Below are 144,179 nucleotides of genomic sequence, written 5' to 3'. Positions count from 1 at the left end.
CTCGTAGGATGAGGCAGTCGTGATTTGATCAGCTGAGAGTGATATGGATAAGAACCATTGGAGTAGGAGTTATGAATTGAAGGCACCTTACATTCAAACAAATGAACCAATTGGAGGATGAAGATATTTAATTGGGTAAATAGAAGTGACGTATCAGACCACATGCACCAGGAAGGGAAAGGTTTCCATGAAGCACGAGAATTGCATGGTGGATTAATACAAACCTCATATTGCTTAACCCACATATTACTGGTGGTAGCACTCATCATAGTCACTAGAAATATAAGCTTGAAATTCTAGTGTAAGAGTGTGTTGGGTGTTGGGACCCATGCCTAATAGGTAAAATATATCTATTTCAGATTATTATCATTATTATAGTAATATTCTTACACAATTATGTATATATATATATAAAATCTACAATATTATACAAGGTGTCGATAAGGTATTCTAGTGATGATATTTAGACATATAATTTAAATATTTGGTCTATGTATTTTCTTGAAATATGATTAAGAATCCATAGTGCCAGCATAAGGACATTGCTCACCTATATAAATGGCTTCATGCTAGTATAGAGTTAGGAGTCATTTTTATATAAACTGCTAAGATGGGGATTGATGAAATCTTATAGTACTAGTGCAAGAAGTGAGATCCTCATATAAATGGCTACCGTGCCAATGCGAGAGATGAGCAATATTGTATAGATGGCTAGATGAGAATGAGATAATGGCTAGAACTATGGCTAGAATTAAGGAGGACATAATATAGTTCTACTTTTTAGTATTTATCCTAACATTTATTTTGCAAGTATTAGTGTCCCAATCTAATGCTAATGTGGGGAAATTATAGATATTGGTGGGAATCTAGAAGACCTTCCTTATAGATTGGCCATCGCAACAGCTAAATCTGGTAAGGAAGAGAATGTGGCGACAACAATTGTCATAAGAGAAGGAGAATGCTCCACACCATAAAGTGTCAAAAAAATTCCTCATTTGACATCCAAATGGATATACATTTTTAACTAAGAACCATTGCGACCACCGAATTTGACCACACCTTTGTCTGTAGGAATCAATTTTTTTCAACAATTGTTATGGGAAAGAGCTCAATGGAAGTTGGAAAAAGAAAAATTGAAACATGTTATTAATGAATAGAGCTATTAGGTCAAAAAAAGCTCAGACCAAAATGAAGTTTTAAAAAGGAGGATTGAACAAGTTATAGGATTGATTCCTGAACTGATGGAATACAGATTGCCAACACTAGTGTATGCATTGTTTCTCAAAGAGAAGCTTGTAAAATTTAAGTTGACTAGAATTGTGGAAGGACTTAATCCCTCTATTACAACTTTGCATGAGTTTAATGATGCATTCTAATATGTTCCAATGCCTTTAAAGAATCTATTGTGTGAATTGTATCTCCATAATTTAGTAGTGCCTAATGACACATAGTGGAATTCACTCTTGTATATAAGGGATGTATAGTTGAGAGTAGTGATGTCTTGGATGTAGAATGAGATAAGTAAGGAACATCAAGCTACACCTTAGAGGAATAGTGAAATGATAGTACCTCTACTCATGAGACCAAAAATTCAACACTCTAGATGAACATTTCTAGATTGGATTTCTATTCTAGGCAACCCTACTGGAGCAGGTAAAGTATTTTCAATAAGAGAACAAGCCTTCGCAAACTTGGAACAACACTCCTCTCAAGATGTTGAAAGAACTACTGTTGCTTCAAGAAAAAGGTAGACACAGATGCCACATGACCTGAAGATAAGAGAACCCCACTCTCCTCAAAATTTAACTCTTTCTACTATTAGGATTCCATGGTATATTGATTTGGGGAGGAATTGATGCAAATATTGGATTCCATTAAAGTATCAGCCCCTAATTCTCCTACAACCATTACTAGTAGTAAATGACAATGCAAAAGATCATGATATGACATTAGAAGTTTGATGATGGAGAAAGCTCAAGGAAAATTATGGGTACTTTGACTATGTTAAGAATGATCTAGGGGAGAGGACATCCAGTGATTGGAGAGTTCGAGCTAGAATAAGAAACTTCATGGTTGTTGGGGACCAGCAATAGCTCAGTTGGCGGTAATGATGGGCCTCTAAAAGGCCATTGTTTTAAGATCTTTTTATCTTGTTTTTAAGCAGTTATCTTGTAGAAACAATCATGACTTTGTGGTTTTAATAAAATGAACTTATGTTTTCATGTATATGCTCTATATATGATGAGACATTAAGTATAAGTAAAAATAATTTAAATATGCTATAATTACTTGAATCTAGGACAAAAGCAGTATAGTGAAGTGACATTGCATGCTAATAAATGTTTTCTCATTTATGATATGTCTTGGGTAGTTTTCCTCCTATATCCATAGGATTTGCAAGAGTGATAATTTGAACATACACCTTTTATAATATTGATGATAAAATAAATATATGTATGTGGAAGTGGTGTGTGCATTGAATGCTTTTCAAGTACTTTCCACAAATATTCAAGAGTCAACACCTCAATGTTAAAGTCAGAGCCAACTAGATTGATAAATCATTGCAAGTGGAGAAAGTCATTATATGCTTTTTGTTGGAACAACACACGAATGTAGCTTCAACAACCTACTATATTCTTGGAGGATTTATTCATGGTTAATGGTGATTTAGTTTCAAACTTTATTAGTTTGTAATTCATCCTCATTAATGGAGTGATCATAAAGTTAGGGAGTGGATATAGTTTCCTTTTAAATAATGTTTGACAACCTACTATATTCCTGGAGGATTTATTCATGGTTAATGGTGATTTAGTTTCAAAATTTATTAGTTTGTAATTCATCCTCATTAATGGAGTGATCATAAAGTTAGGGAGTGGATATAGTTTCCTTTTAAATAACGTTTGTTATAGGTTCAAGAGCAATTTCTAGAAAAAGAAGAAGACATGTTGATTTTCATAGCAAGTGAGTGTGATTCAATTTTTAGTCAAGTGTAATTCCTTCCTTCACCATGAATGAATGAATTGAGCAATTCAAGTCTATTTCTCTTATCTTGATTGCATTTACTATTTACTCATCTAAGGGGGGCCACTTGGTGAGTGAACTATTATGTTAGAATAGATTTCATTTCCTTGTTTGTTTCCTTGCAAGATAGAATTGTGTTGCTACTACAGCCATTGATAACATAATCAATGAATTGTTCTTGCAACATAGGTGAATAGATAGGTTTACTATTGCAACATTACTTTCATGCTTTAAGTTAAGTTGTTGTTTTAGTTGCTAGAATAGAATTCCTTCAACATTTACTTTGCATTAGTTGTAATGACTTGAAGGAGAATTAGAGAACAGACTTTGTAGTCATTCTCTCAAGTTTACGCTCTTGATTTGACAAATTAAATGAGGTTAGTGTACTATTTTAAGTAAACACATGATATTTTCTGACCATGAAATCAATATGAAAGGATGTCCAATCCTTTGTTATTAAAATAATAAGCTAACCGAATACTGCTCACAGTAAATCAAGTACAACTTTCCTACATCTTTGACTTACATGTTGCACATTGAACCATGTCATTAGGACATTGTAATGAACATGTCCATGACTGCACATCACCATACAAGCAAAACCTTTTTTGTACAACTAAGATCTCTCTCTGCTATTCTACCAGTCTTCATAGACTTACTGATATGTTGAATAATAGAGTCATGAATGCAACATGTCATAACTCTCCAATGCTTAGGATACTCTCCCAAAGTAGTATCATCAAAATTCATGGTAACAATATCCACCATTGGCATTGATGGTAACATAGATGAAAAATATCTAAGTCCCACAAACACCAAAATAGTACTCTGTTGTTGTACTCATGTTCTCAAATCCTCTTCATCAACCAAATCTAAAATCCTATGGAACACTACACTTTTCTCCTTCTTCTTTAGGATTGACAAAATTTGTTCATAGTAAACAACTCACAATACATATCTCCCCCATAGAGATATTCCTCCTTCTTTCTTACATGAACCTTTCTAAATCTCCCTAAAAAGTAGAGATTTCCATGCACTCTCCCTATACATACTTAGGAGATATTTTTCATGCATATTCTCTCCCCCATTGACATCAATGACAAAGTCCTCATTATGTCAATATACTACTCTAGGTGTTCAAATAGATCAAGTGTCCAAAGACATCATTCAAGACCAAATACCAAGAGTCCTTAATGACTCAACTCATCTCAGATACTCCCCCACACTGAAAGCATCAACATTTAGTCCAATCTAACAATAATGCTCTATACCACTGGATTGATGCACTTACTACATCATCTACTCAAAAGTAGGTAGGGGCATAACCCCAAGCATATCTCTCAAGTACTCAAATGTATCTTTAGGTAAAGGCTTCATAAAATATTTGAAATCTAATCTTTAGTACTTACATACTCTAATCCAATCTCTTTCTCAATTGCTTTCTCTCTTAACACATGATACTTAATAGACATATGCTTAGTCTTAGAATGAAATACAAGATTCTTAGACATACTCACTATACTTGGGTTATCATAGTAAATGATAACAAGTTTTGCAAACTCAATTTTGATATCCTTCAGCATCTGTTTCATCCACATCACTTGATTGCAATTATTGCTGCTACTACATACTCTGCCTTAGCTATACTCTGAGAAATACAATTTTGTTTCTTGTTTAGCCAAGAAACCAATCTTCCTCCAAGAAAAAAAGCTCCACTACTACTTCTTTGTCTATCATCCATACTACCTACCCTACATGCATCAGTATATGGACATAGAGTGAAATCACTTGATCTATCATACCAAATTCCATAGTAAGATATTCCTTTCAAATATCTAAATATTCTCTTTACTACTGCATAATGATACTCCTTAGGATGAGCTTGAAATCTAGCTACATCCCAACTACATTTTCTATATTTGTTATGATGTGAGTCAGGAATTGCAAACCTCCAATTGTAAGACCCCTTCCCTAGTACCATATTATAAACCCTAAATAACACAATCATAGTCAGAACTAAGAAGCGTAAGGAGGTGAGTTTTCATGTTCTTGTCTGTCATGCATGAATTATAGGTTGTTACCCTAAAAATTATGATAGAATGATGATAAGTAAGTTCTAGGATTTAGGTATTTCATGACTAACATCCTTATTGATATTAGACCCAAGATCTTAATTGAGACTAATATACATTGTAGCCAATATTGTCATAAGTATCGTATTCAAAATTTTATCAGGTTGGTGAGCTAAGACCATATGGAATAAAAACTCGAGATGTTATAACTTAGAAAACTATGTCGATGGGATTCATAGTATGTTATGATCTATTAGGATAGTTGTTTTAGGAAGCCATTGTGAAAAGATGAGTTAACACCCACCCTTGTGAGTACTAATAATAATTATAGATAGAAATTGTTACCAATTTTGATAAGGCCTACTCGGTATAGATCAACATGATGTAAATATAATAAGTCAATTTGTTGTACAAGTATTATTGAGTGGATAGGGTATAGTGAATGATGATTAAGATGAAGGTATAATATATTGACTAACAGATATAATGGGTTTACCTAATGACTGATTTTGAACCTATGCAGACATGATTATGAAAACATCCCAATTCTCTGACATCAGTGACTTTTGAGACATAAGCCTTATCATGTAATATCTCATAATGATAATGAGATAGGGTTAGTAGTCAAACTATATTTAATTGAATCAAGTATGCTAGCTGTGATGATTATATTTTGGTGATTTTAACCTAAGGTATGTAATTAGAACTAATTTTCATGGTTGGCTGATTAAGCAATATAGACCCAACATTTCAAGATTTTGATACAAAATGGATTAGGATGTGGTTCAAAATGTTAGTTGGATCATTTGATTAGAAAATAAATGTTGAGATACAGATTCTAACATTTTAATGTTTCAAAAGCTTTATATGAAAATGATTGAGAAACAAAAGTTGATTATGACAATTGAAGTGTGTCAAAATTGATGTGCAGATTTTGATATTTTAACATTTTAAATGTCTTATTTGAAATGATTAAGCTAAGGAATTCCATTGAATTATGTTAATATGGATTATGTAATATTTGAATTTGTATGCATTTATGATGTGTATTTTATATGACCCCCTTGGACTACTGATGCTCAAGTTTAGTGTGTAGGAAGTGGAACCATGGAAATCTTTGGGGAAAACAAGTTCCAAACTTATGTGAACATAGTATAGCCAAGTCAAATCTTGGGAAGATTCAAAAGCCTCATTGTGATGTATTTTATTTTGTAAATGTAAGCTTGCTTGTGTGTGAAATTGTTAATCTCAAAGATGCATTAGGGACATGTCATGATAATGTGGAATGTGCTTTTATGTGTCACTTGACACTTGTGGATTTTTTCTATCAATGACATGTCACCTAGGGTTTTGGTCATGGTAGCATTTTACCCTAAAACTAATTATCTTGTTAATGAGTAAGTAAACCCACTTGACAAGGGATAGGATGGGTCACAAATCGAAATTTGACTTAACTAGAGTTTTGAAGGGTATTTAGGTGGTCCCAAGGTGCCTTTGACGTGAAAATAAGTCACCCATATGATAGTATAACATGTTAGGGACCTAATTTTGATCATGTTGATGCCTAGGTAGCCTAGGGGGGCCCTTTACCCATGCATTCTTCCATCAATTCAAAAATGGAGTTGTCACATGAGTTCTTTTCTATGTTTCCACTAAGTTAAATATATAAAATTTAGGAGAGACAAGTTTGTAAGAGGGAATGGCTTGATGTTTTTGCCAAAATAGTTAGTGGGAAAGCCTTTTTAGGGAGTCTTAGACAAACTAGTGGGGTGTTCACCCACTCTCTAAGTTTAGAGACAATTAGGGTTTTGGAGGGAGGCTAAGGGAGATCTTCATCAACTAGCACTGCCATTAGCTTGGATCAAGCTAGGCACTCAAACCATGACCATTTTATTTGGGTATTGCATAATGAATCTACAAGTATGAAATGTTGTTATGTGATCAGGGATTGTTATTGTAATCTTTGTGTTGTGTTGTGATTGTGTAATGGGTTTCATGAATTTTCTTGGTTTCTTCCTTGATCTATTTGTTTTGAATGTTGAATTTGTACGTGGGTGTGAAGGCTTCACTTACCCTTGGGAGGGAAGATAAGCCTTGGGTGAAGGGGTTAGTTGGGCTCAACATTGAAGTTGAGAGATTTTCCTTTTGGAGAGGGTTTTGTTGTTCACGGATTATGGGATCCATGCAAGCCATACGCCTTGTTTGATGGCCTTGAAGAGGTATTTGTACTATGGGAGGTATAAAAGTAGTGATGTGATGAGGAGGATGCATTTGATAGCCTTGAAGAGGCATTATGCAATTGCAAATGTTTATGTGTATATGGATATGACATTCTCCTCTTTGGAGAGCCCACCTTCACCCATTGTTTCATGATTCTAATGGTGAATCATTGTGTTGAAAATCATAGGGTTTTGTATATGTATTGTGAGATTGATTTTTTTTACATGCATTGAGACATGTTTGTGTGTAAACCCTTTGAGTCTTGTTTACCCTACTCGGTAGGTGGACTCATAGAAGCTTAGGATAGGAGGTGAGCCTTCGTGGTTCTTATTTTAAATGTATTTGTAGGTTTTTGTGCTCATGGGTTCAATAGGAAAAGTTGGATTTGATCCTCATGTAGGTGCAAGGTGGAGAGGAAACTTGTTGCTGTGCAATGTACTTGAAAATGGACAATTCTCAATCTTATTTACATTCTTGTAATACATGATTGCATTATAGAGGTGAAGTGAACTTTAAATATTCATATGTAACTATACCATTGTTTTAATGTATGTGTTTGTATGTAATTGTGATGAAACAAAATTGTAGGTGTAGTTGAGATGTTGAAAGAAATTGTCCCAAATAAATATTGAATTGTGTTTCAATGTTCATTGGAAAATACATAAGTATATGTTGCGGTTATGTCCATTGCATATATGAAATGTTAGGAGAGAATTGTGTTCAAACCATGTTTAATTTTGTAATTGGTCCTCATAGTGTGATTGAGATTGTGTAGAAATTGATTCATAGTGTCATTGGTAGATAGGAGGAAATGAAGTTTGATTTCATAAGTTTATCTTGCTCCAAGTGTAATGCATACTCCAAATTATCATCTTACGAAAGAGTAGTAGGCTGATTTCTCAATTTTTGAATCTTAGATGAATTTCAATTGCTTCAATATAATATTCAACTTGATGAATTAATTAGAATATTAGCATTAACATTAAAGTCAACACTATAATTGATCACCAAGCCACAACACCCCAAGTATGGAAATAAGAAAGTAAAAGTAAAGATTAAAAAATAGAAGTTAGAATGCATACATGCATGAAAAAATAAGCTTGGAAATGTGCTTTCCATCCTCTAGAATTTGTATGAGGAAAAGTTTTAAAAAAAAGCACTTTTGATACGAACAATAAAATAATAGAGAATATGCCTGATACTCCTAGTATGAGCCTATAAAATCTAGGGGTTATAATATAGGTTGACTAATAATAGACCTCCTAAGTTTTCCCCAAGAAGGGTCACATGATCCTTAGAAGGGGTATATAAGACCTAATCATGTCATAGAACAAATAAAATAAAATAGAGGAGACTTAAAACATAAATCAATGAATATATACCTAGGCGCCTAGTTCTTTTTTTTTAAAGGGAGAGGAGTGGTGTTATAAACATAATGTGGTCCCCATACCACTTGGGAAAGATGTGAGTGCCTATGAAGATGAAAAGACTTTAGTCTTGCTGACATGGTCAGAGAAAAACCAAGTACTAGGAACCTCATAGGCCTTTTAGCGCATGAGGAGAGATTTGACATTGCTTTTGAATTGACATAATGTCAAACTTCCCTCTCTTTTGGTGCCTTCTAAGCATGAAAAAGTGCTCAAAAATGGTAAGGATGTTTTGGACTTGGTGATGTCACCTAGAGAGAGATAGGGGTAGGTGTTAGGGATTTGAGGAATTGTAGGAAGCATAGTAACTTAGGAATAGGTGTTAAGTTAGGAAGTTAATGGTTAGATTTAAGGGGGGTTAGGTTGGTTGTTAGATGGGATAGTTAGTAAAGAATGTTAAGGGGTGTAGTTAGTAGGTTAGTCTTTAGGAAAAATTGTTGGGTTAATGCTAGTAAATAGAAAAGTAATTAAATAAGAATAAGTATTATGATGATTATTAGTAATGAGTAGTTATTTTGCATTAAGTAGGTTTAATTCTAAAAGCACCTTAGTGTTTAAGATTAAATTGAGATAAGGAAAATAATAGTTAGTAGGAATGCAATTAAATCTTGGGTTATGGAAAGCGATGCACATATCCATATTTTAAAAAAATTATTTTATTTATCTATTGTCTTTTATATAAAAGTATACTTAATTCTAAGAGTCAATGTGAAATATTTTTATAAACATAAATATTAAATAAGGTATATATTCATGTTAAGTCCTCTTACTTAATCTTCCCATAAACTACAACCCATGAACGTAGTATATCATGAGAAATGTGTAATTGTGATGACATTGAGAAATAATATGATAGCAAGACACATAAAAATATTAATAATATGTACATCACCTTGAGGATATATATAAAGATATATATAACTAGAGTACGATTCTTAGACGGGACATGGGAATTGTTAGGGTATCTTTAGTTATATACTATTTGGGATGTTATCAAAATTTAGTAAGTAAAAAGGAAATATTAATTATATATAAATGGGTTATTAGAAGGTAGCACTATCGATAAATTTGGAGGATAAATAATTAAGACTTGATTTAAAATACCTATGTGGAAAACATCAATTTAGTTGAAACTAATAAAGGATGAAATGTACATATTTTATTAAAATAGAAATAACCATACCCTAATAGCATTAAAGCATAAAACGTAATGAGTAACATTATACGACTTAAAGTTAGAACATCTAGGACAATTGTAAACATAGTCACATTTGCAAATGATTCAAAATTATTGCATTGTCTTATTTCAAGGATAGGATGTAGATTTGAAATGATAATATCATCTAGCTTTTATGTTACAACCTAGAAAAAAAATTGGCTTTCCCATTGAAACTTGGCATATGAAACTTCGAACGGAAGCAATTCTTCCACATCAACTAAGAATTTATTATTCACAACTCAATGATTGATTAAAGTAACATTTTGATATTTTCGAGGAACATGAGTTGTTCATAACAGAATATAGGTATATGTTTATGCAGTATTGATTAGTTCACCTTTAAAAAATAAAAAAAAAAAAAAAATTGTTGGTTGTGTTTTTTCTTGCTAAACTTAGGGCATGACACCAATCTTGGATTTGTATTACTTCTATTCAAGTATGGGTGTCTCATCTTTGCTAGATAACTTGTGACCAATTGTCATAGGTGTACCAACATGCTTACAACTTTCCAATCCAAATCTCTTCAAAAAATATTTCACGTGCTTATCTTGTGAAATGAAAATGCCATCATTGTTCTACATAATTTACAATCCTAGGAAAAACTTTATTTCTCCTATCATGCTCATTTAAAACTCATTCTTCATTTCTTTAGCAAAATTATCACTTGCTTCATCATTTCCTCCAAATATAATTTCATCAACAAATATTACTATTATCAACAAACCATTCTCAATTTCTTTCAAATACAAGTTACTATCTGTGGTACTTTAAGAAAATCTATTTTTTTTCAAATAGTTGTCCAACCTTGATTACCAGGTTCTAGGTGCTTGTTTAAGACCATATAGAGCTTTCTTTAGTCTTCATACCATATCTTTGTCTTCTATTGGAGGAAAACCTTCAAGTTTCTCAATATATACTTCTTCTTCAAGTTCTCCATTTAGGAAAGATGATTTAACATCCATCTATTATTCTTTGAACTTCTTATTCATTACATAAGCCAAGAATATTCTTATTGCTTCCATTCTAGCTATAGGGGCATATGTCTCCTCATAGTCTATTGCTTCTTTTTTTAGTAAACTTTGCATACAAGTCTAGCTTTTTTTCTCACAACTTCACCTTGTTCATTCATCTTCTTTGATATACTTCTGCTAGGAGTTGTCAACTCAACTCTTTCTTTTGCTCTAGTCTTAGATCTTTGTTCTTCAATATGATTCCAATTCTACAAATCATTGTTAGTCTTAATGATGACTTCCTTATCTTCACAGTTAGTCTTTGGATAAAAAAATAGTCACCAAAGCTATCTCTTCTATTACTACATCTTTCTTGACCAATTCAAGTTCATCATCATAGTCATTCAAGAATCTTTCCATGCTTTAAATTCTTCATCTTCCTCAAAAAGAAAAATCTTTCTAGTTTTGCTCACTCTCATAGGATATCCAGACAAAAAATGACCAAACTCTTTACATGTTCAACAAACAAAAATTTTCATACCTTCTAGCTCTCTTTCCATAAGTAGATGAATACCATCTTTGATCTTCATATTTTCTTCAGATCTGGATCTATCTTTACTTGTGCTTCTATTCTTTTGTGTACAACAAAAGGATTCTAAATTTGTAAACTCAATGCTCAGTTCTTTACACATTTTTGATGTCTCAATAAGAAGTTCCATCTTCTGGGTGTTAAAATTTCCTCAATCAGACTAAGGACTATCCTTTCTGAAATGGCTCGCTATTAATCTCCCAAAGTTATTAAGGTTTCTCTTCTAAGACCTAATGCTTTAATACCAATTGATAGAATATATAATCCACCAATATAACTAAGAGGATAGGGGGTGAATTAGTTATCCAACTAATATCACAATTATTAACTTAATTTTTTTTTACCCATATGAGCAATATAACCAAAAACTATAACAAGATACTCATAGACAATAACACCATATATGTTAACTAGGGAAACCCTTGATCAAAGGGAAAACCCTAGTGGGGATGGTAACCACAAGATGATGTACTAATATAAATATTCTTTGTTAGAGGATAGACCCTATTAGGAGTCAATAACAACATTCAGTACATATCAACCCATGTTAGGAGACTTTGAATCCCTGTTAGGAGATTTAGACCTTGTTAGGAGTTGTGGAAGACATCTGGACCCACTACCAAACAACATCAAGGGAAAGATCAATGAACCCACTATCCAAATGATATATGCATTATTCATTGCAGAATAATAGAAATCAATAGTACTTCCTTCCTCTTTTTTTGTCCTGTCAACCAGAAATTTTCTCCTTCTAATCTTGTAACCATATTACAAAACTCAAATTCGATAATCCCTTGGATTTCTTACTCACATTCAGTAAACACTTTGCACCTTTTCACACTTCACACTTCATACAATGATCACAACACATTACAAACAAGGAAAACATCTTTCCTTTATACCATATCTTCAAAATAATTCCTTGAGTCAGCCTTGAGGCTTTCCCAATTAATTATAATAAGATAATTAATTAATTACAATTACAATAGCACTGCCAAATCACAATCTATACAAAACTTCACATGTATGATACTAGGGCTTGCACATCTATTGATGTCATCACTAGACTGTCCTCTGTCACTGGTTGACCAGTCACTGGCTAACATCAAAAATTGCTTTCCAAGCACTTTGTCTTTGAACTACTCTTAGTAAATCAAGTACAAGTTTGATACATCTTTGAATTACATGTTGTACACTAAATTACATCATCAGGATATTGTACTGAACATGTCCATGACTGTGCATCACTAGAAAAGAAAAACCTTGTCCATACAACTAAGATCTCTCTCTACTATTCTATCAGTCTTGAAAAACTTACTGTTATGTTGACATCAATGACAAACACAGTCATGAATGCAACATGTCAATACTCTCCAATTCTCAGGATACTCCCCCAAAGTAGTATCATCAATATTCATGCTAACAGTAACAAGCCTTTAGAAATAACAACTTTGTACTGAGACATTCAAGAAACAAAAATAAAATATTTTTGGTTGATGTAGGGTTTCTCTTACACCAGAATGCTCATTTATTAGGTTACATTCTATAGTATGTCTAGATGCTATAGTTAAGAGTGCATACAGAAATATGAAGATTGGACAAAGTTATGAATATTTTAGTGAAGACATCTTTTAGACAACATTAATGGAAAGAGGGTACTATTGTTTTGATTCTATCTTCACACAAAGATGGAATTGCCTTGAGAGGAATGAGAAATAAGTTGAAGACATGTTAGAGATGCCCTAGTTTAGAGGGCATAATTTGAAGATTATTGGGCAAAACATTATGAAGATTGTGAGCTGACAGTTTGTGTGTAATCTTGGATAAAGTGTAAAATTGTAATGTGATGTGCATTGTAAAATCTTATTATGGTCCTATATTATTATTATAAACTAGGAAAGCCTCAAGATTGACTTAATAATTTTTTTTAGGACTTTGTATAAAGGAAAAGTTATTTCCTTGGTTGTAATCATCAGTGAGATCATATCTATTGAAGTTGATGAAAATTCAACCCCGCAGCATCCAAGAATCACCTGCATGCAAACACTTGTCACATAGAGTGAGAAGCAAAAGTATGGAGGATGGAATTCCTAGATCCATAGATAAGACATTCTTAATGACAAAAAAGATAAATTTATATTATCAAAAGTGAATGAATAATTAAAAAGAGATCAATCCTTATAAAAGGAGATCAAAACCCTAACAAGTAACTAACCTAGGTTGCATGATAATAATTAATTATTATATGCCCAAAGTTTAGCTTAAGTAAACTAGAGATAATAAGTGACTTAATAAGTAAATCAATATGATTTAATTAATAAGAAAATATTTTATTACTCTCACACCCCCCTTAAGATAAACTTAGGGAGTAGCTAAAACCTAAAAACTACTACTGAAAGTAAATTTGGGTCCTAGCATCAAGGCCCGATGAGGTACCCAAGCACAAGAAAATGTCTAAAAAGATGAGAAATAGAGAAAACCACATGGGAAAAACCCTACTCCAAAAAATATGGAAAAAATGATAAAAATAAATAGTGAAGGAATGAAGAAGCTTCCAAACTAGGGGATGTGCCAAAAGATAGGAACAAAAGATGATCATGAAGAACACCAATTAAGCATGAACTTGCAAACACTGTCAAACTGTTGATTTGAAGAACCTCCACTATATAGAAAATGGATAGGTAGACAAGAGTAAGTTTGAAGAGCTGATCAATTGAAGATGGAAGGTATCTTCATGGCCTCCAAAAATAGGAATGAAAGAATGTCTATATGGTAAATGATCCATCTCACCAAAATGCATAGGTATCCAACCATTGCAATTGCTTAGTACATAGGATCAAATACTAAACACATAACACACTCCATCAAAAAAAGAAAGAAATAGAACCAAGATAACCCCCCTATAATGATGAGAGGTAAGACATGAACACTAAAACTAAATGCAATATCTTTGCCAAAAAGAAGAACCAAGAACATTGAGAGTGCAAAAGAAGTACAAAGATCTATAATGAAATGTGTCATCGACACATCATGAGGCTAATGTTGTGGAAGGAACACTAACTTGACAAAGAAAGATGGTGAATATGGCCAACATGAAACCCCCCAAGACACTTTATAATATAGTGCAAGTACAACAAAATACAAAGATGTGCAAGACCTCCAATGCAATAGAGTGACACTTTATCTCATTGTGTTTGCAAAAACACTACAAAATAATGTCAACAAAGATCAAAAGAGATATAAGGCTAATAAAACATATAGTAAAACCCATGAAAAATCATCTTAGGCAACAAAATTGATACCTCGAAATTGAAATAGAAAAGATATCCACCAGAATGCAAATAAAAAAAAAATTGAATGACATATGCCTGTAGTAGAATTTGAAATATAGAATATCTCAAGATATGCCTTTTAGAGTGCAAAATAGAACCTCTAAATTTGATTGCATAAACTATTGAAGTTGATGAAATATCAACCCCATAGCTCCCAATAATCACTTTCCTATAAACACTTATCATAGAAAGAGAGAAGCAAAGGCTATGGAGGCTGGAATTCCCATATCCAAAGATGAGACATTCTTGATGAGAAAAAAGAGAAATTTCTATTATCAAAAGTGAATCAATCAACAATTAGAAAGAGAGATCATCCTTATAAAGGAGATCAAAACCCTAAAAAGGTCAACCTAGGTTGCATAATAATAATTAATTATTATATGCGTAGAGTTTAGCTTAAGTAAACTAGAGATAATAAGTGACTTAATAATTAAATAAATAATATTTAATTAAAAAGAAAATACTTTATTACTCTAACACCCCCCCTTAAGATAAAATTAGGGAGTAGATAAAAACCTAGAAACTACTTCTGAAAGTAAATTTGAGTCCTGACAAGAAGGCCTATTGAGGTATCCAAGCACAAATAAATATTTGAAAATAGGAGAAATAGAGAAAACCACATGGGGAAAACCCTACTCCAAAAAGAGATGAAAAGAATGCTATAAGAACTAGTGAAGGAATGGAGAAGCCTCCAAACTAGGGAATGTCCTAGAAGATAGGAATAATAGATGATCATGAAGAACACCACTAAAGCATGAAGCTATAAACACTACCAAGTTGTTGATATGAAGAACCTCCACTATATAGAACATGACAAAGTAAAGAAGACTAAATCTAAAGAGCAGATCAATCAAAGTTGGAAGGTATCTTTATGGTCCCCCAAAAATAGGAATGAAACAATATCTATATGGTAAATGATCCATCCCACCAAAATTCATAGGTTTTCAGCTGATACAGGAGAATCCTAGGCTTTCTTGCAATCTTACATGTTGGAGCTGAGTGCTAGTGGTTTTCAATCTTATGTTGCTATCAAGTTGTCTAGTTGGTGCCGAGTTACTGTAGCTCTAGTTGGTGTTGAGTTACTGTAGTACTTAGTTGGTTTCAAGTTACTGTAGCACTTGGTGCCGAGTTATTGTAGCTATACTAGGTGCCGAGTTACTATAACACTTAATGGGTTCCAAATTACTATATGTGCCAAGTGCCAGTATTGATTTTGGTTCTATTCGTGCTAAGTTTTCCTGTGCATTGACTTTTGGCATTTAATTTGTGTATGAGTATTTAATTTAGTGTTGTAGCTAACTTGTGGCTCAACTTATATTTAATGTGAGGGATATAATTTAATTTGTAATGAGCTCGGCTAACTTGTGGCTTAGTTGAGTATAAATAAGGGTCTTGTTGAGTCTTTTGGTAGAAAAATTTTGGGGGAAGGAAGAGAGATGCAAATTTTGGAAAGCTAGGGTTGTGGCTTGGGAACCAGAGGATTGCTTGGTGGACCTAAGGGTACAAGTGCAAATCCTTCTTAGTGTTCTTATCCAATTGTGTATCTAGACTAGCTGAGATTGGTTGTAAGTTGGATCTTGTATAACTGATTATTTTGTAATTGCTATTTGTATTTGGCCCTAACTCGAAAGGCCTTATAGCCGAGCATATTGCTTGTAATCAGTTATATATCTATGAATCAAGAATTGTAATTTGGTATCATATCTTGCATTGTTGTTTCTTATTGTTGTGTTTCTACTATGTGATTATATTGCTGGGGGCTAGTACATATCCTTTGGGGATTCTCCTACCTTGCATTGCATCAGGTGGTATCAGAGTGAAGTTTGTTCCTGAGCATGTTGATAGATCACTAAAGCTGAGGTAGTTTGCACCAATATTTGCATAGAAGGTTGATCTTGTGGCTAATTGATCTTATGGATTGGTGGATTTGTTGCTTAGGGTTTGCTAAAATTTTGGAAGATGCCTCCAAGAAGATTGGACCCCAAGGTAATTGCTAATCCTAGTGATGTTGTAGAAGAATGGATCTCAAAGAAGGTAAAATTAGATTTTAGATATGAGATGGAGGAGGTTAAAGCCAATTTTAGATCTCAGATAGCATTAATGAAGAGTGACATGACTTCTAAAATTGTAAGTGCTTTAGGTGGTGTACCTAGGCATGTGGGCACTGAAGGTAGTTATGAGGAAGTTGCTTAAGAATTTGAAGCTACTGGATTTAGTGGTGAAGATAGAATTGATCGTGTGGAGAGACCTATGGGAACTAGGGCTAGTCAATTTTCTAGACGTGGATCTCAGTTGAAGCTGAAGCATAAGATGGAGGTTTGTACTTTCTCAGGTACTTTGAATCCTGAAGACTTGATTGATTGGATTGGTGAATTGGAAGACTACTTTGAGCTTGAGGATATTAAGGATCCACTTAGAGTAAGGTTGGCACAATCTAAGCTAAAGGGACATGCTTCTCTTTGGTGGAAAGAACTACAAAGAGATAGAGAAGAGGAAGGTGAAATGAAGATCACGAGATGGAGATTGATGGTGACTAAGTTGAAGGCTAAGTTCATTCCTATTGATTATGAAATTGAGTTAGTTAAGAAGTTGTAGAATCTAAAACAGAAAGATATGACTGTGAAGGATTATACTGAGGTGTTCTACAAGTTGACTATTTTGTTTGGGCATAGAGAATTGTCAAAAGAAAAGGTAGCACAATACATTAATGATTTGAGATTCAATATTTAGGATGAGGTTGGTATGCTAAATATTTCTTCAGTTGAGGATGCTTATCAGTATGCTTTGAAAGTAGAGGAGAAGCTAAAGAGGAAGAATAAAGGTAGTTCCTGAGGGAAGGAGAAGTAGGATAGTTTGACAAAAGCTAAACTGAAAGCAAAAAGTGAATCAAAACTTGTTGACTAGAAATGAAGGATAGGTGGAAGTGGGTTTAGAGGTAATTGTTTCATGTGTGGTCAAGAAGGGCATAGATCTTTTGAATGTCTAATTGGTATGATAGTTGTTGTTGTGAATGAGGTTGAAGTCCAGGATAGTTAGCCTAAGCAAGGAGAAAGGTTATTGGCTCAACAAGTACTGGTTGGTGAGAGGGCATTGGATTCTTGTCAAAGGACTAGTTTTTTTAGAACTTGTTGTAAGTCTGGTGGTAAAGTATGCAAGGTGATTGTGGATGGTGGTAGTACTGATAACCCTGTTGCTGAGGAGATGTTTTAGAAACTTGGTTTGAAGACAGTGAGACATACTTATTCTTATAAGATCAGTTGGTTGCAAGGTGAATATGCTTTGGAAGTGAGGGAGCAATGCCTTGTTGATTTCTAGATTAGGCAATATAAGGATCAAGTGTTGTGTGATATTGTGGACATGAATAGTTGTCATGTGTTGCTTGGTAGACCTTGGTAGTATGATTGCAAGGCTATGCATGATTGTGTCAAGAATGTGTTTATTGTTGAGAAAGGTGGCAAGAATTTTTCCCTAATTCCTTTACATAATGAAGAGCTCGGTAGGTGGAACTTGAGTATTGGTAGCCGAGTTGAGTTGGTAGATTCTAAGAAGGTTGGAGATCAGTATGGAAAGCAGACTTGTAGCACACCTTAAATGGATGTGAAGAAGCAGAAGAAGAACAAGGGAATGATTGTAAAGTTGAAGATTTGGAGGATATGTATGTGAAGAACTAGTTTGGGATTTATGTGTTGAATCCTAGAAGATGTTCTTCCAGTTATTAGAACATATTTTTGAACCTAGGGTGTCTAATGCAGAAGCATCCTAGACTTTCTTGCAATCTTACATGTTGGAGCTGAGTGCTAGTGGTTTTCAATCTTATGTTGCTGCCGAGTTGTCTAGTTGGTGCCGAGTTACTATAGCTCGATTTGGTGCCAAGTTACTGTAGCACTTAGTTGGTGTTGATTTATTGTAGTTCTAGTGGGTGCCGAGTTACTGTAGCACTTAGTGGGTGCCGAGTTATTGTATGTTATGAGTGCCAGTATTGATTTTGGTTCTATTTGTGCCAAGTTTTCTTTTGCTTCAATTTTTGGCATTTAATTTGTGTATGAGTATTTAATTTAGTGTTGTAGCCAACTTGTGGCTTAACCTATATTTAATGTGATGGATTTAATTTAATTTTTAATGAGTTGGGCTGACTTGTGGCTTAGTTGAGTATAAATAAGGGTCTTGTTAAGTTTTTTGGTAGAATAGTTTCAGGGGAATGAAGAGAGATGCAAATCTTGGAAAGCTAGGACTGCGGCTTGGAAACCAGAGGATTGCTTGGTGGACCTGAGGGTACAAGTGTGGATTCGTCTTGGTGTTCTTATCTAGTTGTGTATCTAGACTAGTTGAGAATGGTTGTAAGTTGGACCTTATTGGATCTTATATAACTGATTGTTTTGTAATTGCTATTTGTATTTGGCCCTAACTCGAAAAGCCTTACAGCTGGGCATATTGCATGTAATCAGTTATATATCTATGAATCAAGAATTGTAAATTGGTATAAGATCTTGCATTGTTATTTTTTATTATTGTGTTTTCACTATGTGGTTATATTGCTGGGGGCTAGGACATCTCCTATATTGCACTACATCACTAGCCATTGCAATCACCTAGTATATAGGATCAAACCCTAAATACATAGCTTACTCCATCAAACCAAGAAAGAAATAGATGCAACATAACTCCCTTATAATGCTAAGAGGTAAGATATGAACATTGAAACTGAATGTAATATCTCCTACAAAAAGAAGAACCGGGAACATTGAGAGTACAAAAGAAGTACAAACACATATAATGGCATGTGTCATCAACACATCATGATGCTAATGTTGTGGAAGGAACACTCATTTCAAAAAGGAAGATGGTGAATATGGCCAACATGAAACCTCCCAAGGCACTTTATAATGTAGTGCAAGTACAACAAAACACAAAGATATAAAAGATCCCAAAATGCAATAGAGTGGCACTTTATCTTAGTGCATTTGCAAAAATACTACAAAAAGATGTCAAAAAAGGTCAAAAGAGACATAAGAATGATACAAGACATAGTAAAACCCATAAAATATCATTTGAAAAAAAAAAATTGATCTCTAGACCTAAAACAACCAATATATCCACTAGAATGAAAAAAAGAAAAAAAACTGAATGGGATGTCAATGGAACAAAATCTAGTAAATAGGATGCCTCAAGATATGTCTTCTAGAGTGCAAAATAGAACCTCTAAATTTGACTACATAAACTAGAAACCAAGCACCATCAAAATTCCAAATGAACTACATCATCATTATGGCTCGAAACTAGCTTTGTGATGATATCTTGTTTGTGAAAAATGGAGTCTAGATGAGTAAGTTACAACCAAAAAACCACATGTAGGTCAAAAAAGTGTTGTACGGGAAAAATTAAAAAAATCACCACCTTGGGATCTATGCCAAAATGAATCAAAGAGCATGCCCACTGGCACCAAAAATTACTTTAGGAAGTATACCAATTTTGTACCAAAATTGACTCGATTCGTATGCCTAAATTCTTGATTCGTGTATCAAAAAATCTTGATTTGTGTAACCAAAAAATCTTGGTTTGCATGCCAAAAAAATCTCAGTTTGTGTGCGAAATATTGATTTACATACCAAAAATCTTGATTTTTGTGAAAAAATCATCAAATCATTGTCTCAAAAAAATGCCCAATTCTTAGAGCAATTTTTTGCCTCATATTCCGAATGTGTCCAAATTGGATAAATTTTATATGAAAATAGGGGTTTTTGGGCACTCTGAGCTCAATGGTGATGTTCGTTTGAGGTTAAAGTGCACAAAAATCAATGACCCCCCATATCTAATACAAAGTTCCTCTAAAAAATGAAACCCTTTGAAAGAAGGCACAGATTTGAAAGACAAGTCAAAACCTCTCATTGACAGAATAATGGCATGAAGATCTGGATTCCTGATACCATGTTAAAGTTGATGAAAGATCAGCCCCATAGCTCGCAAGAATCACCTACATGCAAATACCTATCACAAAAAGAGAGAAGCAAAAGCTATGGAGGATGGAATTCCCAAATCCACATATAAGACATTCTTAATGAGCAAAAAGAGAAATTGCTATTATCAAAAGTGAATCAATCAATAATTACAAAGAGAGATTGTCTTTATAAAGGAGATCAAAACCCTAAAAAGGTCTAACTTGGGTTGCATGATAATAATTAATTATTATATGCCCAAAGTTTAGCTTAAGTAAACTAGAGATAATAAGTGAATTAATAATTAAATTAAAATGATTTAATTAATAAGAAAATACTTTATTACTCTAACATAAATTGGAAAGAAAACTTTATCATAAGTTCAAATAAACTACACCATCTCGACGAGCTTGAAATAAACTTTCCAATGACATCTCATTTGCGAAAAATGGAGTTCAACTGACCAAGTTATGGCCAAAAAACCATAGGTAGGTCAAAAAAGAACCAAAAGGACAAAATAAAAAATCACCACCTTGGGATTTATGCCAAATGCCTTAGGAAGTGTGAAAGCTAGTACCAAAATAACCTCAAGAAGTATGGAGGTTCCACAACAAAATTACCTTAGGTAGTGTGTTGGTTCTATACCAAAATTGCATAGTGTGTGTCAATTCTGTACTAGAAACTGTCTTAATTTCCATGCTAGAAAACCTTGATTCCCATGACAAAAAATCTTTATTCCTGTGCTGAAAAACCTTGATTTTTGTTGCAATTTTTTTTGATTTTTGTTCTAAAAACTCTCAATTTTTGTGCCAAAAATTCTCAATTTCTATTTTGAAAGATCTTAATTTTTGTGCCAAAAAATCTTGATTTTTAAGCAAATATCTCAATTTCTATGTTGAAAATCATAAAATTACTGCATCGAGAAATGTGCCCAATCTGGAAGCAATTATTTTCCCTCAAATTCCAAGTGTGTTTGAATTAGACAAAATTTATATGAAAATAGGGATTTTTGGGCGCTCTAAGCTCAATGGAGAGGTCTGTTTGGGCTCAAAGTGCATCAAAAAAGGAAACAAATCTGAAAGCCAAGCTAGACCTCTCATAAATAGAACATGGGCATGAAGATATGGAGCTCTAATACCATGTTGAAGTTGATGAAAGTTCAACCCTGCAAATCCAAAGAATCATTGCATGCAAACACCTGTTATAGAAAAAAAGGAGCAAAAAACTATGGAGGGTCAAATTCAAAGATCCACAAAAGATGAGACATTCTTGATGTGGAAAAAATATTTGCAAATTGTATTGAATGAAATAAGATTACAAAGAGAAATCAATCCTTATAAAAGGAGATCAAGTAACTAACCTAGGTTGCATGATAATAATTAATAAAAGAATTAAATATTATATCCCCAAAGTTTAGGTTAAGTAAACTAGAGATAATAAGTGACTTAATAATTAAATCAATATGATTTAATTATTAAGAAAATACTTTATTTCTCTAACAATATCTTTGTAATATTTATTATGTGAGCTTAGTATGCGAAGTTGTGAAGATCAGAGAAGAGTTTGGTGTAGTTAAGGCACAATGAGATTACAAGGAATTGTATTTGAAAAGATAAGTTACTGATTGCACAATTATTGTTTCACGTTCTATTATTCGAAAGGAATAGTACATAGGCTATTTGGACAATGGGTATAGTGGTCTTCCTTTCGACTCCTAATAGGGTTGGAATCTCCTAGTAGAGATTCAAAGTCTCCTAACATGGACGCATATGTACTAGTTGTATTTTTTTTGCTCCTAATAGGGTCTATCGTGTAACATGGAAATTTTATATTAGTACATCATTTTGTGGGTACCATCCCCACCAGGGCTTTCTCTAGTTAATATATATGGTGTTATTGTACATGGTTATCTTTCTTTGGTTGTTGCACCCCCCCCCCCCCCCCCCCACCCCCTAGTTATCTTGGTGGACTTTACTTTCTAACAATTTCTATAATAAATCTCTTATTTATCAAAAACTCCTCATTGTTGTTTTGATGATTCCCTCTTCATGTTTTGAGCCATATGTTTCATTAGCTCATAATTTAATGGAATTTCTATTGATCATAGCTTTTTTCATTTATTTGTTGAATCATGTTGGAGTAAATGTATTAATTGTCATTATTATTGCATAAAAACTTCCTTCATCTTTTCCAAGCTAGTCAATAGTGGGGATTATATCTTTTCTTATTGTCTCAGTATTAGGTTAATGCTAAATTTTTTAATCCTCCATTTGATATATAATATACATCCATTTGATCACTCTATTCAACTTTACTAACAAATGGAAAATCATCCTCTATTTATTTTATATTCACCCTCTGCATTTTCCCAACAATGTTCACACGTGCTAGGTTCTTGTATCAAACTCCATAAGATTTCCTTATTTGATGTTATGGATCAAATTTAATTTCAAATCTCTCTACTCCTTCAACTTCTTCAAGTGAAGGATAAGTTTTAGTTGAGTTTCCAAGGCTAAATAGAAAAGGCATACTTAGCTTGTGTGTGTGCTTGAATTTTATCATTGTAAACATTTGTCTTGAAGCATCCTAATATTTTGATATAGGCAAATTTGGGAAGCTAAGTGTACCACTAATCATACTTCTTTTCTAAATCTTCAACTTCCTTCAATAGTCTCTTTTCAAAAGTCTCTTGTAATGTCCTCACATTGTGTATAGAAAAGACATCATTTGCAATCTTGAAGGTATCCATGTCTTAAAGGCACAACTATGAGTAGATTTCATATACCATGTATTTCTCTAGGCTTTTCCCCATCACCCTAGACATTTCAATCCTTTGTACTAACTAGGCCATCATCTACACCAAATAAGAGCTTAGCATAGAACACATTTATTTTCTCCATATTTCGTAGTTGTTGATACATATCATCACTACTTACAAGTATCCAATTGGATATTTCCTCTACATTAGATAGCTTCTCAATGAAATAACACATCCATGGTTAGTGGGGACTAATTAGGAAAATAATATACACACCATATTTCATACGGTTAGGAGAAACAAACTAGAATTTATTTTTGGTTGACTCATCAAGCATTTTTAGCTAACTTGTCAAGCATTTCCCCAGGTTAACTCACCGACAATTTTTAGGCTTAATTTGTAAACCATGATTTTTAAACCTTCTAAAAGGCCTATAAATGAGTGGCATGGTAATGCAAAAGTATTAGATTGTAATTTTCTCTTTGTTGGATTAAAAAATAAGTCAATAACCATTTTTTATGGATGTAGCTCATATTGGGTGAATCACATTAAATCTCCATGTTATTTATTTTTCCCGTCTTCTCTTTTTTTGTATTATCTTAATAATGTTTATTGTTCATATGTACCTAAAACCTAAAAATTGAAAACTTACCATAACATTATTCATCATGAGGATGAGATCTCAAATATCTTCCTTGAAATTGGACTTTAACAGCTTTAGCAATTTGGAATGATGTTTTCTCAACCTTGCTAGGTGTTCATTATTGAAAAGATTTATATAAGTGCTATATTTTTGTAAAAGTCCTTAATGATATCCTTATTTTTCTTGTATATGTTTATTTTATGATCATAGATGTTGGAGGCATCTCTTATGTCATTTTCATTTAAGGAAATCACAAAAAATCCTTTAGAGTGATGACTTTTCTTGTTTTTGGACTATGATAATTGACATATTCTAGTACTAACACTATCCATTGAATTGCTATGAGAAAATGACTACAAGTACTATCATATTCTTTACCAACCTCTTTTTTCACCATAGTAAAATGCCTTGAAACATTCAATCTCTCACTAGATCCATGTTGAAAAGATCTAGATAGGTATCATTTGTCTTCTTCAACTTTGATGTAAATCTTGACTTAGGAATCATATTTTGTAGATCATTATTGAGTTGTTCTTGTCTGTTTTTTTGGTCTAAAGTTTATTTTATCTATATCTCTTGTCTCCTTTGAATTGAATTATTTCCATCTCCATTTTCTACCATTGATTTCACATTTAAGTCCTCTTTATCTAATGCCATGGCTAATCTACAATAAAACACCATTAGTTAGACACACATTTTATTCCTCATCTTAAGTCACAAAGGTTAGTACTAAGAAGCCAAATAATTTTTTTAGGTGTTTCAAATTCTTAGAAGACCTAATTTATTCATCAAATTTATAACTTAGTTCCATAACTCTACCCAAGCCTTGGAAATATCTCAAATCTGATTTTAAATTCTTATAATACTATCTTGAAGTTAAAAATTCTAACATGTATTTTATACGCTAGATTTGAGGATTCATCAATTTTGATGCTTTAGGGAATGAATCACATTCCACTTAGATGTGGTTCCATATCTTATGCTAGAAATTATTATTTGGTTGGACACAATTCAATTTCCTTTATTTTTCATTGCTTAGCTAAGTCAAAAATCACACCATAGTCGGGTCCAATCACTTATACTTAACACTAAAAATCACCCCATAGTCAAGTGCTATCACATGTCATGCTTGAAAATTTCCCTGAAGAATGTGTAATATTTCCCCTTAATTGGACACTTTACCTTGTCGTTTCACATTGAAATTGTGTGTGCATTGAGTTTGACCTTGATCTCATAGCTTGAAATTAATTTTTTTGTTAAGAAACCCCTTAATATTTGGACTTGGTTTGGGTTGGAACTACTTGAAGGCTAACTGGAATTGATAGCCTAGTTGCACACAATGATTTGTCCTTTTTTCTCAAACCCTTTGGCTTGACATGAACCAAATGTCCAATCCTACTATTGGTTCCTGATTTGACAAGATTTATGCTACAAAGAGCTACCAGTTCTCTCCAAAAAATTCTAAGGAGAATCAAAATCCAAAAACATACTTCTAAGAGGATCGAGCCAACTAACAAGGATGAATAATCCTTTTACACTTTAGAATTTTCAAGTCCAACTTGGGTGTACCTAGATTCAACAAATAACACTCTTACTCAACACAAGCTCTGAATCAATAAATTTTTAATCTCATATGAGGCATCAAACATAATAAGGAGATACTAGATAATGGATAAGTATCCATTGAACTACAACTTGAATGGAACATGAGATTAGGAAAGAGAAGACTTGGATAAAATTAAAGATAATTCTATGATTTAATTAGATTTACAACAAGAAAATAATAGGAACTTGGGCACAAAACACACGTATAAAACCCACAAAATACTACAATTAACACCTCATCCAATTGGGTGTTTAGAGTCATAAAGAATACCACATTATAAAATCGATATAAAAAATAGCCAATGATCTAAGAGATTATGATTTAAAGAGATAGAAATAAAAATTACATGCAAATATAATCAATATCAGCAAAATAATAAATTCTACAAAAGAGAACAGAAGACACATATTTAATGCAGTTCACCCAATTCTTGGGTAGCATTGACCAACAACGAGTCCAATATTTTATTATATAGTGATTACAACTCGATTACAATCCATAATCCCTTACAACTCAGTAATATTGCAAAAAGCTATTATTGCATCACACATTATAAAATCCCTAACCCTAACCCATTTTGTACAAGTATTTTTTCTACTTTAGGGTTAAAATTAGTTACAACATGTCGGCCCAAAAATGCAGATAAAATAGCCCCAAAATTATGGAGTATGTACAATACTTCCCTGATGAGTCACCACAAACTAATAGGGTGAATTAGTTATCCTTAGGTCCAGATATACCAATTCAAATTTGAATCACTTCAAATACTTTAGATCTAAACATTTAGTAGCTCGTCACTAAAGCAAATATTCAACAACATAAAACTTGTAGTCCATTGTCCTAATAGTGACAAACTTTTTAGAATGTAAAACATTAATAGTAAAAAATCTCAAATAACATCCACACAAGTATGACACTAGGATTTAATGTGGAAACTGAATTTGGGAAAAACCACCAGTAACATACTACCAATTGTCACTCTTTTGAAGTGAGCTTTGTGAGGAGTCGACCCTGTTAAAGGTTACAAAACACACTGTTAAATGTGACCTTGTTAAAGGATTTAATGACCCTATTAGGAGTGGCCTAGTTAGAGGGTTTTAGAACATTCCATTAGAATTCCATCTTAATTAAAGAATTTACAAATGACTATCAGGTCAACCTTGATTAAAGGATTTCAATAGTGATACAATGGTTAGAAAGTAACACTAGGTTAATTTGATAAATAAAACTCAATTTTCAAATACATATCACAATTTGGTCTAACAATTGACTCATTGACTAGCCTCCATTAACATCTCCATTAGTGATTCGCTTGGCACCCCTTGAAGAAATCACTTTTCTCCTCAACACTTCACTATTTAGCCTTTAGCTCAAGTTCAAAAATCAAAAAATGCTCAAACCTCTCTTAGGTTATCCCTTGTGCCTCCTTAAATAGGTAATTTTTTTTTTTTTTTCTTAAACATCATTATAGATCTTCAGGTTTGGTCAGATTCATCAAATCTTTCCATCTTTTCATTTCCTCCTTTCTCTTCTAGAAACTTCTCTTTTAATTCATGCATAGAAATGTTCAAACATCGTTTCCCTTGAATTAAATGCTCTAGGTCATCCATCCTTATCTTCAACATATTTTACATATTCCAAGAATTTAATTGTGTTGGCTGGAAATCAAGATTTCCTTATAATCTCTCAAATGTTGTACCTCAACCAACATTGGGTTCTAACACTCGATCATCACTAGATTACTCAATCCATACTAACTATTCTACTCAACATACTTTCTGATACTCGGTCATTATTGATGCTCAATTGACACTATATTTTCTTAGCTTATACTTTTGCTTGGTTAGCTCTAGCATCACTCAACATATACTTCTAGTTCTTTAATCTTCCACTCTTTGCTTGGTCAAGCCTATGCATTAGGTCTTTCTTTTATTACTTCTTCTAGGCTTTAATACAATTGTCTTCTCCTCTTAGGTTATGATTAAACAATCACGTTATCTTGTCAAGGTCTAACTAATCAAGTTCCCATTGTGGTTTCTCATAACTCAACCTTTCCTCTAGGTCCCTTTTTGGTGTCTCCTTCTCAAATCCTCTTCATCAATCATCTTGATATGACACTCTACTTAGATAGAAACTATCTTACCAATAAGGTTTGGCATCAATGACAACATAAAAATTGTTCAAATTTTAGTTTCAAGATTAATCAACCCATTAGGATAGTGAATGAAAGAAAATCACATATCTCACAACAAGAAGATAAGGGGGAATAAATCATTATTTTATTTCTCTTGAGTCTTAACTGGTTGCAAAATGGACATAACTGAACCAACATTCTATTTCATTGAAAATCTATACCATCTCTACCATATAGCATGAAAATACAACTTACAATAGAAAAGAACCACAAAATTACTCAACCCATATTCATATTATTGCTCTATGGAAGATTTAGAGAACTACCAAAAACCTAGAAAACTTTCTATAAGAAACCAACAATGTTTGGAGCCAAGAATAGTCTACTGAAATACTATAGTTAGAACCCTAGAAATAAAAGAAAAAAAAAATATAGAAGAGATCAAAAGCTCATATTTAATCAAATGATGTCATTTTTATCCCTTCAATCTCCTCCAATTTGCATGAAAATCCACTTTTCTAATCTCTCTCTAACTATTTTTACTTCTCTTCACTCTTCTTCACCATAAACATCTACAAAATGATGAAGCAACTCATGAACATGGCCCCATTTGGCATGTACTACAACAATGCACTACTAATGAAAAAAATGGTGAAAACATATAAAAATGCATCAAATACAAATAGTGAAAAAACACTTCCAAATTCATCTTCAACACCCTCAAAAACAATACTAAAAGTCCCTTCAAGAAAATGGAGAAAACTCACTTCCAAATCTGCAAAAATAATTCACCAAATATGGTCATAGAAGTCTTTATATTTCCTCCATTTTATGCTCTCAATTTTAGGTTCACCAATTATTACAATAATGTTATGAAACACCTTATTTTTTACCATATCCCTTTTCACCTAACTAGTGCACCTTAATTTATTATTATATTAAGGCCCTTCACTTGTATCTATTATTCATAGTTAGGCTTTAATCCTTTTAGTATTTCATTTCACTATTTTAATTCTTGCACATACTATGCAACTTGACATTGAAATATTTCATTTATTCAATTACTTGGAGGCTCTCAAATTCATTTTCTTGCTCATTTCTACATATGATCCATCTCAGTCAACTCTAGTCAACACCTCTTACCTCCACATGGAAGACTTTAATTGGCCCACTAATCCACCTCTACACCACCTAAGCACTCTATTAGTTCCACCTCTATAATTTTCCATGCCAACATCTCCTTTTCGCTCTTTACATATGTCAAAATCATGCATACATGTACTGACATCACCTTCTTGCTGATAGGGACCATGAGAACATGAGATCTCGCTATGTGACACTTCTAGCACTATTGATCCACCTTAGTTAAATTTCCATATGGTACACCCACATTTTCTCATAGATCTCTAACTCATCCACCTAGTCAACACCTACCTTTCCACTTATATTTTTGTGTTCCTACAATTCAACCTAGCAAACACTAACTCATAGATCTTGATTTGCATGCCACATGTCGCATTTGTATTTACTCTTGATTTTCTAGATCATTGCTTAGGTTGGATGCCACATAATCATCCATGTTGGCATAGTTGTGGACACATTCACTCAAAATATTATCCAAATCAACACCGACCAACTACATGCCATCTCTAACTCAGTTAGCCCCCCCACACAAAGCCTTGTCTCCCTTTCCAAAATCCACCATCTTGGTGGCATGTTAATAAGATAGTATTGACATATAAAAATATTATATGCAACCTCCACATAGTGAATGTCAGATAAAATGCTCACAAAGTTTTCCACTAAAGATAAGTTTCCATACATGCAACATTTGGTTTCTTTTTTTATAAGGTTGTCCTATGGAAGAAAAAACTTAGAAATTTTTATAGCCCCTATGTAGTAATGTTATAAAACACCTTGTTTTTTACTTATCTCTTTTATGCCAACTTTTGCACCTTAATTCATCACTATATTAGGGTGATTCACTTGCCTTTTTCATGCATAGTTAGTCCTTAATCCCCTTAGTATTTTATTTTATCATTTTTATTCTCACACATACTATGAAACTTCACATTAAAATATTTCATTTATTAAATTACTTGGAGGCCCTAAAATTCATTTTCCTTCTTATTTTTGCACATGGTCCAACCTGGTCAACTCTAGTCAAAAACCTCTTACCTCCACATGGAAGGCTCTGTGTAATTCCCTGCCTAGAGATCCTTGGAACAAGGATAAATAAAAGCCAAGATTTTTTTAAATAAAAAATTATGGATGCACACAACAATCAACATACAAGGATCATAAATATTGCAACAGAAGACTTAACCAACAATCTTAACTACCAACAAATCTCCAAATGCCATTACCAATTGACACACTCAAACTGATGGACAAAAACCAAGAATGAAAATAAAATGTAAAATATCTAGTCTATCAAACCTTGGTAATTAAAGAAATCCCAGAGGGTACTCGAAACCTAAAATTTTTTTCTCCAAAAAATAGTAGAGATACCCCCTATTTTTCATGTGAGAAATCACAACAAACAGTTTCATGTGAGGAAGTACTCCTTCATGCAAGGAAGTACAACATGTCATGTGAGAAACTACCCTCTCACATGAATAATTGCTTGGCCTAGTAGCCAAAAATCATTGCATTGTTGTTGGGGTTCACACGAGGAAGTATAATGTGATGCAGAGCCACACCTTGAAAAACTCAGGAGGAATCAGTCACTCAACTGAGTTGCTTCAAGGGGCATCTACAACCTCTAGGATCAGACCAAAACAGACTCAATCATTTACTAACTACATCCCTTTATATATATATGTAGAGGAATTAATTCATGATTCAAATATGTATATGGTTCATATCCTTTTCTGAAACCACATAAAACATTCTAAAAATCTACATGCATTCTTCTTTGTACACATTAAAGAGAGGTTCAGAAAAACTTATAATATGCAAATGATGATGATAATAATAGTTTACTTATCTATCATTCACCACCTCTTTCTTTCACCATTAACCACCTCTTTCTTGCACTTGCTATCTTAGCAACTATAAACCGATTCATATTCAACAAGAAAAGAAAATCCATGTACTCCAAACTGAGATCAAATGATAAACAAAACTCATTTTTTAGACTGTAAATGTTGAACAATGCATAAAAACAAGGGACGCACTGTCACTTGCCTCAAATAGCAGGTAGACTGAAGTATGGCTTCCCATGTTCCACCAGTGATACACCCAGAAAAATAGAATCCCTGGAAGGACCAATATATTATCCCTGACCTAGATGATCAATGATAGTCGAGCCTGATCTTGCACCAAACTATACGAAAAAGAAGAGTGGCCTTTATGAGAGCATGCATCAGAGTAAATCTTCTCACCTGTGCAAACCCGTCTGCTAGATAAATTATCCATGTTCTTTTAGGTAGACATAAGGTTACAGAATCTCCAGATGTATGTCACAGAATCTCCAATGTTCTCATATATTCTTGTTTACTGCAGGCTCAGATTGTGTCATCTCAATGGCCATTAATCTGACGATAAAGAACAATTTCAGACAAAGCAATTTATCTAATGGGAAAGAAGAATCACAAAAATCGTATATGCTTATCAGCGAGAATCCAATCGTAGTACTTCATGTGTTATACACTTCTCTGAATCCCGAGATGGGTATCGACATATAAAGATTGCGTTGCAAAATGTTCTAGGGTTTGGAAGAAATAGTTAACCTCATATAATTTCTATGCTGTTTCCAGTACTTGCATGTTCAAGAAGGCCCACAGAAGATGCCCTTCCAAAGTTAAAACTTTCTAATCTCTTGCAAATTATCGACTTTTTTCCAATGAGAAGGTAAAAATCTGTTTAGAACTCAGACCACTGAAACTTGCACAAAAAAAAAAACATTCTATTCTCTCTAAATTTGATTCCTCCCTTACATAGCCAACTGGCTTTTTAAAATAACTGGCCTTTTAAAAACTGACCCTCTTTCCTAATTAAATAATATGAAACGTCTTCTTTCTATCCAGAAAAGAAAAATGTCTTCTATCCAAAAAAAAGGATAAGAATCTGAAAGGTTCTTTTTCTACCAATATTAGATAGCCGTTTTCTAAATCATGAATATTCCAAAAAACTGCCTACTACCTATGATGGGATTCTGAAAATCATTAAACACTCCAACTACGAATTAAAACAACTATTCTAATTTAAAATCCACACACCTGGTCCTAGGTGGCTATATCTGGAGAGCTCATCAAACTGCTACTCCAGGTATGCCACCACATGTAGGACGTTATTGAAAACATTTAAATTTAAAACACACACAAAACATAAACATTACTTATCACATTTTTCACTCTGCTACTGTAGCATACTCCCCTGTAGAAAGAATCTCAAGTCCACTTGAGATGAGATCTTGAACTGATGAACCATGTTTGTTGATTTGTTTCTCATCCATCCAGATAGCCTCTGTCACTGGTTTGTTCTTCCATTTGACTAAATGCTAAGTGTATTGTCGTTTGCGAGTCTTCTTTATGTTCGTATCTAGGATTTTCTCCAATTGAGGTGGTGCTGGTTTAGGTACTTGTTGCAGATCTTCTGTTACTGAATCTTCATGTACGACTTGTGTTTAAGAACCTCTGTATTGTGTGAGATCACAAACATTGAATATGGGTGAAATACCAATATCTGTAGGTAACTGAATTTTGTAAGCATTATGTCCATATTTTTCCAGAATTTGACAAGGACCAACCTTCTTAGGTAGTAACTTTGATTTCTTCCTTTGGGGTAACCTTTATTTCTTCAAAAATGCCCATACTAAATCACCAACTTTGAATTGTACTTCTCTTCTTTTCTGATCAGCAACTTCTTTGTACTTCTGATTTGAATTCTATAGCTGCAACTTGACTTGATCTTGGACCTCTTTAATAGCTTTAGCAAATTCTTCAGCATGTGAACTACTTGGAAAAGTATTTGGAAGTTCCCTCAACTTGAGAATTCCTCTTGGGTGTGTACCATACACAATCTGAAATGGAGATTTCCCTGTACTTCTATTCACTATATCATTGTATGAGAATTCAGCTTGAGCAAGTACAAAATCCCACTTTTCTCCATGTTGTTTTGTAAGGCACCTTAATAAGTTTCCCAAAGATTCGTTGACAACTTCTGTTTGGCCATCGATTGTAGATGCCCCTTGAAGCAACTCAGTTGAGTGACTGATTCCTCCTGAGTTTTCCAAGGTGTGGCTCTGATACCAAAAATGATGCAGAGCCACACCTTGGAAAACTTAGGAGGAATCAGTCACTCAACTGAGTTGCTTCAAGGAGCATCTACAACCTCTAGGATCAGACCAAAACAGACTCAATCATTTACTAACTGCATCCCTTTATATATATATATATATATATATATATATATATATATATATATATATATATATATATATATATATATATATATATATATATATATATATATATATATATATATATATATATATATATATGTGCAGAGGAATTAATTCATGATTCAAATATGCATATGGTTCATATCCTTTTTTGAAACCACATAAAACATTCTAAAAATCTACATGCATTCTTCTTTGTACACATTAAAGAGAGGTTCAGAAAAACTTATAATATGCAAATGATGATAATAATAATAGTTTACTTATCTATCATTCACCACCTCTTTCTTTCACCATTAACCACCTCTTTCTTGCACTTGCTATCTTAGCAACTGTAAACTGATTCATATTCAACAAGAAAAGAAAATACATGTACTCCAAACTGAGATCAAATGATAAGCAAAACTCATTTTTTAGACTGTAAATGCTGAACAATGCATAAAAACAAGGGATGCACTATCTCTTGCCTCAAATAGCAGGTAGACTGAAGTATGGCTTCCCATGTTCCACTAGTGATACATCCAGAAAAATAGAATCCCTGGCAAGACCAATATATTATCCCTGACCTAGATGATCAATGATAGTCGAGCTTGATCTTGCACCAAACCATACAAAAAAGAAGAGTGGCCTTTATGAGAGCTTGCATCAGAGTAAATCTTCTCGCCTGTGCAAACCCGTCTGCTAGATGAATTATCCATGTTCTTTTAGGTAGACATAAGGTTACAAAATCTCCAGATGTATGTCATAGAATCTCCAATGTTCTCATACATTCTTGTTTACTGTAGGCTCAGATTGTGTCATCTCAGTGGCCATTAATCTGACGATAAAGAACGATTTCGGACAAAGAAATTTATTTGATGGGAAAGAAGAATCATAGAAATCGTATATGCTTATCAGTGAGAATCCAATCGTAGTACTTCAGGTGTTATACACTTCTCTGAATCCCCAGATGGGTATCGACATATAAAGATTGCGTTGCAAAATGTTCTAGGATTTGGAAGAAATAGTTAACCTCATATAATTTCTACGCTGTTTCCAGTACTTGCATGTTCAAGAAGGCCCACAGAAGATGCCCTTCCAAAGCTAAAAATTTCTAATCTCCTGCAAATTATTGACGTTTTTCCAATGAGAAGGTAAAAATCTGTTTAGAACTTAGACCACTGAAACTTGCACAAAAAAAAAAAAACATTCTATTCTCTCCAAATTCGATTCCTACCTTACATAGCCAACTGGCTTTTTAAAAGAACTAGCCTTTCAAAAATTGACTCTCTTTCCTAATTAAAGAATATGAAACGTCTTCTTTCTATCCAGAAAAGATAAATGTCTTCTATCCAAAAAAAAGGATAAGAATCTGAAACGTTCTTTTTCTACCAATATTAGATAGCCGTTTTCTAAATCATAAATATTCCAAAAAACTGCCTACTACCTATGATGGGATTCTGAAAATCATTAAACACTCCAACTATGAATTAAAACAACTATTCTAATTTAAAATCCACACACCTAGTCCTAGGTGGCTATATCTAGAGAGCTCATCAAACTGCTACTCCAGGTATGCCACCACATGTAGGACATTATTGAAAACATTTAAATTTAAAACACACACAAAACATAAACATTACTTATCACATTTTCCGCTCTACTACTGTAGCATAATGAGCTACACGAGGAAGTGCAAGGCACCATGCAAAACATAAAACTCTCATGTGAGAGAGTATAATCTCACACAAGGAATCACATCAGCAAGCTAGGAAATACAAGAAGAAAAGATAGGAAAAATGCACCCTCCACATTGGGGAGTACCAGATCCATAATTGAGGCTTAGACACTCGAACACAATAACTACAAGATGGAAATTGCATCTAACCATCTAAAACACAACAATAAAGGGAACATACTAAAAGCAACATCACAATGAATGAACATAACAAAACTCTTTCGTGGTTCCTCCCAACTATAATAGCATCATGAGACCTCAAAGGTCCTAGCCATCCCCCATGCATAACATCCCAAACTGCCAACTAGAAGTCAGAGCTATCTTATGAGGATGTCACTACTAAAATATAATAACATCATAAGAGCATGAAATATAACTTGCTAAACCAATAAGCAATAGATACTCCAACTAAGAAAATCACATCATCTAATCATATGCTACACATCATAATATAGAAATGTGTCAAATAAACTACCATCATCTAAACATGTTATCCAAACATTCCAATGAAAGCATAAATCACAAGGAAGCATACTCTGGAGTTTCAAATATACCAAGTGTACATCCAACATCACTTACACTAGAATAATAGACTATCTCTGTACACTAGTCCCCAGGAGTGGTATAAGTAGCTACACCTCCCAACCACATAGAATCCATAGGTCCACTCCTGCCATCTTGATGGAGATAATGATCCAACCACAAACACCCATAAAGAAAGATCCATGACTAACACTCATGCCAGATAGTAAAGATGACTGAAACCAAGATCATGAGACAATGCAAGTACAATAGGTCCTAGTTAGACACTTAATGGGTAACTATGTAGGGACTCACTACATGAAGATTCAATTGGCATCATGAAGCCCAAGCTAGATATCATGCAGTTCAACTCCCTAATGAAAGGCTCTCACATTGTGTCCTTTTATTATCTTAGTTTTCTTACCACCTAGTATTTTATTTAGTTATCACTTGATTAAAACCTCCTTTTCCAACTCTCTAGGTACAATGATCACCGGGCTACGAGATAGAATCCACCTCCATGGTGCTACCCTACCCAACCCATGCTCATCCAATGATGAGTGTACATGGGCATGCATATTCCCAACCCAACTCCAAATGAACATAACTCCCAAAAATACCACAAGAGATCGAGCCTTGCAAGTCACCCAACAAATGCATGTACATGTTCTTGTGTGTGGCACACCACCACTACAAAGATCATAACACAAGGGTTGGATGAGAACACAAGAAAAATAAACTCAACCAAATATACACTCAGGAGGATGGATGTCATGCATCCCAATGCAACATAAAAGTGCAACAATGGTATGACTGACATCCTTCAAATGATCCAAGTCTACAACCAACATCATTCTAAGAAAACCTGAGAAAACTAGGTGACATACAAACCAAGGTAAAAACCTCAAAACTTAAAAACTTTAAAATTAAAATCATTTGGTTTGCAAAAAAGCCACAAAAATCAAATAAAACTTATGTTTGGACATTGTATGAAAAAATGACCAGCATAACAGTGCAAAACCCCAAATCCTCATCCCAAAAATTGGGAAAATGTTCATGCCTGACCAATTGGGTAGAACCAACAATAAAAAATGGAGGGGAACACTAGTTCTTAGCCTTCTAACACACAACTACCAAAAACAAAAGAAAAAATGAAGCTAAAACACAAAAATGGGAGAGCCCTACCTAACAACCAAAAGGGCTAAAATGGGAATCAACATAATTAAATAAATATCCCATAGAAGCCACTAAAAGTCATGGGAAAGCAAGGTCTCCTCGAGCTAGATCCAATGAGACCAATCTCGTGAAGATCCCATGCATGTAGCTCTCACAATGAATAGAAATAGAATCCTCCAAAAAAGGATTTTGGAAAAAGATCTCAAATTTGTAATTTCCAAAAGTGAGAAGTGGGGAATTAATTTTCTCTTTCGTTACTTATTCACTTTTTGAGTGAATAATCGATTAGGGTAAAGAATGGGGAAACCCAGTTAAGACCCAAATCAACCCAAAAAAAAAGGCTATTCCAAGTAATTGGAATTCATCTAGGGAAGAGATGCCAAAAATTAAAATAAATAAGAATAAAGCCCAGAAACCCAAAATCATAGAAATTACTTAACAACCTTGGTGACAATGCAAACCTCTAAATGCACAGACATGTTCATAGGTCAAATCATATAATACAAATGAGTCCAGATTTATCAAATCATCAAAAGGATTAGTTTAACAATTAATTAAGATATGTCAATCATATAGGGATGACATTGGTAAAATATGAATAGTTGAATCACTAACTCCATGTGCCACTGCCAGGGATATAAATCTTGCACACTAAAACACATGATCAAGTGCAATTTCATATAATAATATAGGCAAAGTAGTAAATGTATTAAATAACCTAATTTAACCTTTTATTTAATTATACTAAATTAATCCATTTACATTACTCATGTTTGCATAAAGCATCACAAAGCAAGAATGAAGTAAATAACCATAGCATTAAATCCAACATAAAATCAAATTAGAGATATGTCCAAATACCAGATAACCAAATATCATCATAAAACATACTGTCATCTCAAAATGGCATCATCATGAAAATATGATCAACTGAACAACATAGTAATCTAACATCTATGATACTGAAATCAAAGTATAACATATGACCATCAGGTCATCTCAAATGTAAAGATAACATGAGTATTAATATGTCTCGGATCAAAATATGACAAGGTATAGACTGCAAACATGAGAGGCACTACACTCTAATTGGCCTACCAGTCTACCTCTGCACCACCTAAGCACTCAATTAGTTCCACCTTTGTGATCTATCATGTGAGCATCTCCCTTTCACTCTTGACATGTGTCGATATCCTACACTCTTGTGCTAACATCACACTCCTACTTCTAGGGACCACATGAACATGAGATCTTTCCATGTGGTACTTCGAGTCCCATTGATCTACCTTAGTTGTGTCACCATGCATCACACCAACATTTTCCAACTCATCCACATAGTCAACACCTACCTTTCCACTTTTTGTATTTTTTTGTTCCTGCGATTCAACCTAGCAGATGCTTAGGTTATGATAATTTAGGGTGAGACCACTTGGAACTCGAGCCCCCTAGCTATCTTGATTTGTATGCCACATGGTACATTTTTATTTGTTCTTGATTTTCTAGTTCACCGCTTGGGTTTGATGCCAAATCCTCATTCATGCTGACATATTTGTCAACGCATTCACTCAAAATATTATCCACATCAACACCCAACCAACTACATGTCATCTCCAACTTGGCTGGTCATCACACGTAGAAGCTTGTCTCCCTTTCTAAAATCCACTATCTTGTTGGCATGTTAATAAGGTAGAATGGACATATAAATAGATTATATTCAACCTCCACATAGTGAATATGGGATAAAAGGACCACAAAATTTTGTGCAAAAGAAAAGGTTCCATGTGTACACCATTTTAAAAAAAAAAAAGGCCATCCCTGTAAAAGAAAACACTTAGTAATTTTCACAGTCCTCGTCCTTTGTCCAAAAATGGTCGCATATCCCATTAAGACTTTCAAAAGGTGTAACACTATATGTAGGAAATTGCAACAAATATTGCCTTCTCTGACTTGGCTTCCACCCCCTTTGTTGATGCTTTGACACTTTTAAGTTGAAAATATCTTTAAAAGTAATTTCAATGCTCCCATTGCAAATTTAAATGACCACCTACAAATCACTTCATCTCTTGGCCCTATCATCTTATGGTGTGTCAACCTTAAAGTTCAAGCACATTGATCACTTCTCACTTTTTGGGTACAATGAAATAAATGGTTCCTATGTATTCCTCTTTGCAACTACCAATGGGTGTGTTATTTTATGAATTTTCCTATGAATGCAATACTAATATTTTCTCAGCCTAAAACTTGTTACAAAATTCAAACCTAACATGTAGATAATGCCTGAAGGTCTTGGGCCATGTTCCATTTGATACTACATCTTTCTATTGAGAAAAATGAACAACTCATGGGATTTGAAGAGTTTTAACAATTTTAAATGGAAAAGTCCTTTAAAAAGTGAAACTTCCTAAATTTGTTAGTACCCATATTTGCAAGATTTTGAAAAGGCATTGAAAATCCCCATGACACAGTTGCAAACACTACTTATAACATTTGAATGCCCCATTTTTGATATGGTGCATTTAAAAGTGTAATTTTATCATTATCAAATGCTTTAATTAACTTATACAAGTTATCACCTTGCACAACCCTCTTGATTTTGAAGCATGTTTTGATAAGGCAGACCCGACTAAACTAGTTTTTGATCTCAAACAACATGGCCTCTTAAAAACCATTGGGAAGACCATATGAGAAATTGGGTCAAATTTGATCACAAATTGATCATTGAAAACATTTATTTAGCCTTCTTGAAAAGTATCAAACCAAATGAAATTGCTTTATTGACTAGCCTTAAAGATGGACCAAATCACATGACTGGATCTAGGCATATGACTGACATATTTTTTTTGTCTCGTACACTTCAATTCTATAAATTGACACCTTATGATAACATCCAGGTTAAGATATTTTAATGTTTGAACATGCCTCATTCATTTTTTCGTGCAACTGGTCAAGTCAGATACAATAACTTGCATTTAATATTGAGTTAATAAAAAAATACCAAATGGATTCCTAGGGGCTTAAAATTTGGTATGCTAGCATATGAAGATACCACCAATATTTAATGATGGTTAGAATCTCATGTAAATCTATATTTTAAATAAATTTCATATGGATTTGGCTTCAAAAATGTACCAAAAGGACACCCAAAGGCCCAAGGCTTAAGGCATTAGTTCTTTCTCACATGGAGAATAAACAACAAAATTAGCAGCTAATGATAGTAATTTGGTCATAGTTGACCCTTTCAAATTGTTCTATTTGATAATCAAGGAATCTAAACAAATTAGATTTGGAAATGGCTTGGCATATAGGGTAAACAAATTCATGAAGTTTTGAAAATGGACATGTGGGAACTATGTGAACTCTACAATGAAGACATATAAATAGTTTGCACTCATTAATCACAGGTCATGAAATGAAGACCTTAAATTGGGATACTTTAATTTTAGAATGAATGCAAAGTGAAAATTTATATAAAACCCTTTCAACTAGGAAATGTACAAAACCAATCAAAATTGACTATGGGGGGCTCAAATTTGAAACATGTTCTATTTTATATACAATGAATACAATCCAAAGTTATTAGGACATGAAAATTAACATAAATCAAAATATTCATTAGCAAAGTAGGCTTGTTCATTCAGTTTAACATAGACTTAAATTGTAGATTCACACTAGCTAGAATTGACACCTTACAAAACTCACTCAATCTACAAAATTGGAACTGAAAATGACCATATGGGTTGAAAGAAATGTGGGAACATACCTCTCTCCTAATATGACATGAAAATCACTTGGTGCATGAATACTCAAAAGAAAAAGAAAACAATACACCTTCAATAAGAAATTCAACATGGTATTCTTAAGAATTTGTGAAAGGTGCTCCCCTTAGTACCATGAAAAACAATATAACCGAAGAACAACATGAATTGAGAGAACAAAATATGGGCTTCTTATTATTGCCATAAATGTGGAATTAAAAAATTATAAAATGAAAACCCACATAGGTGCCTTCCTTACAATAGTCTCCAAGATAGAGACATGATTATCACCCAAAAGTGTCCTAGACAACCTATGGGCCTTCCTTATATAGGCACTTTTAACCACCTAAGAATGTTCTAGACAATAATCCCTAAACCTTGACGCTAAAAAACCCCATATTATAACATTTTATTACACTTTATTACATAAGATTTACTCAAGACAAATTATAAATTACATTTTTAGAAGGGTAGAGACCATAACTAGCAAAATGTTGACTTGATGAACTATTATAACCCCTATCTAGAATCCTCGGCTAGTGATCTACAACAATTGATTGAACAAGCATTTATTTGTTGAGCTTTTACCTTATTTTAGATTCATTTATGCCTTCATCACTAGACAAGAAATTTGGATAGCCAAAATTCATATAAAAAATCTTTAATAATTGCACCAATACATATGATACAACAATAAAATTCATCCAATAGGCTAATATGTCAAAGATAAACCTCTATATATGAGATTAGAACAATCTAAGAACATAATACCAGCTTAATAAGACTAGAAACCTCCCACAAATAGTAACTTTGTACATGAATAGTCTTTATTAAAAACACAAAACTAGAAAACTAGAAATAGATATATTTTTGGGTAATGCAAGATTTCCCTTACACCTAGGATGCTCCTACATCAATTTGAGAGTACAAATAGTGGCTCAATCTAAGTATGAGTGCCTCTTTTATGTATTGCAAGATTCATGAATCTAATGGTAGAGACTATTATCCATTTTTTAAAATTTTATTAAAAAATTACACATATATTCTATTTGGCAACCTTGGGCCACCAAAAATGAAACATAAAAAATTTCCCTTATCAATTGTCGGGTTCTCATCATACAACATCATGATCTATATAAAAATTCCACTCATATAATTTCTCATGATCACCAAATTTTACATCTTCTAGTGTGTTATAAATACTTTACTTTAATGCATCCTTTATAAATTTGAATTATGTCTCTAGGCACTATTTGAAACAAAGAATACACTTACCAAATGTTTGAAGTAAAATCATGCGGGATAAAAATTTCTTAAACATTTACATCAATATTTTCTATCAAAATGAAAAGAGAACTAAAATGCTTCATATTCTATCATATTATTAGCATCATGAAAACTAATTACTTCTTTTGTTTGCACCTTCATAATGCATTCATCATTGGAAATTTCTTACAAACTATTGTGGTTTCACAACACATCCCCCATTTTGACTAGAAATGGTGACCCCCTACTTTATTTTTTGACTTTTCAGATCCCTAGTCTAGGGTCTGAGTCTTTTTTAGGGTTTTATCTAGTGTTTCTGGTTAGATCTGGGTCCTAGTTCAAAAATCTAGAGTCTAAAATTCATCATCAAAGGGAAAAAGTCATCTTTTTGTAAAGAAAATACGCACCTAGCACACCTCCTCAGGTGCACTAGTGTGCTAAAACATCTTTAAAAAGTACTCACTATAGGAAAATGCATAGCTACACACCTCCAACAACCACACTAAGGTCCCAGGTCTATAAAACCTGGGGACACCCTCCCCTTCTGATGTAGAAGCATCAAGGCCAAGGTTAAAGGCATGATAAGACATTAAGGTCACAAGATGGCAACATGACAATATTGGGTCATTAAATGTAATAAAACCTTGTAAAGATCCTTTTTAATATGTTTTGTACTCATTTTGTTAAAGTTCAAAATTGTAAGTCATTAATGGCATGATGAAAGGAAAAGGAATATACCTAAGGGTCATTAATGTGATGTAATGAAGTGTCATGGGGATAGAGTCCTAGAATGTACCAGGTTGATAAATGGGATCAAAGAGTCATAAAGTGCATATCAAATGCAAATAATTACAATGTAATTGGAAAAATATGTCAAATTGTCAAATGTTAGTAATAGGCCACATAGGGCACTATGATGGAGTCAAGGGTTAAGTAAGGCTTTATAAGTCTTTTGAGCATAGGAACATCCGTTTACATTAGTTTCAAAATTTTCATGAATTTTTGAGTCTTAGAAGTCTGAAATAAGCAGTAAAGAGTGGTTTTTAAAAATTAATTAAAGGTTATTCAAAATTGTCACAGACAGTTAGGGAGTTGTAGTTAGTTCTTGGGAGTTGGACAGTTTGGAAAGGGGAAAAGGAGTTTATAAAAACATTGTAATAAATAATTTTAAAAGAGAGGGGTGTTGGTGGTAGTTTTGAGTTGAAAGGAAGACATGTAACAAAGTTTCATGCAATAAAATTTTAATTCTCTGAAAATTGCCAGGTTGCTACCCTGAGGGGACAGTCCTCTTTTCGGGTTGTTAAAACTCTTTTTTTTTTCAATGAAAACATGATCAAGAATGCATTAAATTGATGGAGGATTAGATTTCTTTTAATTCCATGCAATATTGTGTTGTTTTGTGAGGTATAAAAGCAAGAATCTGAGTCATTTGCTGACTGTCCCTGTACAATATTGTGTGCAATCAGCAAATTGGTTTGGAGTTTTCATGATGCCCTAGGCTCTCCCACTTTCTGTGGTGACTGTGTCTTGTGGGAGAGACCTAATTCATATTTTATATGTTCCATTAAATGTTTTCATGTAGGGATGTCAAGATAATGGTCAAAAAGATCTTTGAATGAAGAGGATATGCTGATTGAGGGCATTTGATAGTTTGTTGACAAGATTGCTTAAACGAATCCATTTGAAGAATTGAGGGACACTGGGGATGTTTTCTAAGATGTAGAGCCTATGGTGGCACAAGAGAATGGTATGTGCACTCTGATAAGGTTTTAAGTTGACTGGATCAAGGAGAATGATCCTATGAAGAAGCTTGTTTGTGTTGTGAGAACACTAAAGGAAGTCCCTCTGATTATAAATAACTGAAAAGTCCACCTAGGTCTCTGCATCACCTTCCCACTTCATTCTTACTTTTGAATTTTAGTTTTCCATATTAGTGCACCATTTGAGGTGTGCATCACCCCTCCCTTGCTCCTCACCATTTCTTACAAACTATTGTGGTTTCACAACACATACCCCATTTCAACTAGAAATGCTGACCCCCTACTTAATTTTTTTGCTTTTCAAATACCTAGTCTAGGGTCTAAGTCCTTTTTAGGGTTTTATCTAGTGTTTTTGGTTAGATCTAGGTCCTAGTTCGAAAACCTAGAGTCTAAAATTCATCATTAGAGGGAAAAAGTTATCTTTTTGTAAATAAAATGTGTACCTAGCACACTTCCTCAGGTGCACTAGTGTGCTAAAACATCTTTAAAAAGTACTCACTATAGGAAAATGCATAGCTGTACACCTCCAACAACTTCACTAGGGTCCTAGTTCTATAAAACTTGGGGACACCCTCCCCTTCCCACTTCATTCTTGCTTTTCAATTTTAGTTTTCCATATCAGTGCACCATTTGAGGTGTGCATCACCCCTCCCTCACTCCTCACCATTTCCTACACACTAAGACTCAACTTTAAAAACACCACAAAAGGTGTGTAGTTGTGTAGCTATGCACCTTTTTTCTAATTGTTAAAAACATAAAAAAGACTTAACTAAAAAAAAGACACATATTGAGGGTGCACATCAATGCACCTTTAGTAGAAGACTCCAGATATCCTTTGCACTAAAATGTATATAAGGGTTCATAGTTGTGCACCCTATATATTAAAACTTAACAAAGAAAAAGGTGCACTAGGTGTGCATTTTTTTTGCATTCTATGGTTACAAATCAGGCTTTTTAAAGATATTTTTGAATAATTAGGTTTTTGGGTTCTATTTGTGTTAGTTTTTTATTGATTTTTCTTTGACTAAGGAATAATAAATATTGCTCTTGTATAGATTCGATGGCTTCTTCATCATCCTCCCTTGCTGAAAAGATGGTCCCAAAACCCATGGTGTTCAAGTTTCAAGGTGTTTCGACCAAGTCACACTTTCAAGATGACTATTCAGAGATTCAGAGCACCAAAATTGGTCACATAGATTTGAGCACATTCTTGGTATTATGCAACAAGCCCACCAAAAGATCTCCAATGATATCCACTTTGATCTGATCAGGACTTGTTAGCACAACATCACACCCAACATCTGTGCAGTCTTCAAAGCTAATTATGACACTCATCGAGAACTCTATTTTGAAGAAAGGGTTGTAAAGAGTATAACTAGAGAGATTGTGTTAGATCTTTGACCCAAGAACATAGAGAAGGTGTTTCATCTTCTGAAGGTAGATCAGTTCATCAGATTGACCTATCACCAAGCAAAAAGATGGTACAGGGAACATGTTGAGGAAGCATCTGAAATCATTCAGTCCTCATATCTCATTGAGAAGAATCCTCTAGGGAATAAAGTAGGCAAAGTGGTCATGACAAGAGGCTACATGAAAGAAGATTTTGGGTATTCTATAATACTTTTGAGTAGAGTCATGGGGTTGCCAGCATTAAGGCACCTAAATATTTGGATGGTGTACTTTATTGAGACTACTAAGATAGCAAAGATGCCAATTGATTGGGCTTTGATTTTTAGTGAAAACTTGGGTGAGTAGTTGGTGGCAATTAAGAATAACCATAAGTTTTACATGATATCATATTTAGTGTCCTTTTTAGTTGCAAGGGCAACAGATTATCTAGGGCTTTACAAAAAGGGTAGCATGTAAGATGCAAATGCATGGCCCTATATAGTAAATCCCCAGCTGGCAAAAAAGAAGCTTCCAAAGCACAAAAAAGAATACATGATAGTGAATGATGCATTTATATTTGCAATAATCTAGTTCATTGAGGGGGATTAGGCAAAGAGGATGTAAGATGAGGCAGCTGCTAAAATTTTAGAGGTTGGTGCCTACTAGATCTAGTATCAGACATTCACTAATTTAAGGGTAGTGGGTACAACTCTCAACCCCAAGAAGCTCCCTAGGTACCCAAGTGGCAGACTTATACTATTGGAGATTGCTCAAAAATTCTTGTTGGCATATGACATAGTGCGAAAGTAGCACAAAATAACATGGGTGTGGCCTATTACTATAGGACCTTTCAGTGTGGTGTGAAGACAAGATATTCCATCTTTTGAGTTTGAGTGGGATCAATATCCTTTGGATGAATATAATTCTCCTTGGCCTTATTTTGATAACATTGGAAGGGTTTAGTATCTAGCTAGTAAGACATTTCAACATGAAGATGCCATTGAAGACCACTAGATGAATGCAATAGACGACTACAATATCCATATAAGGGATGATTGTAGGATGACTCTCTATTTGGAAATCAACGCTTTGAAGATTAAGGTTACTTTAAAGGTTATGCAACAAGATACTAAGGATGTCCTTGATCTATTGTTCAATAGGGACAAGATTGGTGATCAACCTATCATGAATGCTGAGGTTGATAAGGAAGAAAAGTTAGACATTAATCATAGGGCAAGGCATGTCATCAAAATAACAAAGGATTGGATTAAGAAGCCTTTCAAGTTGGATCCAATTCATCAACTTGTAGTTTTCCATGCTCAAGCCCACCTAGCAAAAGGTCATGGAGCTATGGTCACAGTACCCACATTTATAGCTTAGTCCCCTGTGAGGCCAGAAATAGTACACCAACTTGATAAAAAAGTTGGATATTATAGTTGTCAAATAGGTAAAGGTAAGAGGAAGAGAACTGTTAGGAATAAGGTGTCTCAACCTTGGATAATTCCTATTCTTATTTTTTTTTTGTAAAATGTATTTCTTGCAAATAATGTTGATGTGTCGACATCTTGAATTGTGTATGATGAGATCATAGCTAAAATGGTTAGGATGGATTCCTATGACATGTAAGATCTATGTTAGGAAGATTCAATGACAGGTGAAGACATGTGGAAACTGATAAATTTGAGTACTATACACTCTACCCCAATACAGTTATCTTTGGGAGTAGCCCTAAAAGTGAAGCGCATGTTATAATAATTTTTTAGGGTTGCAAAGAGGTGGATGTGAAAAAGTGTATTATTGGTACCGTGAGTTGCTACTTGAGTCTTCTGTTGTCACTGTTGAACTTGCATTGCAAGTGTATTGTAACCTTGTGTTGAATATAATACATTGTGTAGGTTTTGGAGGGGTGGGGTTGTTTTACCAAAAGGTTTTTCCCCACCAAAAAATCTTTGTGTTATGTGTTTCTTTCTTTGTCTATTTTCTTTATGCTTGCTTGGCTGAAATATTGTTGTTTACATGATATTGGATCTATAAGTGTAAAATATTTTAATAGGATTTGCACCACACTTCTCTTAAGAGATTAGTGTAGGAAGCTATTTCCGCACCTGAGTTTCCTTACAAGAACTTCTCAACAAGCTGAGCCGAAAAAGGAAGCAACTCAAGAACCTCCATAGCTAGGATAACAAAATGTACAAGAGTTGGAGAATGTGAACACCACACAAGCCCAATAAAATCAAGTGCCACCAACTGAACAAGGGCAAGGAGAAACTAAAACTGAAGTGCAAGAGGTATCTCCACCTCAAAAAGAGGAACAAGACTCCCTTTCTACTCCTAAGAGAAGAAAGATAAATACTCTATTCAAGAGGAGACAAAAGGTCATTAGGAGAGTTATTCCCTTTCTATCAGTCCCAGAAGTTATCCAAGAAGAAGAAGAGGAAGAAGAGGACAACGAGGATGAAGAGGATAACCTTCCTTTGAATTAGGGGACCCACCTCACAAGTGCCACAAAATTGGAACAGGGAAGAAGCTCCATAATCATACTGCCATCCATTCTTGAGCAACCCATTCAGTCTACAACCTCTGAAGATGAAATGCAACAATGGATAGATGAGTAGGATGTTAAGGGAACTGATGTCTTTAAGATCCGAGATTTCAATTTCATGCCAATTGGTATTGAATTGGTGAGAGACAAAATAAGAAACACTCCAACTAATCAACCTCAACAAGAGGATTGGAGTCAATTGCACTAGAGCCACAAGGACTTGAGGTAGCTCTTCCACCCCCCATTCAAGTTACATTTTGTGTAGATAAGGGACCAGCTACTCCTCTTCCTCCAAACAATGAAGAAGAACAAGTCTAAGTAGAGTAGGATGAGAAGCCACAACAAGTATCCACTAATGAAGTTGTTGGATATAATTGTTCAATTATGTGTTGTCTTTGATGTCACACAAATGTCATACCAGTCATCAGATAGAGTCTACTGAGCTTAGATGGTCAGAAAGGCAGAGAACAGAGTCTACCGAGCTCAGATGGTCAGCAAGGCAAAGAACATAGTCTACTGAGCTCAAATGGTTAGTAAGGCAAAGAATAGAGTCTATCAAGCTCAGTTGGTTAGCAAGGCAAAGGATAGAGTCTATCAAGCTTAGAAGGTTAGTAAAGAAGGTTTACAGTGTCTACCGAGTAGAAAATTGTTACCAAGCTTTCAAGGTTAAACAAAGAAATTTAGTTGTTACTGAGATCACTCAGTCATCAAAGGAAAATATGGCAGAAACAGTTCTTACCAAGCTCTCACAGACAGTGAAGGAATTTAGTTCTTACTGAGTCAACTCAATAGCCAAAGGATTTTGTAGTTGTTGCAATGTTAATTGAGTCAAGACGGTTAACTTAGGAAATTTTTTGAAGCAGTATTTATCGAGCAGGGTCGACCAGTGAAGGATTTCATTATTTTGTGAAATAATGTTTATTTGTTTAAAGTAATATCTATAGTCAACTAATGTATGGTTTATTGGTAAATGTAACATGTGAATGATCCAACTTGATAATATAAATGATATAAATAAGAGGTCAAGTTGCAAATTCTAAGTGTGAGGTGGATTTGATGTGATATGAAGACTAATTATTATGAAGGCTAATTTTGAAGAATGATTAGAGATCATTGAGGAGAAACAAAGCTATATTTGATCAAGGAGGATCTAATGATGTAGAACAAAGACTTGTAATAAAAAAATTTAGTTGAATATTATTCAGGTCAATTCATTGTTGCTTTCTAACCATTTTAGCAGTGATTTCAAATCTCTTAACAAAGTTGGTTTAATAGCCATTTTGTAAATCCTCTAACAAGGTGACAGTTTAGTTGAATTGTTCTAAAGACCTCTAGCAAGGCCACTCTTAATAGGGTGATTAAATCCTCTAACAAGGTCACACCTAATAGTGTGTATTGTAACCTTTAATAGGATTGTCTCCTAACAGGGCTCACTTCAGAAGAGTGAAAAATTGGTAGCTAGTTACTTGGTGGTTTTTCGCATATTGAGTTTCCACATTAAATCTGGTGTCTCTTGTGTTCATTTTATTTAACCTTTGCATACATATTAATAATTATGAATGCTAAATGATTAGTAACTAGTTAATCTACCGAGTTACAAAAATCTTATAGTGTTTACTGATTATCAATAGTAAATAGGTATTTAATACATCTAAGGGATCTGTGGATTTATTTTTGTGGTAACTGATTCACCCCCCCTCTCAGTTACTCCATCTATAATTCCAACAATTGGTATCAGAGCTTTTGGTGCTTCTAGGAAAAGATTTCAAGGATCTAAGCCAAAGATTAGGATGTCTTACAAGAGGTAAATTCCAAGACTTAATAGGGACAACTTCTTAGCATGGCAAGGATTAATGAGATTTCATCTAGCTTCTATTGGTGATTCAGGACTAAAGTATCTTGATGAAAAATATGAAGAACCTACTAGTACACTATCTGTCAATGATATTGCTGAAAAGAAGACTCACAACAACATGATGATAGATATAAAATCTACTCTAAGTTATGAAGAATTTGATGACATCAAAGATTGAAAAACTACCTTTGAAATGTGGAACAAGATGAAAGAGATCTACGGAAGAGATGATAATGTGAGAAGAGCCAAAGAAAAAAGTTTGAGAGGACAATGTGATCAAATGAGGATGAGAGAGGATGAAAACATTGCAAAGTATGTTGAAAGAGTTAAAGCATGTGTTAGTGCAATCAAATCATCTGGAGGAGATATCAAGGAGGAGACAGTTATAAGTAAAGTTCTTAGAACTCTACTTCCTATTTATGCAATTAGAGTCTCTGCAATTCAAGAAAGAAGATGTGAAGCAAATCATAAGATAAATTTAGAGGCCATAGTTGGAAGATTGATTGCATCCGAGCTAGACAACTATGATAATTATGTCATGTAAACTTTGATAACTTGATAAAAATTTGTAAATCCAGGAAAGTAAGAGGCATTGCTAACATAAAGAAACTTGAGGTTGGTCTATGCAAGAATTGTCAAATTGGTAAAATGGGAAAGACTAGCTTTAAAAGAAGGAATTATTAGACTGAAGAAATTCTACAAATTGTACATATTGATTTGTGTGGACCTATTGGCATTGAAAGTTATACTGGTGAAAAAAAATTCATTCTTTTTGTTGATGATTATTCAAGAATGCTGACTATCATGTACCTAAGAGAGAAATCAAAATCATTTGAAAAGTTCAAATGGTATTTGGCCAAAGTAGAAAAGGAAATAGGCAAAAGACTGAAATGCTTAAGGTTTGACAGAGGTGGTGAATTCATTTCACATGAGTTCAATAACTTTTCCATTGAAAGGGGAATCAAAAGACAAGTTTCAGCACCTGGAACTCCTGAACAAAATGGAATAGTAGAAGGAAGGAATAGATCTATCATGGATTGTGCAAGAGCCTTAATGATTGAGAAAAACATTGCTATCAAATACTAGAAGGAAGCTATCAACACTGCAGTTCATACCTTGAACCAAGTACAGTTGAAAAAGGATTAACTCAAAACCCCCTATGAGTTATGGTATGGCTACAAACCCAATTTAAGTTACCTAAAAGTATTTGGAAGCAAATGTTACATTTTGAAAGAATCTAGGAAAGGTAAATTTGATGTAAAAGGTGATGAAGGAATATTTTTGGGATACTCTTGCAAAAGTAAAGCATATAGATGTTTGAATTTATCTACTCACAAAGTCATAGAAAGTGCACATGTAAAAGTTGATGAGTTTGCAAAAAGAACTGAAGAAGAAAGCAAAAGGGAACCTGAAGACTACAAGAGATTTGTTTACATTGAACCTGATAGAATGCCAAATGCACCTATGAATCAAGAATCTTCAACTCCCGAGTCTTCAGTAATCAAGTCACAGGAAGTTCAAACCGAGCCAATACCTATCGAGTTGGAAGAACCTGAGTTGCAAATAGAAGTTATCGAGTTAGCATCTACTGAGCTTGAGCAACCAAAATCATAACTAGAAGTTGAAGCATAGAAGGTTAACAAAGAAAGTCACAAAAAAGGCAAGGAGCTTGTGTTAGCCAAGTATGTTAGGAAACATCATGCACCATATCATATTATTGGAGATAAATCAGAAGAAACAATGACAAGAAGTAAGTTGAAAAGCACTTATTTACTTGCTAATTTTGAACCTAGAAATGTCAAAGATGCACTAGACAATGAAAGTTGGATTGAAGCTATGAATGAAGAAATAGAACAGATAGAGAAAAAAAAATGTGGACTCTTGTACCTAGACCCAAAGACAAGAATGTGATTGGAACTAAGTGTATATTCAGAAACAAGCTAAATGAAGATGGTAAGGTATCAAAGAACAAAGCTAGATTAGTATGCAAAGGATACTCTCAAAAAGAAGGTGTAGAATATGGAGAAACTTTTTCTCTTGTTGCAAGATTGGAAGGTGTCAGAACCTTACTTGCATATGCTACATACAAAGGATTCAAAGTTTATCAGATGGATGTCAAGTCAACATTTCTCAATGACATATTGGATGAAGAGGTTTACATTGAACAACCTGAAGGTTTTTCCAAACAAAAAGACATGGTCTGCAAATTTCATAAAGCATTATATGGTCTGAAACAAGCCCCTAGAGCATGGAATGAAAGATTGCATAACTATCTTATTCAAATTAATTTTCAAAGAACTAATGACAATAGTAGTTTGTACATAAAGGAAGGACCAAATAATAAGATTGTGTTGATAGAAATATTTGTAGATGATACTTTGTTCATAGGAAATGAGGATCTTTGCAAAGAATTTTTAGAACAAATGAACAAGGAATTTGAAATGCCAATGTTTGGAGAAATCAAATTCTTTGTTGGTCTTCAAATTCATCAGAATAAGAATGGTATCTACATCACTCAATCTAAATACATCAAGGAGATACTAAAAAAATTTGGTATGGAAGACTGCAAACCAGTTGGAACTCCTATGTGTACTAGATTGAAACTTACCAAAGATGATGAATCATAGGAAGTGGATCAGACATTGTATAGATCTATGATTGGAAAGTTACAATATGTAGTGCACACAAGACCAAACATTGCTCTTGCAGTAGGAATTGTAGCAAGATTCTCATGCAAAACCAAAAGAAAATCACATGATGGCAATCAAAAGGATCATGAGATACTTAAAATGAACTGAACATTATGGATAATGGTATAAACTTGGAGGAAATCTAGATATAAAAGTGTTCACTAATGTAGGTTGGGAAGGAAATGTTGATGAAATAAAGAGCACAAGTGGAGGAGCTTTTTTTCTTGGAAAAAGGTTGGTTTCTTGGACAAGTAAAAAGCAGAATTATATATCCTAGTCCACAGCAGAGGCTGAATATGTTGCAATAGCAGTAAACTGCTTAGACATTGTGTGGTTCAAACAATTATTGGAAGGTCTGAAGCAAGAAATCAAAGAACCTGTTATTATGTTTTGTGACAGCACAAGTGCAATTAACATCTCCAAGAATCCAGTGATGCATTCAAAGACTAAGCATATTGCCATAAAGTATCACTTTGTTAGAGAATTGGTACAAGAAAAGGAAATCAGATTGGAATATGTCCATACAAAATAACAAATTGCTAACATATTCACAAAGCCTTTACCTAAGGATGCATTCTTGTATCTAAGAGGTAAGTTAGGGGTCATTCCCCTATCTGAAGCTCACTAAAATACAATTTTAGTGATGCATCAACAGGAACAGAATTGAAGATCTATCAATCGATGTAGCAAAGTAATAAAGACATTACATATGAATCAGTGCATCAGGTACAATGCAATTCATTTGATTTGTGTTATCTTTAGCATGTGCTATCATAAAGGGAGAGTATACTATCATATCTTTCTAAAATTTGCAAAATAATAAGAGTTTGTGTAAGAAGGAGAGATAGTTTGTGAAAGAGGAGAGATTATTATTAAAGAGAGAGTTTGCTAAAGAGAGTGAAGTATTCTGTCAAGTACAGACCTATTTTCAAATTTCATTATGCTATGACATGTTGTGTTGCCATCAATGTCAAAGAGGGAGATTGTTGGATACAATTGTTCAATTGTGTGTTGTCTTTGATGTCACACAAATGTCATACCAGTCATTAGATAGAGTCTACCAAGCTTAGATGGTCAATAAGGTAAAGAATAGAGTCTAGCAAGCTCAAATGGTCAGCAAGGCAAAGAATGGAGTCTACTGAGCTCAGATGGTCAGCAAGGCAACGAACAAAGTCTACCGAGCTTAGTTGGTTAGCAAGGAAAATGACAGAGTCTACTGAGCTCAGAAGGTTAGTAAAGAAGGTTTATAGTGTATACTGAGTAGACAATTGTTACTGAGCTTTCAAGGTTAAACAAAAAAATTTAGTTTTTACTGAGATCACTTGGTCATCATAGGGAAATATGGCAGAAACAGTTCTTACCGAGCTCTCATAGACAGTGCAGGAATTTAGTTCTTACCAAGTAAATTCAGTAGCCAAAGGATTTTTTAGTTGTTGCAATGTTAACCGAGTCAAGACCATTAACTCAAGAAATTTTTGTAAGTAGTATTTACCAAGCAAGGTTAGCCAGTGAAGAATTTAATTATTTTCTGAAATAACATTTATTTTTTTAAACTAATATTTGTAGTCGACTGATGTATGGTTTATTGGTAAATGTAACATGTGAATGAGCTGACTTGATAATTTGAACGGTATAAATAAGAGGTCAAGTTGCGAATTCTAAGTGTGAGGTGGATTTGATGTGATATGAAGATTGATTATTGTGAAGACAAATTTTGAAGAATGATAAGAGATCGTTGAGGAGCATCAAAGCTATATTTGATCAAGGAGGATCTAATGATGCAGAATAGAGACTTGTAATCAACAAATTCAGTTGTATCTTATTCAGGTCAATTCATTGTTGCTTTCTAATAATTGTAGCAGTAATTTCAAATCTCTTAATAGAGTTGGTTTAACAACTATTTTGTAAATCCTCTAACAAGGTGACAGTTCAGTTGAATTGTTCTAAAGACCTCTAGCAAGGAAACTCCTAACAAGGTGATTAAATCCTCTAACAAGGTCACACCTAATATTGTGTATTGTAACCTTTAACAGGGTTAGCTCCTAATAGGGCTCACTTCAAAAGAGTGAAAAATTGGTAGCTAGTTACTTGGTGGTTTTTCCCATATTGGGTTTCCACATTAAATCTGGTGTCTCTTGTGTTCATTTTATTTAACCTTTACATGCATATTAATAATTATGAATGCTAGATGATTAGTAACTAGTTAATCTACTGAGTTACAAAAATCTTATAGTGTTTACTGAGTATTAGTAGTAAATAGGTATTTAAGACATCTAAGGGATCTGTGGATTTATTTTTGTGGTAACTAATTCACCCCACCTCTCAGTTACTCCATCTATAATTCCAACATAAGTGTCAGAGGACTCCAAAAAGGGGAGATAAGGGGAAGAGCATAGCAGAACAAACTCCTTCATTGTCGAAAGGAAAATCCTTGATAGAGAATGGTCTAGGATGGCTAAGAAAAGAGGTGGTAAGAAACAAAAGGAAGCAATTTATGATAGAGGAAGAGGATAGGATGGAATTAATTGAAGTTCTTAGGAAACCTGAGTCACCACCAAAGGATGCACGAGCATTAGCCTACATTATGAGTTATTAGAACCAGGACTTGTTTTCACATGTTGAAGAATTGACTCCGAGAGATTATATGATTAGGGAGGTCATGCTTGGGAAACCTACATTAGATATTGCTAAGTTGATGGTGAAAATGAGGATTAAAGAGGTGTTTAAGCACTTAGAATAGGGTGGGGAAAAATTGATAACACTTTGGAGATAGAATGAGATCCTACAAGGATATTTGAGCGAAGTTGTTGGTCCTCTAGATCTTGAACATCTCGAGGAAACTTTAAATGTAGCATAGAGAAAATGGATAAGGGAGCAATGTAGTAGATCCATTTTTGAGAGCTTGCCAACAATGGAGAGAGAGTTTTGAGGAGAAAGGTGTATAGATTAGATAGGGAAATCTGAAGTTGCTACACCATATGTAGGAATATCCAGATAGGCTAGTGGCCATTTTGAATCAAGATTTAGATTTGGTGGACGAAGTACATACCTAGGGCAAGGAATTATAAGCACTATAGTCGATTAAAGGCCAAAGGTATCGAATTCTAATAGAGGTATATATAAATAGCATAAGAGTTAGATAAGATTGATGATTGGATAGAGAAGATTGCAGATGAAAATAAAGTAATGAAAACATTACATGCAAAGATTCATAAGCTCAAGGATCAAGCCCAATCTAGCAAATTTTGGATGCAGAGAAACATTACAATGATGCACATTCAGACATTTTTGAGGATGATGCAAGGGATAAATTGATAAAGGTAGAGGTAGTAGTTGAGAAATTTTGAAACACTTTTGAAGAAACTTCTAATGATGATGACATTAGGCAAGCATTGAGAATGGAAGAAGCATTATTAGATTTAGATGTAAAACTTAGAGATTTTGCAGAGACTCACATCAAGGTGGGAAACTATAGGTAGAAAGTGAAGGAAAAGTATGAGGCCTTATATTTTCTAGATGCAGCTCAAGTCACTAAGATCATTGAAAAATTCAAGGGTAAATATCTAGACATAGCTCTGGTATAAAGGGGAACAAAACCTAGAAGCCAAAATTTCAATTTTGACACTTGGTGAAATTCTGCAATTTTGGAACTTGCTTTTGAGGTGTGCCAAGTGCCTAGCATGCAAGTGCACCTTTTTAGTGGTGTTTTGGAAGATTTTGAAGAATCCAGAGGTGCTTTGATAGTTAACTACCAGTTCTAAATTTAGAGCTTTCCACGCATTAGAAACGTATTCTAATAACAATTTAACTCCTACAAATGCCTAGTGAACATGGAGCTTCTATTTTTGGCACTTCCAAACAGTTCTACACCAACTAATGGATTTCTCCTTAATTTCTTATGTTTTCTTTGTTTTAAGACATGTAAAGGCTCATGTATCTTTTTAATGATATAAATATGGATGGATTCCTACTAAGAACTAGTTAGAGAAATAGTTTGTACATAAATAGATTTGTTTTGTTAGTTTAGAAGCATACGTTTGCATAAAGATATCTCTCACTCTCAACAAAAATTAAGGAGAAGATTTATTATAAATTTAAGAACATAATATGTATTCAAGGCCACCATTATTTTGATGCAATAATATATGCTTTTGGTGCTCACATTTGGAGTGTAGTGATTCTTGCCTAAGTGTGTTATATATTTTTAATTTATGTTCATGGAATGCAATTGAGCCAATAGTTTTACTGTGTTATTCTAGTTATTTGATCTTTTAATTCTGGTGTTTGTGATAGGTCTACAAATTTTGCTAGTGTACTTAGTTCAAGAAGAGATCACCATATTGTTCTTGCATAGATTTTTGTCTCACATGAGCACACTTTCTATGGCCTTGCGATTTGATGACAAGTGAAACATCTTATGGTTACTAAATTCCCATTGACGATTGCATTAGTGGAATTAAGGAAGCACTGCTCCTATTTTCATTGGTTACCCATCGATCTTTTCAAAGGCTTAACTCGCAGATGTGCTATTTCCATGACTTATGTCCCTTTAGATTTTACTTTTCATGTTATTTGCTTAAATTTCTTGTTACCCTATGCTCATTATTTTCTTTACTAACCCCTTGGTTAAATTAAGAATTCATATAGTTGCATTGTTAGATTGCATTCATCATAAAAAAAACTATAAAAACATATTTTTGTGAGTTTCATTCTTTTCAAATAGCAAGCAGATTCAAAACCTTATTTGAATCATTTAAGAACCAACAAAGGCCTTCTTGTGAATGTTCACATTTATCTTCAACTAAACAAATTTCAGTAGGTTGCAAGATTGCTTAGAACCTTGGAGTTGATCCCAGATTAACTTTTCAAGAGAGGAGTTTGAAAGAATTCCTACTATTAAGCATCATGCAAAATAATTTCTCAACACAAACATAGCATAATTTTATCACAAATATCAAAGGAATGATTGTTGAACATGTCCATCCAACATCACAATTGGGTCACAAATATTTGTTGCAAATAATCAAGACTAGCTAGGTTACTAAGAGGGGAGGGGTGAATCAGTGACCTCAAATTTTTTGACAAAATTCAGCACTTAATAACATAATCCATTCAACATTAATAGATCTAGTCTACTGCATGCATGAGAAACTGAAAGATAAACATTCATGGCACATGAACACAATATTTGGTGACCTAGAAACCTTCTAAATAGAAAGTAAAATTGAGGTGGGGATGATACCCACAAAAATTCAATATTGTAGTATAAAGTTGGCTTGTTAAAGCTTACAATGATCACTTTTGATGATCTTCCTTATTAGGAGAAATTAGGACTACTAGGTCCACCTTGTTAGAGGTTTTACAAACATAAAATGAAGTATGCACTCGGTTAAGAGATTTAAAGAAAAGACTGTTAAGTCTACCCTGTTAAAGGATTTGAAGCTGATTCACTTGTTAGGATGAAACAGTAGATCTAACTTACAACTAAATTGCTGATTAGATCCTTGAAATATTGATCACCTCTTTGTGATAGATATAACTTGACTGCTCCTGATTTGACCTTGTTGTATGTCTTTCTTTGCTGCTGATTCACATTCACATTCACATTCACTCTTCTCAAAACATTACTTCATCCTTATACAATTGAGTATGATACAATACATTACATATATACCAACCCAATTCTCATAATTACAAGGTCAGCTAAAACACAAGTTAACAACAATATTACTGAGTCAGCCCAAATGTAGAAACTCAGGTTCTAAAAGCTAACTTGGTGAATTTTGTATACTTAGCATCCACTACATTACTTGAAATTATCATGCATTCAATAGAAGTAGAGGCTCAGTCCATACTAATCACTCAATGTAACTTCAAACTTGGTGAACATTGGAGACTTGGTAGATATAGTGTCACTCCGTAGAAACTGAATACCATGTTTACCTTGCTTCCACTTGGTAAACACTAATCATACCATCACTCAGCTAACATTGGCTTTACATCATAAAAAATGATAACTTGGTAGACACTGTGAAGCTCATTAATCGCTAACTACTCGGTAAGAACTGAACTAACTGTTGAACTTCACATTGTCTATATTCACTTGGTAACCACTGGAATGCTCAGTATGAACTGTGAAACTTGGTAACCACTAAATTACTTAGCAAACACTGGAGACTGAATGATATACTTGGTAATCATACAAAATCTGAAAAGTGTTGTCGCTAATAACAAAAATAACTTAATGCCAACAATCTCCCCCTTCGGCATTAGTGACAAAAACCCTTATTAGCCAAAACTTATGTATAGTGACATGTTGATTTTGATTTTGATTTTTTAAAATTTGTTTTTGTAATTTTGTTGTATATACATTTGCACATATCTCCCCCATACAATGTACATATCATATCATAATATCATGCAGAGTGTATATACAAATATTTCTTCTTCTTAATCTTCCCTTTATTATTATGCACAAGTCTCTCCCCCTTATATTTTTTATATATGTCTCTCCCCCTTTTTGACAGTAATGCCAAACATTTATACACAACATACTTATATAGAGACACTAAAATGTGAGAGAAATTTAGAATGTACCTTAAGAATAAGAGCTAATGTATTATCTAGTTTTCTTGCAAAATTTTGAAAGTTTGAAGTACAACTTGGACTTCTGCTGAGAGTTCAATCATATGATTTGCAATTGAAAAATTGTTATCATGGATCAATGTTTTTGAATAGGCAATATGCTTTTGCATTGTATCCATGATTGGAAGGGTCATGTTTTGGATGTCTATAAGTGTGGACCTGATCCTTGCTTCCTCTCTCAATAGCTCTATTGAATTTTTGATAGGAATCTGACTCTCATGTGATGAGCTGAGCTAGAGCTAGGGTTAAGCTACAACTTTTGAGCACTAGCCTTCAGATACTCATGTACCTTATTCAATTTTCCTTTTATTTCCTTTGTTTACTTGGTAACATCACATAGCTTAGCAAAAATAGATGTTACATTTGAGAAATAATTTTCAAGATTAGCCAAAATTGAGGAAAGCTCTTCCTGATGAATAGCAATACGTTGAGCAATGTGCTCAAGCACTTTATTGTCAAACTTTTTCTCTACCTTTTCTATCAACTTTTCTTGCCCAGTAGAGTCCTCATTGAATTTATTTACTGCTTCTTCTAACTATAACAAAATATGTTGAGATGAATCAACATCAACACCTATGGCTTTTGTCAAAATGTTCTTCACACTCTCAATCATTCTAAATTCTCTGTCTTGTTCTTCTTTGAGTTGTTTCTACTTGGCCTTTTGTTCAAGTAGCTAGTTAACTAATCTCATTTGTTCAATAGTAGCATTATCAAAATCCATCTTAGTAATTTCAATTTCCTTGTCCAAGTCTATATCTTCATCAATTTCTTTTCCACTAATCAAAAGTTTAAGTGGTGTCTTTGGTTCAACTTTTGACATTATTGCTTTGGACTTTGGAACAAAAATAATGGTAGAAACAGTAGGGCTTGCAGTGAAAACTTGAATGGTGCCTATTGATGGAATGCTAACTGGAGCACTAGAAGAATCCAAAATTGATGTACTACCCAAAATTGATCTAATTATAGGAGGAATACTTATAGAAGTATTTACAATGGGAGCTCTTATTGGAATATGCAAAATTGAAGTAGACAAAATTGTAGAATTGGATGCTGCACTTACTACTGATGTCCCTGATTCGGGAGATGAAGAAGTGGAAGGCTGTAGATTGGTAGATGAAGTGGTAGACACTTCCAATAGTGATACCTGGAGTTGAGAGGGAGCCAAGAGTGATTGGACAAATGATGTATCTGTTATATTTGCAATCACACTTGTTGAAGTTGTCTCCATGCTTGATGATACTATAGTTTTTGGTGGAGAGTGAGGAAGGGAGGCTACGACTTCTATTGCTATCCTAACTACATCACTTTCTTCTTTTGCTTCTTCTTTCCCATCTTCCTCCTCAACTTCATCCTCTTTTCCTTCTTCATCATCCTTCATCAATTCTTGATAATCTTCAGCATCAATAGTCACACAAGGAGTATTGTCTACTTCATTATCTTCATCCTTGTCACTATAATCATCATCATTGATTTCCACTAGATTCTCACTTGGTTTATGCATATGATAAACATTCTTCCACATGGATGTAGCATCCTTGACTACATGCTCAATATCTTTCACCAAAATCAAACAAGTATGAAATTTGATCATCATCTTATCTTCATTTTTCTTCATTGCTTCCTTTACCTCTGCATTGGTAAGACTTGGTAGCAATTGTCTCAAAGATTGCTCATATATGTCCTTTGTAGTTTGCATAGTTGATTCCCATCTAGGCTTCAACCTTGCCAATAACTCATTGGAAATCTGAGGGGTAATTTGATTAGGGGAATATTTTCATTTTCCCATCTTTGTCAACACTAACTCCTTAATTTGCATCTTCTCTGCATCAGTTCTGGTTTCATATTTCAATGCTTTAAAATTTGTAATACCGAAACCTTCTTCCAATTGCTTCAATATTTCTTGGAAGGTGAGAGGGGGCTTACTAAACACAACTTCACTACCTCCTTTCTTCTTAGATCTTCTAGTAAACACAACTGTGGAGGCCTTGGGTGGCTTGGTGATAATCACCTTGCCTTTCTTTCTCACAGACTCTTCTTCCTTTTTTTATTCTTCTTCTTCATTCTCAGACCTTCATCTTCTCCTTTTCTCTTGGTAAGCATAAGAGGGGCATTTTCTATTTTCAGTTTAGATATCCTCCTCTTACATTTATTTGCTACCTAAGGAAACTTAATTTCTAGCTCTATTTTGGCGTTGGCTTCGTCATAAGTTCCAAAGATAGGTACGTTTGGATCTACAGGCTCATTCACTAGGGCTTCAATTATCTCCTTTGTTTCATCAATATTAACCTCATAAGCAAGAGGTTTCACCCATATAATTCTGGGCCTAATTGCCTAGATATACACTTTTTCATAGTCAACCATGAAATAGATATCATCCTTATAGTCTTCAACTAATTTTGATAGAATCCAAAAATTTTTATTCATCTTTTCCTTAAATGCTTCAAAATAGTTATCTATAATGCTATCAAAATTCTCACCCATCTCTGCAATAAATTCATTAATCTGATACAAAACTAGAGTATCCTTTCTCCATACCACTGTTCCTTTGGAGGGGAAAAAATTTTGAACATAAAAGAATAAACAAGTCAACAAAGAACCGAATTTACATGGGTTATTCTTGGAGGTTCTGATGCTTTCCATGTTCTTATTCAATTGTTTCAACATTAGGTCTACTAAATCATATTCCAAATTCTTCTTAACAACCTTGTATGCTAAGTCCATAGCCTCACACGACACATTATTCAGTCGACTGGAGTTATATATCTTATGTGTAATAATATGAATGCCAAACTTGAGTTCCACATTAGATACATTGCTAATTTTTAATCCTCTGCTATCCCACTCGATAAGGGTTTTCTTCCTAAGGTTTTCTTCTGAAGCTCATCCTGACCTAGGGTTTTTGTAACTCTGACCTTATTAAGCATGGGGAGACCAGTAATTCTATGAATCATCTTCTTCATTATCAAGACTGGCTACTCCAACCACAACTGACCATTATGGACTCGACTTAAGATATACCTAATCCATTTTATCTGAAAGTTTCTTGGTAGGTGTAGAATGTGGGTTAAACCTTTCTCCTGTAGATGTTTATGCTTTGGCTTAAGGGTTCCATCCACACACAATTCACCTAGGGCACTATCCATTTCTAGGGTTCCAATTTCTTGCACAACACATTCAAAATGAGTATGAATATCATTGATAAGAAGTACCTTTGGTGGAATTTATGACTAAGCTCCATTAGGATCGAGTGATTCTACAATTGCTAGCACCAGTTTGAAGTTTGCAGCTTTCCATTTGACACCTTGCACCAATATCTCTGATCCTTTCTTCACCTTGCTACTATTGTTGCTAGATGCCAGGATTGCTTAGTAGACTAAGAAAATTTCCTCAAAAAAATTCACTGCAAATACTGCTCAAGACCGCTTGAATGCTCTGCAAATCACTCTGCTCTAAATATACTGAATTCATGGTGAAAATGAAAATGAAATTCTGCCCTTTTGATGAAAATTTTCCATTAATGCTCAGTACAATGAGAGCCATAATGACATAGTGCTTAACAGGCTATCATCCACTATTTGTGCAGATTACTCAGTAGAACCTTGTAACTCGATAGACAAACAAAACTTTGTTACTCCCAACCTTGCTTGGTGAATACTGATGCTAAACTTTGTGATCCCTCTGTATCTAGAATACTGATTTGGATCTTTTCTTCCTTTCTATTGGAACTGCTTAAGATGTGACTTGTAAATATAGTTCCATTCCTTCCTTAAGAACTTAATTTGAAATGGTGGATTCACCCACTTCATGAGTGACATGATTATCATCACTTGAACTGGCTTGCTTGGTAGATTTAGGAATCTACTGCTATCTCATCTGCTTTCTGATGTTACGAACTTTTTCTTTCTTTTCATCTTCAACTCTACCTATATTCATGCAATTTATAGCTATATGAGCAAGTTCAGTACATGTGTAACATCTAATTGTAGTATCCTTTCTTCTCAAGTGATGCCTTGCACAGTTTATGCCAATGTGTCCATATTCTCCATAATAATGACATCTACACCAAGTATTGTAGTCCCAACCAAATATTTCCTTTGCGAATTGTTTAGTTGGATTTAATGGTTTAGATCTACATTCAGATGCCTTGTGACCTTGTTTCTTGCATTTGTGACATTTGCCTTCAAACTTTGGTTTCTCCTTGCATTCATTGGCTTTGTGACCATGCTGACTACAATTGTAGCATTTTCCATTGAATTGTTCCTTTCTATTATTCTAACATTTTTTTGATGTATGACCTATCTTACTACAATGATTGCAAGTAGGTCTTTGATTCCTTTGAGCACCTTGTTTGGAAGATTCACCTTCTTCTTTGTATCCAAGTCTTGCTTTTCCCTTTTGCTTATAAAGATTATTCTTATTTTGTTGATTCAATTGATCCATGTCTCCTTGGGATTTCATTATTCTTTCATTGAGTCGCTTCTCAAAATTTAGATCAACTTTCAATCTTTCATTGATTTGCCTTTTAGTGCTTAAATCATTCCTTAATCTTTCATTTTCAGATCTCAGACTCATGATTTCTTCATTTGCATTGGAGAGCTAATTGGTTTGACTTTCTTGCTGAAAGGATTGATTTTGAGTTTCATTGTTCCTTGTCTCCAAGTCTTCATTTTCCTTATTTCTCTATTCCAAAATTTCACAATATCTTATTGACTGAATTTCCTATTCTGTTTTCAATTTCCTTACCTATTCTTGTAGGGAGCCATTCTTTTCTAGGAGTTCTTTAATAGCGTCATTTGCTTCATCTAAACTACTTGAAGGGAAAAAGTCTTCAATCTTCTCTTCAACATACTGGTGGTCATTCATATATTTTGCAAGTTCCTTCCTTCTTTTTAGGGATTGGGAAAGATGCTCTTTTGCTTCCTTGAATTGAGCTATGGCCATCTCTAGATCTAGCTTCTCATTGTCAATAGCTTTGTCAAGTTTGAATATCTCAATTATCTATGATCTTTGCTCAAGATATCAAACTTTATCCTGAGAACCACAAAGCTTTGATACCAATTGTTGGAAATAATCAAGACTAGCTAGGTTACTGAGAGGGGAGGGGTGAATAAGTAACCTCAAAACTTTTGACTTGAAATTCAGCACTTAATAACATAATCCATTCACCATTAATAGATCTAATCTATTGTATGCATGAGAAATTGAAAGATAAACATTCATGGCACATGAAAACAATATTTGGTGACCCAGAAGCCTTCCAAATAGAAAGTAAAATTGGGGTGGGAATGATACTAAAAAAACTTCAATACTGTAGTATAAAGTTGGCCTGTTAAAGCTTACAATGATCAGTTTTGATGATCTTCCCTATTAGGAGCAATTAGGACTGTTAGGTCCACCTTGTTAGAGGTTTTACAAACATACAATGAAGTATGCACTCAGTTAAGAGATTTAAAGAAAAGACTGTTAAATATACCCTATTAAAGGATTTGAAGCTAATTCACCTGTTAGGATGAAATAGTAGATTTGACTTACAACTAAATTGTTGATTAGATCCTTGAAATACTGATCACCTCTTTGTGATAGATATAACTTGATTGCTCCTGATTTGACCTTGCTATATACCTTTCTTTGTTGCTGATTCACATTCGCATTCACTATCTTCTCAAAACATTATTTCATCCTTACATAATTGAGTATGATACAATAGATTACATATATACCAACTGAGTTCTCATAATTACAAGGTTGACTAAAACACAAGTTAACAATAATATTACCGAGTCAACCCAAATGTAGAAACTCGGGTTTTAAAAGCTAACTTGGTGAATTTTTTATACTTGGCATCCACTACATTACTTGGCATCATCATGCATTCGGTAGAAGTAGAGGCTTGGTCCATACTAATCACTCAATGTAGCTTCAAACTTGGTGAATATTGGAGAGTCAGTAGATATAGTGTCACTTGGTAGAAACTGAATACCATGTTAACCTTGTTTCCACTTGGTAAACACTACTAATCCCATCACTCGGTTAACACTGACTTCATATCACAAAAATTGATAACTTGGTAGACACTGTGAAGCTCATTAACTACTGACTGCTTGGTAAGAATTGAATTGCTCGATCTAAACTATTGAACTTCGCACTGTCTGTATTCACTTGGTAACCACTAGAATGCTCGATATGAACTGTGAAACTTGGTAACCACTGAATTGCTTGGCAAACACTGGAGATCGAATGATGAACTTGGTAATCATACGGAATCTGAATAAGCGTTGTCACTAATAAAAAACATAACTTAATGCCAACAATATTCACATCTAAACATTTAACATTTGAAAACCATTCTAACTTACTTGTGTTTTCTATTGACATAGTGATTGATTCTTGATCATTATTTTATACACTTGGATAATCAAATAATGAAGAATGATCATCATTTACCTTCTTATCAAAACCATCCTCATACACAATGAAAGTTTCCAAATATGATTTCCAAATGTCATATGGAGCAATAAGGTAATAATCTCCTTCACCCACTTTATAGTATGGGACAACATCAATAAACTCAACATGTTCATATTCAATATTCATACTTGAAACATCAACATAAACGTTACTTTCATAGTCATCAATTACAAACAAGAGGTGCAGAGCAACATAGTTCCTACCATGTGTAGGCAAAGCATGTTGACTGATTTAAGTAGAATTTTTATTAAATTAGAAATGAGAAAGTACAATAATGTATCCATTGTTTTTTAAATAATAAAATGTTGGTATGAGTCAACTAATTGTTGATCATATAGAATAATTTTTTTTACAGTATTATATTTATAGGTAGGCTCCAACGCTTCTTTAATGAATAAATCAAATTATTCTCAATCAATGAGACTATTTTCCTCAAAAATTGGTCTTATCATAGGTAAAATGAAATACATGAAATTATGTGCAAGCCTTACTATCTAGGAAAGCCACAATGGGCTTGATTTTTTAATTTAGAAATTTGATTGGTTATATTTAAAAATATTAATCAACGACTAATGTCTTTGCCCTTTCCTAAACAAAGATTAAGTGAGGTTCCAAGAACCATGCTCTTGTCTTGAATCGTGGCATTTTTAGTTAAGTAACTCGCTTGCTAGACAATAATAAATATAGATTATAGATCAAATTTAAATTTTAAAAGTTCTCTTTATGGAATTCAAATCTAGTGGTTGTGTTGTGGGTATACTCCTGCAATAGTGTAGTCAGCTCTTTTGCCAAAAATACTAGTCCTCTACATTATAATTTGATGTAAATTGATTTTCAACTCTCATAGCGTAACGCAAAAATTGAATAGGAATTTTGATAGTTTAAGGACTGAGTTCAAATGTACAAGAGAAAATGCAAGCACTCCCATTTGACATCATGGGACAACCTACTCATATTGCAATATCAACAATTTGAGATGTCTAATTCTACTAAAACACTATGCTTGAGCTAGAATGCATCTTTGAGTTGGTTTTACAAATTTAAAAAACTATTGAAAAAGTCATTTTGTTTCTAACATAGTTCACCATCATTTTAGCTTTAGAAAATGTCCAAATAGCAAAGTAATGTTAGAAAACACCAATATTGAGCTTATCTCTTAATTACTAAGGATAAAACTATAGGAGTTTACTGCTTTATTTTGTCACTATGGACTCAAGCGTACTCAAAATAAGGAAAATGTTCAGTCAAACATCAAGCAAGTGAAACAAACCAGTCAAAAGTATGTAAATGAATATAAAAATCTCATTAATTTTCAAGAGATAATCTATTACGGTGAATTGTGAGTTTCACTAAGAGAGCTTTGTTTTGAAAGTTAAAATCATACTCACTTTTTCCTGCATTTTCTTGTCAGTTTTATAGAGCACATGTTAAACTATGTCTCTTCACTATTGCTTGCATAAGATTTAATTGTATTTTATTGATTTTTAAATCTAAAATGTTAAGAAACCTCCTAAAAATGTTGCCCAATAGTCATGGTTTGAGCACATATCTTAGGGAGTTCCACTAACACGGATTCTAGTTTTCCCAAACCTGCCACCTACAAAAAAATTGTCCTAAAAATCCCACACGCAAAAAGTAGTTGTTCATTTGATCAACACAATTTCACTTTTCTATTCATTGTATTATCAATATGTGTCTTTAATCACATTTTTTAAACATACACTCATTTGTCTCACATATACAACTTATTTGCTCTTGGTCATTAGCATGGTTTTACATCAGCAAGAAGATAATGTGCTATTTGGTATCAATTGCTATCCATTTTAAAATGACAATTCCACATGTTCTCTTCTATCAAAAGACAACAGCCCCAATACTTGGTTGTACGTGTCATGAAATTTTTAGAATTCGAAACAAATCCACCCTAAAATTTTAAGGTCAAATGTGATATTTGGAAGCTATTTTGTAATGATTCCAGTAGTTTATTAACCTATTGCACGTCGAATATCTCTCAACAAACTTTCTCTTACTTATTTCAACTATCTAATGCACTGCTGGATTACAAAAATGACAAAGAAATGAAGTTGAAAAAATAGAGACTCATCTCAGCATCCAAATTCAAGAGGCCAGATTACAAAATTTAGAGTTATTTTTCTCATTCCTTCATAGTCTTGAATAATTGTGCAGGCTCTTGAACCTAAAAACCAAGATGTTTGAGGCTGAAGTATCTGAACTAGTTGAACAAATCTATAAAAAAAGTTGATATCAATTAATGCAATGATCATAGAATAAGCAGATATAAAATTTGTAGAGAAAGGCTTAAGAGCTAAAAGCAGATTCCAGACAGATCTTTCAAGAAAGAAAAAAAATACACATGCACAAGTTATCCGCGCCATTGATCAAATGCCTACAAGGGAAGGGTTTAAATAGGAAATTTTCATGTGTATGATTATATATATACCCACAAAATTTATTGAAATAACATTAATAATAAACATTCATGTGAAGTGGAAGAGTAATTGGAATCGAGAGAGCATTTATAGATATACTCTTCTGTCACATGTTTTTCCTTTCAACAACCTCACACAGAATACCCAAATTCATAGAAGAAGTCAGGTCACAAACTCTTATATGATGAAAACAAAGCAATGCGTTCAATTTCAGAAATTCAACACTGCACAATGAAATGATGTGTGGAGCCACAGAGAACTTGATGAATGTCTTGTATTATTTTAGGCTATGATCTATGTAGTCTCTAAATCTTGGTGAAGAGGACTATAGAAAACTATGATTATTTTTAACAAATCTATCCCATGAGAAACTGCTTAAAGAAAATGAGTTGTAGATTAAAACAATTCAAGTCATTCTATTTATTCATTGTGGGTGAATGACGGAGCCTACACAACTCAACAGATGGCTCAGCACATGGTAGCTCAGCTACATGGAGAAAGAACATGCAAACCTGCCAACTATTAATGTTGTCTGGAAAAATGCAAGCCCCAACACCTCCTTGAATTTGATAGTCGCTCCTTTTTGTGGATAGAAAGTTGTGTAGGTCTCCAAACTGGCCAAAATATATGTGACAACACTCATGTGATAGAGAGAACCGATAAAAATCGATCATTTTTTTATAAGATAAATAGCACATAAATATAACAAGAACAAAATGAAGAAATTTTATTGGCTGGGAAGGAAAATATTAATGAAGATTTAAGTTTTAGCCTTGGAAGGAACTAATACCTCTTTATTCATTTTAAATAAATCTTCCAACCCATTAGGATAATAAACTGTATCACATTTTGGCTTGCCTACAAGAGGATTTATCCCTTCAATATCACAAAGATTTTTACATTCTTCACATGAAGCACACTCACTACCTAGCTCAGACTATTCACATGAAGCATAATCATCACATTGATGATCCATAATTTGTATAATGAAATCTCATTTTCTTAAAAAGTATCATGTTACCATTAACAATTACTTCCTTTAAAAATATTATTTCATTATTAACATTTTTTAATCACTAATCCATATCTTGAGACCTAGAGTACTCATCTATATGTCCAACTGGTGGACAATCATTTATATCATCACTTTTAGATACACACATCTCAACAAAGATGAATATACATTAATCTTAATTTATATTTCATAGCTCACATCTTGTTTCAACAACTAGCACCACAAGACAACAATCAAATATTGACAAATAATGACGTGGAATTCCACACACCAAATTATTTTCTATATTCATAGTTGTCACAAAAGCTTGATGCAAGGTCTTAGGTTCCTTATCTCTTAATAAATAACTTGTATCCTTATCAAACACAACCAAGCAAACAATAAGACAAACCTCATCATTTATCCTATTCCTTGTAGAAATACTTGCCAAAGTTCTAGAGAATCTAAGATTAAAAGATGGAATTGATTTTTATCTTTTTAATTTTTAATTTTTATGAAACTTGTAAAAAGATCAATTCTCTTACCAAAGTGCTCTTCAAATGCGACACATAATTCCTCCCATAAAGAGATAGAACAAGCCAACAAAAAAAAAACTAATCTCTGACATCTTCCTTCACCAACTGAACAAAAAGTTGGAAACATATTCATAACACATCTCAAAATCTCCCATCAAATCTAAAAAATTTTGCACATGTTTTTCAAAAGACTTAAATTCTAAACCATTGAACTTTGGAAGTTCATTTATAATCTTTGGGCCTGAATAACATTTGGGAACCCATGTATACTACTAAAATCAAAGTCCAAATACCTATGAACACTAAGACTAGCTCCATTGCATGATTGTGATAAATCATAAGATGCATAGGATGCACTCACACTAGAACCCATATGTGGATGTGAAGATTCCAATACTCTTGACAATATTTACTATAGAATTATTTAAAAAATATGAGATCTTACAATATGAATTCAAAAAATGGCGAGGTTTTAAATTATTACAATATACATAGTTCTAACAAATATTAAAATGACAGTCCCTAAATTCACATGAAGGGAATCAATTCTTCTTATAACTTGACTTTCATGGAAAATATTTTGCACATAAAAATCAAAGTACCTAGAAATGCCACTGCTTTTCAAAATGAGCTTGTTGGCTGAAAACATGTAGAAATAAAATTGGTTCACACTTTCACTTGAATTCTTTTGTAGAGATTCCATCTCCTTGAAGAGGATAAATACTTTATTGTTGTGATTCTTTTTCTATACACTTCTCTTAAAACTGAAGAAGAATATAAACAACAATTCCAACTCCAACTATATGAGCTCTTATGATTTCCTTCCTTTGCCAAGAACCACTTCAAATGGGATCTAAATATTCATAATTACTACTAAAAATCCTTCAATTATTTCACACAACACACAATTAGTGTAGAGATCTCTTGGCATTACCACTCAAACTTAGATAAAATTTAAATAATTACATAACATTTACAAATCTAGACGACATTTAAAATTGATGAAAATAACATATTATCAAACCACCCTTAGAGAATTACATACTTGACAAAAGGGATGAACAATTAAGAATAAATCTATCCAAAAAAATCTTGGAAAACTTCCACAAAGAAAGGAGACACTCACTATAAGCCATTACTGCAACAAATTTCTTATAAATCTTCCTAGTAGAGTCACCACTATTGTGGTTCTTGATTTGACAAATTTTACAGTATAATGTAGTTAATAGCTAAACAAACTCTAAGGAAATTCCAACTCCAAATACACATTCCTAAGAAGACTTGACCAATTGACAAGGATGATGAATCCTTCTACACTTTAGGCTTTACAAGACCAAGGTGAGTATACCTAGATTCAACAAAAAAAATTCATACTCAACACAATCTCCACATCAATAATTAGATAATATCATATGATGGATCAAACATAACATAGACATATTGGATAATGAATAAATTGTTAGATAATTGAGAGAGGGAGGAAGGGGAATTAGTTATAACCAGTTATCCCATAGGCATTAAAAATGCTTTTGTACCAATTCAAAATCATAAAATTTCAAATCATTAACTCTGTAAACACATCTAACATCACAACATTAACTGATAAATACTTTACTTTAAATTGTCATCTTATGGTTCCTTAATATATCGAGCATCAGAGTAAATTTTCAGTTTATATCAATTTCTATCGACTTACAATAATAAGTAGTAAACATGAAAATATAATGCAACACAATAAATATCCACACAAATTGACAAAAAATATTTAACATGGAAACCCTATAAGGGGACAAATTGCCTCAGAACTGACAACCTAAAAGTTCTACTCTCTAAAGTGAGCTCTATTAGTAGCCTACCTTGTTAATGGTTACATACACATCATTACATGTGACCTTGTTAGAGGATTTTCACTAAAGATCTTTTTTACCTTATCACTCCTTGACATTTCTAAAGAGTGGTCTTATCTAAAGTACTTAAAAACATAACTATTGAATGTTACCACATAGGATTTCAAAAGATTGTTAAGTCCACTAGGCTAAGAAATTTTCTTGGTACAAAGGTTAAAAAATAACAATGAAATGATCTAATAGGTTTAGCTCTACCTTGCTTGTTTAGATATCTACTCTACTTTGTCTCTTTCCTCTGATCCTTTCTCTAGATGATCCACTCAACTATTCATCCACTTAGCACTTCGCTTTCATGATCTTCATAATGAAACTCGTTTAGTTATTCTATGGCTATCAAATTATTCTTCAACTTGATCAGCAATAATAAACTTCACATTCGTCCCTTAAATAATAGTCTTCTATCTTCACCTCAACATTTTATCCATCCATTTTTCTGCTTAAACGCATCCATTAGATCTTTATTTAGCTCAAGTTAATTGAATCTGGTCAGTAGGTTAATACACTTTCACCTTGAGGTTTGTGCTCACTTCGAAAATAGAAAATCTCCTTCATTAGATCTTTCTTGAATTTTTTATAGTCATTGATCTCATAACTAACTTTGTCCTTATCATTTAGACTTCTCAAAAAAATGTATTTTTCATCAAGACGGACTTGGATTCCATGTTTTCTTTTATGTTCTTTCTTTCCATGCTTGGTTAACACTATGTCTTTCTCGGTAAATGCTAGGCTTCATTAATACTAAATTTTCCCAGAAACACCACACTTCCTTCTCATTTCATCAAGTTCTCGGTAACCACTATAGTAGCTTGGTTAATATTGAGATTCTTCTTTCACGTAGTTGATCGATGTAACTTGGCTAGCTTGGTGCAACTTGTTTACACATGATTCCAACACTCAATCATATCATATAAAATAATAAAATCGACATTATACTGCCACAGTCCAACTCATTCAAGTGCCCATTGAATGTCATACATTTATCATTGCTTATATCTTTATACTTTTTTCAAATCCTCTTCATCAATCAAATGCTATGGCACTCTACTAAATTATCATAATGCCTCACCAACTAAGGCTTGACATCAATAAAAAAATAACAAATGATATGATAATTTCACATATATTAACAACATTATCAATTGGGGATAACATAAATATTCATTGAACTAAAACCTAAATGGAGTATGCCATTAGGTAGAACAACAACTATGTAAAAGTAAAGATAATTATGTGATTTAATCAAACTTACAATAAGAAAATAATAGAAACATGGGAAGAAAACAAATGTGTAAAACCCACAAACAATTGCAATTAGTGCCTCATCCAATTGACCATTTGGAGTCATAAAGAGTACCACATTATACAACAAAACTAAGAACTAACAAATGATCTAAGAGATTTTTCATTACAAAACTCTTTAATTGTAATACAAACCCAACTTACTCAACAAATCCATGAACATACCCATTAAATCTACAATTTTTATCAAGTATTTAATCAACCCATTAGGCCAAAGCATGTCACATATCTCAAAACAAGTCAATACGAGAGAATAAATCATTGTTTTATATCTCTTAAAACTTAACTTGTTTCAAAATGGAGATAATTAAACCAACATTCTATTTCATTAAAAATCTACAGTACATTTGACATATAACATGAAAATTCAACTTACAATTATAAGAACCACAAAAGAACTCAATCTAGATTCATATTATTTCTCTATGAAAGATATACAAAAATATCCAAGACCTAGAAAACCTACTACAAGAAACCAACAATGTTTGGAGAAAATAATTCTCTACCAAAATAATGTAGTTGGAACCCTAGAAAATGAAAGATGAAAATAATTTATAGAAGAGCTTAGAAATTTTGATTTGATCTGTTGATTCCATTTGTGTTCCTTTATTCTTCTCCAATCTACATGAAAAACCAACTTCTCTCATCTCATTGTAACTATGTTTTACTTATCTTCTCTTCCATCATGAACGATTTAAAAATGATGAAGAAACCCATGAATATGGCCCCATTTGGTGTGCGCTACAACAAACTACTACCAAGGATGATTTATAAAAACATGGAGAAAACCCATCAAAAGCTCTACAAGAGCCACTAAAAATAGTGAAAAAAACACTTCCAAAGTCATCTCAAACACCTCCAAAGTAATATTGGAAATCCATTCAAGAAATTGGAGAAAATCCACTTCAAAATCTATAAAGACATTCACCAAATATGGTCCTAGAAGCCTTTATATTTCTTTGATTTTGTGCTCTTTGTTCAACAGTTTCACTAGTTATTATATTGTTGGTCTCAGATTGGTTTTGATAATTGAGTTTCAACACACTTAACCAATTTTAGAGATGATGCCGAGTATGATACATATGTCAAGCTATAGTATGTGTTAATCCAGAGATTCAATAGGTGCCAAGTGAACTTCAAGTGCCAAGCAAGTATCAAGTGCCAAGTGATAAGTGATGTTGAGTCACTATAGGTGCTGAGTGAAGAATAGATTCTGAGTGACACAAAGTTACTTAGGAGCCAAGTGAGACAAAATTCCTATATGTTTCGAGCATCAACAATCAGTAAGTGCCGAGTAACACAGAATCAACATATGAGTTTGTGCCTTCACAAACTTAGATGTAAACCATTTTTTACCTAACCTAAGATGAATCTCAAAGGATCTTAAAGATAAGATCAAATCTTTTACATTCCCTATGTAATCAGCATGCGGCCAATCAGAAAAATGGAGAAAGCATGCAACCAATAAGAAAAGTGTAAAGATTTGAGCGAGAAAGATGGATGAATATAAATCATAGATTCATACCTAACCCTAAGTCTTCAAAGACTTTAAAAGAAGGTCAATACCCCATAATTCAGAGAGAGTGAGAGTTGCATGGGAAAATTCTAGCAAAGTTCAGAGGGGTATAAGGACTTAGAGAAGGAAAAGAAACATTGCAGAATTCAGTTGGTTAGAACAAAGCATTAGCACTTTGAGCAGAGACATATCAGATTAGGAAGGATCAAAACAAATTGAGCAGAACAAGGATCTAGAATTAGCAATTGAGGATTGTAAGTTATTAGGTCAACACATTTTGATACTTTCTAGCCATTTTATTAAGAATGAAAATCCTATGGAGATAGGTTGGCTTAGCAACCATGTTGTAAACCTTTAATAAGGTGCTATATCCTTTAACAAGGTAACATTCCAAGTGAGTGTTTGTAATTCCTTTAACTAGGTCACTTTTAACAAGGTGTAAAGCCTTTAACAGGGCAGGCCTTTGATAGGGTAGACCATTGAAAGTGGTCAAACTTTGTAACCTTAAACAATTACATATTGTTGCAGTGATAATTTGTGGGTGTCATCCCCACCCCAATTTTACCTTCTCATTTTGGAGGGTTTCTAGGTGACCAAAATCTTGTGTTATCTGTTTTCATGCATGTCTTTACTTTTGTGTTAATTTGATATGGTAGATGCATGTGAATAATCTCAATTAAAAGTTTTAGAGGATTAAATATTTTTACTTTTGATTCACCCCCCCCCCCCCCTCAAAAGTAAATCTTCCCACTTCTAAATTCCAAAAATTGGTATCAGAGTAGAGTTCTCACAAGAAGAACCCTCACAACTTGGAGAAAAGATCCAGAAATGGAAGTCTACAAACTTAGGAAGATCATAGAAAATCAGGTGATTAATATACAACTCATTCTACACAATTTGGAAGAAGCCAGATAAGAATTGAGAAAATCCTTAAAGAGAAGAAGAGAGATTGCCATAGCTAAGAATGATACACAATACAAGGAGAGTGACACCTCAAAAGTGTTTACAAATAGAGATTCCAAAGAATTTGATGCAACAATAGCAAAACTGATGGAGAAGAATAGAGCCCAAGTAGAAGAGATCAAAACTCTCAAAATTGAACAAGAATCACAAGCCATGATGCTTTGTGAAGTAACTAAATAGAAGAAAAGAGCCATTGAAGATAAGGCTATGCTAGAAGAAGACAAAAGAAATCTTGCCAACAGATTGGAAGAAAAGTCAATTGAGCTTGCAAGAATTTCCAATATGTAGCTAGACACCCTAAGTTAGATGATGAATGCACATCATGAACTAAATGTCAAGGACATTGAGATCTCCACACTAAATATATAGAATGAACAACTACAAAATGACCTGAAAAGAGAGAAAGAGATTGTAGAGAGCTTCATCAAACCCAATGAGGCCATCAAGTACTCTGAATAGCTTCTAAAATCACCAAGAGCCAGTAATGATACTTCAAGACTAGGATACACCAGCACTGAAAAAGGAGAATCATCCAAGACTACAGAAGAAAGAAGTGACAAAGGTAAGAACACTAAACCTACTTGTCATTTTTGTGGTAAAAAGGAACATACTTCTAATGTGTGCAGGAGAAAGAATGCCAATCAACATGACAAACCTAAGAATATGGGTCACTATCACAAGTGCAACAAGCAAGGACATCAAGCACATGACTGTAGGACAAAAACTATCAGGACACCAAGATTTGAAGGCAACTATTACAATTGCAAGAAGTATGGGCATAGAGCTTTTGAGTGCAGATCAAAGCCTATGTGGACACCTAATCAACCAGTAAAGGGAAATAATCATGGACATCACTATAATTGGGACTACAATACCAAGCATATCTGTAACTACTATCAAGAATATGGACACATCCCTAAAGATTGCATAAGAACACATTTCAATGGAAATTGCAGCAGATGGTTAAGCCAAACCACATGTTTTAGTTGTTCGAAGACTGGACACATCAGCATAAATTGTCCGGCAAGGTCAAAGACACCTAACTCATAGTTCAATAAAGGAAAAGGAAAGGTGGATGTTGAACACATCAAAGGAGAAAAAAATAAGACATGGAAGAAGAAAGATGGAAGTAGCACATCAAATGAATGGATCACTTCACCCAAAAGGTCAAGTGGTCACACTTCATCCAATTAAGCAAAAGAAGGTATGAGGGATTGATATAAAAAGCTTTATCAGACATCAATCCCAAGACAAGAAATTACTAAAAAAGAATATATCAGCAAGAATAGAGATGCAAAGTTAAAACTTCAAGTTTTCACCAGTGTTGCCAAGTAAGAAAAGTTGCCTTTAGATGTCGAGTAAAATCCCAGAATATGCCGAGTTGGTAGTGGAAGCTAAGCGAAGGGAAATTTTAGTTGAAGCTAAGTAAGGGAAACTCCAGTGTATGTCGAATAATGCAAAATAGCTTAAGAAGCTGAGTGGATAGTTGTAAATGCACTAAGCATTAAATGCTATGAAATAAGGGTATATGATCGCATTTTGAATCATTTTTCTTTATTACAAACAAAGAGCAAAGATGAAAGAAGAGTGCAGAATGATTTCTAAGTAGTGAATCCAACATTTGAGCATATTTCAATAGAGATTCAACTTAGTTTCATTGATTTCAAGGATTTATACTAGTGCCGAGCTATGCAATTTCAAATTTCTTCATGTTTAAACCCTAGATTGCACAAGTGGCCTTCAGTTCTAGGAAACCCCAAGAGAAAGATTCATTTGAAGTCTAATTAGTGTCCAATAAAGTTAAGAAACTAGATTTTTGGCCAATCCCTATAATTGCATACAAAAATGGCCCAGTTGGAGCCCTATCTGTAATTCCTCCTAAGGTAATAATGGTCCAAGATGTTAGGAGATGTTATAATTGTAAGATTGGTGCTATTGGAGACATGGAGATGAGAGAAGCTTATGATAGGTTATGTGAAAATGGAGTCTTGAAGGAAGAATATCAAATTGTTGAGAAGGGTTTAACCCATGCCCTAGAGTTCCTCACTATCTTTAAGACTGAATGGATTAGAACAGTGTTGAGTAGTATTCATGATGGAAGTTTATGGTTGGAAGATGGCCCAATCAATATATCAAAGAGGATTGTTCATAGAGTAATAGGGTATCCAACCCTAGATCGGCCCAAAACTCTCAAAAGTGACTCCAAAGAAGCCATTGAGAAGAATACAGGAGCCAAGTGGAACAACATGACCATAGATACCATTCAGAATCCTCTTGTTGATTTTTTTGTTAGATTCATTTCTCATAAGTTCTATCAATCGAGCAGACTCAACAGTTTTCCATGCATTGCAATAGATGTTGGCTACTATTGGTCTCAGATTGGTTTTGATAATTGAGTGTCAACACACTTAACCAATTCTTAGTTGATGCCAAATATAAAATAGATGTTGAGCTATAGTGTGTGTCGAGCTAGAGATTCAATAGTTGCTGAGTGAACTTCAAGTGTTGAGCAAGATTCAAGTGCCGAGTGATAAAGTGATGCCAAGTCACTATAGGTGTCGAGCAAAGTATAGGTGCCGAGCAGAGTATAGATGCCAAGTGAAATAGAGTTACTATAGGAGTCGAGTGAGACAAAATTCCTATATGTGTCAAGCATCAACAAGTAGTGAGTGTCAAATAACACATAATCAACATATGAGTTTTTGCCTTCACAAACTCAAATGTAAACCATTTTTGAAGTTGACTTAGGATGAATCTCAAAGGATCTTGAAGATAAGATCGAATCTTTTACATTTCCTATGAAATCTACATACAACCAATAAGAAAAATGGAGAAGGCATGCAACCAATAAGAAAAGTGAATAAATTGAGTGGGAAATAAAGAGTGAATATGGATTGTAGATTCATACCTAACCTTAAGTCTTCAAAGTCTTTAAAAGGAGGACAAAACCCTATTATGTGTGTGAATGTGAGAAGTGTATGGGTGAATTATAGTGAAGTTTAGAGGGGTGTTTATAGACTTAGAAGGAAGGGCTGCATTATAGAATTTAGTTGATCAAGAACAAAGTATCAAAGTTTTGAGGAGAGACATATCAGATCAAGCAAGGATTAGAAAAAACATAGTAGAACAAGGATCTGAAATCAGCAATTGAAGATTGTAAGTCATCAGGTCAAGACTTTCTAATACTCTCCAGCTATTGTATTAGGAATGAAAATCCTATGATGTTAGGTTGGTTTAATAGCCATATTGTAAGCCTTTAAACAAGGTTCTAAATCCTTTAATAGGGTAACATTCCAAGTGAATGTTTGTAAATCCTTTAACCAAGTCACTTTTAACAGTGTGTAAAGTCTTTAATATGATAGGCCTTTCATAGGGCAGACCATTGGAAGTGGTCAAAATTTTGTAACCTTGAACATTTACATATTGCTGCAGTGATACTTTATGGGTGTCATCCCAGCCCCAGTTTTACCTTCTCATTTTGGAGAGTTTTTGGGTTACCAAATCATGTGTTGACTATTTTCATGCATGTCTTTACTTTCATATTCATTAGATGAACTAGATGCATGTGACTGATTATAGTAAAAATTTTTAAAAGGTTAAGTTTAGTTACTTTTGATTCACCCCCCTCTCATAAGTAAATCTTCCCACTTGTAAATTCCAACAATTGGTATCAGAGCCAAGTTCTCACAAGAAGGAGCCTTACAGCTTGGATAAAAGATTTGTAAATAGAAGTCTAAAAACTTGGGAAGATCATAGAGAATTAGGAAATTGACATACAACTTTCTCTACACACTTTGGAAGAAGCCAAGGAGGAACTGAGAAAATCCTTAAAGAGAAAAGAGATTGCCATAGCTGAGAATGATACACAATACATGGAGATTGACGCCACAAAATTGTTTGCAAATGGAGATTCCAAAGAATTTGATGCAACAATAGTAGACCTAATGGAGAAGAATAGAGCTCAAGTAGAAGAAATTAGAACACTCAAGCTTGAACAAGAATCACAAGCCATGATGCTTTGTGAGGTGACTGAATAGAAGAAAAGAGCCATTGAAGAAAAGGCTATGCTAGAAGAAGACAAGAGAAACCTTGCCAATAGATTGAAAGAAAAGTCAGTTGAGCTTACAAGAATTTCAAACATGTAGCTAGACACCCTAAGCCAGATGATGAATGCACATCATGAACTGAATATCAAGGACATTGAGATCTCTACACTAAAGTTGCAAAATGAACAACTAAAAAATAACTTGAAAAGAGAGAAAGAAATTGTAAAAAGCTTCAAAAAACCAAATGAGGCCATCATGTACATTGAGTAGCCACTAAAATCACCAAGGGCCAGCAATGATACTTCATGACTAGGATACACTAGCACTAAACAAGAAGAGTCATCCAAGACTAGAAAAGAAAGGAGTAACAAAGGTAAGAATACTAAACCTACTTGTCATTTATATGGTAAAAAGGGACATACATCTAATGTATGTAGGAGTAAGAATTCCCATCAGCATGAAAAACCTAAGAATGTGGGTTACTCTCATAAGTGTAAAAAACAAGGACATCAAGCACATAACTGCAGGACTAATACTATCAGAACACCAAGATTTGAAGGTCACTACTACAATTGCAAGAAGTATGGTCATAGATCTTTTGAGTGTAGATTAAAGCCTATGTAGACATCTAATTAGCTAGTGAGGGGAAATAACCATGGACATCACTACAATTGGGAATACAACACCAGATATAGTTGTCATTACTGTCAAGAATATTGACACATTCTTGAAAACTACACAAGAATACATTTTAGTGGAAACTATAGTAGATGGTTAAGCCAAACTATATGCTTTAGTTATTTGAAGACTAGTCATATCAGAAAGAATTTCCCAACAAGGTCAAAGCCACCCAAATGAGAGATCAACAAAGGAAAAGAGAAGGTGGATGTCGAACACATCAGAGGAGAAATGAATAAGACATGGAAGAAGAAAGATGGGAATAACACATCAAATGAAGGGATCACTTCACCTAAAAGGTCAAGTGATCACACTTCATCAAACTAAGCAAAGAGAAGGCATAAGGGATTGATAAATAAAGCTTTATCATACATTAGTTCCTAAACAAGCAAGTACTAAAAAGAAGAGATCATAATGAATAAAGATGCAAAGTTAAAACTTCAAGATTTCATAAGTGTTACCGAGTTACCCTCAGATGCTGAGTAGAATTTCAATACATGTCAAGTTGATTGCCAAAGACAATGGAAGCCAAATGACTAGTTGGAGCCGAGTTGGTAGTGGAAGCCAAGTGAAGAGAAATTTTAGTGGAAGCTGAGTAAAGGATACTTCTGTGGATGTCGAGTAGTTGAAAAGACAATGGAAGCCGAGTAACACAGGAATGCTTAAGAAGTCGAGTGGGCAGTTGTAAATGCACTAAGCATTAAATGCTATGAAAATAGGGTATATTATCATATTTTGAATCATTTTCCTTCATTGCGATCAAAGAGAAAAGATGAAAAAGAGTGAAGAATGACTAAAAAGTAGAGAATCTAGTGTTTAACATGATTTCAACATAGTTTCATCAAATTCAAGGTATTTATGTTTGTGCCGAGCTACGTAGTTTCACATTTTCTTTGCATTTAAACCCTAGATCGCACAAATGGCTTATAGCTCTAGGAAAATATAGGAGAAAGAGCCATTTGAGGTTCAACTAGTATCCAATGAAGTAAAACAACCTAATTTTCAACCAATCCCTGAAGTGGCATACAAAAATGACTCGGCTGGAGCCCTATCTATCATACCCCCTAAGGTAGTTAAGGTTCAGGATGTTAGGAAGTGTTATAACTGTAAGATTGGAGCTATTGGAGACATGGAGATGAGGGAAGCATATGAGAAATTATGTGAAAATGGAATACTGAAGGAGGAATATCAAATCATTAAAAGAAGGGTTTGACACATGCCCTAGAATTCCCCATAGTTTTCAAAACTGAATGGATCAAGCTAGTGCTTTGCAAGATACATGATGGAAGTTTATAGTTGGAGGATGGTCCAGTGAAAATAACCAAAAGGATTGTACATAGAGTGACAATGTACCCAACCCTAGATCGGCTAAAGACCCTTAGGAGTGATTCTAAGGAAGTTATTGAAAAGAACACTGGTGCTAAGTGGAACAAGAGAGGAATGAAAATTGACACCATTCAAGACCCTCTTGTTGACTTTGTTGTTAGAGTCATTGCACACAAATTCTACCAATCCAGTAGACTTAACAGTGTACCTTGCATTGCAGTGGATATGGGTTACAAACTAATGAAAAAGGATCATACTTATGATCTTGCAGAACTGCAATTGCAACAAATTAATGAGAACTTAGCAGTAATAAAAAGAACCAAGGGAGCCTAATGCAAGTTTGGAGCAATTTTGGTTTGCATATTTTTCTATGTGCAGAATGAATTTCCATCTTTTGGTAAAGTTGATTGGAAAACAAATAGGTTTTTAATAGCTCAAGTAAATGAATACATAGAACAAATGGGAGCTAATTTTGAAACCCTTATGACTAGTTATTTTGAAGACTTCAAGAAGACCATGAAGCAGAGGCTAAGAATACCAGTTTCATTAGTAGAAAAGCATGTAAAGGATGTTTTATTTCTTGTAGATATTGATTATCTTATATACAAGTAGCCACACTAAGAGTTAGATGGTTAAGACCTCTTGGCTATGAAATAAATATAGATGAGGCATCAATAGCTATAGTTGCACTATTGGCTAAGGAAGTAGACAAAAGTGCACCACATTTTGGTACATTTGATGTTGTCAAATCAAAGGTTGACATGGATTTGAAGACTGCTTCCACACTAAAAAGAAGGAAAAATTGATTAAGAAGTTAAAGGCCAAATTTGGTGAGGGCACTGTAGAAGAAGAAGAAGAAGATGAAGAAGTTGAGGATGATGAAGAAAAACAAGGATAGGAAAAACTTTCTTTAACCCAAGGCATGGGGGAGGATGGGGAAGAAGAGGAAGGTGTCAAGAAAGAAGCACCCAAGGCTAAACCAAAGAAAAGAAAGACACAAAAACAACCAGTTGCACAGCCAAAGGGAAAGAAGAAAGCAACAAAGTTGAGCCCAACCAAGCCAACTACAAGGGTAGAAACAAGGGAAACAACACAAGTAGTAAAGGAATAGGGGAAGAAAAAAGCCATAGAGCAAGGAGGGCCTACAAAAAAAAAGAAAGGAAGAAAATATGTTGCACCTCTAGAGTCAGATGAAGAAAAGATAGAATCAGATGATGATCAATACAGATTGGTAAGATGTTCTACCAAGACTAAATTGGAAAATGTTTGTAATAACATTAGAGATAATGCAGATCTACCTAGTTTAAACACCATTGATTTTAATAAACTATCAAGATAATAATAGAACATAGTGGAAGAGTCCATCTACACAATCATGGCTAAGTTCAAGACTACCCCACTTCAACTAGACAATTCAATGCCTAAGGAGCTAAGCTCCATTGTAGAAAATAAATAGCATTACTACCTAAAAATTGAAAAGGAAATAAGGAAGTCAACATTGGCTCATGTAATGTCTAACCTAACTAAAGGTCAATTTAGCAAGGCTAATAAGAAACATGGGAGAAAATTTGCACCTAAATACAAAGCCTTTAGAATTTTACAAAATCAAATTGAAGATGTTATGCAAAAGTCCACACAAATGTAGAAATTAATTTATGGATTAACTACTATCAAGGAATGACAGGAAGATCCCTTTGAGGGAAGAAATGATAAGGAAGAAGAGAAGAATGAAAAAGAGGAAGAAGTGGAGAAAGAAAAAGAAGAGGAAACATTGGAGAAGACACAAAAAGATGAAAAGGCAACAGTTGAGGAGCAACAGTTAGAATAGAGTGTCCAAGACACCCAATTTCCACCACCAAGTCCTCCACATACAACACCTACACCTGCAAAAACTATAATTGTAAGGGATGTTCCTGACACTTAAGGTCAAAACATCAATCCACTAATTTTAGAGGATCTCAAATAGATCCTTCACCAAACAATATTTCAATCACAATTGTGCACAAATCTTGTTTTGGTGAGTGTGGAAGAGTTGTAGAAAGCTATAGCTGAATAACAAAGAAGAAGGTGAACACACAAGAACCACCTTCACAACCTTGCACAACTATAGATGATCAACCAAAAGAGAAAGTAGCACAAGACACAACTTCTAAGGTTGATTCCATAGCAATAGCAACAAGAACTGTCAAGGAGCCAGCAAAGGATCAGACATGACAAGATGTTTGTACAACAAAAAGTCAAGGTACACCTCCTCAAATCATTATCATTGATCAAGGTAGAAGAGAAGATGAGAAGGAAGAGGAGAAAACCCCCCAAAGAAAGAGAGAAAGAGGAAATAAAAATACTAGGGAATTTTCCTACTACGAGGACTCCTACTAAGTAGTCGAGCTCCACCAAGGTAGCAAGGGTACTTTAGTATGGAAACCCTACACTTGATGAGGAAATAGTCATACCATGTTATGACTCCAAGATAATGAACCTAGTGCAGATAAATGAAGTGCAAGAGGCACTAGAGAGAAGGAAGAAGCAGAAGATACTCAAAAATGAGTATAGATAGAAGCAAACATTAATAGAAATCAAAGACATCTTCCTTGATGTATTTATCTTGCCTGTACCTAATGAAACAAAGCCTATCATGGATCAATTATCCAATATAGTGGACCAGGTACAAAATGAAGACCTTGACACTAATGTTAAATTATTAGAGTGGTCTAAAAAGAAATTTCAAATGAAAGTCAATGAGAAGATATCTAGTGAGATAACACTTTCACAAGTGGAATTGGCAAAGAAAATAGAAAAGGTGAAAATAGTACTTGAGAACATATTCTCATTGTACTCCAAATTGTGTGACTCATCATATCTCACACAAGAAACTAGCTAGAGAATACTGAGCTTGGAAAGAAATCTTAAGATATCTAGCACATAGCTACATAAAAATCCAGCTCAAAGTGAGAAGCATTTTGCCACAACACTTCACACTCAAAGGAGTTAGCCATATTGATAGTAGAAGGGGCTAATGTCAAGGCCAAATTGATGCAAATATACTCTGCTATCACCCCACAACTAGAAGTACTACATAAAGAAGTGGCCTATGCAAAAAATGTTTTAAAGAAAGACCCTAATCTTTTTACTTTAGAAGGCCTAGTACATCTTGCAGTAGAGACAACCATCCAACTCAAATCACTAAAAATTTCCTTAGACAATTGGGATGCTTCTCTGAAGATGATATTGGAGGTAAATAAAACATTTTTGGCTAAATATTCCATTCATTCTTAGACCCTTTGACATAAGTGTCAAAAAGGGGGAGATATTCATTTTTGGATAAGCAGTAAAGAAAGGGGGAGATATTCATGTAAGGGGGAGATATACCCAAAGGTTGAATTTTGAGGAGAAATAAGGAGATGTATGAAAGGGGGAGAAGAAAGAAAGGGTGAATACAAACAGACCAGAAATAGGGTACATAGAAATAGAGGCACAAGAAAGATAAGGTAGATAATGGAACATCAGCATGAGACAAATTCAACTTAAAGGAATTTTGGTTACAGAAATGGCACATCAGCTTAGGGGGAGTTACAAGTTTTTGCAATATATAATCTTCTACAAAATTTTGAACAAGTTTTTGAAGTTTTGTATATATGCCAGAAAAAATGTGTAGTATACTCGTAGAGATCAGATTCATAATGTTTATTTAAGTTTTTTTGCCACTCATGTCAAAAGGGGAGATTGTTGGTCTTAGATTGGTTTTGACAATTGAGTGCCAACACACTTAACCAATTCTTAGTTGATGCCAAGTATAAAATAGATGTTGAGCTTTAGTGTGTGCCAAGCTAGAGATTCAATAGGTGTTGACTAAACTTTAGGTGTCGAGCAAGATTCAAGTGCCAAGTGATAAAGTGATGCTGAGTCACTATAGGTGCCGAGCAAAGTATAGATGTTGAGTGAAACAAAGTTACTATAGGAGTCGAGTGAGACAAAATTCCTATATGTGTCAAGCATCAGAAAGTAGTAAGTGGCGAGTAGCATATAATCAACATATGAGTTTGTGCCATCACAAACTCATATGTAAACCATTTTTGAAGCCGACTTAGGATGAATCTCGAAGGATCTTGAAGATAAGATTGAATCTTTTACATTTCCTATGAAATCTACATGTAGCCAATAAGAAAAATGGAGAAGGCATGTAGCCAATAAGAAAAGTGAATAAATAGAGTGGTAAATGAAGAATGAATATGGATTGTAGATTCATACCTAACCCTAAGTCTTTGAAACCTTTAAAAGGAGGATGAAACCCCATTATGTGTGTGAATGTGAGAAGTGTATGGGTGAATTATAGTGAAGTTCAAAGGGGTGTTTATAGACTTAGAAGGAAGAGCTATATAGTAGAATTTAGTTGATCAAGAATAGAGTATCAGAGTTTTGAGGAGAGACATATCAGATCAAGCAAGGATCAGAACAAATAGAGCAGAACAAGGATCTAAAATCAATAATTGAAGATTGCAAGTAATTAGGTCAAGACTTTCTAATACTCTCTAGCCATTGTATTAGGAATGAAAATCCTATGATGTTAGGTTGGTTTAATAGCCATATTGTAAGCCTTTAAACAAGGTTCTAAATCCTTTAACAGGGTAGCATTCCAAGTGAATGTTTGTAAATCCTTTAACCAAGTCACTTTTAACAGGGTGTAAAGTCTTTAACAAGACGAACCTTTCACAGGGCAGATCATTGGAAATGGTCAAAACTTTGTAACCTTGAACAATTACATATTGTTGTAGTGATACTTTATGGGTGTCATCACCACCCTAGTTTTACCTTCTCATTTTGGAGGGTTTCTGGGTTACCAAATCATGTGTTGATTATTTTCATGCATGTCTTTACTTTCATGTTCATTAGCTAAATTAGATGCATGTGAATGATTACAGTAAAATGTTTTAAAAGGTTAAGTTTAGTTACTTTTGATTCACAACCCCCCCCCCCCCCCCTCTTAGAAGTAAATCTTCCCACTTGTAAATTCCAACAAGCTACAAACTAGTTAAAAAGGATCATACCTATGACCTAGCAAAATTACAATTACAACAAATCAATGAGAACTTGGGAGCTACAAGGAGAACCAAGGGAGCACAATGTAAATTTGGTGTAATTTTGATTTGTATATTTTTCTATGTAAAAAATGAATTTCCATCCTTTGGAAAAGTTAGCTGAAAAACCAATAGGTTCATTGTAGCTCAAGTAAATGAATATATTGAAAAAATGGGAGCAAATTTTGAGACACTTATGACAAGTTATTTTGAAGATTTCAAGAAATATATGAATCAAAAACTGAGGATACCTATTTCATTAGTTGAGCAGCATGTAAATGATGTTTTTTTTCTTGTGGATATTGATTAGACTTACATTCAAGCAGCCATACCAGGGGCTAGATGGCTGAGACCTCTTGGTTATGAAATAAACATTGATGAGGCATCTGTAGCCATAAAAACACTATTAGTAGAAGAAGTAGATAAGAGTGCACCACATTTTGGCACATATGATATGGTAAGATCAAAGGTAGATATGGAATTGAAAACAACTTCTACATTAAAGAAAAAGGATAAGTTGGTGAAGAAGCTCAAAGCTAAATTTGGAGAAGGGGCAGCTAAGGCAGAGGAAGAAGATGATGAAGAAGTAGATGATGATGAAGATGATTAAGGGAAAGGGAAACTAGCATTAACCCAAGGCATGGGTGAAGGTTCTAAAGAAGAAGAAGGTGCTGAGTAAGAAGCACCTAAGACTGAACCCAAGAAGAGGAAAGCATAGTAATAGCTTGCTACATAGCCCAAAGGCAAAAAGAAAACAACCAAGTCAAGCCCAGCAAAGCCTACCACAAGGGTAGACACAAGGGCTACAACTAAGGTAGCCAAGGAATAGGAGAAGCTAAAAGCTACACAACAAGGAGGACCAGCAGAGAAAAAGAGAAGAAAATATGTGGCACCCCCAGAGTCAGATGAAGAGAGGACAGAACTGACAATGAATAATTGAGAGTGGTAAGTCACACCACTAAATCTAACCTTAAAAATGTCTATGATAATATTAGGAATAATGCAGATTTGACTAGATTGAAAACCATTGACTTTAATAATTTAAGTAGAGAGGAGTTGAACATAGTGGAAGAGTCAATCTACATTATGATGGACAAGTTCAAGACTACTCCACTTGAACTTGATAATACAATGCCTAAGGAGCTTTACTCCATTGCTAAAAATAAATGGCATTATTGCCTAAACATGGAGAAAGAAATAAGAGAGTCAACTTTGGCTCATGTAATGCCTGACCTCACTAAAGGTCAAATAAGCAAGGCTAGCAAGAAACATGGGAGAAAATTTGCACCCAAATATAGAGCCTTCAACATTCTACAAAACAAGATTGAGGATGTTGTAAAGAAGTCCACTCTCATGTGGAAAGTTATATATGGTCTCTAGAAAGTCAAGGAAGGACAAGAAGATCCCTTTGAGGGAAGAAATGATGAGGACAAAGAGGCAACTAAAATCTTTTTGGCTAAATATTCAATTTACTCATAGGACCCTTTGAAATAAGTGTCAAAAAGGGGGAGAAATGCATTTTTGAGATGAAGAATAAGATATGGGAAGATAATAAAAGAAATCCAAAGAAGGAGATGTACCCAAAGGGGGAGATATTCAAATTTTAAGTTTTGAGGAGAAATAAGGAGATATAGCCAAAAGGATACAAAACTGAAACTGCAAGGAAGGTGTGTGAAAAGGGGAGTAGACACAGAGCAGATATAGACTAGAAACAAAGTAGACAAAAATAGAGGCAAAGGAATGATAAGGCAGATAATGGAAACAAAATTAGACAAATACAACATTAAGGAATTTTGGATACAGAAATGGCACATTAGCTCAAGGGGAGATACAATTTTTTGAGGTATATAGTCTTCTACAAAATTTTGGACAAGTTTTTGAAGTTTTGTACATATGCCAAACAAGATGTGTATTATACTCATAGAAAATTAGATTCATAATGCTTAGTTAAGTGTTTTTGACACTCATGTCAAAGGGGGAGATTGTTGGTCTCAGATTGGTTTTGACAATTGAGTGTCAATAGACTTAACCAATTTTAAATATGATGTCAAGTATGATACAGATGTCAAGCTATAGTATGTGATAAGCCAGAGATTCAACTGGTGCTCAGTGAACTTCAAGTGCCAAGAAAGTATCAAGTGCCGAGTGATAAGTGATGCTAAGTCACTATAGGTGTCGAGTGAAGAATAGATGTCAAGCGAGACAGAGTTACTATAGGAACTGAGTGAGACATAATTCCTATATGTGTCGAGCATCAGCAATTAGTAAGTTTCAAGTAACACAAAATCAGCATACAAGTTTGTGCCTTCACAAACTTAGATGTAAACCATTTTTAAGCTGACCTAAGATGAATCTTGAAGGATCTTAAAGATAAGATTGAATCTTTTACATTCCTTATGTAATCAACATGCGACTAATTAGAAAAATGGAGAAAGCATGCAATCAATAGGAAAAGTGTAAAGATTTGAGCAGGAAATATGGATGAATATCGATCATAGATTCATACTTAACCCTAAGTCTTTGAAGCCTTTAAAAGGAGGTCAATCTCCCATAATTTAGAGAGAGTGAGAATTGCATGGGAAAATGCTAGAAAATTTCAAAGGGGTATAAGGACTTAGAGAAGGAAGAGCAGCATTGTAGAATTTAGTTGGTTAGAATAGAGCATTAGCACTTTGAGTAGAGACATATCAGATCAGGAAGGATTAGATCAGATTGAGCAGAACAACGATCTAGAATCAACAATTGAGGATTGTAAGTTATTAGGTCAACACATTCTAATACTTTCTAGCCATTGTATTAGGAATTAAAATCCTATGGAGATAGGTTGGCTTAGTAGCCATGTTGTAGACCTTTAACAAGGTGTTAAATCCTTTAATAGGGTAACATTCCAAGTGAGTGTTTGTAAATCCTTTAACTAGGTTACTTTTAACAAGGTGTAAAGCCTTTAATAGGGCAGACCATTGGAAGTGGTCAAACTTTGTAACCTTAAATAGTTACATTTTGCTGCAGTGATAATTTGTGGGTGTCATCCCCACCCCAATTTTACGGTCTCATTTTGGAGGGTTTTTGGGAGACCAAAATCTTGTGTTATGTATCTTCATGCATGTCTTTACTTTTATGTTAATTTGATATGGTAGATGCATGTGAATAATCTTAGTTAAAAGTTTTAGAGTATTAAATATTGTTACTTTTGGTTCACCCCCTCCCCCCCCCCCCCCCCCCCCCCCCCCCCCCCCCCCCCTCTCAAAAGTAAATCTTCCCACTTGTAAATTCCAACAATTATAATGTTATGTGATACCTTATTTTTTGCCTTAGCTCTTTTCATCTAACCTATGCACCTTAATTCATTGTCATATAATAGACCTTCACTTTCCTTTATCATACATAGGATTAATCCCCCATAATATTTCATTTTATCATTTTAATTCTTGTACATACTATGCAACTTTTGATTGAAATGTTTCATTGATTTATTTACTCGGATGCCCTCAAATTCATTTTTTTGCTCGTTTTTGAACAAGGTCCAAATTGGTCAATTTCAGCCAACACCTCTTACCACCATATGGAAGGTGATAATTGACCCACCAGTACACCTTTGCTTCACCTAATAAATCTATTAGTTCCACCTATGTGATCTTCCATATTAACATCTCCCTATAACTCTTCACATGTGTCACAATCTCGTGTTCCAAAGCTGACATCACCCTCCTACCGACAAGGATAGTAGTAACATGAGACCATTCTATGTTGAACCTCTTGCCCCATTGACCCACCTTATTTTTATTTCCATGTGTTTCATGTGGTACATCACCATTTTCTCATAGATCTCCAATTCATTTTCCTAGTCAGGTATTGACTAAAACATAAATATTACCAAGGGGGGCACTTGGGAGTTAAAAAATAAACTAAGTGTCTTCCTTAGTAAGATTTACATTTTCATTTATGTTTTAGACATTTCCCCTAGTCACCACCTACCTTTCCACTTGTTGAATTTTAGTCTTCCCATGATTTGTCTTAGTAGACTTTGACTCATACCACACAATCATAGGGTAACACCACTTGGTATTCAGGTCACTTGGTTGTCTTAATTTGCATACCACATGTCACAGTATGATGTTCTCTCAATTTTCCATCCCAATCCCTAGGTAAGATACCACATCATCATCCATGTTGGCACAATTTTTGGCATGTTTCCTCAAAATAGTATCCACATCAACACCCGACTAACTACATATCATCTCCAACATGATTGTGTCCCACGCGCACAAGCTTGTCTCCCTTGCTAAAAGCCACTATCTTATTGACATGTTAATAATATAACATGGACATAAAAAAGGATTATATATCACCTCCACATAGTGAATGTGGTAAAAGTTCCACAGAGTTGTCCACAGAAGATAAGCCTCCATGCACATGACTTTTACTTTTTTAAGGTCGCCCTTGTGAAAGCAAAGACTTAGAAATTTTGATGCCTCCCCTCACCCTTTGTGAAAATATAACCACATAGCCCATTAAATCCTATAAATATAAAATTTTAAAAGGTACAACACCATCTTTAGGAAATCACAACATAAATTCCACACATTGATCTAGCATTTGACCCCCTTGTTGATGTTTTGGAACTTGTACGTTACAAATATATTTAAAAGGAATTCAAAAGCCCCCTTTGCAAATTTAAACAACTATCTAAACATTATTTCATCCCTTGGAACCATTAACTAATTATGTGTGAGCCTTAAAAGCACATTGATCACTTATCACTTTTTGGGTATGTCAATAGAAATGTTTCCTGTGTTCTTAAATACTAGTTTGGGAATATGCCCATGCATGTAAATAATATCATTTTCTCATTGCAAATAAAGGTAATTTTTTTTTGGAAGAAACATCTCAGCCCAAACATTGTAGCAAAACTCAACCCTAACATGTTGATGACGTTGAAAGGTCTTGAGCTCTATGCCATTTGACACTACTTTCTATCTGTTAAATCTCAATCACCTACTGAGAAAAACATCCAATTCATTGGATTTGAAAAATTTCAAAAAGAAATCCCCTTCTAAGAAAAAAACATGCACCTCTCTAAATTTATAAGTACCGATGTTTATAGGATTTTGAAAAGGCTTTGTAAATCCCACTAACACATCTTGAAAATACTTCTTATAACATCTAAGTACCCCTTTTTGGTATGATGTATATAAAAATGCACTTTGATCATTATAATTTTTAAAAATTAACTTATACAAAATATCACCTTGCACAACCCACTTGATTTTGAAGAATAATTTGAAAAGGCAAGTTGGATCCTAGGTGGACCCAACTATTTTTTTTTTAATATCAAACAACATAGCCTCTTGAAAACCATGGGAAAGATATTCAAGAAATTGAATCAAATTTGATCATTAATAAATTTGATTTAACTATTCTTGCAAAGTAGCACACCAAATGAAATTGCTCTGTTGATTGGCCTTAAAAACTGACCAAATCACACAACTAGGTCTAGGCATCTGACTTACATATTCTCTAGCTTGTACACTTCTATCCTACAAATAAAGACGATATGAGAATATCCAAGTTCAAATAATTTAATCTTTGAATGTTCCTTGTTAATTCTACCCTACAATTGGTCAAGTCACATACAAAAACTTGCATTTAATATTGATCTGATAAAAAAATACCAGATGGATTCCTAGGGGCTTAAAAGTTGGTACACTAGCATATGAAGATATTGCCAGTCTTGATTGATGATTATGATATCATGAAAATATATATGATGTAATATATAACATCTTGAAAAGGGGTACCCACAGATGTATTGACTAATAATGTAGGAATTCTCAATAAATTGCTTATGAATTTTGCTTCAAAAACCTATCAAATGGACACATGAAGGCCTAAGAGTTGGGGAATTGGTTCTTTCTCACATGGTGAATACAAGAAAATAATTAGCATCTCATGATGGTCAATTGGTCACATTTTATGAACTTACAAAGTTGACCCTTTCATATTGTTACATTTGACACTCAAGGAATCTAAATAAATCATATTAGGAAATGGCTTGGCAAATAGGGTAAACAACTTGATGAAGTTTTGAAAATGGACAGTGGGAAATATGTGAACTCTAAAATGCATGGTGTAAATTATTTTCACTCACCAATCACAGGTCATGAAAATGAAGACCTGAAAGTGAACTACTTAAAATTTAGAATGAATATAAAGTGCATATTTATATAGAACACCTTCAATTAGGCATGTGCAAAACCAAATAGGATTGACTATAGGGATATCAAACTTGAAACATGTGATATTTTATATACAATAAGTACATCCTTACATGAGTAGGCCATGAAACTTAATAGGATTCAAAATATTCATTAGAAATTTAGGCTTGTTCGTTCAGTTTAATAGAGGCAAAAATTATAGATTGGCACTAGTTAGTTTTGACACCTTACAAAACTTCCTTAATTTGCAAACTAGGAACTCAAAATGACCATATTGGCTGAATACAATTGGAGGAAATATCTTTCTCCTCATATGACACAAAAATAACTAGGTAGATGAATGCTCAAAAGCAAAAATAAGGCATTTTCAACAAGGTTTTTAATATAGCATTCTCAAGAATTTGAGATTATCAACACCCATCATGTTGATGGGATAACATTAGGTCCCACTTAGATAAAAATACAAACCTAGGTAATGATTCCTGTAAGATCTCTATCTCAAGTGAAACTAAACATACGACAAAGGTAATCCTAGATGCAAGTTACACATGTAGGAAACTTAAGATTCTATGTGGAAGTGTTATCACATGAGACAAATATAAGGTTATTTGTTAGCATGAATAAAAATGATATTCCTATGGGGGGTTATCCTAGCATTGTTGGAGAGATGATACAGTGATCATATGTTGCATTCATGATAGTGTTTTGTTGGAAATGTTTGAAAAGATCATGAATGAAGGATAATGGAACTGGTAAAGAATGTTTTCAATCATTGTTTTGTCATTGATGTCAAACTTGCTACTTGTAGGAATGACAATTGCTTTAGTGATCCAAGTACTATTAATTGGTTGATTGATAAGGAGGTGGAAATCAATAAGATGTAACTAGAGTACCTAGAGAAAGGTTGAAGTTATGATGATGTAATGAATTATAAGGATCAGCTAAGCCACTAATGAAATAATGTATTGATGACATACTCTAAGAGGATGGACACAATGTGATACATCAAAGATGTAAGGATTAACTAAGTTCATTAGAAAGAATCGAGTAAGCTAGTTAGAGTCAAACAGATTCTCAGTTGAAGCCGAGCAAGTTCAACTTCAGTATAAGCTGAGTGATTACTTAGATGTCGAGTGACACCGAATCCTTCAGGTGCTGAGTAGTAGCAAAAGGTAATGAATGCCGAGTAAGTCTTCAAGTGTTGAGCACCAGTAAAGATAACATTAAGAAGCTGAGTAACACAGAAGGTGCCGAGCATCAATAAACCAATAATGTCAAGTTGTTGTATTATTTTGAAAATCAAAGATTCGCCAGATCTAAGCTGACATGGTAGTTATCTAGAATTTTGTGGACCGGATAGAAGATAAGAATAATGAGTTGGTGGCACAGAACACTATGTAAAATGTTTTTGACGAATGCAAATGGATTTATCACGAAGTTTCTAGAAGAAACAATTTGGAGGGAAAATAATATCATTTTCTTAAGAGAAAATTGAGATTTGAGAGGGAAATTGAGTACAGAACTTCTATATAAGGAGTTACAGGTTAGAGATCAAGTGCGCATGCAAGAGAGGGAATTGGTCATAAATGAGATCATGCGAAGAAGCCTAGAGGAGTAAGAATAGAGCATCAAGATTCTAAGTTGATCAAGTGACCAGAGAGATTGCATTGGCATAACGAGTGGAAGAACTCAAGGAGACAGATCTTGAAGGGTGAATAAGTTGTCTACACTGCAAAGGAGAGAAGCCAAGCAAAGAAGAGAACTGAAGAGTGATATGAAATCTACATAATTAGGGTTGCAAATCTGTATCAGGTCAAAACCCTTCTAATACTTTCTTACCATTGTATTAGATATTAAAACCCTACATTGCTAGGTTAGCTTAATAGCTAGGTGGATAAGCCTCAGGAAAAGAATAGCCAGGAGAAGGATAAAGAGATCCTTAGGAGGATAAGAGATCCTTAGAGAGGGATGAAAGATTCTTTTGAGAAGGTGACTGAAAATCCTATGGACTTGGGTGAGCCTAATAGCTCTATGTAAATCCTTTAACATGGTGACATTCCAAGTTGAATGTTCTTAAATCCTTTAACAAGGTCACATTTAACAATCTTCTATAGCCTTTAACAGGGAAAACCATCAGAAGTGGTTGAAATCAATTGTGCAATTATTTTGTGGGTATCATCCCCACTCCAGTTTTACCTTCTTATTCTTGGATGATTTCTAGGTTATCAAATCCTTAGTGTTATGTTGTGATGCATGTTTACTTTTCATGGTTGTTTGATGTTCAATTGCATACATGATAACTTCAGTTATGTGCCATTAAGGATTTTTAGAAAAAGTTTCATTGGACATTATTGGACCTTGGGTAACTAATTCACCCCCCCCCTATCAGTTATTCTAAATAATTATAACATATTTGTCATTGATATCAACATACATGTTATTTTGTGAAGATTGACAAAGCAAAAACCAAAGATTGAGGTCACACAATTTGAGGACTGCAGATGAGGATATACAGAGTTGAGGAAATTTTGTATATAGTTTCATGATGCCATGGGTAAGAGTGTGTAAATAAATATGAAGACAATTGAAAATTATTCGAGATTTATTGAAGATATTATTTAGATAGAGTTCTTGTATAATGATTGCTAGTATTTTTATTGCATCTCCTAACAAAGATAGATCTGGCAAAGTGACATTATACAAAGGTAGAAGACATAATGAGGATGTTGTGGTAAAATTCACACATCTAGATGAGCATTGAGTGAAGAATTATGAAGACTATGGGCTAAGAGTTTGGTTGTAATTGTGAAAAGATGTAATATTGTAATGTATATCTTAAGATGGTCCTATATTATAATTATAAATTGGGAAATCCTCTAGGCTAATTCAATAATTAGTTTTAGGACTTGGTATAAAGGAAGGATCATTTCTTTTGTTGTAATCATCCAATGTGGATATTTGATGTAATGTGAGTATGAAAACATGTATGTGAGATCTAGTGAACCTAATATCGAATATCTTTTGATCATAGAAGTGTTTGGTGTGGTCAAGCCATAATGAGAAGACATAGAGACATTATTTGGAAAAGAAGTAGAAGTGGTTGTCATTTATTTTGAGAAGGATAATACTAAGGCTAGTTGGATAGTGAGTTTAATGGCCTTCCCCTTGACGTTGTTTGGATTCTAGGTCGTTCTGTCTTCCACAACTCCTAATAGGGTTGGCACAACTCCTAACAAGATTGGAATCTTCTAACATGGACTCAAGGTCTCCTAACATGGACTAATATGTACTAAATGTAATTCATTGACTCCTAACAGGGTCCATCCTCTTACAAGGAACTTATATATTAGTACATCATTTTATGGATACCATCCCCACTAGGGATTTCCCTAGTTAACAAATTTGGTGTTATTGTATATGGTTATCTTCTAATGATTGTTGCACTTATTGATTACATTTTTAGATTTATTAAGGTTGATAAGAGTTGTTTTAATCAAATAACTAATTCACACCCCCCCCCCCCCCCCACCCCGCCCCTGCCCAATTATCTTGGTGGAATTTACTTTCTAACCATTTGTATTAGAACATAAAGTGCTTGGAGGAAAAGATTAACAAATTAAGGAGATCTGTGGTGAGTCATTTGAGAAAAGAAAGTTCAAAGGTTGATGGAGTTAACTATGATAGTTCGAAAGAAAATATGAAGACAAATTTTTTTATGCATGGGTGGAGGATATTGGTTGATCACCAAGAATAAGAATAAAGTGGTTGAAGAGGATAAGATTGAAGAATGTACTGGAGCTCAGAGATAAGTGTTTATGTGCAATATGCTTGCTAGAGAAGCACTTTTGATAGCTCTTCTAGAAAATGAGTATAGTTAGGTAAAATCTTTTAATTTAGCTCATGAGATTTGGCAAGCTTTGGATTCTACATTTGAAGTTGATAAGCATGATAGAAAGATGATATTTAAGAATTGGATACATTTATTTCAAGAAGATAAAATGATCGAAGATGAATCTATAAGAAGTTATTTTGGTAGAATATCATAATTGTTTCATGAATTAAGGCTCATAATGAAAAAAATGATGAAGATGAAATTATATGGAATATCTTGAAACTTTGACTCCAACATATAAGAAGACAAGGTAGATGATTGAATAAGTTATACCTTGCAATCAGAATTTCACAACAGAGATTCTTCTTAGAATATTGGAATCAACAAAGATAGGAATGAGACAAAGTGGAGAACTTCCTAGAATTGAGATTTCTTTTAGCACATTGAGTGTTCAACCTACATTGAAAAGAAGTGCAAGTACAAGCAACGACTAAGTAGCAATAGAGAAAAATCAAAAGAAGACAAGAAGATTGAGGAAGGTCTTGCATTGCTTATTCAGAGAGAACCTAAAGCTACAAAAATATTTAAATGTTGGACATATAATGAGTATGGTCATTATTATCCTAAGTTCCCTAAGAGAGAAAGAAAGTATAAGAAGAAGCCTTATAAGATAAGAACATGTCTATTTTCTACTGATGAGGAATTAGATGAATGTGTGGAAATAATCTTGAGTGAAAGTGATGAAATAGTATTTGTTTCTGTTAAGGAATTAAGTCCTGAAAAAGAAGAAGTTAGAGAAGAAAGAGATTTAGTATAACAAGTTGGAAGGAATAAATCTAATTGGATTATCTCTAGCAGTTGTTCTCATCATATGATTCGTGATATGAAAAACTTAATTGAATTCAACAGTTGTGATGGAGGAATTTTTAGGGTTGGAAATAATGCAGCCTGTCACATAAAAGTAATAGGATTTATTATTCTTGATGGAAAACAATCATTGATGATGTTTATTTTGTTGATGGTTTAAAACATAATCTCTTGAGTATTAGATAACTAGTTGATAAAGGATATTAGTTGTAGTTCACATATAGGATATGTATTATCAAGGATAAAGATGGTAATCTGATTGCTACTAGTACAAGGACAAGATGTTATGTTTTTTAGTTAAATCCTACTAAGATGACATTCTTAGTCTCTAAAGTTGATGATAATTGGTCATAGCATAGAAGATTTCTCACATAAACTTTGATAACATTGTGAAGATTAGTACTACACTTTTTTTTTAGAGATTTTCCTAAAATTTTGAAGCCTACTAACCTAGTATCCAAAGAATGTGTCATGGTGAAGCATAAGAAAAGTCCTTTTCCAAATAAGAAGTTTACTACATCAGAAAAGTTATAGATAATACACACAGACTTGAGTGGTCCTACAAAAATAAGAGCATTCTATGGTGAAAGTGATTACATGAGTCTTGTTGATGATTCCACTAGGATGATGTGGGTAGCATTTCTTAGAGAGAAATCTAAAGCATTTGAAAAGTTCAAGGTGTTTAAGAATAGAGTTGGAAATGAATTTGGCTTAAAGATTAAATATTTGAGATCTTATACAAGTGGAGAGTTTACTTTGAATGAGTTTAATAGTTTTTGTTAAGTGAATGACATTAGAAGACAACTTTCAACCCCTAAAACACCTTAGCATAATTGTATAGTATAAAGGAGAAACATATTAGTAATAGAGGCAACAAGAGCTATGATGTTTGAAAATAACGTTGTGAAGATATTATGGAGAGTAGTAAATACAATAGTATACACAATGAACAAAGTACAGATCAGACAAGGTACCACTAAGACCCCCTATGAGATTTGGTTTGGACATTCACCCTTGGTTAAGTATTTCAGAATTTTTGGAAGTAAGTGTTACATCGAGAGAGAATATGACATTGGTAAGTTTGATTTCAGGAGTGATGAAGGTATATTTCTTGGTTATTCATTGAAACTCAAAGTATACAAATATTTTCATTAGATAACTAAGACTATTGTTGAAAGTGCAAATGTTAAAGTTGATGTGAGGTTTATAGTTCAAGAAAGAATGCTTGATTATAACTCTAAAGAAGAGACTAGTCCAAAGGCTAACCAAATGAATGTTGAGTTGTTTTATGAGACTGAAACTGATTTGTAGAATGATACAAATTGTGAAGCAAAGAGAAGAACCAAGGAGTGAACCTAGAGCTGAAGTTAGAATTGAGACAATGACACCAAATAATAATCTGATTAAGAATCACCCTAATGTCTAGATTATTGGAAGAAAATAAAAATGAGTGATGACAAGGAATAAGGTATAAAGAGAAGAAGTATGTTTAGTTTCCCAAGTAGAACCTAAAAGTGTTGACAAAGCTAGTAAATATGACTTTTGGATTAAACATATGAGAGAAGAATTAGATCAGATTGAAAATAATGGCACATGGGAATTAGTCCCTAGACCTAAGGATAAAAATGTTATTGAAACTAAGTGGGATTTTAGATATAAGATGAATGAACAAGGAGAGTTTGTGAGAAACAAAGCAAGATTAGTATGTAAAGGTTATTCACAACAATAAGGTATTTATAGAGGAAACATTTACACATGTTGCTAGAATAGAGGAATTGGAGTTTTTTGGGCTTATGTGGCTAATAAGAAATTCATAGTGTATCATATAGATGTCAACTCATCATTTTTGAATGGAGAACTTGAGGAAAAAGTTCACATTGAGCAATCTGAAGGTTTTCATTTAATTGAAGGAGACATGGTTTGTAAGTTGAAGAAAGCTATCGATTGAAACCAGCACTTAGAACCTAGTATGTAAGATTGGATAAGTATTTGGAAAAAATGGGATTTTCTAAAGGTAATGTAGTTACTAATTTATATTTGAAGGACATTGAAAATGGTTTATTATTCATTGAAATTTTTTTGGATGATATAATCTTTGGAAGTGATGATGAAGAAAGTGAAGCATTTGTTAGTGAGATGAAGAAAGAATTTGAGATGAGAAGTATTGATGAGATCAAGTATTTCTTTGGTTTACATATTGTACATAATGATGATGGTATTTTCATATCACAAACTAAGTATTTGAAAGACTTGTTCAAAATATTTGGTTTGAAAAATTGTAAACTGAGTGGTACACCTATGGTAACTGGTCACAATTTATCTAGTAAAGATGAAACAACTACTATTGAATAGAAGAAGTATAGGGCTATGATGGAGGATTGAAATATCTAACACACAATAGACTGGATATAGCTAATGCAATTGGTATTATTGCAAGATTTCAAGTTGATCCTAAATAATAGCATTATACAAAAGTGAAAAGGATTTTTTAGATATTTAAAGGCTACACCACATTTTGGGTTGTCATGTGATAGATCAAATAGCTTTACCTTATGTGCATAAACTAATTTGGATTAGGCAAGCAATGTGGATGATAGAAAAAGTACAAGTGTTGGAGCACTTTTCCTAGGAGGAAGATTAGTTTCTTAGCTAAGCAAGAAATAAGACTGTATTTCATAGAGCACATTAGAAGTAGAATATGTAGTAGCAACAAACAACTGTAATCAAATAATATGGATGAAATAAATGCTGAAGGACATTGGGATAGAGTTTATAGAGTCTATTATCACACATTATGATAACACAAGTACATTGATTATGTCAAAGAATTTTTTTTTACATTCAAAGACAAATCATATATCTATCAAGCATCACTTTTTGAGAGAGAAAGTTGCATAAAAGGAAATCGGATTGGATTATGTAAGTACAAAGGAGAAGGTAGTAGACATATTTAAAAATCCTTTTCCAAAGGATACATTTGAGTACTTGAGAGGTATGCCTAGGGTTACACCCCAACTTACTTTTGATTAGTTGATGTAGAGATTCCATTAGTCCAATGGTAGTAGAGCACTATTTCATTATCTAGACTAGATGCTTGATGCTTCCTCTATGGGGGAGTATATGCGTTTGCACCCAGTCATGAACAACTCTTGGTAATTGGTATTTAATAGTGTCTTTGGAAACTTGAGCTTATTGAAGATCTTATGCAAAAAAATTGACATAATGATGCCTTTTTCATTGGTTTCAATGGGGGAGAAGTTATTCATGAAAATACCTTTCCTTATGTATGATTGAGGGATAAGTGTACATAAAGATTGATGAATATTGACGTCAATGGGAAAGAATACCAATGGGGGAGAATTGTTCTTGAGCAAGAGATTTGATTGATGAATATGATTTCAGAATAAGATGATGTATGGGGGAGATTAACACATTCCTTATGCATGTTGATTACAATACAATGGACATTCATGGGCATCATGAATGGGAGACATTTGATATTCATTGAACTTAGAATTTTTTCATTTTTGTTGTCATCAATTCCAAAGGGGGATATTATTAGCATGAATGCTCATGGTACTCCTATGGGGGAGTATCCTAGCATTGTTGGAGAGATGATACAATGATCATATGTTGCATTCATGATAATGTTTGTCATTGATGTCAACATACATGTTATGTTATGAAGATTGGTAGAGTAGCACACATAGATTGAGGTCACGTAGTTCAAGGACTATAGATGAGGCTATGCATAGTTGATGACATGTTGTATAGAGTGTCATGATGACATAGGTAAGAACAAGTACATAAATATGAAGACAATTGATAGCTATTCAAGATTGATTGAAGATAATATTTAGATAGAGGTCTTGTGTAGTAGAAATTGGTATTTTAATTGTATCCCCTAATAGAGATAGAATTTGGTTAAATGAAGTTGTAAAGAGGTAGAAGACATAATGAAGATGTTGTGTTCAAACACACATATCTAGATGAGAATCAAGAGAAGAGTTATGAAGACTACAAGATGATAGTTTGGCTGTAATTGTGAAAATATGTGATATTTTAATGTAATGTATAATGTATTATCTTAAAATCATCTTATATTATAATTGTAATTTGGAAAAGTCTCAAGACTGACTCAATAATTAGGTTTAGGACTTGATATAAAGGAAGGATGACTACTTTAGTTGTAAGATCATCTAGTGCAAATAATTGATGTAGTGCAAGTATGCAACTTGTACATGAGATCCAATGAACCTGGTATTGAATATATTTTGATCAAAGAAGTATTTGGTGTGGTCAAGTAAAAATGAGTAGACAAAGAGACTATATTTGGAAAAGAAATATGTGTTGTTGTTATTTATTCCAAGAAGGATAATACTAAGGCCATTTCGATAGTGAGTTCAATGGTCTTTCCCTTGAAGGTATTTGGACAGTGGATCCTTATGTCTTCCACAACTCCTAATAGGGTTGGCACAACTCTTAAAAAGGTTGGAATCTCCTAATAGGGATTCAAAGTCTCCTAACAAGGATTGATATGTATTGAATGTAATTCATTGACTCCTAATAGGGTCCATCTTCTTACAAGGAAATTATAGATTAGTACATCATTTTGTGGTTGCCATCCCCACTAGGGTTTTCACTTTGATCAAGGGTTTCCCTAGTTAATAAATATAGTTTTATTGTGTATGGTTATCTTCTTATGGTTCTTTCAATTATTGATTACATTTTCAGATTTATTAAGGTTGATAAGAGTTGTTTTAATCAGATAACTGATTCACCCTCCCCCCTCTCAGTTTTCTTAGTAGACTTTACTTTCTAACATCATCTTGGTAGTCTCTCTAGACCTTTCCACCCTAGTGACTCTATGAAGATAATTAATTTGTTAGACACACAAGATTACTAACTATGCTATATCTAGTTCACTAAGAAAACAATCATGTTCTCTCACTCCTATCCTAGCCTATACTAGCACTCAAGGCATGAGAGAATAACAAAATTATTTTATTAGTTCATTTTAGCCTCCATTTTATTTATTATGTTATCACTTATCAAATTACAATTAGTTATCATGATAGCCACTTTAGAGCCCCGACCCTCAATACAAGCTACTTCCCCTCTATACACCTAGATAACCTAGCTTAATGCTCCAATCAAAAGAAAATCTAATAGAAGGAAAAAATCAAAACTAAAAAATATTCTCATAATTCATAACTATGAAAATCACCAAAGTAAAATAATGGACCATAGGAGAGAACAACACATTTCATATAAGTATCAAACTGTCTATCTCAATATAAACATTTCCAAAGATCATCTGTCCCATAATAAACATCCCAACAACATAATAAAAATTGTCATAATCTCATATCACAAGACCTAATTTAATCAGAGTATGAATGAAATTGGACACAAAAGATGGAGTAACATAATCCATACAAATAATCACTCAGAATAGTCATAGTAGAAGACAATAAGATGATCAAATAAAATCTCAATGCAATAATGTATGCCACCCTTTTTGGTCAAACAATATAATAATCAAGACATATGACATCACTCACATATGTACCCTAGAACCCCACATGAACCAATCATGGCACAAAAATGGTTATGAATTTCCATAATACAATTCAAAGTAAAAGAATAAAATCATGAAATGCCACAACCCCAAAGCCTTTGGTTTACATTACTAAAAGCTATCTTATCAACAAAAAAACAAAACTTACCATTGAAGTTAAGTAATAACCTATCAAATACAAAGAAACCATATTTTCTCCATTAAATTCTAATTTTTATTTTTTAAATATAATTTTATTAATTAAAGCCAAATTCTCGTGCAAATATATTATATTTAACACCATTTAAAATTTGAATATATGTGCATAACAAAACATTATCTTTTAAATAAACCAAGAACACACTTTTATGTAAAAACAATCTTATGCATCAACTATACATCTATATATTTGAATAAAACTGAAAAAACCTATTAATTGATTACCATTATTACTTACTAACAATTGTTAACTAATTAAATTAGGTAAGAGCCTACAATACAACGGTAAATTGTGAGCCTCTTATCTAAGAGGTCATGGGTTTGAGTCTACTCGAGCTTAATATATAACAATAATAATTAATCACAACATATAATAATAGTTAATATTGGCTTTGACCTCTTACTAATAAAAAATCATCAAATAATTAAATTAACTTTGATATTATTTAATATTCTCAATTAAGAAACGTTAATGATAATAATATAATTTTAAAGTATTAAATTTACTAATTACAAAAATATCATTTCAAAAAAATTAATTAAATTAAATTTGTATAAGTTTAACTAAAACTTATGTCTCTATTATTTTATTAAAAATATAATAAGATATTATAACATTTGAGGGATGAATCCCTCTCCAACAGATATTGAGGTAGGTGTAAGGTTGTTTGTCATAGTTGCTATTGTGTGATAGGCACAACCTATCGTTGACACCACTTCCTACCTACCGCAACAACAATCTATTGTGGAAGCTACATGTTGTCGAGGAAGGGGGCTAGTTCCCCCACCCCTCCCTTTTATTTTATAAAATTTTAATTAATTTTAAAAATAAATATACATGAGGAATGCATCATTTTTGAAAGAAAAAAAAAATGCAAGGGATTTCCAAACCCCACCTCAAGTCCACCAATTGAGTTTGAGACAACACAAGATAAAATGTGATTTCAAAATATTCATAATCTTTGAGATTTTTTTTTTAATCTTCAATGCTTAACCACCAAAACCTATAAACCTTTGTGTAAACTTGCTAATTCTATCTTTGAAAAAAAAATCCTTAACCTCCCTAAAAAAAGACCAAAATAACACTAATAAAGAAAACTTATCCCTCTAGGGTTTCTAGTAATGCAAAACCTAAAAGAGAGAAGTCAACTTATAATAAAATAAAATCATTAGTTTTAATTACTAATTTTCTCCTTAAGCAAATTAATTTATCTTTATTAACTTATTTTTATAACCTACTTTATCAATTGCATGCCAATTAAATCACAACTAATATTTGAATTAAGAATTAAGAATTAATATTTATAGTAAGTATTTAATTAATTCTCATTAATTGAATATTCCTAGATTTAATTTCTTAAAATTTTAAAATACTAATTTAACTTATCATTTATTTAATCTTACTTAATGTTTTAACCATTATAATGTGAAAATTCACATCAAACCACATGACATACACGAGAAAGAAAGTTGATTAAATCCAAAAATTTAATAATTAAACTAAAGGAAAGGGTTGATGTATTCAAGTCACCTAGACAAATCCAAATGGTTAGTAAGTCATGCACTTGCCCACTATTTTGGGGAAAATGATGGCTTCGGTTGGGATTTGGACTTGAATATTATCTACCCTCTTTTACCACTGAGATATTCATGTGATAGGGTACACTCATCTTGGAAATTTAGGGAAGTTGATGTCTAGTACTTGCAATCCTGCATAAAAATGAGAATGTACATGTAGATGTATATAAAAATGTAATGACACATATCATTATTCCCTCAACTACATCAGCCATCAAAATTTGAAAAGTTAAAAACAAATAAGCTAACTATACACATGAAAGTATGGGGTAAGTACAACTAGTAAATCCATAAATTTAAATAACATTGTATTATATAGACTAGCATCTCAAGAATAACCATATTCATCAACTTGAATGGTAGCAAAAAGGTGGAGCATTATAGGTCACAATAAATTATCTAAAAAAATGTTCAAACTTGATGTTTCAACTAAAAGTACTATCCCCCTTAAGCTCCATCGTGACCAAAGATTGGATTTATATAGAATGTCTAGGTTTTTCAAAATTTCAAAGTGCTACCAATCTAACCTATAACCTACACCAATTAAAGAAAGACCAAAAAAAGGGGAGCACTATTTGCAATAGAGTAATTGTGTGAAGACCTCACAAGATGATTATTTCCTAGTTCTCATTAGGAAAAAATGAAAATCATGGAATACAACCATTTCTTAGTTTTCATTGGAAAAATACTGAAAATGATGGAATATGAATAACATCTCCTCAAACTATTATAAAAAATTGTAATACAATGGAACCTTATAATCAAATAAATTTTTTTTAGTTTGTGTGCTTCATATCAAGACGGTAAGTCAACTACCATTTAATTCTCACCACACTCCTATGTCATCAATATATCATCCATTAACCTAAATTTGACATTAGCACTCTTATCTATTTGGATCTAATTGACGATGACTCCTTCAAATGATACATTCCATGAAACACAATAATTGTATTTTAGTTTAGAAATTTATGAGCTAACTATTCTTATATATAGGTTCTCTTGGATATGGTTAATTGGACAAATCTATTCCCATTAACTAGGAAAGTTTTCTTGCTTGACCTATACAAAGTGATTGGCACATACAATTTGGTCAAGAGTGTATAGCATAACATGAAAATAAAAGGTGTTACAATAGTTGGTTTAGACAATTAAAAGGGAAACATTTAACTTAAAATTAATTTTAAATTATTTACAATGACATAATCCATAGTCTTGTGAAAGGACTTTTATTAGGGAAACAACAAGCATATACATAGGACAAACAATGTCAAATTGTTAACTCCTTTTGATAGGTTAATTTTCCTTGTTTTCACATGTTAACCATTTTATTTGAAGAGTTTGAATTTCTCGGTGATGAAGTGGATCATGTAGAAGTTGTGAAAACCAACCTCATAGATCGCCAAGAACACCTGCATGCAAATAACCTGTTGCTGAAGAGAAACAGAGAAGGAAAAAATGTAATTTGGAAATCTCAATGGAGTGAGAGTAAAAATGTATTCCAAGATAATGAAAAATAAAATACAAGAGTTCAACCTTAAAGGTGAATGAAACCCTAAAGGGAAATAAAACTAGGTTGTGCATTATAATTTATAGAAAATATTAATTATATGCACCTAAGAGATAGCTAAAGTAACTAATGTAACTATAGTAATAAAAAATTTAATTAATTAAATCAAGACAATCTAATTAATAAGCATAAAAGAATAATTACTCTAATACTCTCCCTTAAGCAAAGCTCAGGAGGTAAGCTAACCTAGCAAATCTATGAAAGCAGGAAAATGGGTCTTGGCAACAAAGCCTGATCAGGTACCCAAAACAAGGAAATCTCTATAAACTAGAGATAAAGGAGAAAACCCAGTGGGAAAAACCCCTCTCCAAAATGAGATAGAAAAAACATGCTGAAAAAATATGAAGGAAGGAAGGCCTCAACAAGACCCCCGAAGGACAACTTCCATAACCCCAAGCATAGACCACAACTAAAGATGGCATGGTGATGCAAAAGATTTGGTGAAGATGTCGGCAACCTATGCATTAGTGGGAATGTACTCCAAAGAGAGAACATTGTCCTGGATCAATTAACATATGAAATGCATATGAAACTCAATGTGTTAAGTGCATTGAAGCTCCACCGGGTTGCAAAAAATATGAATAACACTCTGATTATCACATCACATAACAGTGGCATGATTAGGAGGAAAACCAAACTCGGTCAGCAACTATCGAAGCCATAAAATCTCTTGACTAGCAAGAACTACTAATCTATACTTAGCCTCAATAGATGAAAGTGTGTGAGCATGCTACTTCTTGAATGACTATGTGATAGGACTAGAGCCAAGACAAAAAAACAAAGCTAGAAGTAGACTTTCGATTATCAACACCACTCACCCAATCTGAGTCAGTGTAGCCAACAATGTGAGGACTCCCTAATGTGTAATGAATGCCATATATAAGTGTGCCCTAAATGTATCTCAAAATACACTTGGCAGCTTGCCAATGACTCTCATGAGGCTCATATGAAAACTAAGAGACAAGACCAATTGTAAAGGAGAGATCGCGATGAGTATGTGTTAGGTACAGCAAGTTTCCAACCAACTATCAATACAGTGTGGGATCCACTGAAGGTGAAGTTCAAGAGGTAGACAACATAACACTTGACTAAAAAAGTGTGGGAGTAGGCTTGCAATCAAACATGTCAAAACGTCGAAGCATGACAAGAGCATACTTCTATTGATAAACAAAGATTCCAATAGAGGATTGAAACATCTATAGACCAAGATCAGTCATCTCAAATTGTTTCATCAAGGCTCACTGAACATCCTAAAGCATAGAGGATTAGCTACCTATGAGAAGGAGATCATCAACATATAGCATAAGGATCAAAACCTCAGCTCAAGACATTGAAAGAAGACTTAGGATCGGAATGGCAGCGTGTAAAGCCTATAAAAAGTAGAAAAGAGTCCATCTTCTGATACCAAGCTCGAGGGGCCTATTTGAGACCATACAATGAGTGTTAAAGTTTGCAAAGCAAGGAATAATCTTTCACAAATCCATGAGGTTGCTCCATGTAAATCTCCTCAGTAGACCATGCAAGAATGCACTCTTCACATCCATCTGAAAAATGGGCCATACTTGAGAAGCTATGAGGGATAAGACAAGGCGAATAGAGTTCATCTTGGTGATAGGAGAAAATGTTTCAGTGTAATCAATACCCTCAACCTATGAAAAACCCTTCACAACAAGATGAACCTTATACTTATCAATAGAACCATTAGGAAAAACTTAGTACAATATAACCATTTGCATCGCACTAAGTTTCTTCCCTTAGGTAGAGATCAAAGATCCCAAGTATGATTCTTCATCAAAGAAGAATACTCCTTTATTGCACTATACCACTCAGAATGTCCTATCACTGCTGCAAATGTCTAAGGATCATCACAAATAGCATGACTGAGAAGACTAGAACCTACAGTATGAGAACAGGTGCGATGAGAAGTGGAAGGGTCACCAGCTAGAGATCCTACAGCCTTAACTGTAGCTCGAGACCATTTAGGCATCTATGGAGGATCTTGTGGTAGAGGTAAATGGGGATCACCAAGATCATCATCCTCATCATCTAAAAAAGAGACAGGAAAGGATGAGGGAGTAGCGGTAAGTGAAGTAGACTCTGGAGACAGGGTATCTACTGCAAGAAGGTGCTCATCAAACCGGACATCCCATCAAGATAGGACCTCTCTGGAATCAGGATTAAATAGCTCGTAAGCCTTAACATCCTCGCAGTAGCCAACAAAAATGAGGTGTTGGCTCTTTCGCTTCATTGCTCTCCTCTAAGCATTTGGTACAAATGCCCATGCTTCACTACCAAAAACTCAAAATGAAGATACATCAAGCTTGACATGAGACCAAGCCTCCTCAAGAGTCATATGTAAAACTACCTTGTGAGGCATCTGATTTTAAATATAGTTGGCACAATTGACTACCTCTACCCAAAAAGATGAATCCATGGACCTAGACTGAATCATACAATTAGCCATCTCCCAAAGCGTTATGTTCTTTCTCTCTACCACATCATTTTTCTGAGGGCTGTAGGGCACTGAAAAATGATGTTGAAGACCATGTTCAAAGAAAAAATCCCTGAAAGCTTGGTTCACATACTCCCCCTCATTATTTGTCCATATTCGCCAAATAGAAAGACTAGATTACTTCTCCACAAATGTCTTGAAGACTCGAAATGAATAAAAGACATCAGACTTGTACTTCAAAAAGTACACCCATGTGCATTTGGAGAAGTCATCAATGAAAGTAAGCACATATCTGACACAGGAAAAAGGAGTGGGAAATGACATGAGGTCACTATGAATCAAATCCAATGGTGCTAAAGCACAAGTAGCTCATCCATGTGGAAAAGAATCCCTATGTTGTTTTCCAAGAGCACTACCTTGACAAACACCATTTGTGCAAGAAATCTGGGGAAGCCCAAGAACAAGTGCCTATGTGCTCATCTACTCAAGATATTTGTAATTGGCATGGCTCAAATGCTCATGCCAAAGTCTTCTTATTGAATTTGCATGTGCTACAAGACAAGAACCTGTGTCATCAGAAGACTCAAATCCATCAAATCTGTACAGGTGAGATGCAGATTCAACACTCGCAGTAGCCACAATCAACTCAGAATCAAGTAAGTCCTAAATAACCACATCATGTGGTGAGAACTCAACTGTCTTACTCGAGTCAGAGTGGAAAATTTGGTAAATAGACAATAGGTTTGTTGAGATGCTAGGGACAAAAAGAAAATCTTGAAGAGAATCCCCAACTAATGCAATAGAACCAGAACCCAAGACTGAAAGATGTGATGAGTTCCCAACAACAATTTGTGAAGTGGCACAAGGAGCAAGTGAGTGATCAACTACTGAGTGTTTTTCATATGGTGAGAGGCATTGAAATCAAGAATTCAAGTAGGCCTAGGAGTCATAGCTCATGTAGTAAGAGCGTGACCTTTCCGTGTAGGATGAAGACTTAGGAGCTAAAATGTGATGCTCTTGCATGGCTCTCTCTAAAGCCTCCAAATGTTTCCAACACCTAGAAACATGATGTCCATCCTTTCCATAAAAACTACAGGTCTCAACTGATTTCTTCTTAGCCTTGGAGGTAGAATCGGTAGACTTAGAAGAAGATTTACCCTTTAAAAGGTTAGCTAGATGTTTAGAATTAGTTTTTGGTGTATCTTTCTTCAATTTGGCTTTCTATTTTGGTTTCCCCTAAGAAGATTGAGAAACCAATGCTTGGTTGGAAGAGCTAGAAGCATCCACCTATTGGATCTTTGCTTGTTCCTGTGTCAATTGATCACATAATGTCTCAAAAGAAGGCATTTGATGTTTGTTACCCAAGACATCCATGTGGAGGAGAAAGTGGAAGAAAAGATCTCATACTATCCTCGCAACTTTGAAAGTATCAAAAAAATACAATCATCATCTGTTTTATTTTTCTCACATCCCTACAAAACTGTATGCAGAGATTTGAACTTCATCAAGAAGTCCTCAATGGTGGGAAAACTAGTAGGTGTTAGAGAAGTCAACTCTACATCAAGTTGTAGTGCCCTAAAACTCATTCACTATGCCAAACAAGTTGTGTAACTTGGTCCAAATAGCCTGAGGAATGGTCAAACCATCTAGGTGAAATAAGAAACTATTGGAGATGTTCAATGCAATCAATACCATGGCTTCATCCATTTTTTTCTATGCTAAAGAACCTCAAAAGGGCGCTACAGGATAGGTTGATTCTCATCCAGACATGACCATAAGCCATGTGACATAAGAAGCCGAGTCATGTGTGCTTTCCAATTGTGGTAGTTGTGTGGCATCAGCCAGGCTATAGAGGGGTCCGACATTGAGAGAAGAAGATGAAAGTAGAAGGGTTGACTTTGAAGTAAATTATAGAAAGGAAAATGCACTCCCCATAATGTATAAATATATCACTTGTAGACCAAAGAAACAACTATGGAAAGCACAAAATTTGAAAAAAAAAACTTGGATGCTAGATGCAAAGAGGGAGGAAACTGAAGCCTCTACTTCAATACCAAGAATAGGAGCTCAAATGGCCTTGTAACAAAATGAAACCTACATCATCATCTGTGGCTTAGAACTAGATTTTTGGCACTTCTTTCAGATCGAAAAAAGACCTCTGTATGCTCAAGTTATGGCCAAAAAATGAACTGCTTCTCTAAAAAAAAGCTCTCTAGAAAATTATAGACACTACAAAAAAATTGATGATTGTATGGCCATCAAATTGTTGTCTGCCAAAAAAAAAAGTAGTCATTGGAAAAAAGTCTGCTCGCTAGAAAATGACATCAGTTGTCTGGAAAATGATGTCAGCACCGAAAAAATCTACTCACTAGAAAAGTGATGGTAGTTGTTGGAAAAGTGATGTAAGTGCCCCAAATGTGATGTCTGTGGTTGTGTGGTGGGAGGGCGCTAGCAACGGTCGCTAGGTAGTGTTGCGCTAGTGGCAGTGATCATCAGGTGATACTATGCTAGTGGCGGCGGCGGGAGGGCAGCCCACTAGTGGTGATTGGGCACGGGTCAGATTGCTAGCAGTGCATCAGTTGTGGTGGGGCACAGGCTAGGCATGAGTGGCACATTGGTGGCATTAGGGTGGCTGTTGGGCAGAGTGCCTTAAAAGCCCACTTTTTTTATTTCTTGATTTTTTCTCAATTTTTGTGTCTATAGGGCCCTCAAGAGACCAATTTTTTTTTCAGAGGCTACAATGGCCGAAATTCGCAAATTTTATATGAATTTTGACTATACCATGCCTTTTGTGCATGATGGTAGCATCCGTTTTTTCCCAAAGTGCAACAAAAAAAGGTGCCTCGTCCAGATTGAAGAAAAAAAACCTTGAAAAAGCTAGAGTTTCTATCTTCAAATCATAGTTTCAAGATCTCCAAACCAAGCAGCAGTAGGGAAGCTCTGATACCATGTAGAAGTTGTGAAAACCAACTTCATAGATCGCCAAGAACACTTGCATGCAAATAACCTGTTGCTAAAGAGAAACTAGAGAAGGAAAAAGTGTAGCTTGGAAATCTCAACAAAGTGAGAGCAAAAATGTATTCCAAGATAATGAAAAAGAAAATACAAGAGTTCAACCTTAAAGGTGAACAAAATCCTAAAGGGAAATAAAACTAGGTTGCACATTATAATTAATATAAAATAATAATTATATGCACCTAAGAGATAGCTTAAGTAACTAGAGTAATAAACAACTTAATTAATTAAATCAAGATGATCTAATTAATAAGTGTAAAATAATAATTACTCTAACAGATCAAAATCTAATTCAAATAGGTTTTTTAAGGATGATAAAATCATATCATAATAGAATCGCCAATGGCATCACTTTCTGAATATATTTTAATTTTTAACATATATTTTAACTTAGTTATTCTAAAATTAAGTCCTTTTCCTAAAAGTGGCAAGCAAAACATTTCAAATATTAAAACCAAACCATTTCAAGTCATTTTGATTGCAATATGATATAATCATGATAGTTCCATTATTGTTCCTACCTAGAAGTGTCCATTAACTATGAGGATCAGAGAAGATTTTGTTTGAAGAGAGGTTTATTTATTTATTTAAAGTTTCATATTAAAAAATATGAAACAAAGTCTCTTCCTTTGGATTTTTATTTTTGCATGGAGTGCATCATTGTCCTTAATTTTTTTTGAGTTTCTTAATGTGTACTTTATAGAATATGTTTTAAGTATAAATTATAGTAGTAGTTAGTTAAAGTTAGGTGGGTTGACCAAAATTAAAAACAATGTTATTTGCTTTGTATGTATGTTGATAAAATATAATTGATTCTAGATATGGTGGTCATATTTATATTTTTAGGTTGTAAGGGTGGGTATTCAAGTTTATATAGTTGGATGCTAGTTCAATTGCATGTGTAGAATTTTTGGATGAGATATAAACTTGTGCTCTAGAAAGAATGGTGTAGTTGTGTCACTTATGAAAGTGAACACATTTGTTAATGAGTATGGGCACATTGTTCAAGTAACATGTCATAGAAACAAATAATCTTTTAGAAAAGAAGATCGAAGGGAGGACACCCTCCATTAGAAGGAACCACTCATTTTTTGAAATTCTTGAAGAACAATCCACTGCAAATAAGTGACTACAATGACTTATTTTCATAATATTTCAAAATGAAAATCAAGACATTATCAACCAACACATATCAAGATATAGGTAGCTAAATGGGTAGATTTCAATGTTGTATATTCATCACATTATTAATTGATGAATGAACATCTTGGATTAAATAGTGATTGACACCATCTAATTTATTTTTGAGTTTTCTTATTGTTTCTTTGGATTTTTCTTGGTTCCTCTCTCTTTTTAGATTTTATAAATTAAATAAGTACCTACTAATGATCTAAAAATATTGTCACTCAAATGATTACATTTAATGTTGAGACAATGTGAAATGACAATAGACATGACTTGTAAATTATTTAACAAAGCTACCTAAAAAAGTGAAACACAATAAAAACAACTTGTATCTTGTTTAATAAAACTACTTGAAGGTAACATGGTCTCATAGATTGCCATGAAAAGAAAATACAATTGAATGACATAAGTAAAAATTAAATAGTTTTTGCCAGCATTCTTTATCTACAAATGTGAACTTTAGAACCAAGCAAGGTCATCAATCATAAGCATTATTACCAAACATTATAGTTTCAACTTCTCTTAGGAATGTACACAATATGTGACACATGTAAAGTGATTTACAAAATAAAAACAAAAGGACATGATTATCCTTTATAAAAATATGCACCTTTGACCAAAATTGAAAACACAATGGATTTTACTGAAATTCTTAGCATTTGTTCTTCATTATTTGTATGTTTTGTAATTGGAAACAACACAAATTTTGAGAAAAATCAATTATGTTTTCAGAGATATGAAGAAACAAAAATTGAGTTTTGGTACATTTTGTCTAGAGCATAGCTAGCGCCAAAGCAAAAAACTTTATACTTTCAAGCATTTAAAGGGAATGAATTAGAAATAATAGTGAATAAGATTGGAAGGATGTGTAAACCCATGGTAGAAACAATAGCTTATGGGCATAGTGATGAAAGGTAATAAAATATTCATTCTTGTTAGCAACACAAATAGAGTTTACATGGATAGAAAAAGGTCAAGTGCAAAGAAGCAAATAATAAATCTATATTGAGCAATGAGGGTTGTTATGTACATTGACAATATTTTGAAATTATTCTAGGGATCTGAAAAGATTTGGAGCTCTTGTGTGCATGAGACCCTTTGAACATCTATTGGCTAGACAAGGAGGTCAAGTTTGCAAATGATGTATTAAACTCTAAAGGGGATTTTCATTTTCCATTGTTTTTTGTAGCTTGAAAGATGATAAAAAAATGTTCCTTAGTCAAAGTTATAGTAATCATTTTTTAAAAGGGTTATATATTTGGAGTTGTGGTTTTGGAGGCGAAGGTGAAGGATGGCCAATTTATTACAAATATCCTTGTCATAAACCTTGAGATAATGTATTATGATAATGTATTTTATTTTAAAATAAACTAAGAACAACCTAATAATGCATTTTGATAATGTTATCCAATCTATAATGAACAAAATAAAGAATTTATACAATTACTCTATGGTTAGTTAGGAAAGGTATTCACACATCTTTCAAACATCTTAAGAAGTCTATTTTTTAAATTGAGAAATCAAAGAGTTGTACATCAAAGGTTGAAGAGTTCTAGTTGTTCATCAACTACCACATTGTCACAAAATATAATTAAATTATGTTAGAAATTCCAGTTTAGTCACTTGAGATTTATTTTTTACCCTAATCATGTCTTAATTTGAATGTATATTTGATTTTAATTATTTATTTATTTTAAACTTTATTTTGATGAAATAACATTTATTGAACTTTAATGGTTATGAAGAATGTATAATAATTCTCTTCAAAATAAACAATAATTATTGGATGGCATACTATGCAAGATTAAAGTAGTCAATTTTAGATAAAGGCCAAAATACAAATTCAACATGGGAATGATAGAAAAAGGACAAAAAACTACTATACCCATCATCTCCCAATAATTTATAAGAGACAAGCCCTCAAGTACATAAAGATTCAAGTTACCAAGAGCCTCCATGGAAGATGCATCACCCTAAGATCAGAGGAGCTAGGGGATCTTACAAGACCAAATAGATCCATCAAAAAATCCCAAAGGCCTCTAATCTCATTCAATGTCACCAACCAAGACTGAAAAAATACCCCACAATTATGAGATATAAAACTTTCTTGCCCAGTGGTAAGATATACCAATATGATATCTACAACAAAGGTAGATTTTAACATAAATCTTTACACCACATTTCTAGAACATATCCAAGGCAGCACCATCACAATGAACTTTGGTTTCAAGCAAGGTGTCACCATGTCACATGCTAAAATCCCTGGATCAAAAGTACAACCAAAGAGAGTGAAAATATCAAGGGAATCAATAATAAAACACAACAAAGAAAAGCACCTAAGCTAGAACAAAAGAAACCTTCCTTGGGGATAAAAAATGGAAAGGAAGTAGGTTCATCAATTCTCGTCCTAGAAATACCAAAAACATAAAAAAAACTCCCCAAGCAACACCATAGTAACTAACTTCAATCTAAGTAAAGTAGTCAAAGCACACAAAACAACCATAACCCCAAAAATAGAGAGAACCAATACAACCACAACCAAGATAGAATAACCTAACTAAGAGCTAAGAAAGAAAAGAAAATAATAATGCCAAAGCTCTATTTGGAAACACCCATTTTTCTTTTATTTTTCTCTTTCTTACTAAAAAATACAACAACAAAAAAAAATCCACCAAAAATTATAAGGAAAACACCCCAAGCCAAGAAGCAAAGCCAAAAAAAGAACCAAAGAATGATCAAGTAGGCTCTTCCAACAATATCAACCGAAAAACCTAGTATAAAAGAAGCAAGACACTAAATAGTAGATAGAAAAATGTTAACAACTAGTGACAAGTCATAATAGCCTAAGCTAGTTGATAAGAAAGGAAAGGGAGTAGGTTCATTAAAGATCCTCCCTCTAATGCACAATACTATGAACCTCTCTCCCTAAGATGATAGAAACTAAATTCAATCTAGCTTAACCAAATAGGACATGTGAAACAACCACAACCCCAAAAAAAGAGCCCAATAAAATAACCATAGCAATGATAGAAGAGCCTAAGATAGGAGGTAAGAAAGGAAAGATGGAAAGATCCTCAAATTTTGATCTTCCAAAACCAAATAAATTATTATCTTCTCTAGTCAACATCACCAAAAGAATCCTTTAACCCAACAAATGATGACTCAAAATAGAGCTCAATTGGTAGTCAAAAAGTAGAACCACTAGCTATAGAGAATAAAATGCACCAAATAAAGAATGAGGAGAGAAAAGAGAATACCCTCCTGAAAAGAATACACAAAAAAAAAAAGCTCACTCGCCATAACCTACAAACATTGATGAAATTGCTTCATCCAGGAAAAGAAATAAACATAGTAGGCGAAAGAAGATCCAACCTACATAGTGCCACATGTAAAGGCAAACTAACCGCACCAACACCCAAGCCATTCCCACCACCACCATCCCCTCCATCCCTATCTCTTCTCTCAATTATCATTTCAAAGGCTCTTCCTCCTACTCCTACCATCTCTTTATTACTATTACAACTCAATAACCTTTAATTTCACTCATTAGAATTAACACAATGAATAAATAATTAGTATCTTTGAGACTAATTTAATTATTGAAATTTGTATCTTTGAACTTTAGTTTGATTAGGCAAGCAAGGTTTTTAAAGAACCTAGGACCTTGTGCAAAGAGGGGGATAGAGCATGATAGCAACCAAGGTGTTGGGACTGAAAATTGAATGGTCCATTTTCAGTCACATTTTGAAAATTTTGAGAAAATCATGCCCTAAAGTGCCTTTTATGCATATGTGGTTAGTTGTCGGTTTGAGGCCTATATGGTGTTTGAGTGGCTTAACACCTTTCATTTGACATATGCATGTGATCCATAGTGTCATTTTGACATTCCGAACTATTCAGCGAAGTCCCATTTTGAGCTAGTGTCAAAATTTGCAATTCTACCCGTGTCAAATAGCGATCAGAGGCCCAGTTTGAATTTTAATATCTTTTACCCAAGAATGTGTCATGGCTCACCACTTTGGGGATGTTTAGTATGCATATCAAAGAACCTATGTTTCAATTTTCAAGTCATTTTGAATCTATTTGACTAGGTTTTTCACCCCCCAAAGTTGGTCATTTACTGTTTTGTGCATTTGACTAGTTGTTCACAATTCTGGGAAGCCCTGTTCAACCAATCATATCTTTGACCCAGTTGACCCAAATGAAAAAATTCTTTTTGCATTGTGTTCCAGGGGTTAGACACTTCATATGTTTCAATTTTGAGATCATGACGAATCCATTTGATCAATTTGGTAACATGATTAAAAACCCAGTTTATATTATTTTGTTACGGCTAAGGTATCCTAATTGATCCGTACCCCTGTTTGGCACGTTATAACTTTGATCCTGTGATTGGTAAGCCTAAATGAATTGTACCATTATGTTGTATCCTGAAAATCCTTGAAGTATGCCAGTTCTTAAGTCATGACGAATCCTTCTACATACTTTCACATGTCCGTACATTTGCTAAAAATCACTTTTTGACACATTTGCCAATTAAAATTTCCAAGTGCCTGTTTTCAAAAATTCGCCAAATGTGCCTTGTGATTCGTCATGAGCCCAAAACATGGAATTATATTCTCTTCATGGCAAAGAACTTATATCCTAGTTTTCAAAACCTCAAGTGATCAATAACCCAGTTTATAATGCCGAACCCGAGCCTAGTTTATGTTTTTTAACATTGTTTGCCTGCAGGGTCATCACGTCAATGACAGGGGTCAGATTCTTTCAATAGCCTCACAATTTTTAGACAAGGGTGTTGACTGGTATGAAGTGAGGAGCACTGGCAGTCAGCACAAAAGAAACAAAATCCACGCAAAGATAAAGACACCCTACGCTAAGAGATGAAACAACAAGCAGAAGAAGCTGCTGACCATTAGATAACAAGCAGGTACAGCTAAAAATGCAGGACTCACGTAGGTGAAAGAGTTTAATAGCAAGAATATAGGAAGAATACCATGGCTGTGACAATAGTTTGAAGCCAACCAACGTCAAAGAAAAAGATAGTGGATTGAAGGAGATGCCATCATTAAAAGGAGATCCAACGCCTTGCAAAGACAAACCCGCAGTAAGAATGAGCAATGTCCACGCCAAAGAAGGAACTCCCACACGTGTAACAACAATGCAAGAACAGAGAGAAGCCGTTGGGAAGGAAACAAACCTGCTTTATCCCACATTGGTAAGTGGAGAAGCTATTTTATAGTTTAAATGCTAAAGCACACATATTGTAATATGAATTGAGAAAGAGGCCTTTTGAAGGCAAACCTCGCGTGGGACCCGACCTAGATGCTAGGTGGAGGTGACATCATTGTGTCACAGCTTATATTTTAAGCAAAAGTGCAAAAACGCTGATGTGGTGCCAAAAAATGGCGATTGAACGAGAAAGCGACACGTGGATTGATCCGACGCATTTTGCATCCCTGCAATATGAAGTTGAGCCCGGTTTAAATAATGCGAGAATGCAGGCTTGCACCATGTGGCGGCGGGGCCCAGACCAGGGGTGAGGTAGGTAGGTGATGAAGTAATCGGTCAGCCAATCAGGCGTTGCCATGTGGCAATTCGGGTGGCGCCAAGTGGGCTCAGAAAAGAAAAGGAAAATTCTCAAGTGCAAAAAATAATAATCTTAAATTATTATTTCAAAAAAGATATGCACGTTTAGATTTTAAAATGCAAAACAAGGTATTTTTTATAAAGTTTAAACTTTAGATATCTTTAAAAATTTTAAATTTTAAAGTGCAGACCAAACTTTTATAGCCAGAGGACAGTTTTTCAAATGGAGATTATGGGTGTTTCTAGAAGGCAAAGTATGCCTTATCATATACCGTTGGAATCGTGAGAATCCAAATTTTCCGATTCTGGAGTTGGTTTTTGCACAGGTATCAGTGTTTTTGAGCTACAGGAGGATTTGTCTCAAGTACCTGAATTGCAACCATTTTTAGATATCGAAGTCCAAAATTGTTTTCCAACATGGTAATGACTTGAATATCAGTAGCATACAGTGAAAATGCAGTTGGGGTCACGTTTAAGTCAGTTATTTGAAGAGTTCACCAACTTTTCATAAGGTAAATCAGATATTTTAGTGACTTTGTAAGTTTTCATCATTCAGAAAAAGACATTTACAAATCAATTACAAAAAATGATGAAATAAAATCAGATCACAACGGTAGAAAGAAGAGAGAGGTGATTCAGCTGAGAAAGATTGAATTCCAAGTGGATAGATGGCAGTTGTAGATCAGATCCAGGAATTCACCCTTGTCTATATCATTCTTTCCCTGATACATTGTATTGGTTTCAGTTCCAGTTCTAGTTTTTGTTACTGAGAAACTAGTAGGTTCCAGTTTCTAGGAAGAAAAATTTCATTGCTGTGATACCATTAGGGATTCCAGTTTTTGCACTGGGACCATTGGTTCCAGTATTTTGACATGTTTCCATGACTGTGACACCATTTTCTTCAGCAGAACTCTCATGTGAACAACAGTTGTAGAGATAATATAGATAGTTCTGAGATATTAGGTTGTTTCATGTTTTAATTTTATGCATCTGAATGTATAGTTTCAAGGAAATGAATACATATGAGCAACAATTTCACTAGTTTTGTTCTGGTTCTTGTCTCCTGTCTCAGCAATCTGTAAGTCTTATGTGGTTTTGAAACAAAGATTTGAGACCCATTTGCATCCCTTTCAGGTTGTATGTTTGATGTATTTTGCTGTTGGACCAAAGGGCCAAGTAAATGCTTGATATGTTTAAACAAGGTTACTAGTTGTTTGAGAAGGATATTTTGTGAGAATGAGACCTGAATGAACGCTGATGTCTAAATCACAAGGTGGTTGGATAGATCTTATGTCTAGGTATAGAATATGTCCTGATGTCACAGATGTATGTTTTGAATTCATGGATTCACCCAATGGATCAGGCACTGATCAGTTTTAAGATCACTTGTTATATTGCTGCATGTTTGAGGATTTGTTGAAACTCAACATCATTAATCAACACTTTTCCCTTTCATGTTGAAGAGCTATAATAGAATACCCTCACTCAGCTTCTAAGATTCCTAGATCTGCATTTAGCTACTGTTGATTTATGTTATTTGATGAGTTATTAGGAGAAATACGGGTTTTATCTACTTCATAATAGATTCAGTGTATGCTTTGACAACTAGTACCATATAAAGAATCTGTAGGTCCACCCGCCTAGGTTTTGCAGAGCCTGAAGAAGAAGAAGGGTCATGCCTTATAGTTGGCCTGATGTTTGAATGGATGTGTTCATAATGGGAGTTAGCTGCCCCTAGATGCATCAGTTTCTCATTGGGATAATTGGAAATGGGTAACATTTTCAAACACCAACACAAGGCATAACAAAGGAAAATGAGAGGCATACTAGAATTAAATCTTACAAATAATGAGCCAACCCAAATCATGCTGACTCTTTTTTTTAAGCTATTTTTAATATCACATTATAAAGATACTTCTCTTGTAATATTTTTTTCCTTGTGACATATTCATCTTCTATCCTTGGTTCTAAATAAGCTGCACTTTCTAGCTTTTTTCTGTACCTCTTTAATGGAACAACTTGATTGCTTAGAAGAAAATAATAACTTCCCTTTTCTTTATATTAAAGAGGTTTTCCTTATTTATAAAGAAAGTAGTTGAAGAATAACCCACTTTTCCATAAGAATGATAAATAATTAGAGAGCCTTCAATTCAATCTGTTGTACTAAAACTCCATATTTTGATGATAAAGTCCAAATCTAGATAGGTAGACTTGGTTCCACAAACTCCACAAACTATAATCATAACTCCGTTGCACAAACTCCACAAACTCAAATCATAACTTGAATCAAAATCAAAATCTGAACCTTTCCTTAAGTGCATGTGATGTTCAGAGTCACTGCCTTGAAGTTAGAGCCATTTTAGTGGTTGTTGGTAATGTGTTCCTATTTATTGGTTGAGCTTTGGAGATTGTGTTTATGAGCTTCAATCTAAGGGAGTTGGTGTATGTGCTCTTGGATTTGGATAGTTGGTTGGCACATCGACCTATGTCTAAGTGTGTGTATTCTTATGTGGTCTTATGAGTTAGTTATGCTTTGTAAACTTGGGGCCTATCCTAAGTATTTAATTTATGTCATGAATTTTATGTAAGGGTGTATTTAATTAATTTAATTGCAACAGGCCAACCTGTGGCCATTCAAGTATTTAAGGAGGGTATGGGTAGTGTTGTAGGCATTGGGATTTTGTGAGATATCATCCAGCAAGGAGAAGATGAGTAGTAGAGGAGAAAAGATTGAGTAGAGCTAGAAGCTAAGTGTGGCTTGGGAAACAAGAAGGTTGCTTGGTGGCTTGTGAGCATGAGTTGAGATTCTTCTTGGAGTTCTCTACTAGGTTGTAGATCTGGGCTAGCTAATGGTTTGGATCTTGTGAGATCTTGTTGAACTTTTATTGTGATTGTTGATGCACACGATCATAACTAGGAAGGCCTTATAGCCAGACAAGTTGGATAAAAGTCTTATTATGAGGATTGGCATTGTGTGGATCTAAGTCTATGTTATTGTTTATATTCCATTGTGTGGTTGTTTGCTAGGGGCTAGGAAATCTCCTTTGGGGACTCTACTATCTTACACTGCATTAGGTGGTATCAAAGCTAGGTTGAATCTGGTTGATTTGTTGTAGAGGGTTTGCAAAGATCTTGGAAGATGCCTCTAAGACAATTGGACCCTAGGGTGATTGAATATCTTTGCGATGTTGTGGAAGCAAGGATCATAGAGAAGATTAAAGCACAATTCATATTTGAGATGGTGTTGATGAAGAGTGATATGATTGCTGAGATCATAAGTGCTATAGGTGGTGTACCTCAACATATGGGTACTAAAAATGGTTATGAGGGAGTTGTTGAAGACTTTGAGGTTTGGATTGAGTGGTAAAGATAGAACTTATTGAGTTGAGAGACCTATGGGAAATAGGACTGGTTAGCTTGATAGATTTGTATCTCAGTTGAAGCTGAAGTTGAAGCATAAGATGGAGGTTTCTAATTTCTCAGGTACTTTGAATCCTGAAGACCTGATTGATTGGATTGGCAAATTGGAAGACTACTTAGAGCTAGAGGATATTGGAGATTTGCTCAGAGTGAGGTTGGCACAACCTGAATTGAAAGGACTTTTTTCTTTATGGTGGAAGGAATTGCTGCAAGATAGAGAAGAGGAAGGTGAAATGAAGATCACTATATGGAGATTGATGGTGAATAAATTGAAGGCTAAGATCATTCTTGTTGATTATGAACTTGAGTTGTTTAAGAGGTTGCAAAATTTGAAGCAAAAAGATATGTCTATGAAAAATTATACAGATTAGTTTTATAAGTTGGCTATTTTGTTTGGACATAGAGAATTGTCTAAGGAAAAGGTGGCTAGATATATTAATGGTTTGAGATTCAATATTTAAGATGAGGTGGTATGTTGAATATTGCTTCGGTTTAGGATACTTATCAGTATGCTTTGAGAGCATAAGAGAAGCTAAAAAGGAAACATCAAAGTAATTCCTGAGGGAAGGAGAAGAAAGAACATTCTGAGAAGAACAAATAAATTGTTGAAGATGAATCGAAAGCTGTTGAATAGAGGAAGAGGACATATGTGGTGAAGAAGGTCACATATCTTTTGAATATCCTAAGTTTGGTGATAGAAGAACTACTATGGTGCAAGAGGATGAAGACTTAGTAAATGAACCTAAAATTAATAGAGATAGTTTTTTGGTTTGTAGAGTATTGCTTGGTAAGATGGGGCTAGAACCTTGTCAAAGGAGGAACTTGTTCAGGACTCGGTGTAGATTTGGAGGTAAAATTCGTAATGTGATTGTGGGTTGTGGTAGTATTGATAACCTAGTTGTTGAAGAGATGGTTCAGAAACTTGGTTTGAAGAGGGTAAGACATTCTTGTCCTTATAAGTTTGGCTAGTTACAAGATGAGCATACTTTGGAAGTGAGGGAGCAATGTCTTGTTGATTTCTAGATTGGGCAGTATAAGGATCAAGTGTTGTGTGATATTGTGAACATGAGTAGTTGTCACATATTACTTGGTAGACCTTGATAGTATGATTGCAGAGATCTACATGATTGTGTTAAGAATATGTTTACTATTGATAAGGGTGGCAGGAAGCATTCCCTGATTCCTTTGCAAAATGGTGAGCTCAATAGGAACCTAAATTTTGGCAGCCGAGTTGAGTTGGGTGGTTTTAAAAGGGTTAGAGATCAACGAGGAAAATTAGTACATTAGGCCCCCATTTTTTACCAAAGGCCTATTTGTGTTGTTAAATTCATTTTTTTTGAAAAAATGGGCCCAATATGGTCGAAATTTTGACCAAATTTTGATTATGATAAAATTGTTTAAATTTTGACCTTCAGAACATAAGAAAAAAGGTCATGGCAGTGTTAATTTTTTTTTGGGGCGCACTGTGACTGCAATGGGCAGGAGTTTGGTGCAGGGTCAATAGGAGAGGAGAAAGGAGGTAAGAATCTTGTCATTAGATATCATTCCAAGTTTTTTATCTACCAGAAAGTTGCAGAGGCGGATTCCAAAGCTATTCAATGCTTTTACATTTTCTCTTTCTCTTCTACTCATTGCAATTTAAAAAATAGATCCACTATTAATTCTTTCAGGTCACAAAGTTGTTTTATAGATGATGTTTAGGTTCAAGGTTAGCATATATTTAAGTGCAAGGATAAAGCTGTGGAAAATTTATATTTCTGATATAATGCACTATTCATTTTTTGTATTTCTTTTGCATGCAGGGAATCTCGAGATGTCTTGGTGTTGGAAAACTCTGGATTGGAAACAAAGAATGTAATATGTCATAGCTGCTCCCATTTTATTTTTCACTCAAATTAGCAGCATTACCTCTGGCAGAATTTGATCCAGACCCATTCACATAGGTTTGTGACCATTTTACTGTAGATTTCTTTGCAAGACATTAAACAAGAACTCAATCTTTGGGAGGATTGATATATTGTAGAACATCTATATTTGCATTCCTTTCCTCTTCATTCCAGTAGTTTATTTTCATCTTTCTGTATGGCGTGCATCCACAACATGACCTTGTTGAGTTAGGAGTCTTTTTCACTACTTTATTTAAAGAATAAAGGAAGCTTAGCTTGCAAGTTTTCAAAAGAACTTCATTGTAGAGTTTGGATCCCTAGCAATGTAAATACTATGAGGAAACTATACGAGATGCATTGTTATAAGTTATACAAACTTTCCTACTGCAATCTAGAAGTACCATTTTAAGGAACTATTTCTCCAAAATAGAAAATGTAATATAGTGATTCTAGTAGATGACGTGTAGATGGGTATGCTTGTGTGGGAGAAAAAAGAAGAAGAAACGAAGCAATTTGCTTTATCATCTCTGGCTAAAGACACAGCTCATACTCTTGAAGCTGTGTTATATTCTCTCATAGATAGTCTTGCTATAAATAATTATTCACTTTTTCCCTCATGCTTGTGCTTTGAATGATTAGGAGTAGCGTGTATCTTGTTGGTGTTTCAAACTGCTGAAACTATCAAGCAACAAAATGCTTAATATCACAGTGAAATGACTCACACAATCTAGGGATTAGCCAATTCCCAATATCAACTATATGAATGAATCACTATAACCCAACTTCAACAAAACCAAATGATGGTTTCCTACTCTTCTGGCTCTGTTAAACCAAGGCAGGTATACATAGGGATAATTCTAATACAACTGTGTATGAAATTATCCTAGTTTCATTTTGATTCTCATCTATTACCTTCACATACATACACAGCTCACTTCAATTCTTCAATGCTCTCAAACTTATACACATCCCTTATCAGCAGATCTAGTCATAATTCTCCTAAAATTTACAAATATTCCTGGAAATAATAGCTACCTAAGACTCAGGAATTAGATATAAATGAGTTGAGACCAGCATTTATAATTCTTGAATAGGATTGAAATAATTTTGATTTTATAAGATGACTTGATATGCAACAACAAAATTCATCCTTGTTTACTTCTGATTTATAGGACCCGTGCCTTACCCATTGGGCAAGAAATTGACTATTGGCAGGAGATCTAATTCAAATAACTTGTATAATAATTAATCAACTACAATCACCCATCTCCATTCTTATGCAATATCCCTTTTATGAACTCATAAACCCTACTGATTTACTGAAGCATTTATATAATTGCTTGAATTAAAAGCAACAATAAAACCAACATACAACCTATCCATACTGCATTCAGCCAAATAAACCTGATTTAAATGACTTTAAAGTAAACAAACCCATAAACAAGAGACAAAAATTGATGAATTAGGCAGGCGTCAAGATTTAAGTTTCTAGGTATTTATTTGACACCATTTCCCCATAGCCTACTTCCACTCTCCCAACTGCACCCTTTAGGACCCCAACTACACCATGGATGTAATATTCATTGTCTAAGCACAATTGGGGGCATCTTGAGTCATTTTGGTCTTTTGGGGTGTAATCTACTCTATCAGAGCTCATTTGGTTCATAGAAAGCACCTATTTTGATCAAAATTCACATCTAAGGTTTCAATTTCATGTTACGACCTGGAGTAGATGATTTTTTGTTACTGATGGTCTATTTAAAATATGTGGCAATCATTGGGAGAACACATTCATTGAAAAACTACTAATGCTTGTTTGTAGGATGTTGTTGAAGACTTGTGTGCTTGTTCAAACTCTATGCATGGTTTTTGTAGATTAGATAACATTTTATTTGGTTCACCAAAATTAACTTTCCATACTACTTGGTGTCTATGCATTGTTTAGAACCCTAGGAGTTGCATGGACATATCATCTCCCCTCGTTATTCATAGATCTTGGGTGCAAGAGAAATTTGTGCAATTTCTATAGAGAGGCCTATCTTGGACCCAAGACTCATCACTTGGTGAGCCCCAGGGAGCGACCTTGAAGTGGTGATGGGCCAAAACTAGGTTTTAACATCCAACCACTATAATAGACTTGATACAATTAAAGTCATGTCAATGGTATTGTTGTGTGATAGCTCTCCTCCAATATCTGTGTGTTGTATCAAACCCTAGTTCTTAGGGCTCAAAGACCTTCATAGGAAGTTTATCATTCACTTTCCAAATGAAATGACCACACTAAATACCTTGTTTTAGAGACCAAAATCCTTTCTACCCACTAGCTCAAGGGGTCACTAATGCCCATGAAGACATCCCATACTCTCACATCCTTAGTAGAGACAATAGTCCCTAGGGAAGTAATTCCCCTTGGGAACCAAATCTTGGTAGCCCCAAGAAGTGAGTTCACTATAAGGGAGAGCCTATGGTGCCAAGATTCTAAGTTGTCCACTCTAGATAAGCATGGATGAACTTCGGTTCAAGTGGGAATTCAATGGAATATATAGTCTTAAATCCTTGGTTGTGATGTAAAACTATTCTTGTCTTATTGTGCCTTGTGTGTGTGTAAAAAATTAATAAAGATAAAGAAAAACTTGCAAATCTAAACCTTGGATACTAATCAAACACTTGTCAAAAAATTTCAACATTGTCAAGACATTGTAAACTTTGGTCCAAAACACTTGAAACCTTGAAAATATGGAGACTTGTAACCTTAGGAGTACTTGGCATGACTTAGATTACACATTTTCATAGAATCCACTTACATTTATCATTATTTGAGCTTCATGCTTGCATCCTATTAGTAAACAGATTTTTCCTTTGGATAGAAAAATAAAAGAGAACTCAACATGCCCAACTACGGAAGACAAAATACACTAATAGTTGGATCAGTTATCATTGATAGATAAATACCCTCTAAATTAAGAGGTATAGCTCCATCATTTATATATTTTAAATGAATTTAATGATAGGATTTACCTTTAATCCAAAGGTACTAAGGTTTTCTAACATTTATCCATAGACATAGGATGAATACGATTACTAGATTTATAAACTGAATAGGAAGAGAAAGCCAAATAAGTAGCCATAGGACTATCTAACCAATGTTTTGTATTATAGGGGAGAGAGAGAGAGAGAGAGAGAGAGAGAGAGAGAGAGAGAGAGAGAGAGAGAGAGAGAGAGAGAGAGAGCTAAAATTGTTATGTTCTGAAGGCAATTTTTGTATAGTTACTTTTATTTGTTTTTGTTATGTATGATATCATTTTGGGACTTAGAAAATTTTTCCCAAATGTTTCCATTGATGCCAAAGGAGGAGGTTATTGGAAATATGGCCAGCTATATGTCTTGATGGTTTTCATTTATGGAAACATACATTCAACATTTCATTTATGCATTTAAAGACACAAATTGTTTAAGTATTAAATAGTTTGCAGCAATTCAGAGAATAGATCTTAAGAGTATGGATGATGTGTTGAGAGTTATCTTATGTGTAGTTGAGGAAAGCTTCATGAAACTATCATGATGATGTGTTACATTGCATAGATGTGTATGAATAGTATGACACAAGTTATAGTAAGATTAAAAGTGTGGGTATTTAATAGTGTAAAACATAGCATAGCAGTAAACAAAGTTGTATGACTTAAGGAATTATTTTGGTTACAAAATAATTACTAAGTTATGTTGAGCTCACTATGTGGATATTATTCCATAAGTTATTTTATATTACATCAAGCATGTGAAGACATGAAGGTTGCTAGTGCAGAGTTTTGTTAATGTGAAAGGTATAAGTAAAGATCTTATCTTGCATAGAGAAGGAGGAACTTGTGTGATTAGATGTGACCTGCAAACTATTATGAGAAATATCTACAAGTTTTATGTCATGTGAAATATGATGTAAGATCGAAGCAATTTTGAGTTATAGTAGCCAAGAAAGTATTGTATGTGTACCTATTTTGTGAAGGAATTGAATTGTATAATTGCATGTTAGGGAAATGAGATATTCTTGTGTGTAATAGTTATACCAACTCCTACCAAGGTTGTAGCAACTCCTAATAGGGTTGAGGCTTCTAACAAGGCCTAGTCCTCTATCAAGGACTTGAAATAATATATGTACTTCATAGACTCCTAATAGGGTCAATACCCTTAATAGGATCCTATTGTTTAGTGAATCATCTAGTGGGTACCATCCCCACCAAGGTTTTCCTTAGCTAGGGTTTCCCTAGTTAACAAATAATGGTGTTATGAGTTCTCTATTTGCATTTTTATATTTACTATTCAACAATTATGGTTTACTTTCATATGCAAGTTAGAAAGTAACTAACAATATCTCGTTGTGCGCAAAAGTTTGTAGAATATTGATTCACCACCCCCCCTCTCTGTATTATCTATTTCTAACATAATAAAGATCTTTCCAAAAACATAAATAAGAATATATACTTTGAATATATATGCATATATTCCATTTTCATTAATATATAGAATATATTAAACACAAGATATATATGTTAATATATATACTCCCACACATAACATTAGCAAAAATTTAAATAGAAATAAGGAATGGGAATGATCATTAGTGATAAATTATGCATTTATACCTACCTACCTTTAATGTGTCTAACTTATTTCCTTCTCATGTATGGCCACACCACCTAGTTAAACACCTAGTGTACTTTTCTACTAACATATATACACTTAGGTCACTTTTAGAATGGTCTACCTTTTTTTAATTTATATGCCCGAATGCTTATATTATAGGTGATAAGGACTAGTCAAACATGCAAACTTGAATGATGTACATGATGTGAATATAACACCAAACCCTTAAATGGGTCCAATCTAAGTGCCTTAATGTGCCTTGATTTTCACCATCAATATCAATTATTATAGTTAGAAGGCCTCCCCTTGTCTTTACTAAAAAGATTAATGATGACACATCACTTATTTTATAACTAGCCAGAGAGTAAAGTGATTCATCCTTATGTGTCTCTCATAATATAGAAGGAACTAATACATCATCTAAATGAGTGATAGGAGTGCATGAAATAAAGATTTTCTGCATCGTATTCAATCAGAGAGCATGATAATCTTTATGTAGAGGCATCATCTTGGTTTATATAGAATAGAGAAAATTTGTAGAGTTTTTAAAGTGATTCTTATTGCATTCCACTCTACATATTGTTAATCTATATCTGCTACCTGTGTGTGTGATTAGCAGAGAACCATTATATATATATATATATATATATATATATATATATATATATATATATATATATATATATATATATATATATATATATATATATATATATATATATATATATATGTTAATCACTTATTCATTTCACACCCCATCATGATCATTAGGTGAGAGTCTTTCACTACAATCCATTTGGTTCCAATCTTCCACTGAGATTCATTTGGTATGAGTATTCATTTGTTTCTAACCCACATTATGATGCATAATGTCAAGTTGCAACACACCAATGCTGCCACAATACTCTTTGTAAATGTTGGAGATAGACCTTTGTGGACCTCAATTGTAGAGATTCAATATCATTCATTAAAAAATATATTAAAGGAACCCTCTTCTTAGAGGAACAAGAAAGTGGTTCATTTTCCATCCATTTACTAGAGCTCTGTATTGAAAAATATGGGTTTGTTCTTCATATAGAATATTGCACTGAACATCCTTTAAGGTAGTTTGTAGTGAAGCACTCCTAAGCATCCTTGAGTTCACACACTTGTGAGTTGGATAGGAAGTCTAGAAAGGATGCTTAGAATATTCAAGGTATTCTTTTATTTTCTTACATTTATAGTTAGGCTTTGATACCATGTTGAGTAACATGGATCATTTTCTATAAATGTAATAACATTGCCAATGTTATTAATGATTTCAAAATGCAGATTTGGATCTCATATAAATATGAGAGGAGGAGACATGTCTCTATAGTTAATCATCATTATATTAATAATATAAATAACTATATGTATAACTCATCTTTAAGCATATATGTAATATGTTATTATATTATTATATAATAATATATAATGTATATTATATAAAAAATATATTACATTACATATAAAATATATAGGATATTTATCTTAAATATGTTTTACCATCAAATCAATCTGACAGAAGCTACAACCTTAACAAAATGAATCATCACCTCATCACCAACTTCAAAAACATGATGTCTCTTAGACTTATCAACATTCATTGTATACTTTTGATTACTTTTTTCCAAGTTCAACTTCACTTCTTCATGGAAAGACTTCATAAAATCAGAAAATTATTCCCCTTTTCTCTTCTCTTCACTAGCAACATCCCTCAAATTTGATATACCTCTAGGTTACATTCTAATAACAATCTCAAAAAATGTTTTTTCTGTACTCCTATTCACAAAATTATTATATGCAAACTCATCTTGTGCCAATACAATATCCCAATCGCTTGGCTTATCTCCAAATAAACATCTCAAAAAATTGCCCAAGCTTCTAGTTACAACCTTTGTCTTTCCATCTATCTGTAGATGGAATGTAGAACTAAATCTCAACTCAATACCTATATTCTTCCACAAAGTCCTCCAAAAGTAACAAACAAATTTATAGTCTCTGTTAGAAATAACACTTTTTGGGAATCCATGCAATGTAATAATATCTTTGAAGAAAATCTTAGCAATATGCACAATGTCTCATGTCTTCTTACATGGTATGAAATTTTCCATCTTAGAAAATCTATCCAAAACAACAAATATGGAATCATACCCTCTTGCTATCTTAGGTAATATAAGAACAAAATTCATACTAATATCACTCTAAGCTTTCTCAAGAAGAAAAATAGGTATATAAAAACTAGTATTCTAATTTACTCCTTTTTCAATTTGAAAAATTCCACAAATCCTTAAAAAATTCTAAACATCATTATACATATTTTGTTGATATAACTTATTCTTAAGCAAAAGAAAACTCAATGTCTTATCAATTCCAAAATGTCCATCCAAACCACCACAATGTTTTTTGTTAATCAAATTAACTATCATAGGACTTCTTGGTATACACAACTAATTATCTTTGAACAATATACTTTCTTGAATGAAATACTCATCATACTTACTTATTTGATCTGATAGATTTGGTGCTCCGCACTCTCTCCACACCTTAGAAAAATTGGGGTAGTATCAAAAAATTCCTTCATTTCATCAAAACCAATAACTTCAACCTTCATCTTGATCATCAAAGAACATCTTATGCTCAATGCATTAGCAACTCGATTAGTAACTCCACTCCTATGCTTGATCACAAATTTAAAAATCTGCAAGTATTCAACCCACTTCAGATATCTTTGATTCAACTTACATTGACTTCCCAAATACTATAAAGCTTTATGATCAATATACCACATAAACTCCTTAGGAATCAAATAATGTCTCCACTTCTTCAAGGTTTTAACAATAGCATGCAACTCTTGATCATACACATAATACTTCCTTTTAGCACACAGATATAGTGTAAATACCCTGTTGTATTATCCTTTTCATACGACTAATACAATAACCAATAGAAAACCAATTGAATGCCTAGAATAGATTTCCATTTCTACTATTTCAATTTGCTTATCAGAAAGTACAATGGAAGCAAACTCAAAACCCCTGCATACTATTGGACCAACTATATATGTACTCTTCTTGAAAGAAAACAAAAAATTACACAAGTCTTAGAACATCACAATGCCTTGAAAACTCATTTATATAGATATGAGTTGCAACAAGAAAATGGAAAATGTGATTGAGAGGTGTCCAAGGAACAAAACATTACACAAAAGACAAAAAGGTCACAACAGAATGGCAGATGTATCAAATATTCTTTTAGGTAGGCACATTCCTTTTACTACTATACTTATCAACTTTTGATTTGTCTCTCATTGTTCTGGATCCTTAGAATACATGGCTACCAAGCTATCCAATGAGTGGTGATCTTGTGATGCCTTCAAATCAGTTTGTTCCCATGGGTTTTCACTACTTTCACCTTGAGCAGACACTATTTCCTTTTCACTTTCTTCTTCCTTCAATTCTGGTGTTGATTTGTCAATGACCTACACCTCATCTTCTTGTTCCCTATCATTATCTGAACTGCCTTCCTCCAATTGCTGGTCCAAAGGAATATCTGCCATCCATGTGTTAAACTATATGTCATCCGGCTAGCTGAACTGCAGGATATCATCTTGTTTCTTTAATATATATGAAGCCTCCTTTTCAAAACCAACAAATTCTTACCTCAAAGAATCAAAAAATTATTGGACTTTAACCAATTGCTCTATCGTGGTGGCCCACCAGGCATGCCCCTTTTCATTAACAACTTTGTTTATCCTTATGTAGAAAAGGTCATCCAGATCTTTACTCCATTCATCCTTATTTTTCAATTGGTTCTTTCTATCCAAAGCATAAGGAAACAGATCAAAATTTTGATTCTTGTATTTATTCAAATAAGAAACAATTTTCAATTGCAAAGCAACTCTCCTGTTATCAAAATCTGTCAAGTCATTAGCAATATCATATAATTTTTCAATATGGTCATGTAAAGACCTTATAACTGAATAACATAAAAGGGTGATATCTTTTTCCCTTTTTCCCCACTTGTTAACAATAGGCTTGAGGATTTCATCATGGGTTTTCAGTTGCTCCCATATACTTATTACTCTTGCCAACTAATCAAAAAACAAGGGCCATTCAATCTTATCTACCAAATACATTAGGGCCTTTCTAAGCTTATCCTCATATTGCATATTTAACTCTACATCTAAAGCCCATAGCTTATTTTTTTCTTCTTCAAAATCCTCAGCTGTATATTATTCTGGTCTTTGAGGTATGTCTGGTAGTTCTACAAGGGAGGTGGATTTAAAAGGTTCCACTAGAGGACTCGGGTATGTTATTCTTGGCCTTGTGGACTTCCCCATTACCTTGTTTTCAAGTTCAATTCTCCTTTTTACCTCCCTATTATAGGCCTCAAGAAGTGTTTCATATTTATCCTATAACTCAGACATGGCCTATTCCTCCTTCTTTGCAATATCCAAAAGAAACTTGGAAGATTCCACATTCCAAGATGTTGCTTGCACATGTGAGGTATCAGCAACTCTTCTCACAATTAAGCTTCCCATCAAGCCAGAGTCATCTAACTGTGATGATGTGGCTTTGGATCCTCTTCTCAATGACCAACTAACCAATGCAGCTTGATCTTCAACGAGTGCAGTGCCTTGAAAGTTCTCTTTATCTTGCAAAGTCAATTTATTTGAAACAGAACTAAAAACTAAAGCATCAGCAATATCCCAATTTGGCAACAATAAAATGTTAGATGCCTTGACCATTTTCCTCCCTTCCTCGAGGCTTATATTCTGTAATTATTTTATCATTTCTTCTTTAGTTTGGTTCTAAATGGAAGTTTCATCCATTTTTGGATGCTTTATTTTCATCTTTTTACATTTCTCCTCAAAAATGTTCATGTTTTCCCTCCATGCAAACTGCTGAAAAGCCCTAGATTTAACAAAACTGTCATTAGTCAAAAATTTATGACTTTCTTGCTCTAACATAGGGTCCAATTCCCTACCACTATAATATGCTACAGTTAGATCCAAACTTGGGAGGGAAGGTTCTGGAGGGTTACCCTCATCTAATTCTGCTTGAGTAATAAAAATACCTCCCTGTGATCCCATCTGTTTGATTTGTTCACTAGTGAGATGTTCTTCTCCAATCCTCAGAGGGGACTAAGTGGGCAAATATTCCTCAACTTGAGGCCTTTATTTTGTTATTACCTTCTGCCTCTTAGGACTAGGCTCATCAGGTCTCTCCTCTTGGGCTATATTAGTGGATCCTTTTATTTGTTTGCCCTTATCTATAGGAAACCTTTTATTCTGAATTATAGTATACCCATGCCTCTTTTGTACAATTATTTTACCAGCTCCCACATTTGGAGTGAAAGCCAATCTCCTTATGACCTCTTTGGCCTTATCAAGATAGGAATCAATAAAAATTTGTTTCTTTTCATTCATGACTTCCATTATTTCAGGGAAGGTATTCACGAGTTTACTTATTTGGTCAGCCTCTGTAACAACATTATCTAAAGGATCATATTTATTATCAAAACAATGAATGAATTCTAAGACCCGAGAATAAACTCTCCACTTTTCCTTTTAGTTTCTTGCTCCTGCAATGAGAATTCATTCCTTATAATGTCCTTTGGATAATAAGAATCATTCTTGACCAGTCCCAACTTGATTCTATGCCTCAACATCTGATTGAAAAATCCCTCAAAATCACAAAAACAAGGATGAGAGACAGCCATCATATACTGCTCCAAAATTTTATGCAAAAAGAGCCATCCTCCTTTTGTAATCACAAACTGACGGGCCATTGTGAAGGTAGGGAAAATTGACCCTAATTTCCTTTTCAACAAAAACATTTCTTCAACTCCCCCTAACTGCCACAAAACTTCAGCCACTCCTACCTTCAAAGGTACTTGGTAAGGCAAAACATAAGGGCTCCCTTTAAAACCATATATTTTGAAAATAGTAGAAATAGAGTAAGGGATGATATCTCCCTAATTATGTGAAACTTTCAAGTCATGGGGGTTATCCACAGGCCTAATGAGACTCATTCGTGCTTTAGGGATTCTGGGATTGTCACTCAATATAAGGCACCTCAGCTTAGAAGCAAAATATCTATCAAATCTGACAAAACTAGCATTACTTGCATCCTAGGTCATATCTGCACTCCACAACTAGACTGGCAGTATTTCCCCATTCTCCTCTCTATTTAGTTCCATCTCATTACCAAAATATGTCACTCCTTTGAACAAAAACATATGCATTAATAGAGAGTATTGACCAAAAAAAATTTCCACCTTGCCCTTCACAATCCCAACTAAACCAATGTGAATTTCTTCAGCCAAAAAGGAAGCAAAATAAAAAATAACATCTACACCAAAGGAAGCAATCTAAACCATCATGTACATGAAACCAATGGGCATCAATTCTTTCTCATCTTCACCAAAAACTCGGCATAAGGTCTTGCATATCTCTACAGCCCGAGAAGTGAAAAGACTCTTCTTAAAAGGTTCTCTAGAGGCTACAATAATTACTGGCAAAGTTCCTATTGTACCAATATGTGCCCTCAGTGCACCTCCCCTGATTACATCCTTCTTTGCTTTATATTCATTCTCTAATTCTAGTAGATTGATTTGCACATGGTAATCTGATAATGGTTCCAGGTGAAAAACCTCTCTAATTTCTTCAGGAGTAATCAAGACCAGAGGCACACCATCCTTTCTTCTTACAACCCTAATGGCTTGGTCATAATTCCTAGCAATGGCTTCAAGAAAATCATAATCCATGAAAATACTTGGGACTACTAACTTTCCCAAATCAAAATTCTAGACATTAGCATGTGGGGCAAACAAATTCCTTTATGAAAACCACTTTTTAAATAGGATAAGACCATTTTGCGTAGTTGTTGCATCCCTTACCCAATTCCCCTTGTCATACAGCTCATCTGCAATTTTAAGCCTAGGGTTTAAGGAAATCAAAATTTTAACTTGTGTAGGCTCTATAATAGACTCTGGGAGTAATTCTAATAAATCATGATGGACATTCCTATCCATATAGTTAATTTGCCAAAAAAATGGCTTCTTAGGAGGCATTTTGACAGTATTGAGAGAACTGGAATGCCACAGAGGTTATAGTATGAGTACTTGACTTGCTGAACTTGTTCTTCTCTGAACCTCTGTAATTGATCTCGAACAACTGAGGAATAGTTTTCACATTCTTACCAAGCTTAACACGACAAAATCAATAGGCTCTTGTGCTCAAAAAATTTGCAATCTTTGTTTGTGTGGGACTGGAATTAATGAAAATCTCCTGGATTATACTCTATTTTTTCCACACGTGAAGCTTTCATTTATCATAAATGTGCAGAATAGAAAAATAGAGTGGCATCGCATTTCCTTTTTTAAACTTGCACCGTTGATCCATGAAAAATCCTATGACCTGGGAATGACAACTAGGCTAACTCAACTTTCTTCTTAACACATTGGCAGTCAAACCAATGAAATACCTCCATCTGTACCTTTCCTTCAAGGTTGGCACTTCAAACTAGGCCCATGGATGACCACGGACATGTGTCATCAACTCGCTAACTCGTTATACATAACTCTCGAGCACCTTTCCATAGCGAGCTAGTGATAACCACTGATCTTACTTTAATCGTGTGGTAGATAATTGAAAAAACCTTTAAGAACACAATAGTGGGTCCCTTGCTCGTTAACTTGCTATACTTATTTATTGAACATCTCCTCATAGCGAGTTAACGAGCATCGTCGATCTAGATTTGATCTTGTGGTCAGCAATTTACTGCAACAGTGGTGGGCCACCACTCGCCAACTCGCTATACATAACTTCCAAGCACTTCTTCATAATGAGCTAATGATGGCCTTTGATCCTGGCTCGATCTCATGATCAGAAATATTTGTACTTTATACACAGGAAGTGGGTCCATGATATCGTTGTCGCTAAGCTGGCTCAACACGCTAGCACATATATATATTTTTTAAATCTCTTGATGACATCACATGTGTTGGGCCTCACTGTGTTTATGACTTTCAGGTGGGTCGCTATGTTGCTACCGACAAAAAAACAAAAATTCGGCTAGCGACATGGTGAGCTCCAACGAATTAAAGTTTTTTAGCTCAAAGATATTTCAACAGGATGCCACAATGTAATTTGATCTACACAGCTTAGCCTAATCACATCACTCATTCGGGGCCCACCTTTGAGGATTTTTCAATTACATTACCATTTTTGGAGCAATCGCTACATCGCTACCGACATAAAAACCACAAATTTGACAAGCGATATGGAAATTTCCAGTAAGCACTTTAAAAACAACGCCCTCAAAAAGAAACTACAAAAGACAATAACTTGCAGAGGGACAAAAGTGAAATGTGCACCATATCTTCCTCGAGATCCTCAAAATTACTTCTGATCTCAGAAAGATGCCATCTTTGGAAAATTTGGGCATTCAGTATATCACCACCGACAAGTTGCAAGTGTTTTCAGTTAGCGACTTGGCGAATTGTCGGATAAAATTAAACTTCGATGACACCACTTGCAAATATTTCTGCGTGCTTTTCTTCTTGAAACTGACTGGTCTAGGACATAGTACATGGTCAATAGATCTTTCTGCCAACACATTTCACATTACCGAACTCCACTTTTTCAGTATCACACATAATTCTCTGATGGTCACTACCTCACTATGCATAACATACAAGCATCTTGCCATAGAGAACATGTGAGAATCGTAGATTCAAATCAGATCAGACGACAAGATTAAAACCCCTTTTTCAAAAGACTTAACAATGACGATCAAGTGGTCCTTGTTGTTTGTTTTTTCTTTTTTTTAAAAAAATTACGCGCCAGGAAAAATTTAAAAGGACAAACCTAAGGCTTTTCACAGATTTTTCAAAGGTATTGAAATATACTATGCCAAAATCTAAAGCCCTATGACTTATCAGAAACTTCTCATCTGATTTTTTTTATGATCCTAAGAAAATTTGATTCGCAAAAAATCAGACCAACATATCTGATGTACTCATTAAAAGATACTTTGTCCTCAATTGAGGGATCATTTTTGTACAATTTAATGTGAATAGCACACAAATTGTATTGCACATTTATCTGCTAGATGTTGGGTACGTTGATTTGACATAATAAATTTCTTAGAGGATATAGAAACTTACTGACTATAAACAATAGGTATATTCTTAGAAAAAAAAACCCATACTCATTGTAAACAATAGGTATGGACTTAATGCATATTTCATGAGTTGTGGTTCATAAAAACCCATACTCATTGGCTTGAATTTTTTGTTTAATACCCAATGCATTGAGGTGACACTTACAATTTGAATTCATTTCAACTATTTCTCATCAACTTAAATTGTTTTTTTAGTACCCATTGCATTGACGTGACACTTACAAGGTTGAAGTATTGCAACTTCCTAGAAGGTCTACCTACTCAATTCCATGATGATCCAACTTTCCTTGATCCTTGGGAGAATGATGTAGGAGCATCAAGGTCAAGGTTGAAGGCATGAGAAGACATTAAGGTCTCAAGATAACCAACATTACCATGTTAGAACAGTTGATGTAATAAGACCCTATGAAAGTCATTTTTGGTATGTTTGTAATCATTTTAGTTACATTTGAAAACATTCATTAACAAAAACCATATGTGCAGATATAAAAATTGATCACAACATGTCCAATTTATTTGTAGGTATATTTTCCTGTAAAGAAATACCGTGCCTGAAAATATGAACTCAGAACAAAATAATGAGACAATGGCTGCATTGTGGGCTCAATTCCGAAGAAAACCTAATAAATGTTATTGTCCTTGCAAAAAGTGTAAGGGCTTAAAGAATCAAAGAATTCTAATCACAACAGCCCAGAGTCATTGTAGGCAATATGGTCATGTTGAAGGGGGCCACGATTTTCATCCATTGTTGAATGTGGATTTCCTACTGGAGGAACATGGACGTGTGAATATCCAAGTTGAGTATAACACTCCCATGAAGAAGATGATAATGTGCCAGAGAACATGATTAAAGAAGATGGTATTGAGGCAAGTGATGAAGAGGCTCACAATGATGGTACTAGTGAATTTGATAATAATGATGAAGATGGTCTTGATATACCTTTACTTGAGAAGGCACATGAGCCCTTATACAAAGGCTCCCAAACAACTATATTGTTGGCTATAGTGTTGTTGGTGAACTTAAAAGTTATGAATAGTATATCCAATGTAGCAATGTCACGTATGCTAAGGTATGTCATTTTTTTCATCTTCAATGTTAGCATACAATTACTATTCATTATATTAACAATGCATATTTGTTGTTGTAGGTTGATTAGTGATTTTTTGTTACCACCATCAAACATTTTGCCTCGTTCATACCGAGAATTATCTAACATTATGTATCAGATTAGAATGAAGTATCAGACAATACATGCATATCCCAATGATCACATTCTATATCATAAACAACATGAATTTGCAATAGAATACCTTGATTGTCATGTTAGTAGATATCGATCAGATCAAATAACAAAAAAAGTGCCTCACAAGGTTCTTCGGTACATTCTCATTATTCCACGTCTTGAACAATTATTCAGGTGCACTAGCTTGGCACAATTTATGGATTACCATACATGCAATAGAAGTCAGGATGACATTATGTGAATGCTTGCCAATGGTTTTGCATTTAAAGAGATGGAAGAAACATGGTCACACTTTAAAGAAGAACCTTGTAATCTGAAACTTTCATTGGCGGTAGACGGTGTCAATCCATATAGAGATATGAGATTTGTTTACTTAGTATGGCCTATTTTTGTTATTAACAATAACAATCCTGCTTGGATGTCCATAAAGAGGGAGCACATAATGTTGTCAATGATTGTGCCAGGTATTTTTTTATTTTATAGTTATCTAAATTAATTTATAAATAGTGCATGAAAATAGTTATAATAATTACGTAATATTTATGTTTATTCAATTGCTAGGTAAATACCAAGTTAAAGATGTGAATGTGTATATTGAGCCCCTAATTGACAAGCTGTTGAAGTTATTGAATGACATCACTATGTATGACATCTCTAGACTAATAGGACATTGGCAATTTCAATTTCATGCAATGCTTGTATGGACAATACGTGATGCCCTTGGGCTAACTCATTTTTGTTGTATGTTATATTGTTAAGATTACATATTTTTGGTATGTTATAGTGCTTACACATTACTATCAAATTCTTAAGTTGCACGTGATCATTGTACATGATCCAATTATACATGATCTTTTAGGTCTTTAGACAAAAGGACAATTTGCATGTCCAGTTTGTGGTCCGAAGATGAAATGTTGTCATTCAAGAAGTTTAGGAAAGCAGGTGTTTGATGAGTTTAGACACTTTCTCCACCATAATCATAAGTATCGAATTGTTGAAAAACATCTTTTCAATGGGAAAGAAGAGACATCATCAAGGCCATGAAGAATGACACTTCATCTATGGAAGTTGGAATATGATCGACTAAATCGTCGAGATAATGTCCAATTGGTCATCTGAAGTTTACAATTTATATTTCGATATTGTCTTATATTTACTAATGTTGTAACTGATGCTCATGAAGGTTGTCAATGCATCAATGATCAACTTCCTAGAGGAATGAAAAGTTATCCTACTCAATTTAGTAGGTTACCATACTACAAGGATCTCCCAATCGCGCATTTGTTTGATGCTATGCATTTTGGAAAGAATGTAACAGAGACACTATGAAAAATGTTGGATGGAAGGCGTGATAGAGAATAAATTGTTAAAATTTGTACTGACATTCATGAATCTAATCATGCACTAAAAGTTTTCATTGAATCAAATAGGAATGGAGACTGCATAAATACAAGTGTCATTCCTTGGTTATTAACGGAGCAACAAAGTGATGCATTAAAAGAAGTCATAAAAAAAACAAAATTTCCAACAGGATTTGCTACAATTATAAGCACTCTTCTATCAAAGAAAGGTGATTTTGAGCCAGGGTTGAAGACACATGATTGGCATACCTTCCTCAAGGTAAGTCATGTTTTCTATTTATAGTATATTTGTAAGATTGAATGTAGTACTAGTTGCATTATTTAATAATATATTGAAATGATCATTTTTTAATGGTTGCAGTTCGTCCTACCTCTATCCCTTCCACAAAAGTTTGACAACAATATTAAACAAGTTATATATGATCTTGGAAAATACATGAGGTTAGAAGAGTGTTTTTTTCTTAGATTTGTAGCTTTTTATTTGAAATCTATTGTATAATTTATTTGAAATCTCCTCTATGTGTTTTTGCATGTTGAATCTCTTTTATGTGGTTATCATCTAAAGAAATTGATAAAAAAGATATAAAATATTAGAAGAGAAAAATTCCACAGCTTATGTGTGAAATGCAAAAGTGTTAACCTCCAACATTTTTTAATGCTCGAGAACACTACCTCATAAATCAAGTTGAGAAGATTGAATTGTGTGGACCTGTACAAGCTAGATCAATGTGGATGGTTGAGAGGCACTTGAAATTTATGAAGGGCTTGGTTCAACAAAGAGCATGTCTTGAGGGTTCTATGATAGAGGGATATATGATATACTAGACCATGGCATATATCAGTGAATATCTTCACAAGTTTGCAGTAGGTATCCATGTTGATCGCATTTGGGATCCCAACTATAATGACAAATTCAAAGGGGAGTACCTGATGGGGAAAGGTAGATTGAGGAGCGTGATAGGTAATTATAAGTTTTTTTTTGTAATTTAACAATTCTTATCCATCATCAATATATATAAGTTGTTTCTAACTGGTGTAACTATCTTCTTTATAGTTGGTCATGAGTGGGATGCACTACACTTGTACATTGCAAACAATCTTGATTAGATGATAGTGTGGATTGAACTGTCTCAAGAAAATGGTCGCTCATTAACATGGGATGTTGTTGCATCGTTGTTTAAAGAAGCTCATCATAATGGAGATCCCAATGTTATGCCAATGGTACTTGATCTAATATATGGCTTAAGAGATACAAAGGTATGCATAAGATTACTAATCATGAGACATAATTTTAATATCAACTCACAGATCAATGAGAAGATTCTTGACATGTTTGAATAATTTCAGGTCAAACACCACAAAGCTATGTACTACCATGGCTATAAATTCCACACAAAAAAGTTAGATGAAACGAAGAAAACGTGTGATTTCGGGATAAGTGTTGTCTTCACGGTCACCAATATTTCATCTAGAACTAACATACATCCTCAACAATCTGAAAATTGATACTATAGAATTTTGGATGATATACTTGAGTGTGACTTTGATTCATTCAAAATAGTTTTATTTTTCATCAAATGGTTTAGGTTACGACTGAAATGAAATGATCCTGATAGGACTGTTATTGAACACGATAGTGGATTTACTATGATTAATACAAGGTCATTTGAGCCAGTCAGAGATGAGCCCTATGTTCTTCCAAGTCAATGCGAGAAAGTGTTTTACTTTGGTGTTCTAAACAAACCAGGTTGGTCATTTTTTGTTAGACATGACTCAAGAGGAAGGCAAGTAAAGTATAATGTGATCGAAGAAGAAGATATTGAAGAAGCTCAAGAGGAAGTAAATGATTATCAAGAACGATAGTTACCTAGTGATGAAAAAGAAGAAGATGGTGATGATTTTGGTCATGCTAACAATAATGGTGATAATGATGATGATGATGCTGATGATGATCATGATCATGGTGATGAAGATGGCGATGATCATGGCGATGATGGTCATGATGATGATAGTGATCAAGAGGATGATGATGGTGATGAAGATGGTGGTGGTGACGACGATGATCAAAGTGACAAGTTTGATGAGGATGATGATGATGATGATGATGATGATGATGACATGGATGAAGATCATAATGATCAATGAAATATTTAGATACAATCAATGTCAACTATGATAGGGTCTTGTATGACCAAATATTTCTTTCCAAACCATATGTGCACATATAAACATTAAGTAGAACATGTCAAATATTTTTTTAGATATAAACATTAGTTACGCTAAATTTTTAACTTAAGACAAATGATTTACATATACAATCTACTTTATTATTAATATTTTTTTTGGTAAGTCTATTACTTTAATTTCACTGCTGATTTCTAAGACTTACTAATTTTTTTCATAGGGTGATATGGATGCACCATTTCAGACACCTTCAATAGAGGTAAACATTAATTATTGTAAATTTTAATGTTAATATAGAAACAAATGTCCTATTATTATGTTCTTTTCTTTATGGCTTTGGATTTATTTTGATGAAAGTATACGAATATTTGATGTCACAAATGATAGGAAAACGCTACAATGATCATTGATCAATTGCAATCTAAAATACGGGCATCATATCTACATGACATTGGCCTTAGTACTGACCCTGTATTCATCACCCAACAAATTATGCAAAGATACACTGATGAGCTTGTTAGAATTATCATCAAGGGTTACAGAAGTGAGGAGAAAGAGGCACTGAGAATAGAATTGGATCGTAGAATCTAATCTTTGAAAGTAAGCAGTAATAGAAGTTCAATAGATATTAATCTTTTATAGTATCTTATGGATCATGATCTCTAATTTTATGTGTTCTTGTATAGACATATGTGCCAGTTGCGAGGTCACATGGTGAACATGGTCAAGATTGTTGCGCAGTACCTTCGTGTAAGTAACACTTTGTTTGTTTTGATCAACATTATAACACTTACCTTTTTTTTTTTGTGGATGTTTCTCGCTAGTATCCCATTTGATATTTATCCATTGAAAATGTCTTTGCTAACAATATTCTATTCTTTAGCTCATGATGAAGTGCGGACTCCTCCTTTAGTTGTCGGTCCACTATTGTCTGCTGCATTGTCGACAACAAGGACCATGCAAACATCATCGTCTATGCCTAGTAGAACTGGTAAAACCTTGTTTTTCTATATTTTGTAATGTGTTATATTTTGTAATGTCTTTCTACAAGTTGATGAACAATTAAGTAGCATATTAGTGCTTAAATGATGTCTACAAAAGCTTGCATACACACAAACACATGCATACATACATACATACATATATATAGCCACACATAGAGAGACATGGACATAGGCAGGGAGGTAGACCAACAGAGAGTAGTACTAAAGTTTTCATTTAATTGTATGATGTTTTAGTTGAAAGAGAAATAGAGAGCAATACTACTGAAGTTGATCCATTTCCTGGAGCAGTTTGTGTGATTAGTACTAGTTTGTATGGAGGGACATTGTTGCTGAATAAGAAAACTATGTTTCCATTAAGAGAATAAAAGCTTCCAGGTGCTTTAAAATTGATATTATTTAAAGTGTAAATTTAGTTTACTTTTACATTATTCATTTTGGACTAATAAATCCTTTATGTTTTTGTAGGTAATAATGCTTTCTTTGAACATCTTTTTCATATGACACTGAGACTATTTGGACCCACCATACGTAAAAGGTACGTAGTTTCATATCATTGCTACATAATTTTTTTTTTCTATTTATTGTAATATATTAAAGTTATTAATCTGACAATCTATTTGTTTTTAAAAAGGTGGAATTTACAAGCTGTGGAATTAAAAAATCAGCTGATTGCATCCATTGAGGAGAAATTTGGGAAAAACATTTTTGACACTAGCCTACTTCTGAAAAGAGCAGGAAAGCATATAAAGACTGTGAGGGATCAATATAGAAGGGCTCTTAAGGATAACCCAAAGTATGACCGTCCTCCTATGATTCCACCGATGGAGTGGAATGAAATAATAGAAGATGCAAAGGAGAAAAGGCTATGTGAAGATAGAGATAATGAAGCAGCACAGGGCAAAAAGAGGTATGTCATTATAGTATTAAGTACATTGTAATCATGCACTAATTATTGATATTTGTAAATATATAATCTAAGATGTTTGAAATTGTTCATAGATTACAGGACACATCTGTGGCTACAAAAGCAAGAATAGAAAAGGTTGGCCAACGCAAACTTGGCTTTGGTGGCTATATGAATCTGCAGTCTCGAGTTGTAAGTAGAGCAATGAATTTTGTATTTTTTTTTTAATATAATGTTGCAAACAATTTTTTTTAATGAAACCATACATGGAAAACTGACGTTATCAAGCAAAAAACACAGGGCACAAATTTCAATGTGGAGGTCACAGATGAAGATAGAAAAATTACCTTGAAGGAAG

This window comes from Cupressus sempervirens, chromosome 2, assembly GCF_028749045.1.
Source record: "Cupressus sempervirens isolate cs-2001-9-10 chromosome 2, ASM2874904v1, whole genome shotgun sequence".
Taxonomy (NCBI): domain Eukaryota; kingdom Viridiplantae; phylum Streptophyta; class Pinopsida; order Cupressales; family Cupressaceae; genus Cupressus; species Cupressus sempervirens.
This window is presented reverse-complemented; position numbering follows the sequence as displayed.